Source organism: Microcaecilia unicolor, chromosome 2, assembly GCF_901765095.1.
Source record: "Microcaecilia unicolor chromosome 2, aMicUni1.1, whole genome shotgun sequence".
NCBI lineage: Eukaryota > Metazoa > Chordata > Amphibia > Gymnophiona > Siphonopidae > Microcaecilia > Microcaecilia unicolor.
The window spans coordinates 476,258,301-476,402,479 of record NC_044032.1 but is presented as its reverse complement, the minus strand read 5'-3'; the positions used below and the strand labels follow the sequence as shown (position 1 = coordinate 476,402,479).

The window sequence follows — 144,179 nt, the reverse complement described above, 5'->3', positions numbered from 1 at the left end:
AAAAGTTTATTATTTTACTCTCTTGACTTTACTGGTTTTGTTTTGATGATTCCAGTCCAGCGGATCACAGATGTGAAGGATACTTCAATTCCCGCCTTCTTCTTCTTTCCTTTCCTCTTTTACACGTTGGGTACCATATGACTCACTGCAGTGATGATCTCTGGCCAGAGCGCAGGTTTCAGGAACTGACGCACCTACTAACCTAAGCTTCTAAAAATCAACAATTAAAAACCCTAAACGTAACTAAACCACTTAACATGTTTTCTGTAGGCACACTTAAATGTTTTCCCTAACTAGCTAGCCCAATTAAAAAAACAGATAATTATTTTTCCCTATTCTGTTCCCTCCCACAGTTATCCCATCAGAAATCAATTCAATAACCCCTATCCTCTTCCAGTATTAACATATTCCATCACCAGAATTAATAAGATACTCAGTTCTTAAAATCAACAGGGCTCACTGCATACTTAGCCCAACTAGGTGATCCCTAATCAAACACTTAAAAGAAGTGTTGTTTTTTTATTCCCTCTTATCTGCCAGGACTCTAAATAACAGATTTTACAGCAGTTTCAGATTTATTCTAAATCCAGATTTTCCCCATGGCAGAATTAGTCAGGAGCTGTGCTACTTACTGCCCAGCCTGGTCACACACAGCTCTCAGTATCATCAGTCACCACACTTTCATCATATTACAAATGTGACAGACTGCTGAAACACTGTAGTTACCAGCAATCACCTCTTTCCTAAATCAGTCACCTACACACAGAACATATTTTCTTTAAAATAAACTTTCTGTAACACACAGCTGTACTCAGTTAACAATCCTACTAGCTTCAACCTTACCTCCCAACTGCCCAGCAAGCCGTTTCCCAGACAACCAATTGCTCAGCTGAGTGATGTCTGAGAATGATGTCACTGAATAGAACCTTTATTCAGCCCAGTTGAGATTATTTAACCCCTTGGGTTACATTCGGCCTAGCCAAATAAAAAAAATGTATGCAATAAACATTTTTTTTTTCATTTCACCCACCTCATATCCTCCCATCTTGATATTAAAACATTCTCCCTTTACATCAAACTTTTATGTTATTTGAACTCTACTGTACTACATGATAAAATGCTCTTGCAAGAATTTAGAAACTTTTCCCTTTGTGATTCTCTCAGATATTCGTTTACCCAGCTCCACCCCAGTAACCGAATCACAGACTTTGTTTTGTTCCAACTCATAAGGAGCCCGGTTAGTAATGATAAGCCAAGATGTCTCAGGCTGTTCCATCTTGGTCTTATCCAGCTCCTTAGACAATTGTTCACGTTCTAAGGATTCAACATCCTCTGGCATTGTCATATCAATAGTTGAACAAGGGATATTTTCATCAACAACCCAATCAATTCGTTTTAATTGATTTCTATGTAATATCTTCTTCTTCCCACAACATGTCTGAACTCTATATACGTTATTGCCAACTCCCAATCTTTCCACCACTTTATATGGTTCCTTCTCCCAAATATTTTGCAGCTTATGGCGTCCCCCGAAATTTTGCTTTCTGATTAGAACCCACGCACCAGGTTCCAGTATCTGTCCGCAGGCATGTTGATCATATGCTCTTTTCACTTTCAAACCGCTTTGCTCTGAAAACTCTTTAGCCAGGTCACGAGCAACTTGTAATTTCCCCTCATCTTCTTTAATGTTTTCTTCCACTGTAGCTGGTTCCGTGGTGGTTTCTTCCACCTCTGTTCCAGCCCCTGGGGTCTCTAGCTTCGCTTTATCCCCTGCTGCTGCAGCTGTTCCTGGACTGCCTTCTGTGCTCCCTTCCGAGTTTTCAGCCCCCTTTTCATCAGCTTTTACTTCGTCTTCCTCCTCATCACTGCTGAATTCGCCTTCACTGCTCTCGCTGCTTGACTCCTTCTCTTCTTCTTTCTCCTTTGCTTCTTTTTCTTCAGTTTTTACCCCAGATTCCCCTTCCTTATAGGCACTAGATGACCTTTCTTCTGTCCCCTTTTCACCATCCTTCCCAACACTGTTTGGGGTCCTCCCCCCACCATACTCAGTGCTGGGGCGTCCTTCTTCCTTGTTTTTACTACTGGGGGTCTCTGCCCCATCCTTCTCATTGCCAGCAGTCACCATCATAATGCATGCGGTCCTTCCCTTCACACTATGGCATTTACCCTTGAAAATTTTCTCGGATAATGGTGGTATGGTATGTTTTTTGTTCCCCGTCATCTTAATAAAATCTGATCGTTTAGTTGAATCATGTTCTTTAAACTTTCTTCTCTGTATTATGTCGTGCCAGATTCGTGTAACTCCAGCATTTTTCGAACCTGGAGACAGCAGTGACAAATCTTTGAACAGCCCCTCCAGGGACTGCAGCACATTCATTCCCAAGATTCCAGGGATACCATTCTCTTCTGACTTGTTAACCTTTAAATTGTCTCTCACAATGAAGATGCAACAGGATGGAACCCTCTGACCTAAACACTCTACATCTGCTTCAATGCATCCCAATACCGGCAAGTCAGTACCATTAGCTGCTGTTTAAGTCACCCAGCTGGCATCTTGCAATTCGCTGACATCATTAAAATATTTGTAAAAGTGACTTGCCACTATCGTGGTTACATCTGATCCAGTATCTATTATGCATTGGGTATCAATCCCTCCAAGAGACACTGTCACCACTGGGCTGGTCCCAATTGCTTTCTCCTTGAAACTCTCCCAGTGTGATTCAGGGTTCCCCTGTGCGTTCTGTGTTCTTACAGTCATTTTCTGTTTTTCTTCTGGAGTAGCAGATTTCACCAGAGCCTTTCCTGTTCTCTCCAGATTGGTAGCGCTTGCACTCGTAGATGGCTGGTCATCTTCCCCTACGCTTCTAGCTTGTGATACCCCTGGAGTCACCCTTCGCTCGCTTTGGCAGAACCTGGCTATGTGCCCAGGTTCCTGGCACCTGTAACAAATTAGCAGCCCTCTATCATTACGCACAGGGATTCTCTGTCTTGTGTTCCTGTATGCCTCTGCGCTTTCTTTTCTCCCATCCTCCGACCGGTATAGGGTCTCTTTTCGTTGGTTTTCAAGTAGCTCATCTTGCTTCTTCTCCATCTGACCCAATAATCTGGTGATTTCCGTCAGTGCTGAAACCAATACCCCCGTCTCTGATGGGGTAGACTGTGTTTCACCACGTCCTCTCTGTAAAATTCTCACGCCTGTAGATCCCATTTCCGGCATTCTCTCCTCTTCTGACCACCTGATGGCAGCCTGCATTAAGTCTGTGAATCTAATTTCAGGGTTCTCCTCCCAGCGTCTGGTCATCTCCCTTCGCAGGGTATCATCCCTCAGGCCTAGCAAAAATTGCTCCCTCAAGGCACTTTCTGGACACCCTACTCGGGTGACATCTCTTGCACGAATGGCATCTAACTTCTCCTGGAGCTGGTATGCAAAAGCTCGGATGGTCTCCCTGTCCTGTTGCCTCCTTTCGTAAAATTCCCGTATCCTCAACCCCAATGGGACTTTGTCCCCATAAACTTGCAGCAGTAACTCGAACACTGCATCTACTGTGCGTCCTCTTTCCCGAGCCATATACTTCACCGTGTCCTTCGCTTGTCCCTTGATATGATCCTTCAGGATCTCTAACTGATCTTCTAAAGGAACACGGAGAATCTTCAGGGCGGACCTGGCCGTCTCCACCCACTCCTCCACTGTCAAGTCACCGGGACGGGTAGGAAACCCGTAGAAGTCAGGGATATTCTTCTCCTTTTGGATCACTACAGTAGTGGGTTGCTGACTTGGCCCACTCTGTCTCCAGCCTTCCATGGAATTCCTCAGCTCGGTGATTTGCCTCTGCAACTCCTCCATCTTCCTCTGTTGCCTGTTGAGAAGGGACCAATCAGAAAGCAAAACCTCCCCTCCCCTTTTTAAGGTCAATTCCCTGCTCAAAACTGTATTAATGTCAACTGAAGAATTATCTTTACAATAGTATATAAACACCACAAGGTTTTCAGAACAGATATTTTCACAAAATTATATAAAAGGGATCCGCGTTCACCCCATTGTGATGAATAAGGTGAGGTCGGATCCTGTCCGTGACGCCATTTTGTAACCCCGCCCCTCTCCTGAGTGAACTCCCAAAATCTAAATAACTTTCTAAAATTCTTTTCTTAAACAGTCAGGGCCGAGTACCATAAATGCCTGACTCAGGAGAAAGGGAAGAATACAAAAAAATATATTAATTCAGATGGAATGAATTTTTCAGAAAAAAACAAATTTATTGTATTAAAGTTTTAACTTCAGTGAACACAAGTTTTGCAACTCCTACTGCAATCACTCGGTTGCTATTCACATCAACTTAGTAACATTCAGCATACAGTTACAACTTAACATCATGGACTTTTACAAATTTGGATAACCTTTACCTCTATCATTTGATTCTATGTTTAATTCTGTTTCTTTCCCCAGCTTCTCTCCCAGACACCACCTCCAGCAATTAAACAGTATCAGATAAGTATCTATTTATATGTGCACATATAACAACTCTAAACTGCCTATGTCAAATATTAAGAACTGATCCTTTGTTTTTTTCTCTCTCCTCTCTCCTGCAGGTTCTCCAAACTACACAAGGTAAGTATAAAAGTTTATTATTTTACTCTCTTGACTTTACTGGTTTTGTTTTGATGATTCCAGTCCAGCGGATCACAGATGTGAAGGATACTTCAATTCCCGCCTTCTTCTTCTTTCCTTTCCTCTTTTACACGTTGGGTACCATATGACTCACTGCAGTGATGATCTCTGGCCAGAGCGCAGGTTTCAGGAACTGACGCACCTACTAACCTAAGCTTCTAAAAATCAACAATTAAAAACCCTAAACGTAACTAAACCACTTAACATGTTTTCTGTAGGCACACTTAAATGTTTTCCCTAACTAGCTAGCCCAATTAAAAAAAACAGATAATTATTTTTCCCTATTCTGTTCCCTCCTACAGTTATCCCATCAGAAATCAATTCAATAACCCCTATCCTCTTCCAGTATTAACATATTCCATCACCAGAATTAATAAGATACTCAGTTCTTAAAATCAACAGGGCTCACTGCATACTTAGCCCAACTAGGTGATCCCTAATCAAACACTTAAAAGAAGTGTTTTTTTTTTATTCCCTCTTATCTGCCAGGACTCTAAATAACAGCTTTTACAGCAGTTTCAGATTTATTCTAAATCCAGATTTTCCCCATGGCAGAATTAGTCAGGAGCTGTGCTACTTACTGCCCAGCCTGGTCACACACAGCTCTCAGTATCATCAGTCACCACACTTTCATCATATTACAAATGTGACAGACTGCTGAAACACTGTAGTTACCAGCAATCACCTCTTTCCTAAATCAGTCACCTTAAACACAGAACATATTTTCTTTAAAATAAACTTTCTGTAACACACAGCTGTACTCAGTTAACAATCCTACTAGCTTCAACCTTACCTCCCAACTGCCCAGCAAGCCGTTTCCCAGACAACCAATTGCTCAGCTGAGTGATGTCTGAGAATGATGTCACTGAATAGAACTTTTATTCAGCCCAGTTGAGATTATTTAACCCCTTGGGTTACACTAGGATTGGTAGCATGGAATGTTGTTATTATTTGGGCTTCTTCCAGGTACTTGTGACATGGATTGGCCACTGTCAGAAACAGGATACTGGGCAAGACGGACCATTGTTCTGACCCAGTGTGTGACTATTCTTATGTTCTTAGGTAGAATGACTGACTGCCTCTTCTCTTAATTTGTACCACTTTCTTCTCTAATCCATCTTGCTACAATCACTTAGGCTAGAAAGTTTGCTTGGAGAAGGGTCATATATTTCCATTACACTTCTTAATTTTACAAAGTAAAAAAATTCTTTATAAGAATTGGAGTTTAGGTTAGTCCTTTGGGGAGGGAGGTACTTAAATTAGGTCCGTGCTTGGGAAGGAGTGCTCATGGATTAGGTGAGTGTTTGGGAGGAGGGAGATTTGAGGATTAGGTGAGTGCTTTGATTAAGGGAGAACAGGGATTAGATGGGAGAGTGAAAGAGCATAGACTTGGGGACTGGGAAGGAGAGTGAGTGGGTCTTGTCCACTAACCTGTTCAGAAAGGAGGGGACCCCTCTGGGGAGCCTAGATCCATGGAGGAGTGAGAGTAAACACAAGGGCAATCAGAGCACAGAGGAACTGTTTGCCACCCAGAGAGAGAGAGAGAGAGAGAGAGAGAGAGAGAGAGAGAGAGAGAGAAGAAATACTGGGCTTAACCACTAACCAAATCCGTACACTAACTGTTAAAGGAGATAGAGGTTTCTGACCAACATAAAAGAGGATAAAGGCACCATAAAAGGGCGTGAGAAATTTTACAACTATCCAGTATATGAAGAAGGGTGAGATAATGTTTAGAGGAAACCAAGAGTCACCAGTCCATTGAAATTATTTGATTTTGTTTGTAATCATATTGCTTTGTTTTTATGGACTTTTAACCTTATTGTTTTCTTTGCTCTGTTTTTGTATATATTTGTACATTACTGGAAAGCCCATTAATAAGGGAGCTTTATTATAATTAAGAATGGTCTCCAGCCCCCCTTTCTGGGCTGTAGCAAAGTATGTGTAGCCAATGTAGCCACAAGGGCGCAGGGGAAGCAAGAACACCCTATCTAGTGCCTCCCCTACTTGGCCTGCATCTCCCTTTTCCCTTCCTTTCCTCCCCAAGGTGACCAGCATGGTTACCAGACATCCTAATTTTGACTATCACCAAATCACCCTCTTACTCCTTCACTGTGGTCTCCCCCAGTGCTGTCACATCTTCCCTCAAAGTTCCCTCCCTGTGGGCTGTGGCCATGGCAGCAAGTAGAACAACATTGAAGAGAAACATTAAGGTGCCTGAGGAGACTTCCAGTGGCTGTATACAGAGGAGTTCTGCCTTAGCTCAGTAAAGGAGCACCTCACGGAGGTATCTTTGAGGGGAAAGAGGTAGTAATGCTGGCTAGCAGTGGTGGCAGTGAGGAGAGAGATATAGAGATATTGATAGGAAGGTGAGAAGCATCCATTCCAGCATCTCTATCTCTCCCTCTTCCCTTCTCACCTTCCTGTCAATATCTCTATATCTCTCTCTTCACTGCCACCACTGCTAGCCAGCATTACTTGCTGCCATGGCCACAGCCCACAGGGCATGCACACTATTTCCCAACAGTACACAGTTCACAAATAGAGCACACTTTCTGAAAGAGTGTGCACTAATAATGATATTGATCCCTAAATAAAAATTTAAATTTAAAAAACAAAAAACAAACCTCTGAACAAAATGAAAATTCCCAAAAATGACATGGAAACTAAACAAAATGAAAATGATTGCGTTGCATGCCCCTATGGACAACTGAATGTTGCACATACAGAAAGATGGCATTTAATACATTTCTATATATATAAGCTAATTAGCCTGGTACAGAACTCATTGATTTAACCCAGCAGCAGCCCAATTTATTCTAGCATGAGAACTGCTTACAGGGCAGTTGCTGGCCAAAAGGGCACCCAGGACAAGGGTTTTTATTTATTTTATTTGTATTTATTTATTTAGATTTTGCTCACACCTTTTTCAGTATTAGCTCAAGGTGAGTTACATTCAGGTACACTGGATATTTCTCTGTCCCAGGAGGGCTCACAGTCTAAGTTTGTACCTGGTGCAATGGGGGTTAAGTGACTTGCCCAAGATCACAAGGAGCAGCAGTGGGATTTCAATTGGCCACCTCTGGATTGCAAGACTGGTGCTCTAACCACTAGGCCACTCCTCCAGGTTTTGGGCCCAGGTGCTTACAAAGTCACAGAGTAACTCAAAAAGGCAGCATGATACCTGCCTCCCCAACTCCTAAGGCTTGGTGACAAAGACATTTGTCCTAATCACTTAGGGGTCCTTTTATAAATCAGTGGTAGGGCTAATGCATACCAAATCAGCACTACTGCCAGGGTAGTACGGGTGTCTGGTGGTAATTTTGAAGTTGATGTGCACTGGTTCCCACGGTAGAAAATAACTTCTATTTTCTACCGCAGGGGGCATTACCACTAGATCAATGGCCAGTGGTAAGGACTTTTAGTCAGTAAATAGCCACGTGCTACCTTTAATTTTAGTGCACAGCCATTTACTACCCCACTCAAAAACACTTTTTTCCCCAGCTGTGGTAAGAAATGACCCAGTGTGCACCATAAACGTGCACAAACTACTGCAGACCACTTTTTACCACAGCTTAGTAAAAGGACCTCTTACTGCTTGCGACAGTTTATCCTTTTGCTGGGCAGTCGCTATACCCTGAGTCAGTCTGACCCAAATAACACAAGATTATTTAGCTACTATCTGCCAGATATTCAGCTGGTATTAGGCAGCACCATTTCCAGCAACTGGCATTGTATATCCACTGGCCATGGCTTAGTGGGCAAACATAGGCTTACTTTTTATGTGCCATTATTTGGCCGCTGAGTCTGGCTGGTTAAGAGCCCCTTTTACTAAGCTGCATAGGCGCCTACGCACGCCCAACATGTGCTAAAATGGATTTACCGCCTGACTACTGCATCTGAAAAATGTTTTTTATTTTCTTGCGCGTATAGTGGACGTGTGCCAAGTGGCATCTGACACACATAGATCATTACCACCCAAATTCTTTACAGCTAGGTCTATGGCTGGCGGTAAGGTCTGAGACCCAAAATGGACTCGCGGCAATTTTCATTTTCGGGGGGGGGGGGGGGGGGGGGAGGGGGAGGGGGGAAGAGGCCTTTTTTATAGGTGCGCTGAAAAATGATTCTGCATGCGCCCAAAACCCTCATCTACACTACCGCAGACCATTTTTCAGTGCGCTTTTGTAAAAGGACCCCAAAGTCCTGAATATCATACCCCTGGAATGCCCCCAACATCGACAGCTTTATTTTCAACACTAACCGGGTATTTTCAGCAGCAATAACCAATTATATGCCGCTGAAAATGACCGGTTATACGCCGAGACTTGAGTTAACTGGTTGATGGCCATTCCCGGCCAGTTACCTCACGCTGAATATCGGCTGGTATAAATGAAACTTTCTTTTAAATAACACATCTATTGATTTTTAGCTCAAATGTACAACAAAAATGTAAACCTTTTTTTTTTACCTCTCTAAGTGCAGCTGTTCTGGGTAATCATCTCACTCTGAAGCAACTTCCTTCTTTCTGACTATGAGTTTGATCAGTTTTAAGTTTCATTGGTTTTGTAGAGAATATGCTATAGCACTTTCCCCAAATAATTTAATTGTAATTTAGAATAAATGTAGACAAGCTAATTATTATCTAGGTACTCTTGCTCAGCACACGTGGGCAGATACACTCCTGCTAAAGAGCAAAGTTCACACATGTGTGCCAAATAGGTTTAAGTAGTTTAAAATTAAAGCGCATGGAAACCCTTCCAGAAAGGCTACACATTATGCGTGATCACTTCAATAGGAAAGATCAGGGACTTAATCTCTCCCTTCTCATCTCAAGACTAGACTATTATAATATTGTCTACTCTGGTATCTTTTGAATGAACCTGAAGAAACTCCAGTCTTTAGAAAATACAGCAATCCGACTACTATGCCACGCTGATAAATCAGATCATGCTTTGCCCCTTCTAAAAAGACATCACTGGCTATCAGTTCAGCAAAGGGTCAGGCTGGATGTCCCTCCTTACTTAGATTCCCTTACCATCCCATACTCTCAAGTTCGCATTCTGAGGTCCAGGACCTCAGATAGCTCAATTTGAAACTACACAACACTGTTCAGCCTTCTTCACTACCCCAATTTACCTGGAATAACCCCCCTTTATGTCTTCATAGAGATTTATTTATTTATTTATTGCATTTGTATCCCACATTTTCCCACCTTTTTGCGGGCTCAAAGTGGCTTACAATACATTATGAATGATGGAAATTACATTTTGTTACAATTCGGTTATGGGTTACATTGTGAAGAGTTATACGAGACAAATCAAAGTATCGTTAAGGAATATATCAATGGAAAAGAACATTGAAACATTGGAAGGAAAACAACGAGAACCTAGAGAGTATGAGGACAATATATAGCATATAAAAACGAAACCTATGGTATACATTTTCTGTGATTAAAGGTATGAGTGTGGTGAGATTTCAGGATTGAGAATTCATAAGTGGATTTGTTGATGTATAACGGAGCAGTGAGTGTGGATTTTATATGTTTTGGTTCTTTCCGTAGATTTTATCAAAAAGATGTGTTTTCAGTAATTTGCGGAAGTTGGTTTGTTCGTAAATCATTTTCAGGTTGCGCGGAAGTGTGTTCCAGTACTGCGTGCTCATGTAGGAAAAGGTTGACGCGTGTAGCGCCTTGTATTTCAGGCCCTTGCAGTTAGGGAAGTGTAGGTTGAGGAAGGTTCGTGATGATCTTTTGGCGTTTCTGGGTGGTAAGTCAATTAACTCAGACATGTAGGCTGGGGCTTCACCGTGAATAATTTTGTGGACTAATGTGCATACTTTAAAAGTAATGCGTTCCTTAAGTGGGAGCCAGTGTAACTTCTCTCGTAAGGGTTTTGCACTTTCATATTTTGGTTTTCCAAAGATGAGTCTGGCTGCTGTATTCTGGGCTGTCTGAAGTTTCCTCAGGATTTGCTCTTTGCAGGCTGCGTACAGTGAGTTGCAGTAATCCAGATGACTGAGTACGAGGGATTGCACTAGGCTGCGAAAAACGGATCTTGGGAAGAATGATCTTAATCTTTTCAGTTTCCACATGCAGTAGAACATCTTTTTGGTTGTGTTGTTTGCATGGGTTTCGAGTGTTAGGTGGCGATCGATGGTAACTCCAAGGATTTTTAACGTTTCTGAGATTGGGCGGTTTAGTTTTGGTGTATTTATAGCGGCAAATTCCTTTGTGTTGTATTGGGAAGTGAGTATCAGGCATTGAGTCTTTTCTGCATTCAGTTTCAGATGAAATGCGTCTGCCCAGGTGTTCATGATGTGTAGGCTTTGGTTAATTTCGTTGAAGATTTCCTTGATGTCTTGTTTGAAAGGGATGTATATTGTTACATCATCGGCGTATATATGTGGGTTGAGGTTATGGTTTGATAGGATTTTTGCCAAGGGGATCATCATTAGGTTGAAGATGGTTGGTGAGAGAGGTGATCCTTGCGGTACTCCACATTCAGGTGTCCATGCGGCAGACGTGGTTGAATTTGATGTGACTTGGTATGAACGCTTGGTTAGGAACCCTTTGAACCAGTTTAGGACATTTCCTCCAATGCCAAAGTATTCAAGTATGTGTAATAGGACTCCGTGGACAACCATATCGAAGGCACTCGACATGTCAAATTGTAGGAGGAGTATATTGTTACCGGTCGCAATCATTTGTTTAAATTTAGTCATGAGGGTAATTAATACTGTTTCTGTGCTGTGATTTGATCGGAATCCTGATTGGGCATCATGTAATATTGAGTGTTTGCTTAGATAGTTGGTAAGTTGTTTAGTTACCATTCCTTCAGTTATTTTGGTTGTTAGTGGTATGGATGCTACTGGTCTGTAGTTGGTTATTTCTCTTGCGCTTTTCTTTGTGTCTTTGGGTATAGGGGTGAGTAAAATTTTTCCTTTTTCTTTTGGGAAAAGTCCGTTTTGTAGCATGAAGTTTGTGTGGTTCGTTAGGTCTGTTATGAATTGTTGAGGAGCTGATTTCATGAGGTTATTTGGGCATACGTCTAATTTGCAGTGGGATTTGGCATATCTTTTAAGTGTTTCAGAGATGAGGTCTTCTGATAGTGGTTCGAATTCGGTCCAGGTTCTGTCTGCTGGGTATATTCCATCTTCGGGGTCTAGACAGTCTAGGAGTGTGGCGTATTCAGTATGGCTGGCAGGTATTCCGAGTCGTAATTGTATAATTTTCTCCTTGAAATATTTCGCAAGGTTGTCTACGTCTGGTATATCTTTGCTGTTGTTTGTAACTGGTGTAGTGTCTAGCAGTTTGTGCACAAGGTGGAAGAGTTTATGTGTGTCTTTGTAGTTTGGTCCTATTATTGTTTTGTAGTGTAGTCTTTTAGTCTGTTTAATGGTGTATTTGTATTTCCTCCGCAGTAGTTTCCTGGCATTTAGCGTATGTTCATCTCTTTTTTTTATCCATGCACGCTCTAGTTTCCTGACTTGTGTTTTAAGCTTTTTCAGCTCTTCGGTGAACCATGGGTCTGATTTTTTTCTGTGTGATGTTCTGGTTTGGATTGGGGCAATTTTGTGTAATGTTGTTGTGCATAGATCATCCCATTTTTGGAGGAATTGGATGGTATCCGCATTGGTTGACCATTCTTTCTGGTAGATCTGTTGCCAAAATGTTGTGGGGTTGATTTTTCCTCTCGTGGCGTATGTTATTCGCTCATGTTTATTTATTGTATGTATGTGTGTTTTTTGCCAGTAGAGAGAGACATTTGCTTTATGGTGGTCTGACCATAATGTAGGTGTCCATCTTGTTTCAGTAAGTGTGATAGTTGAATCCTGGTCAAATTTGTATGTTATGATGTCCAGTGTGTGTCCTTTTTCGTGTGTTGGTTGCGTGCTGGGTGTGTGTAGGTCCCAGAGTTTTAGGAATTCTTTGCATTCTTGTGTTCCTGTTGAGGTGTCATCTTCGAGGTGTAGGTTAATGTCTCCTATTGTAAGGACGTTTGTGGCAGATACACATGTATTCGAGATGAAGTCCATGAGTTGTGTTTGGGAGTCTTGCCATTTACCTGGTGGTCTGTAGAATAGGATTGCATTAAGGTGTCCTATGAGGTTTGGGTGGTTAATTCTTGTCGATGCGATTTCAAGTTGTGGTGAGGTAGATTCACCCGTGGTTGTGATGGTGAATTCGGGTTTGTAGATTATGGCTATGCCGCCCCCTCTTTTTCCACTCCTTGCCCAGTGAGTGATTTTGTATTCTGGTGGGCATGTTTCTAGGATGGCAGGGTCTGTGGGGCTATGGAACCAGGTTTCTGTGATAAATAGAAGGTCTAAATTCTCTGTGGTGATCCAGTCTAGTATGTCTATTGAGTTGCTTACTGCTGATCTTGCATTGATGTATCCTAGTTGGATTAAGCGACGTGGGTCTGTGGAAGGGTTCGATGTGTTTATTTTTATTAGTTGTCTGTGGTTGAATTTGTTGCTGTTATTGTTTTCCTCCTTTAGTTGGTGGTGATTGTGTTCGGAGGTTTTTCCATTTGGTTGGTTGTTGTTGTTGTGTCTTTGGTTTGGTAAGTTGTTGGTAGGTTGTGCATAGGGTTGGTGTGTTGTGGGTAGGTAATTATGGATGTTCTTTAAGGTGGGCATTTTGTGTATGTGAGTGCTGTGCTGTATATGCAGCCGAAGCAAAGCAAAGCAAAGCAGTTATTTTGGTTATTGCAGATCTATTCAATCAGGCAATGCAGGGCATATACTTTTAATTCGAGCTGGAAACAGTATATGCAGCCATTGCAAAGCAAAGCAGGTGAAGCAAGCAGTTATTTTGGCTATTGCGGGTCTATTCAATCTGGCAATGCAGGGCATATACTTTTAAATCGAGCTGGAAGCAGTATATGCAGCCAAAGCAAAGCAAAGTAAAGCCAAGCAAGTGAAGCAAGCAGTTATTTGGCTATTGCGGGTTTCGGTTTTGCTGCGCTCTGTCCCCTCCACGAGGTCGCTGTTTCAACAGTTTCAAGTCTGCAGTGAAGACCTGGCTCTTCCAACAAGATTATGATAACCACTGAGGGCTTTGCTGTTTCTGTTCACCACCATTTCCTCCCTCCCCTAGGTTTTCCCTTTCCCCTCAACTGAACTGTCCACACCCCTACCTTTCTTAGTTTTGGTTTCATTGCTCTGCTAAATTGTATTTCTCTCTATTTGAATTCTGTAGTTCTTTTCTTTGCTCCTTTAGTCTGTATACTACCTTGTCTTGCAAGTCAGTAAACGTACAGTAAATATGGAATAAACATAAAATACTTAGAGTGATCTCCCGGCTAGGAAAATTTTAGTAGAGAGCTTATAGAAATGTGTTCTCACTGTTCTATTATTTAACCCAGAATCAACTCAATTTATATCTAGCATGAGAACTGCTTACAGGGCAGTTGTGGACAAAAGGGCACACATGGGCCCAGGTGCTTGCAAAGTCATATGGAGGGGCATTTCTGATATGACCTCTAAGTCCAATTTTGGACATTTTGCACAAAACATCAAAAATCCAAATAACTATCTTTTTTTCAAAAATACTGCTTCAAACAAGGTTTTATGCTTTGGATGTTTTGTTTTTTGGTCCATTTTCTAAAAGAAACCCCCCAAATAAGTGCAAAATGTAGAGATTCATGCCATTGGGATGTAGGAAGAGCCAGCATTTTTAGTAGACTGGTCCCCCAGACATCCCAAGAGAGCAATGGGGCACCCTAGAGGGCACTTCTGCACACTTTATAAAAAATGCTCCCAGATACACATCTCACCTTTTCTCCCTTATCTTGTCCCCTGAGCCCTCCAAAACCCACCCAAAACACATTGTCCCCCACTGTACACCAGTACAACAGCCCTTATGGTTTAAAGGGGCACCTATATGTGGGTACAGTAGGGTTTTGGTGACTTTGGGAGGGGTCACAGTTTCCACAAGTGTGACAGAGATAGAGAGATAGGGACCTGAATCCGCCACTCCATAGTGCACTGCACTGACCACTACACTACTCCAGGGACCTGCTTGCTGCTCTAAAAGACCTGACTTTAATATCTGAGGCTGTCATACAGGCTGGTAAGTCATATTTTAATTCACATTTTTGGAGGGGGGGGGGGGGTCAATGACCACTGGGTGATATTTGGGGAGTCACTCCTGATTCCCTCCAGTGGTCATCTGGTCATTTAAGCACCTTTTTGTGACTTATTCGTTCTGAAAACAAGTCTAGACCAAAATATCTTAGTTTTAGTCCTGGACATTTTTGTTTTGTTCCATTACGGCTGTAAAACGTCCAAGTGTTAGGCACACCCTAATCCTGCCTTCAAAATGCCCCCTTGTGATTTGGATGCACTGTGGATGAATTGCATAGATAAACGTCTGCAAAATAGGTTTTGAAAATACTGATTTGGACGTTTTGAGAAGAAAATCATCCAAATGGTGATTTATGACACTTTTTAGACATTTTTCTCTTTTGAAAATGAGACCCAAAGTGTTTCAGTACACTCTTACACCCCTTGTATCTCCACCAGTACAACACGTTGGAAAAATAAGGAAGACAATATACCTTGTGTTGTCATAAATAGGCCGTAAATAAGTTCACAATAGAGGGATCTCCCATAGCAATAAGTTGTAAATAAATTTGTTCTTCAAACACGAAATGATTGTTCCTTAATGCTTTCTCCACTAACTGCATTTAATAATCAGTGGGCACTGACCAAGGGCGAGGACGATTATTGAGTTCAAAAGCAACAATCTCTAACGCCTCACTGAGGGATCCTTTTATTAAGTCACAGTAAAATGTGGCCTGCGGCAGTGCAGGCTTGTGTTTTGGGTGTACGCCGCGCCAGTTTTTACCGCATCTGCAAAAAAGGGCTTCTTTGTTTTAATAGGACAGTAAAAGGGCATGCGGTAAAACTGAAACCAGCACGCATCTAAAACTGGCCTGAGCACTTAACACCACCCATTGATCTAGCAGCAAGGGCTCATGTGCTATATGCGCAGTGCCCTGTTGGCACATGCCAATTGCCAATTACTGCCGGAAACAGCGTGCATGGGAGGAAATACATAAATAAAACAAGCATTATGGGCACATGCCAAATATGAAATTACTGCCAGGGGGGTGCGGTAGCCTGGCGGTAGTCTTATTTGGGTATGTGCTGCACATGCATGCAGACTAACACGCCTTTGGAAAAGGGCCCCTGAGGTTTTTATAACTAGCCAGTATGGGCTTTCCTCGGAGAAGTTGAGGCTTCTGTTTTGTTAAATTTTCAAATGTTGTAACACTTTTTGCAATAACAGTGGATTGTGAATGTTCTGTATCAGCCTTTTCAGCAAAATGTATATTCTGAATAGTGATTTGCATCATTTTGCTCTCCAATTGGTTGTTACTTTAACATTAGTGCATGGCTATTAATTGAAAAAATGGAAAGACAACCATCTTACTTCTGCACTAAAAATGGCCTTAACGCGCAGGACTACCCCTTGGAAAGCTACCTTATACTTCAGCTTAGTAAAAAAAAACCTTGGGGCCCTGTTTACTAAGCTGCGCTAAGGGCACACTAGCGATTTTAGCACGTGCTAATGATTAGGACACGCTAAATGCTAAGTCACCCATAGGAACATATTTTTGGCCGGCTTAAACTTAACTGGGAAGTCAACTTTCAGTGCTGGCCGGTTATGTTTATATAGTAACATAGTAAATGAAGGCAGATAAAGACCTGAACGGTCCATCCAGTCTGCCCAACAAGCTAAACTCATTTTACATGATTCTCCAAGTACCGGCGTTGCTACCTAATCTCCGCTAAGATTCTATGGATCCATTCCTTCTAAACAGGATTCCTTTGTGTTTATCCCACGCATGTTTGAATTCCATTACCGTTTTCATCTCCATCACCTTCCGCGGGAGGGTATTCCACGTATCCACCACCCTCTCCATGAAAAAATACTTCCTGACATTACTCCTGAGTCTGCCCCCCCTTCAACCTCAATTCATGTCCTCTAGTTCTACCACCTTCCCGTCTCCGGTAGAGATGGGAATGAGTTATAGCAGCCAAAGATAGGCCTACTATTTGGGCGGCCCAATTTGGCTGCTGAATTTTGCTGGCGATGTGCAGAATATTGCAGCTAGCGGCTATATCACACTAATATGTGCTTATTGCAGGTTAAAAACCACTACCTTTGGGCATGCTCAGGCGTCCCGTGGGAGTTTTTGTATCAGTGCGCGGTTCCTGCATGCTATAAATACTTTTCAGTTTTTAGTGCTGGGGGTGTTTGGGACAGAGTAGGCATGTTCTGCACTAATCAGTTAGTGCAGCTACATTGCCACATGCCAACCAATTGGTATGCGATTAGTGCAGGAGCCCACCAAAAACCTACTCTACTCACCCGAAGGTGACACTTGTAGACATAAGGGCTATTGTAGTGGTATACAGCTGGGTATAGTACTACTACTACTACTACTTATCATTTCTAAAGCGCTACTAGACGTACGCAGCACTGTACACTTGAACATGAAAAGACAGTCCCTACTCGACAGAGCTTACAATCTAATTAGGACAAACAGGACAAACAAGAGATAAGGGCATATGGTGCAGCAAGATAAAAGGAACGGTGTCTGGAGTAAGCAGTGGAGGAGAAGGGTGCATATAAGAGAGATTTAGGTGTTGGTAAGTGCTCCCGTGCTAATGGAGAAATTAGCGTATGACCATAAATAGAGGAAATAGAAAATGCAGCCATTTTACAGCTGTGCTAAAAGTGGCTTCAGTATATGGGAAAGCCCTTTGCAAGAGATAGCGCAGGTCAATTTATAGTGCAGCTTAGTAAAAGGGCCCCATACAGGCTTATTTTCGAAAGAGAAGGGCGCCCATCTTTTGACACAAATTGGGAGATGGGCGTCCTTCTCACAGGGTCGCCCAAATCGGCATAATCGAAAGCCGATTTTGGGCGTCCTCAACTGCTTTCCGTCGCGGGGACGACCAAAGTTCACGGGGGCGTGTCGGAAGCATAGCGAAGGCGGAACTGGGTCATGCCTAACACATGGGCATCGTCGACCGATAATGGAAAAAAGAAGTGCGTCCCTGATGAGCACTTGGGCAACTTTACTTGGTCCACTTTTTCTTACGGCCAATACACAAAAAGGTGCCTGAACTGACCAGATGACCACCGGAGGGAATCGGGGATGACCCCCCATTACTCCCCCCAGTGGTCACTAACTCCCTCCAACCCCCCAAAAAACTTTTTAAATATTTTTTTGCCAGCCTCAAATGTCATACCCAGCTCCCGGACAGCAGTATGCAGGTCCCTGGAGCAGTTTTAGTGGGTGCAGTGCACTTCAGGCAGGCGGACCCAGGCCTCCCCACCTGTTACACTTGTGGTGGTAAATGTTAGCCCTTCAAAACCCACCAGAAACCCACTGTACCCTTAGGGCTATGGTAGTGGTGTACAGTTGTGCTGAGTTGGTTTTGGGGGGCTCAGCACACAAGGTAAGGGAGCTATGACCCTGGGAGCAATTTCTGAAGTCCATTGCAGTGCCCCCTAGGGTGCCCAGTTGGTGTCCTGGCATGTCAGGGGGACCAGTGCACTACGAATGCTGGCTCCTCCCATGACCAAATGGCTTGCATTTGGTCGTTTCTGAGATGGGCGTCCTCGGTTTCCAATATTGGCGAAAATCATGGACGGCCATCTCTAAGGTTGACCTAAATTTTGCGATTTGGGTGTCCCCGACCGTATTATCGAAACGAAAGGACGCCCATCGTTTCGATAATACGGGCTTCCCTGCCCCTTCGCCAGGATGTCCTGCAAGGACGTCCTCAGGAAAACTTGGGCACCCCTTTCGATTATGCCTCTCATAGTCTTTCTGAGGTCTTTATGACACAATGAGATCTTATTCTGCTCATGCAGGTATTTTTGAACCAATGATCACTAGACCCAGGATGGAGCTTCTCAGTTTTTATCTCCTCCAACCCTGAGATACATTTTTTATCATCACTCATACTTTATTTATTTGCTACATTTGTACCCCACATTTTCCCACCTATTTGCAGGCTCAATGTGGCTTACATTATGTTACAAAAGATACAGTTATGAACAGAGGAAGAGGTTTGTTCTGAATTAACATATCCTATATAATAATTCTCACCTCCAACGTTCTAAAACCTGGCTGCCTGGTGTCCGTAATTTTCTCTGAAGCCTCAGCTGACGTCATCTGTCCATCTGTCTCTGCTCTGCCCTCGCGTCAAAACTTTATGACATCGAGGGCAGGTAAAAGCAAAGAAAAACTCGCCGCTGGCTGCACCCCCCCCGTCCTCCTCCCCGAGATGCCATGCCAACTGCCTGGCTGGACCCCTCCGTCCGCCCTCCCTCACCTGGACACAGAGTCGCAAATGGACCACACCCTCTCCCCCCCCCGCTCCTTCACAGTCGCCGCTGGACCCGCTGCTCTCTCCCTCCCCCCTCCTGAGTTGCTGCTGTACCCCGTCCCTCTGCCCACAGTCACCCTCCTCTCCGATGGACATTCGCACCAGCTGCTCGCTCGCTGTCCCGCTGCCCTCCCTCTCCTCTCCAAGTCCAGGTTACGAATCTCAGAGAGGACGAAGAGGGAGGGCGGCGGGACGGCGAGTATCCATCGGGAAGGAGGGTGCGTGAGGGTGACTGTGGGCGGAGGTGGGACGGGGTCCAGTGGTGACTCGGGAAGGGAGAGGGACGCAGAGAGCAGCGGTCCCACTCCAGCGCACATGTCATCCCCGTTCACGAGAAACAAAGCAAGCAAACCTTTCAGATGCTGCACGAGGATCAATACACAAGAGTGGAAATAAGCCAATCAACTCCACTGTAAGTAAAGAAGCCCATTGGTTAATCTCTGTTTCCACTCACCCACACTGCCTTCATTGCCATACACTCAAAACCTAACAGACCTAGGAGCTGCTTCTCCACATTGTCGTTTTTAAATTGTTGCTCCATCACAAACAACTCTACAGCTGTTTCAACTGGATAGACAGTGCCTTAAAAGGTGTTTTGTTTCTTCCTGAACAGCTTTTTAATTTATTTGAAACCTAACCATCTGCACATATCAATATCATGACATAACAATTGAATATCACTAAAACAGTTTTAAAAATTATTATAGCTGGTAGAAACAGCAATTTTAAACTCTGTATTTTGTGCACATTTTTCTACTCTAAAAACTTTATCCTGGTAAGTGCCCGTGGCTGTGTCAGTCCCGCCGTTGCCTGTCAATGTGTGTGAGTGAAAGAGTATGACAGAGCTCCTGGTGGCTGTGGGTCAGGCCAGGACTTAGCTGGTGGATGGGAAATGCAGTGTGTTGTTAGGTTGACAGCGAATAGCAACCCCCCCACCCCCAAGCACCTTGAAGGGAGGGGACAGGACCCTGAAACTGGGAGGGGGACCCTGGAACTGGGAGGGTGGGGACTCTGAAACTCAGAGGGAGGGAGGGTGTGGGGACCCTGAAACTCGGAGGGACCATGGGACTGGGAGGGGGGACAACCCTGGAACTGAGAGGGAGGGAGGGGGGACCCTGGAACTGGGAGGGAGGAGGGAGGAGCCCCTGGCACACACTCTGATTCTCATACATACACTCTCTCTCTCACAGACATACTCGCACCCAGTCACACTCTCTCTGTCATACACACACACTCTCGCACATTCACTCTCTCTCACATAGTCAATCTCACACACACTCTCAAACATACACACTCCGAAGAAAACCTTGCTAGCGCCTGTTTCATTTGTCAGAAACGGATCTTTTTTACTAGTTACTATATAAGAAATAAGGAAAATATGTCTTTGGAGTAATTTACATAAAACATTTTTTAAAAAGACAATAATATATGATGATCAATAATGATAATATGGCTAATATAATCAATTCAGAGGGATCGGTAGGTGGTTGGTTTAGATATAGAGTAATCAATTTTTAAGGAGGATTCTTATTGTAAGTTTTTTCAAACAAGTGTGTTTTCAGTAGTTTCCTGAAGTTTGTTAAGTTACGTGTTATTTTTATAGTGTTCGGTAGTTTGTTCCATGCTTTTGTGCAGAGGTATGTGAAGGTAGATGCATGTATTGATTTGTATTTGAGTCCTCTACAGTTAGGGTAGTGGAGGTTCAGGAAGGTACGCAATGAACTGTTAATGTTTCGTGCCGGTAAGTCAATTAGGTCTGACATGTATTAAGGAGCTTCTCCATGGATGATTTTATGGGTCAAGGTGCATATTTTGAAGGCAATACGATCCTTTAGTGGAAGCCAATGCAATTTTTCTCTGAGGGGTTTGGCGGTCTCATATTTCGCCTTACCGAATATGAGTCTAGCTGCGGTATATTGTGCAGTGTGAAGTTTCTTGATAGTTTTTTCCTTGCATCCTACGAAAATGGAGTTACAATAATCCAGTTGGCTTAGTACCAATGATTGTACTAGCGTACGAAATACTTCCCTTGGGGAAAAAAGGTTTCACTCTTTTCAGCTTCCACATTGCAAAAAACATTTTCTTTGTCACATTATTCACATGGTTATCAAGGGTGAGAGTTCGGTCAATAGTATCACCTAGGAGTTTCAAGTTGTTTGCAACAGGGAGAGTGTGGGATGGTGTGTTTATATTAGTGTAATTAGTCTTGTTAAACTGTGATGATAAGATAAGACATTGGGTTTTTTCTGCGTTGAATTTAAGTAGGAAGGCATTCGCCCATGAGTTCATAATTTGGAAACTGGTATGAATTTTATCTGTAATTTCTGATAAGCTGCTCTTAAATGGAATTTATATTGTGACATCGTCCGCGTAAATATACGGATTTAGGCCTTGATTGGATAATAATTTGGCTAATGGTAACATCATTAAATTAAAAAGAACTGGTGAAAGCGGCGAGCCTTGAGGTACTCCACATCCAGGTCTCCATGGTGAGGATATAATCGACTTGGATATCACTTGATAAGATCTTACAGTTAGGAATTTGTAGAACCAATTCAATACGTTTCCACCTAGTCCATTGGACATTATGACATTGGAAGAGGTATTTCTGATGAGTCTGTACTTTTTTTGAGAAGTTATTGATTTTTACTTTCTAAATCATGTTCCTCACATTTTCTAGGTAGCTTTCACGTGAATGAGCCATAGTGTAATGGTCAGAGCAGATGTCTATGAACCAACACTAAGAACCATAGGTTGCAAGTTCAAGTCCTACTTTGTATGGAAGCATGGTGTATGTACTGTTTGGACTGGCTGCCTGTGAGCCAGGGCTGAGAGCAGGAGGTGGCAGGTTCAAGCCCAACTTTGTAGATGACTAGTGAAGATCACCATAATAAGCCTTCAAGAGAGGTTTATTTTTTAGTTTTAACCTGCCTGCCTATTTATTTATATATTTTAGCTAGCATCACAAGTGAAGTGTTTATGTTAGGGTTTGCCACCAAGTTAGCCTGTCCATCTCCATCCAGTTTTTTTTATTGTTTTTAAAGTGCCTGAACCCTTACTACATTCTGCATGACTTTTATGTGTGTTGTATGGATATTATGAAGTTTTATCATTTAAATTATGTTTTATATAAATGGTTAATTTTTAGTGTTTTAATATAGATGTTTCTGTATTTTTAATGGTTTGCATATGATTTTAATATATTATTTATTATCGTTATTGCTAACATTATGTATTTATATATTCGCAGTATTCATTTGCCCCTGAAGCAGCCTCTTTGGCGAAACACGGTCTTGTTGGGCATGTATATATAACTCTTGGGAGCCAAAGTAGTGAATAAAGCCTTAAATATGATCTGCTTTATTTCTTCCTAATCATATTGAATTTTGCAAACCATTTGCCTTGCTGTTTCCTTAGACCTTAACTTCCTACGTTCCCTCTTTTTCTCTAATAGTCTGGTATTATACCAAGGGCAGGTTTTTGATCTTGGTACTTTCAGTAAGTGAAGAAGGGCAAGTCTCTTGAATGTAAGTCTCATTCCGGCTCAGCCTCCTGATTTACTTGCTGATCTGTCCAGTTACAATTCCAGTTCTCTAGAAGTATACTCATTGATTGAAGAGTGCATGAAGATATGTTTCTCCTTTATCACGATGTCTGATTTTCTTACATTAAGCTTTTAATCTTCAGGAATAAGGGCTTTTTGATTTTCTACAATTCTGTTAGGGTCATGAACCCCATGTTTTTCTGGCATAGCAACGTTATAGTGCAGGGGTGTCCAATCTCGGCCTTCACCAGGTCGGGTTTTCAGGAGTTCCCCAATGAATATGTGTGTGATCTATTTGCATACAATGGAGACAGTGCATGCAAATAAATTTCATGCATATTTCTTGGGGAAATCCTGAAAACCTAACTGGCTTGTGGCCTTCGAGGACTGAGATTGTCAATCCTGTTATAGTGAATGACTTGTGCTACCTTATTGTACCTTTTTGTTTACAGTTTTTCTGTTGACACATCATACCCAGCCATGATCTGTGTGACTCTTTCCAGTTCAGTGCTTCAAAAATTGGCTTTTGTCTGTTTTATCAAGCTTGTGGAACGAGGACTATTTATTCCACTGATCCTAACTGTATTTACAGATACAACTAATCTCCTATTCACCTAACAAGCAGTCCAAGTGACGCTGGAAATTGGCCTTGAAATTTGCAGTGTGAGGTAGCTGCTTGAATTTTCTTCTCAGCTGTTCTCCTACCCTGTTGCTCCATCTACATGTTATCTGAACAGTTTGCGTGTAATGTTAATGTAATTTACTTAAAGAACAGTTACTTTATACACAAGATCAAGGAGTAATGTTCATTTGTAAAATCAAACATTTAATTTTATGAACCTTGCACCCTCAAAGTCCTCTTCAAGTGTTTTATAGGGTAGAATATATCTTTTAGTCATCTTTATCTTATCATATTACTTGCCCTTTATATTACATATCACCAAATATTGGTAAAGGTCTGTTTGATAAAGATACATATCAGACCATTTGCACAAGGTACAAGTTACCATGTTACTTTAATGAACGTTGCTTGGTAATATGCCACACACCTGACCTTTGTATCAGTTGTAGATTATCTGTGCTCTTCAGGGTCCATTCAAACTTTTCAACTGTAGAGATCTGCTGAGACAGCTACTACTACTTATCATTTCTATAGTGCTACTCAGGAGAACAGTTTGAAAAAGTGCTTTTTAAATTCTTTGGGGTTGATAGTCAAAGTAATTTTACCAGCCAGGAGAGTCTCCTGACTGGTTAAATTGCTTTTGTGGGCTATCCGTAAAATTCAGTGGCATTTAACCAGCTAGTACTGCTGAATATTAGCACTAAGAGCCAAACTGAAAATCAGCTATTTTGTGGATGGTCTGGGGGCGGAGTCAGCACTTATGTGTGTAAATGCTGATATTTTATGTTCACTGGAGAAATCAGACTACATAAAACACAGTCCTATCTTTATGCAATTCACATTAGCCAGTGAAGTGCTAAATATTGAACTTAACCAGGTAACAGATAGCTACACCCCTTCCCGTGCACTCCGCTCCATGGATAAATCCTTCTTATCTGTTCCCTTCTCCACTACTGCCAACTCCAGACTTCGCGCCTTCTGTCTCGCTGCACCCTACGCCTGGAATAAACTTCCTGAGCCCCTACGTCTTGCCCCATCCTTGGCCACCTTTAAATCTAGACTGAAAGCCCACCTCTTTAACATTGCTTTTGACTCGTAACCATTTGTAACCACTCGCCTCCACCTACCCTCCTCTCTTCCTTCCCGTTCACATTAATTGATTTGATTTGCTTACTTTATTTATTTTTTGTCTACTAGATTGTAAGCTCTTTGAGCAGGGACTGTCTTTCTTCTATGTTTGTGCAGCGCTGCGTAAGCCTTGTAGCGCTATAGAAATGCTAAATAGTAGTAGTAAATAGTAGTAGTAGTCTTCAATGCCAGTGTCCAAATATGGCCCAGCATTGAATATCAGGCATAACACTGGTGGCAGCTAGATAAATGCTGACCACCCCTGGCTGAATATCTATCCTTTTCAATATAAACAGCCACCTATTGTGAGTTTTATGGTGATCTGAGGATCTATAGGTGTCATCTTGCTAAGCTGCTTTTTTCCAAATCCCAAAAGCACAGTCAGCCCTTCCATTTTTTCTATATACATCTATCTCTATCTATTGTGTATATCGCTATGTATCTACTGTATATATCTATGCATATAAATGAAACTGCTGTTGAGCGATTCTGCTGGAATTTTTTTTTTTTTGCTTGTTACTCTGGATGACTTTCCTTTAAGTGATGTATAGACAACTTTCATTTTGTTGGTTGTGTGAATTGTATGACAGGTGGGCTAATACAATTGTTTGTTTTGTATGGCAGTAGTATAGCCATGGGTGGGCACAGGCCCACCCACTTTGAACTCAGGCTCACCCAGCAGTGGAACATCTGTGATGTGGCTGGCAGGGATCGCTAAGCCCCTCCAGCTGAAGACTCCCAGCACCTCTCCCTCCTCTTTCCAGGTGACTGAAGGTCTCTTAATGCCACTCCCCCAACCCCCTGGTACCTTTTAAATCCTTCAGTTCTTCACTGGAAGTGAGTAGCAACTCATATTTGCTGTTCACACTGGCTCTGAGCCTTCTCTCTGATACAATTTCTTGTTCACAGGACCAGGAAGTTGCGTCAGAGGGAAGGCTCGGGACCAATGGGAACAGCATGTATGAGTCACTGCTCACTGCTGGTGAAGAACTAAAGGACTTAAAAGGTACCAGGGGCTTGGGGAAGTGGAGTTAAGAGGCTCCCGCTCACCTGGCAGTGCTGCCAAGGGGGGGGGGGGGGGGCTAATTTTAGAGAGATTTTAGTACACACACCAGCCCCATCCCAGTCTGCTTTGGCTCTACCCACTCTACCTTATGACTCCATTCCCTTGCACCAAGACAGGTTATACCACTGCCATAAAAAAAAAACAATTATATTAGCCCATCCATCACATTGCAAAAGTAAACAACAACTTCTACAGAGTACATTCCACAATTTAATTTTTATTTCCTTATTTCCATCTTCCAAAATTCCAGACAGCAGATGTACCGATCAGTAGGACCCAAAGCACTCCAAAAGAAGTGAAGTCAGAAACAACACAGTTTATACGTAATTGTTCAACCACCGTTAGGATTCACCTTTGGGTTTAAAAAGCAAAACCATGTGCATGTAAGGTCTGGATAAACAAATTAAAACAATCAAAGTTTAAAGCAAATGCCTATAATATGTAATATATGGTAACAATAATGAAACAATGATGGAATATTCACATAGCAAGCAGCCTGAGGTAACATTTATTTTCCACTGAACATAATTAACTTTGTTTGAACTTGGCTGCTAATATTGTGCTGAACTGGACAATATTGGCACATTTAGACTGGACTTCTGCATGAAGGTAGCTCTGCTCCCATTATTTAATATCTTTCTTTTAAATAGTAGTAATGGACAATATTAAGTGCAGTTTTATAATATACCAGTGCAATCCACAAAACAAAAGGAGCAAGTTCCCACAAGTCATCTTTCTCTTTTAATCTAGGCACAGTAAAAATTTTTTTTAATGCTGCCAGGTTTCAACCTAATTCATGTTAAATGTGGGATATAACTGCCATAAATAAGTAAATAAACAAACTCTGAATGTTGAGCACCTGATTCTCATTACATGATGACTGTTTTAGTGGCCCTTTACCAGAAGAAAAAAATCTCTGCACAAATATAACACATGCTAGGGTGTCCCTATGACCAGCCCCTCCAAATGACAGACTGATTACAATTTATAATGAATTACTACTCTACCTATGAAAAGTTATTCCATTATTATACTTCCTCTATGTATATCCATGTGCTGCACAAACTGGCATGTTTGAAAATATAAATGAGGTCAAATAAAAATGGTACCAACAATAAAGAATGACAACATGGATACAGCAGCTCGCAGGTTTGTTTTGAGTATACTAGAGATGACGGCTACATGGGGGGAGTGGAAGCAGAGATTAACCTAATTGGTTTCAACGTGTTGACGTCACTTCGTCTCCTGTGTATTAAACCTCCTTGCCTTGCACACTTCAATCCCACAGCCATTCCAGAGTATACCTTCTTTACACTGGTGACAGCAGGGATGGCAATTTGTAAGACGTGGAGGGGTATTTTCAACATGATATCTAAGTCAACATGACATCTAAGTCCAACATTATATTATGACTAGACAATTTTATACCAGTCAGACCAGTCTGAAAATCACTGAAATATTTCTCATCCCCACCTTCCTCATCATGTAAGCACAGCGGTGTCACATCTGTCTTTCCACCAAAAGTGAAGACTGCTTCTGCATGTCCCCAACTTTCCATTAAAGTTTAGCTGCAAGCAAGAATTTGCCACATCCCTCCAACACATCTTGTATATTACTTAAAGATATATCCTGACCTATGGGCTTTGTTTACTAAGGCACACTGTAGGCAACAAACTTGTCACAACATATGCCCCTATATGGAATAGCCCTTCTATATGCATTGATGGTAAAACTATTTACTGGACAAATTGCCTTAATTGCGGTATATACATTCTTAATGATATTATACAGAATGATGCTCTTGTACCATTCTTCTACTTGCAAGATAAATTTTCACTTCCTTCATCACATTTTTTTCCTTGTTTACAAATCTGCTCTTGTTTAACAAGGTATCAGACAATACCCAATATATCCCCTTTGACTCCAGAGGTATACACAGCTTGTACACATAATTCCCCATTATATTGGGGATTACTGAGTCGTGGGGAACTCCCCTCTAGAGTCAATGGGGGGAGGGAAGTTGGGTGGTAATGAAGAGTGTGAAGCCCAGCCCCAAGAGGAGTGTTTGTGGAAAGTGCTGAGGGAAAAGTTCCTGGTTGTTGAATGACAGTAGGGGAAGAGTTAGGAGTTGATAAATTTAATGATATGGGTAGCACGACGTCATTGGTTGCCTCTACACTTGTCAGGACCCTTGAGAAGAGGGGGGTGTCCTGGATGGGTTCAAGAAACTAAGGCTGATCAACAGGGCCGCTGAGAGACTGAACCGGGCCCGGGCCGCCTCCCCCTTGAATCGCGTCCGCTGCCCCCCCCCCCCCCCCCCGGAGCAGAGCCGCCCCCCCAAATCATTGCCGATGCCCAACTGAAATACCTTGTTGGCTGGCGGGGATCCCGAGGCCCCGCCAGCAGAAGACATCTTCTTCCTGCGCTGCTCTTCTGATTGCCTGCCCCTGCGGCTGCTTTCCTCTCAGAGCATGCTCAGTTTCAAAAACAAGCACACACGCATGAGAGGAAAAGCAGCCGCTCAGCCTGGCAGAAGAGCAGCACTGAAGGTGCTCCTCTGGGTCCTCTCCAGCCTCCAAGGGTGGCCCAGTCGCAGTGCCGGAGTTTTCTCTCTCCTGCTCCTGTCGGGACACGATCAATCGGGTCCTGTCCGGAGCAGGAGAGAGAGAGAGAGAGACCCCGGCGCAGGGCCCCCCATGTAGACCCGGACCCAGGGAAATTTGCCTCCCCTGCCCCCCCTCTCGGTGGCCCTGCTGATCAAAAGAAGAGGTTTCTGCCAGTGAAGCATTAACCATGAAGTGGACGAGTGCTCCAGGTGGGAAGTAGGGGATCCCAGCCTGGGAGAAGGAACAGAAAAGAGCCGGTTCGGAGCCAAAGGTAGTAGCCCAGAGATGTACTCTTTTGGAGGAGAGTGTGAACAGACAGGGAGGTCTGGTCCAAAGGAAGATCACTTATTGCACCAGTGCTGCAGGCATAGCTTTAGGTTGTTACATTCAGAAGGGATAGGTATGGACAGGAGGAGCTGTAAATATGGTTTGTTTGCATTGGATATCAAGTTGGATTACAAAATGATTTGATTTAAGTCTGAAAGGATTTTGAACTGCCTGTTGAAGAGAGTTACAGTAAAGTTCCTGTTTGTTTGACATAAAACCTGAACTGGAGTCTTTTTGTGGCATGACAGTGAAATTTACTTACTCCTTGACTAATAAAGAAATAGTATAAAGAGAAAGAGCCCTGGCTTAATACCCTACAGCCGTCCAGATTTTTATCCAGTCCCAGCCTGTGCCCAGCTCAGTGTGTAGAGACTGTTACTAAAGAACTGTTTGTGAGTACATTGAAAAAAAATTTTGAGGCCCCTGGTCTCGGGTTTTCCTGACCAGTAACAAGCTAGTTGGGGCCTGGACTGGTGAGACCAGAGTTACATACAGAAGCCCTTATACTGGGAAAAAGGGCTTCTAGATTCTACAAATTAATCCATGCCAAATCCTCACACTGCAATCAGACTGCATGCAACATATGGTCATTGGATTCTTCTTTCTCTCTTTCTCAAACACAATGGCATACATTATGGTTACAAATAAATAGACCACTCCAATCAGTGGCTGTTCTTCATTTGTTATTCTTCCTATTACATAAGGCTCATTGGACTATAGTCAAATTAAAGAGTTAACAGCTCACTCTCAAATCACTGTTGGTTATGTCATAGTGATATAGGCAAAATGTAGAACTGAAAGAACACTAAATACAAGGATGGATATAGCAAAAGTAGTTTATTCTTCCAAAATAATGGGTTTTAGTAGGCAGGCACACCGGTGGCTTGAATACTGAAGCTTTCTCCAGCAGTGGCGTAGCTAGTGGGGTGCAGAGGGAGCGGTCACTCCCCCAACCAGGTTTTTAGAAAAAATGGCGCTTATGCACCTCATACCAATATTTTTTTCTGCCCCCTCCCGAGCGAGTCTCCAATTTTTTCCTGTCTTTTCTGCAAGCTCTCCCCGGGGAGTCTGTGTGGTCACTTTTACTGCCCTGAAGTGACGTTCTCCAGCACTGGCAATTCCCATAGTCAGCCTTCTGCAAGATCAGTGCCAAACAGATGTAGAGAAGGAAAGGAAGAAGACAAGAGGTAAGAGAACAAATGGAAAGGCCAACCTGGAAAAGAATTTGTAAGGCTGACTCATGGAACATGGAAAACAAAGACTGGGACCAGCCAAATTCCTAGACAACAAAGATATAAATTTTTATTTAATACTTTGAAAGGACTGAGATATACCTGCTTTGTAAAATGTACAGGAGAAAATGCATTTCAATCTCTTTTTTACCAGTATTGCACTGTTTATAGAGCCTGGCTTCTTTGGACAGAGAGTAGGGGGGTCTCTATTTCAAAAATTTTTTTTGTGGCTCCCTATTCTGTATTAGATTGGTAGAATGGAATGTTGTCACAATTTGGGTTTCTGCCAGGTGCTTGTAACCTGGGTTGAGGCTACTGGGCTAGATGGACCATTGTTCTGACCCAGTATGGCTAATCTTATGTTTATATAGATGAGGTCTGTCCATGTTCTGCATGTGTGACTGAGGTGAAGGATTCTGCTAGCATGTAGTGTCTGTGTAGGAATGTGTAACAGTGCAGTTCGTTCCAGTTTCCCAATAGTAGGTATATTGGTGCTCCACAGTCCAGTGTAATATATATAGCACTGTCTTCTGATAGGTGGGTTAAGACTGTTATGGTGTGGTAAGTTTTGTGTTCTAGGGCAGTCCTGGAATACCCTCTTGCCAGTCACCATACAAACAAAAGCCCATCTGATTTAAACAAGGTATCTAGCAGTGGAAGGAATGTGTGTGCTATTCCTGAATATTTTTACTTTGTAGTTCAGAAACATAGAAACATGACGGCAGATAAAGGCCATATGACCCATCCAGTCTGCCCATCCTCTGTAACCCCCAATTCTTCCTGTTCCTAAGCGATCCCACATGCTTATTCCATGCCTTTGTAAATTCTGGAACAGTCCTCGACTCCACCACCTCCACCGGGAGGCCATTCCACGCCTCCACCACCCTTTCTGTGAAATAATACTTCCTTAGGTTACTCCTAAGCCTATTCCCTCATAACTTTGTTGTATGCCCCCTCATTCCAGAGCTCTCCTTCATTTGTAAAAGGCTCTCTTCCTGTACATAAATGCCTTTGAGATATTTAAACGTTTCTATCATGTCTTCTCTCTCCCTCCTCTCTTCCAGCGTATACATGTTGAGGTTCATAAGCCTGTCCCTATAATTTTTGCATTCAAGACCGCTTACTAATTTCATAGCCGCCCTCTGGACCGACTCCATCCTGTTTATATCTTTAAGAAGACAGGTTACCTGCTCTGGCCAGTCCAGGGACCCCTTCTATGTCCTGCCTCCTGAAGTAACTTACTGTTTCCTTGTGGGCAGGATGCAACAGAGACAGCCTGTATTAATTATTGCCTGCCACAGCCCCTCAGCAACAACACAGACACTGCTGTCTAGCTGACACCAACCGGCGTCTATTTTATAAAAGTCTGCTACCCCTGAGATCAAAACCTGGCTACGCCTCTGCTCTCCAGCATTGATTTTATGTCATTACCATCATTTACAATGTGTAGAATCAGTTCTCCTTATGAAGGCTTTTACACTGAAACACAGCTTGTGTGAGGACACCTAGCTGGGACTTGTATATTTTGGAATAATAAACTACTTTTGCAATATCTATCCTGGTATTTAGTGTTCTTCCACTTCTATGTTTTCCCTGTTGTTTTTTTTTCTGTGGAAGTCCTTGGTTTTGTTGCATCTTAGAACATATGCACCTTATAACATCTGATATATTCCTGTAACAATGTCCAATTATTTTGGAACTCTGTGTGGGTGCGCATTAAGGAAATTATACCTATTACATTTACTTTCAGGGGCGTATCTGCGTGGGGCCACAGGGGCCTGGGCCCCCGCAGATTTTGCCCCGGACCCCCCTACCGCTGTTAACCCTCCCTCCCTCGCCTACCGCCATCACCTACCCCGAGGTCCGCTTCCTCCGGCTTTTTAAAATATTGCTTCAGCTGGCGGGGGACCCCAACCCCCCGCCAGCCCAGCCGCGATCTTTAACTTTTTCATCCTCGTCGTGCAGCGCGCCGTGAAAGCTGCATGCATCTTTAGTTCCAGTTGGATGGAGTCTGACGTCGCAGCACGTTGACGTTACAACGTGCTGCGACGTCAGACTCCATCCAACTGGAACTAAAGATGCATGCAGCTTTCACTGCGCACCGCATGACGAGGATGAAAAAGTTAAAGATCGCGGCTGGGCTGGCGGGGGGGTTGGGGGGTCCCCCGCCAGCTGAAGCAATATTTTAAAAAGCTGGAGGAAGCGGACCTCGGGGTAGGTGACGGCGGTAGGCGGGGGAGGGAGTGTTAACGGGGGGGTTGACGGCGGTAGGGGGCGGCTGACGGCGGTAGGGGGGGGGCTATAATGTGCCCCCTCACTCTAGCCCCTGCCCCCCCTACCGCCGAACCTCAGATACGCCCCTGTTTACTTTATCATATCAACATATTATATTTCAGTCACTGATAACCACTTAACTTTGGAAAACAAAATACTTTTTGATATATTGATTTCCATAGTGTAGAATATTTGGGAACCTTTTTAAATCTTTCTGTAACAATCTCAGAGTCAGAATTATTTTTTCATCAATGTGATGCTGCAACATCCTTCAGCTTATTGTGACAGACTGTTCTATTTTGTGTTGTTATGTACAGATGTTATTGTTCTGTTACTAAGAATATCTATAAAATGACTTGAACTAAAAAAAAAAAAAAAAAGATTTCTCACAAAAGGATGGGAAGGAGAAATTCTGTTTCATACTGAGTGAAACCAAACCCCAGCAGCTATAGCAGCAAAATATATGGTATCTTGTCCTCAAGCCAGAAATGGAGTCTGCTTGGAAAAAAATACGGAATAGCAGCACAATCCTGCAGTTGTCCTTCTTACTGACCTTTTCTCGGCTTCATTTTATTTTCCCCTTTTTGTAAACCACTTCGTGCATTACTTGAGCAAGGAAGTCGTGTACAAGTTGTGATGGAAATAAACATTTGTAGAAGATTCAAAAGAGTCTGCATGGAAGTTAGAGGAAGAGGGAGACAAGCAGCTGCGTCTCCCCCAGTGAGTCAGTTATTTGTGATTTATTAGCAGGAAGCATGTTGTTTCTTGCCCGGCTTCTCCTTTAAGAGAAGTTGTAAATAAGGAATCACGTGAGAGAACAGGAAGCACTGAGCAGAACGGAGGGGAAAGAGGGGATCCAGTTGCCGTAGCCATTAGGTGTGTTCGTGAGTTAAAAAATATAAAACTCTCGAGAAGTCCCAGAAAGCACGTTAACCTCTGATTAAAAAAAAATCTCAATACAGTTATGAAATAAATTGTAATAATTTTGATCAGTTCTGGAGACAAAAATCCAGAAGAAACAAAGTAAAGCAAGCAAAGGAGGTAAGGAAGTAACTTCAAGATTAATCAGAGCAGGCTGAAAGTTTACCTGGGCACAGTGGTTGGACTAGGGGGCCACAGGGTGGCAAGGAGGATCATTTGCTATAACTGTGCCTAGCAGAGGGCCAGTTACAGGATCGTCTCGTCTCTGCCTGTGACTCTATTGGCCAGTATCCGAGTCGCAGGCAGCAAAGAACATGAGCCCACTACACATCCTGCGCCAGGCTGTCTCTTCCTGGGTAGGGTGCAGGAATCAGGTGGAAATGGGTGAACCTGGAGAAAAAAGAATTCAGAGCATATCAAATAAAGCAGATTATTCCCCCTCCTGTCCGTTCAACTGGAGCGGACACTGCAGATGAAAGAAATGTCACTCTACTTAATTCAGCCTTTCCTTGAGTGTAGGGAAAGGGGGTGGGGGGAAAGCACTGGTTGTAATACACAATCTTGAGTGGACAGGAGGAGTTCCACTGTACAGTCGCAGAAAATTCTGTAATGTTGAGTTGCATCAAGTAAAATCCCTGGAGTGAAGCGGGAGTGAGGACACTTGCTCCCTGGTCTGATAATAATGTACACAGAAGCCCCACTTAATGTCCCAATCCCCAGATCTCTGTTTTGAACCTTGATCCATACCCAAGCTCCAATTTAAAGGACTATGCTGAATGGGAAGAGTGGAGTGAGCAAGAGTGTGGTGCTTAGAGAAATAATATCCCTGTGACCTGGGTTGACCTGGAAGGAACTGAGCTGGGGTTGGTGGCGGTGGACCTGGGTTACATACACAAGGCAAAAAAGGAGGAAGCCTGTCCTGGGTAAGGAGAACTGTCTACATGCATTTGAACTTGTTGAATGCACCAGGGGAATAAGTGCTGGCAGTGTGGACAGAATAGCAGTTGATCTTTTTCTGCTTTTACCCTGCTAGGTTAATATGTTCAGATCCAAATGTGCCCTTGAGTTAAACTGTCTCCCATTAGCCACATATGAGGGACCCTGCCCCCCCCCCCCCCCATGGCATTCTTCCAGTGATACAAGAGTGGTTTACCATTGCTTTCTCCTGTACAATGTAAGGTACTACAATGCTGCTGCTGTCCAGCATGAGGTTGGGAGGGCATGACCTGGATTGACATTGTTGTCAGAACCTGCCTAGCACTGGGCCCTGGGCAATGGAGGGTTAAGTGATTTATCCAAGGCCACAAGGAGCCACTGTGAGATTTGAATCTGGACCTTCTAGTTGCCAGCCTGCTGTTCTTATCATTAGGTTACCCTCTTGTCTGTGTTAATGTGTATAGGCCCCTAAATAATTTTATTTCTTTTTTCTATTTTACTTATATTTGTAGCTTGTATATAAAAATTGGCAAAAATATCTTTGAAGTTTTTATGCAATGTCCATTGCTGTGTTGTCATTTGCTAATTTATTTATTTATTAGGATTTATTTATTGCCTTTTTGAAGGAATTCACTCAAGGCAGTGCACAGCAAGAATAAGTCAGACATAAGCAACAGATAATTACAGCAATAAAAATATTCAAACAACAACAATACAAAGTATGGCATAGTGCTACATTACAATGCTAATGTCTGATGCTTCCTGTAGAATGTATGAAGGGCAGGTTATATGTCATTTTAAATAAATATATAAGTTCAGTTGCTTATGGATTACTTGCAGCTTTATACTGTAAATGTCAGTCCTTTGATGGGAATGACCAAATCCTTGTTTCAAAATTGGGATGGTTTCCCGTTATCCCTCTTAGGGCAGGTGGCAGTGTACTACTGAAATGGCTTTATGTGGTGCAGACTATCCCCTTTTTTCCTCTGTCCAGCCATGAGAGCACAGACCGTAGAAGTCTGCCCAGCACTGGCTTTGCTTCCCAATTACTGGTGTTGCCATCTAATCACCGCTAAGCTTGTTTGTTCCATGCATTCTGTACAGTTTATCCATGCATTTTTTAATTCCTTTATAGGTTTCATCTCCATTACCTCCCACGGGAGGACATTCCAGGTATCTACTACCACCATTTTTATGAAAAAGTACTTCCTGACATTATTCCTGAGTCAGCCCCCCTGCAACCCCAATTCATATCCTCTAGTTCTGCCACCTTCCCATCTCTGGAAAAAAGTTTGTTTGTAGATTAATTCCATTCAAATATTTGAATATCTGTATCATATCACCCTTATCGCTCCTTTCCTCCAGGGTATACATGTTCAGGTCCTCAAGGCTCTTTTCATACATCTTGTGGCACAAACCCCCTACCATTTTAGGAACTTTTCTCTGAACCACTTCAAGTCTTTTTACATCCTTAGCAAGATACAGCCTCCAAAACTGAACACAGTGCTCCAAGTGGGGCCTTATCAACATCTTTATTCACCCAGTTTTGTTGTGTATGCTTATGCTAAAGATTTGCCTCTGAGACTTAGGCGCAGTAATCTCATAAGGCCATTGCGGGTGTTTGGGGTTGGTGGTGTAAATCTAATCAGATTAATCGCTTTGTGACTGACTACCTACCCCTTACGGAGAATGCCATGTTTCCAGTGGGACTTACTAGGGCACAGGATGGTGTTTCTCATATTTGACATGTTTTCGAATCTACAGGTTTTACAAAACCCCTTGGCTCAATTGTGAGTTGACGCTGTGACTAGCTCTATAGAGCCATTGGCAAATTTACAAGTGAACTAATAAAATTGCAGGGGAATATCAAATATAAATACCAAAAATTCAAATAGTAACTCAAAAAATTATTACTAGTAATACACGTATAGAATATACAATACTTTTATTCGTAATACTATTGAACACTTGCTCATAACATATCTCACACTCAAGAAGAAGCCAAGTGGCGAAATATAGATCCATATTGAAGACAGACTTTAACCTGAGAATTTTATTGCTGACGAAGATTTGGTGGATTTTTATAGCTTCTGGAGCATGAATGAGGAGGGGATGTTACCCCTTATTGGCTTTTGGATGTTCTGAACACAAGGCAAGATTCTGGCTCTTTTAAGTTGGTTTGTGTTATTGAATTTCGAATTATAAACAGTGTGATTTTTATTGACTCAAAGAACATCATTTTCTGAATTTTGGTATCGTCATGGACTTTATTTAGATCTTAGAGACTATTTTTAGTGTGTTAGATTACCTCATTTCATCTGAGTGTGAGATATGAGCAAGTGTTTAATAGTATTATGAATAAAGTATTGTATATTCTATATAAATGCATTACCAGTAATAATTTTCATAAGTGAAACATTATGTTCAGTCTTTGGATGCTCAGTGGTTAACGGAAGATGCAATGGAACAAGCTGAAGAAGAGAAGACCAGTATTCAGTCTTTCCTTCTATTTTAAGATGTTATATGCTAAACAGACCCCCTCATTCTCTGGATAATTTAGATCAGAAATAAACTCAGGATTTGGGGGTCGAAGTTACTTCTGTTGTGTCAAAAAGTTTACTTTTGAAACCCCTAGTTAGAGTGGTTAATGCTAATTTTATAGAACATAGAGCTCACATAGCACCTGACAGAGTAATGAAAATGAGTATTGCTACTATTGACATTTGTATTAGGTGTGGTATTTGGTGAGCTATATTGGGCCATTTATTTTGGGCCTGTGACTCTATTTGAAGCTTTTGTGAAATACATTTTTTTTTTTTTTGCAAACAACTCTCCTTTAGTCCTCAGATTTTTTATTTCATGACTGCCCCATTATTCTTCTGTATGAGAAAATCAATTACTTTATTACTTGTTCCTTTTGGCTAGGAAACATATACATCTTCAGTGGCGAAATCACACTTCCCCATCATTGACACGATTGCTAAATTGCGTTTATGCCTTGATGGTTCTTGAAAGAGACAGTGGGATGGAGAAATCCTAGATGTTGGACATCATATAAGAAAATCTGGGAACCTGTTTGGAGTCAAATGCCCCATGGATTCTCAGTTATTAACTCTGGTGCTCCTCTGTGTTGTTGTTCCTAGGGCTGGCTCTGGCGTAAGGAACACTGCTGAGGCTAGTCTTGGGATGAGGGGTGGTGTTTGGAGTGAGGATTTGTGAGGGGATTATTGGGTTGAAAAATGTAAAATTATAGTTCTTTACTTTGCTCATTTGACAGTATGTGTATCTTACTATTATTGTGTAGTAAGTATACTAGCTTTCCTTAGTGCTTTTTTTTTGAGGGGCAAGTCAGGGTGGAGAGTGGCTGTTTCTCTGCTGATCAGTTAGCACCATAGGCCACCGTATATGAGTCTTGAGGAGGCTAAGCCTCCCCAGACGAAAGCAGGACCTCCACTGATTTTACAGCCGGCAGCAGTTAGAATACAGCCTATTGTAGCAATTGATGTCGTCCCCCCCCCCCCACACAACATCCAGGCACTATCCCAGGGTGTTGTCAGCGTCAGGGCTCTCCCTCGCCTCCCTGTGGTCCAGTGATGCTGCTTTGATCGCTGTCATTAGGGACACCACAGCAGGCACCCTCCCCAGTGATGCTTCCACCCTCCTCAATGATGCTTCCTGCCCTCCTCTGATGCAACTTCCTGTTCTGTGTGGGTGGGAGGCATCACCGGGAAGGCCGAGGCTGCCTGCTTTAAGTTGCTGCGGTGTCGCTACAGGCAACAATCAAGACAGCACCATTGGACCACAGGGAGGAGAGGGAGAGTCAGAGTCACTGGGACCACGAGGTTGGGGTGGAAGGAAGGGAAAGAGGGAAGGCAGGAGAGGTGCTGGACCTGGGAAGGAAATAGATATATGCTGGGGAAGGGAGAGAGGGAGAAAGAGACCGAACTGAAGCAGTGAAAGAGAGTGGGAGATACATCAGAGACACAATAGGGAGCAATACTGGACCATTAGGGGAGTGGGTAAGAAGAGAGAGGGAGAGATACAGGCCCCAGAGAGTAAGAGTGCAGGAGGAAGGGAAGACAGAGGAGAATGGAAGGACAGGCAGACAGAAAAGATGCTGGGTATGGAGAGATCATAGGAACAGGGACGCAGATAATTAATGCTAAATGGAGAAGGGATATGGACACAGGGGGGCAATGCTGGACACAGTGTGTGGGGGATAAGGACAAATGGGGAAATTTGGGAAAGGGCGAGACTGACACGGGGGAAATGCTTAATGTAAGAGAAGGATAGGGACACTGAGGGGGCAGATGTTGAATGTGGAGGGAGGATGGGGACAGGGACAGAGAATGGAGATGCTGGACAGGACCGATAAAGATACAGAGAGAAAATGGATGGGGGACGTGGAGACAGAAAAATATCAATTGGTCAAGGGATCCTACAAAAACAGGAAAAACAGAGGAAAGCAGATAATAGACACTGGACCAACGTGACTAGAAAAATAAAATGCTCAGACAACAAAGGTAGAAAAAATATTTTATTCTGAATATATTAATTGGAATATGACAGCATTTGGAAATATTTGTATAAATAATTGCACAAAGAAGAATAAGGGTCTCTTTTATCAGTTCTACCCTGGTCCCACCCCAGCCCCACCCATTTTAGCCTCCCCAAACAGAGGAGCCATTGACCACATGTGATTAGCACAATTACATTACCATACGTTAATTGGTTAGGCCATGGCTAACACGGGAGCCTTTATCGCCTGCAAAATAGGTAGTGGTAAGTGTGACTGGAATAATTTTGAAAAATGGCCACTCACAAATGGTAACTTTAGTGTGCAACAAACTTATGAACTGAAAATATCACTCTACTCGTATATCTCTTATGTCAAACAATATTCAGTATACTCAAATTACTCTGAGTCTGTAATCATTAGTGGAGGAAAAAGACCTCAAACGTCCCAGCTTGGCAGCAAGTTAAATATTTTTGTGCCAGCTCATATTGGACTCCAGTCTTCGCATCGGTCTAAAAAACCTCAATAATATTTTAAAATTTTATTTTATACATAAATATTGTGCACTCTAGCTTCTCCAGGTACATTGTAATTCCCACATTGTAATTCAATTGTTCATAAAGTATTAGTTTTCTAATTGTTCATATAATAATGAAATAAAGCACTTTGCTTAATTCTTGTGCCCAACGGGGTGCTCTGTTTCACTATTTGATCAAACTTCAGGGGATTAAATGCTCGTATCACATCACTTAAGTCCATGCCTGACTTCCAACATGGCGCTTACTGGCAACTTTAGTATATGGCCATTAACGGAAAAAGTAGAAAATCAGGTTTTTATGGTCATGGTAAAAATGGCCTTAGCTTATGAGAATGACCTGCGTAAGAGTGCGCTGAGGCCACTTTTTACCTCAGTATTGTAAAAGGACCCCTAAATAAATTGGGCTTTTGCTGTCGCTCATATTCTCTGTGGAGGTCAGTAATTTTCTAGAAATGTTTGTTTTAAAGTTTTTCCTTTCTGAAAATGCTTAAAATAGTACTAATTTAATGCAGGATTATTATTTTTTTCTACAGAAAGTTTGGGAACATGAAGTACACCAGTACTCGGGGAGGAGAGAGTGATGTGGATTTTGCAGGTGTTCTCTTTGCTGGCTTTGCTTCAGATGGTGGACTCTTCATGCCTCAAGATATTCCAAGACTGGATAAGGACACACTGCTGAAATGGAGTATCTTCTCTTACCCAGACCTGGTAAAGGAAGTATGTTCAATCTTTATTCCTTCGGAACTCATCCCAAGACAGGATTTGAACGGTAAGCTGTACAAACATTTGATGGGAGCAAATTCATGTGTTAAGTGATTCATGCTGCCTTCTTTCATTTTTTTGGTGCATTCTTCTGAGCTGAAAACCATAAAGTAAATCTGTGCCTTTCTGATACGATGAGATTTTACCTATTCTGTATGTTAGCAAGCATGGGGGCATTGAGAAGAGTCCATATCGTGTTCTTGAAATGTGTGTTTATAGGCCTTTTGCCTTATTAAAAGACTAAATGCATTTTTTAACCCAAAAAGAGATTCTTTACACGTTTTTTTGATGTGCAGTAAGTGGTTTGTGCCTGTAGAGACTATGCAGAGTCCTCTGGAGGAAGTTTCTATCTAGGCTTCTCCAGGAGATCTGCTACTTGTGACTCTCTAAAGAATCTGGAGAGGGGGGATTCAGTACAAATCCCTAACCCTCTCTTCTTTGCAAGATTCTCTTACCATCTGCAGTCCTGAGCAACAGGACTAAGCATAGGCATTTTTCAATATGACGTTTAAATCCGGCTTTGGGCTTTTTGCTCAAAATGTTCAAAATTCAAGTGGTGAATATAGCAATTTTCGAAACAGCAAAACGTTTATCTTTTTTATTTTGAAAATGGCCATTTGCTAGATGTTGCTGTACTCAGTGCATCTGTCTTTTTTGGACCATTTAAAAAAAAAAAAAAAAAGTCCTAGTGGAAAATGCACACAACCAAGCCATTGGGATGAAGGAGGAGCCAGAACTCTTAGTAGACTGGCCACACAGACATCCCAGCAGAGCAGTGGGATACCCTAAGGGGCACCGTAGTGGACTTCACATAAAACGACCCAGGTACACATCTCACCATTACCCCCTTACATTGTATGGTGAGCTCTCCAAAACCTACCAAAAACCTACTGTTCAAAATTCTGCTGCATGACTAATATTCCGCCAGTGTCGTTATGCTCATATTAGCCCTCTCCTCAAGTCACTTCACTGGCTTCCTATCCGTTTCCGCATACAGTTCAAACTCCTCTTATAAGTGCATTCACTCTGCAGCTCCTCAGTACCTCTCCACTCTCAACTCTCCCTACATTCCTCCCTGGGAACTCCGTTCACTGGGTAAATCTCTCTTATCTGCATCCTTCTCCTCCACTGCTAACTCCAGACTCTGTTCCTTTTATCTTGCGGCACCATATGCCTGGAATAGACTTCCTGAGCCGGTACCTCTACTTCAGGAAGGAGGTGAAAGCCTGGCTCTTCTCCAAAGCCTTTAACACATAGGGTGACTGACTATACACCCATTCTGCACCTGGACTAGCTTGCTACACCCACTGTATCTTAGACCAGTTCCTTATATCTTGATTAACGGAATAAAGAACTTACCTTTAGTTTAGCCACCCATTTATTTATTCCAACTGACTCTGTACCACGCATCTTGTCCACATCTATATATCTGCATTTGGCCCCTCAGCTATATGGTAAGCTGTATTGTAGAAAAGCATTAATATCATAGCAGTGTTATTTGAATGTTCTAATTGTGTGCTTATTGGATATTCCATCATTATTATGCTTACATTGTATTATATCTCTGTTATTTGCGTTTCAATGCTGTTAAATGTATATAGTTTTGATCCTTTTTCATGGTAGTCCTATTATTAGGTCTCAGTTTGCTGCTTTCGACTTTCATTCTATGTCTATACTTGTTCATTTACTATTATGCTATTAATACAATTATAAGTTTGATGTTAAACTGTACCTACTGTACACCACCTTGGGTGAATCTCTTCATAAAGTCAGTTAATAAGTCCCAATAAGTAAATAAGTAAAGTCCCAATAAAAAAAAAAAAGCTGAACCAGGTAAGAATATATTGCTTTCTACCCTTGGCCTTACTGCACAAAACCAGAGCTAAACCTATTATGAAATTTCTGTCTTTAGCAGAGAAGAGCATGGTAGGAGAGAAAGTACTCATTCAGTATAAACAGGCTTAGTGACTATAAACAACAGATTGTTGATGCTATTGTAAATTCTTATATTACATCTATCTTGAGGAACAGGAAATGTTTTGGGGAACATTGATCTAGTGCAGAAGTTCTCAACCCAGTCCTCAGGACACACCCAGCCAGTCAGGTTTTCAGGATACCCACAATGAATATTCATGAGATACATTTGCATACAGTGGAGGTAGTGCATGCAAATTTATCTTCTGCATATTCATTGTGGGATATACTGAAAACCTGACTGGCTGAGTGTGTCCCAAGGACTGGGTTGAGAACCTCTGATCTAGTGTGGTGGGTCTTATTCATTCAGCTGAAGCTAGAATAGTGTGCTTCCTTACTTGGTAGGCTCTGCAAATTATGCCCTGTCAGTAGAGGGAAAAGAGGACTTGGATTTAGTTCATTCTTTTCCAGTGACAGCTCAAGGTGAGTTGCATTCAGGCACAGCAGGTATTTTCCTGTCCCTGGAGGAATTTACAGTCTAAGTTTATACCCGAGGCACTGGAAGGTTAAATGATTTGGTCAAGATCACAAGCAGGGGCATTTTCGAAAGAGAAGGGTGCCCATCTTTCGACACAAATCAGGAGATGGGCGTCCTTCTCTCAGGGTCGCCCAAATCGGCATAATCGAAAGCTGATTTTGGGCGCTCTCAACTGCAGTCCGTCACGGGGACGACCAAAGTTCACGGGGGCGTGTCAGAGGCGTAGCGAAGGCAGGACTGGGGCGTGCTTAAGAGATGGGCATCCTCGGCCGATAATGGAAAAAAGAAGGGCGTCCCTGACAAGCATTTGGTCGACTTGGTCCATTTCTTTTCACGACCAAGCCTCAAAAAAGTGCCCAAACTGACCAGATGACCACCGGAGGAAATCGGGGATGACCTCCTCTGACTTCCCCAGTGGTCACTAACCCCCTCCCACCCTCAAAAAAACAACTTTAAAAACTTTTTTTGCCAGCCTGAAATGTCATACTCAGGTCCATCGCAGCAGTATGCAGGTACCTGGGAGGGGAGGTGTGTGTGTGTCAGCGGAGGCATAGCGAATGCGTGGACGTCCTTATTTCAAACATTTTGGACGTCCTGACCTGCCCCCCGCCCACACACACAGGGATGGCCAAATTTCAAGGGTTTGGAGTGGAGTGGAGGAGTGGCCTAGTGGTTAGAGCACTGGTCTTGCAATCCAGAGGTGGCCGGTTGAAATCCCACTGCTGCTACTTGTGATGCAAAATCCAAATAAATAAATAAATAAATAAAGGGGGTGTCGGAGGCATAGCAAAAGCATGGAAATCCTTCTCACAGAAACATCCACATTTTGGATGTCCTCAACTGCCCTTAGCAGGGACGGAGGCATAGCAAAGGACATTCTTCACCCATACTCTTTAAAAAAAAAAAAGACATCCTTGATGAGCACTTGGACGTTTTCACCTGGACTTGTGTTTTTCTAAGGTTGTAGACGGGTATTATACATGCAGCTTGTGTGCATTTATGAAGCCATCTTTGGCATGCACAGAGCAGCCATGCATAATGCTTGGCTGCTCTGCACTGGCTTCCCCTCCTTAGGAAGGAAATCGTGTTCAAATGATCTAACAGCGAGCAGCTCATTTGCATGCAATTTCCTTCATGCATGCCCGTTCCTTTCTGAATCGCTAAGGGATCGGTAAGGGAAGGGCTTTTTCCATTCAGTTAGTTCATCTGGCTGAAGGTAAGGGAGCTATGTACCTGGGAGCAATTTGTGAAGTCCACTGCAGCGCCACCTAGGGTGCCCGGTTGGTGTCCTGGCATGTCAGGGGGATCAGTGCCCTACGAATGCTGGCTCCTCCCACGACCAAATGGCTTGGATTTGGTCGTTTCTGAGATGGGCGCCTTGCTTTCCATTATCGCCGAAAATCAGAAATGACCAAGTCCTGGGGACGACCATCTCTAAGGTCGACCTAAATTTGCTGATTTGGGCGTCCCCGACCATATTATTGAAATGAAAGAAGGACACCTATCTTGTTTCGATAATACGGGTTTCTCCGTCCCTTGCTGGAGAGTTCCTGCGAGGACGGCCCCAGAAAAACTTGGGCGTACCTTTTGATTATGCCCCTCAAAGTGTGACAGTGAGATTTGAACCAGATTTTCCTTCTTTACAATCCACTGGTCTAACCATTAGGCTGGTGCAAGGCATGAGACAGAGGCACTGGCCCAGGGAACCAAAAGCCTGCCTCATCAGTTCAGCTTTCATAGCAGTGCTCTTATTGCTTTGCTCTCTTCTCTGTGTGGCCATTGCATTGCTGCACATGGAGTCTGAAGGGGATTCCACCAGGGTGAGGAACGGGGGTGCCAATGTACATGGGGGGGGGGGGGGGGGTTGAGATAGTTGGCTCAGGATGCCACAACCTTTCAGCCATCACCTCTGCTTACACATATATGCCTATCGTTTTGCAAACCTACATGTACCTTCCATAAATTAACAACTGAAGCTTCAAAATGTGTTTATTTTCAAATTGGAGGAGGAAATAAACACCATGGAATAAGGGGGAGAGCACTTCCTTCATCCTCCCTCCCATTAAGAGCTTCTAAATTAAGGGTCTTTATGTACTATAATCCATAGCAGAGCTTCCCAAACTGTTGGATGCTAAAAACCCCCATTTGGGATCATGGCACAGGCGGGCGCTCCATAGGACATCATTGTCCTGTGTCCCCTGGGGGTTGCACGCTTTCTGCACAAATTGGGGTTTGGCCGCAGAAAGATTGATGAGCACTGCTCTGTAGTGTAAAATATTGCTAGTTAAGGATGTGTCTAGGGCAAACGTTTTTGGTTTGTTTGGCCTCTTTCCTGATATTCTGATTTTTTTGGTTCTTTTCACAGATTCATTTTAACAAAAATTTGTAATATTTATTAAAACTTTTTAACGTACAGTAATCAACTTAATGTACATTAATTCTTGGGTTAATGCATGTTAATTAAATTTATCACATGCTACATTTGGTAAGGCACTATAAGTAACTGAATCAACACTACCAAATACACATGCCTATTGCTAGTTCTGAAAGTTGCCTTCAGCTGCTCCTTTACAGTTACCTCCTCTCATCACTCTTCCTACTCTAATTTAATGCTGCTCTTGACATCACTTGTGTTGAGGCTGCAATTGCTCTGCTGAAAATGTTTGAGTCAAATAATCTGCTTATCTTTCTTTAAAAGAAGAAAATTCTCTTCCCATAAAAGATGGTCTTTCCCAGACTTACAGTTATAAATGTTGATATAACTGTTTCCAGCAAGTTGTGGCTCGTTTAAATGCACCATCTTGTTGTTTGCACATCTTTTAAAACTTTTCCTATCCTATGCAGACTGAAATATGTGCAAAATAGGCAGTAGTGGAGTCTTCTGCAAGATGGAATATGATAGGAATGAGACCATGAAAGGATATAGTCCATGGCCACATTTAGTGACTCAGCAGTAAGATGTAAGTTAGTCGCATAGAAAGGGTGGCTGGTTCCTGCTGTTTTCAGAGCTGTCAAGTGACCCTGTTCAAGGAAGGAGATTTGTAAGCCTTGGAGGCATATTTTCAAAGCACTTAGCCTCCCAAAGTTCCATAGAAACCTATGGAACTTAGCCTCCCAAAGTGCTTTGAAAATATGCCTCTTGGTGACATATTAACTTACTACTACTAGATAAGAACAAAAGAAATGCCATACTGGGTCAGATCAAAGGTCCATCAAGCTCAACATCCTGTTTCTAACAGTGACCAATCCAGGTCACAAGTACCTGGCAAGATCCCAAATAATAAATCCATTTCTTGTTATCTATATTCAGTCAACCAGGCTGCTAAACCTTTCCTCCAGGAACCTATCTGAGCCGTTTTTTTTTACTTGGCTTTATTAGCTGTTTTCACCTTGTCTTCAGCTTCACTTATAATGGAGGCATTTCTATTAATGGGTGCATGTAATGTCTTGCACGTGTAAGTGCTGCCGTAATTGGCGGATATGGTCCAAGATGCACCACATGCTATTCTATAAAGAGCCGCATAAGTGCTATGGTGTACAACTGCAAGGGGGTGTACACATGCCTGTGGCACCAAGTGATACATGGACAAATCCCTCCTATCGGTACCCTTCTCCACCACCGCCAACTCCAGGCTACGCCCTTTCTGTCTCGCCTCACCCTATGCTTGGAATAAACTTCCTGAGCACATACGCCAAGCCCCCTCCCTGCCCATCTTCAAATCCTTACTTAAAGCCCACCTCTTCATTGTAGCTTTCGGCACATAACCACCTACCTCTATTCTGGAAACCTATATTGCCCCATTTGATTTACTGCATAATTGTCCTTTAGATTGTAAGCTCCTTTGAACAGGGACTGTCCTTCCTTGTTAAAAATATTGTTTAAAAATTGTACAGCGCTGCGTGACCCTAGTAGCGCTTTAGAAATGTTAAGTAGTAGTAAGTAGTAGTAGTAGTAGAATTTATAGAATACCGTCAGTTGTGTGCTTTGCATGGCACACTTGCAGGATTATTTTCGAAAGAGAAGGACGCCCATCTTTCAACACAAATTGGAAGATGGGCGTCCTTCTCCCAGGGTCGCCCAAATCGGAATAATCGAAAGCCGATTTTGGGCGTCCCCAACTGCTTTCTGTCGCGGGGATGACCAAGGTTCCCGGGGGTGTGTCGTAGGCGTAGCGAAGGCGGGGCTTGGGCGTGCCTAACACATGGGCGTCCTCGACCCATAATCGAAAAAAGGGCGTCCCTGACGAGCACTTGGACGACTTTACTTGGTCCTTTTTTTGTTACAACCAAGTCACGAAAAGGTGCCCGAACTGAACAGATGACCATGGAGGGAATTGGGGATGACCTCCCCTTACTCCCCCAGTGGTCACTAACCCCCTTCCATCTTCAAAAATATAGTTTAAAAATCTTTTGTGCCAGCCTCTATGCTAGCCTCAAATGTCATACTCAGGTCCATCGCAGCAGTATGCATGTCCCTGGAGCAGTTTTAGTGGGTGCAGTGCACTTCAGGCAGGCAGACCCAGGCCCATCCCCCCCACCTGTTACACTTGTGGTGGTAAATATGAGCCCTCCAAAACCCACCACAAACCCACTGTACCCACATGTAGGTGCCCCCTTCAACTGTAAGGGCTATGGTAGTGGTGTACAGTTGTGGGTGGTGGGTTTTGGGGGCTCAGCACACAAGGTAAGGGAGCTATGTACCTGGGAGCTTTTTCTGAAGTCCACTGCAGTGCTCCCTAGGGTGACCGGTTGGTGTCCTGGCATGTCAGGGGGACCAGTAAACTACAAATGCTGGCTCCTCCCATGACCAAAGGGCTTGCATTTGGTCGTTTCTGAGATGGGCGTCCTCAGTTTCCATTATTGCCGAAAATCAACGAAAGATGGACATCCATCTTGTTTCGATAATACGGGTTTCCCTGCCCCTTTGCTGGGATGTCCTGCGAGGACGTCCTCAGGAAAACTTGGGCGCCCCTTTCGATTATGCCCCTCCACGTTGCATAAATACGTAAGTGTTACCATACTGGGACAGACCGAAGGTCCATCAAGCTCAGTATCCTGTTTCCAACAGTGGTCAATCCAGATTACAAATACTGGGCAAGATCCCAAAAGAGTAAAACAGATTTTATGCTGCTTTATCCTAGAAATAAGCAGTGAATTTTCCCCAAGTTCATCTTAATAATGGTTTATAGACTTTTCTTTTAGGAAATGAGCCAAACCTTTTTTAAACCCCGCTAAGCTAACTGCTTTTACCACATTCTCTGCCACTGAATTCCAGAGCTTAATTACACATTGAGTGAAGAAATATTTTCTCCAATTTGTGTTAAATTTACTACTTAATAGCTTCATTGTGTGCCCTCTAGTTCTAGTATTTTTGGAAAGAGTAACTAAGTGATTCACGCCCACCCATTCTGTTCCACTCATTATTTTATAGACCTCTATCATATCTCCCCTCAGCCGTCTTTTCTCCAAGCCAACGAGCCCTAGCCGCTTTAGCCTTTCCTCATAGGGAAGTCGTCCCATCTCCTTTATCATTTTTGTCATCCTTTTCTGTACCTTTTCTAATTCCACTTCTTTTTTGCAATGCAGTGACCAGATTACTCACAGTATTCGAGATGCAGTCACATCATAGAGCAATACAAAGGCATTATAATACTCATACCGGCCATTGACCTGCTGTAAGTGATTGTGCTTAACTTATAGCAAACCAGAACAGACTTTATGCCACTATTGTATAATGTCCCATGCACAGTTGTAGAATTGGCACTCATCACACCCCGTTGTGGAGCCAAGTTATAAAATTACCTCTTTCATGCTTTTTCCCAATCACAGACCTGGAAGGCAGTGGCATAGCTAGGAATGAATGGGCCCCAGGCAGAAAAATTAAGATGAGCCTCCTATAACACAATCTTTCCCAAGGTAGTGGGGAGGGGGGGGGGGGGGCGGGAGAAGGAGGAATCATTAGAACATAACAATAGCCATGCTGGGTCAGACCATTGGCCCATCTAACCCAGTATCCTGCTTCCAACAGTGGCCAGTCCAGGTCACAAGTACCTGGCAGAAACCCAAATAGTAGCAACAATCCATGCTACCAATCCCAGGGCAAACAGTGACTTTCCCATGTCTGTCTTAATAGCAGACTATGGACTTTTCCACCAGGAACTTGTCCAAACCTTTTTCTAAATCCAGATATGATAACCGCTGTGACCACATCCTCTGGCAATGGGTTCCAGAGCGTATCTATTTGTTGAGTGAAAAATATATTCCTTCCTATTTGTTTTAAAAGTATTTCCATGGAACTTCATCAAGTGTCCCTTCTGAGCTCCAGTATACAAACCTTGCAAACAGCAAACAATTCCAGCCCTATATAGAAGACCTTCATAGTATTAGAAATAGAAACTCAAATGCAAGATATCAGAGATACATGTTTCCCAAAGCTGACATATTACAATTAATAAATTCAGAAAAAAATACCTTTTTTTCTACTTTTGTTGTTTCTCTCTTCTGCTTTTTAATATTTTTTTCCTTAACTCTCTTTCCAGGGTCTCCTGTCCGTTTGACATCTCTTCTCTCTGTCCACTATCCATCTTTCCTCTGCATCCCTATCCCTTCTCCATGTTCAGCACCTGCCCTCTCAGTGTTCCTCCCTCCCCTGAGTCCAGCATCTCTTCTGTGTATCCCTTTCTCTCCATTTATCCAGCTTGTCACCTTTCTCTTTACCTCCTACATGCCTCCACCCATACTCGTCTCTCCCTTCCCCTTGTCCCCTCCACAGTCTGGCATCACTTTCTCCTTCTCTCCCCCTCAGGGTCTAGTTGGTTTCTCTCTCTCTCTCTCTCTCTTTTCCCTCTACTTATCCCAGGGTCCAGCATCCCTCTCCCCCTTCTCTTTCCGGTCTCTCTCTATCTCTTCCTTCTACTCCACCCCCTTGGGTCCAGCATCATCTCTCACATTTTCTTTCCCATGTCTCTCTCTCTTCCCTCTGCCTCACCCCCCCCCCCCCCAACCTCCCTCATATCCCTCTCTTCATCTTCACCCACATCTCTCTAGATCCTCCTCTTCCCCTTAGGTCCTATATTGCCTTCCACCCCGCCCCCCACATGGGTCACAACATCTCTCTAACCCCCTTCTTCCAACAGCCTTGGAGACCCACGGTGGGTGGACAGCCAGCAGAGGCAGCAAGATAAATAGACTGCCTACCGGTGTTACCAGGGCCTTTCCACTGCCGTGTTCTGCCCACAGGAAGTGATATCAGAGAGGCAGGATGTGGCATTAGAAAGGTCCTGGCAGTGCTGGTGGGGTATGGGGGAGAGAGGGGGAGAAATGCTGGAACCTGTGGGGGGAGAGAGATGCTGCGACCCTGTGGGGGGGGGGGGAGGAGAGTGCAAAGGTAGGGGGCCCCTATTATTATATGGCCCAGGGCATTTTGCTGGGCTCACTTAATGGTACCTACTCCCCTGCTGGAGTAGGTACCTGGCTGCCGTGGTTTGGGCGGTCTGAAGTTTCTTTATGATTTGTTCTTTGCATCCCGCATAAATTCCATTGCAGTAGTCTACATGGCTTAATACCATTGATTGTATCAGGTTTCGAAATGTTTCCCTCAGGAAAAAAGGTTTCACGTGTTTGAGTTTACACATTGTGTGGAACATTCTCTTTGTTGTGGATTTCACTTGGCTCTCCAGTGTAAGGTTACGGTCGATTGTAACGTCGAGGATTTTCAGGCTGTCTGAGATAGAGAGGGTGTAATGTGATGTGATGTGTTTATATTTGTGGGGTTATCCGCATTATGTTGGGATGAGAGGATGAGACTGTGTTTTTTCTGTATTGAGGTTTAGTTGAAATGCATTTGCCCATGAGTTCATGATGTTCAAGATGAGCTTGATTTCGTTGGTGATTTCTGTCAGATCATGTTTATAAGGAATGTATATTGTGACATTGTCTGCATAGAAGATGTAAGGGTTTAGGCCTTGGTTGGATAGGGACTTGGCTAGTGGGGTCATCATTAGGTTGAAGAGAATCAGTGATAGTGGTGATCCTTGGGGTACTCCGCAGTCTACTTTCCATGGTGATGATATGTTTGAATTTGATTTCACTTGATGGGTTCTAGTGGTTAGGAAACCCTTGATACAACTAAGTATGTTTCCACCAATCCTGAAGTAATCTAGTAGGCTTAGTAGTATATTGTGGTTTACTGTGTCGAATGCTCTAACAAGTCGAATTGGAGGAGGAGTATGCTTTTACCTGTTGCTATTTCCTGCTTGAATTTGGCTAGGAGAGTAATTAGTACAGTTTCAGTGCTATGGAGGGGGCGAAATCCTGATTGTGATTCGTGTAGTATTGAGAATTTGTTTATATAATCAGTAAGTTGTTTGGTTACCATGCTTTCCACCAGTTTGACCGCCAGTGGGATAGATGCTACTGGGTGGTAGTTAGTGATTTCGTTTGTTTTTTTCTTAGTATCTTTTGGTATAGGGGTGAGTAGGATGTTGCCATTTTCCTTAGGGAAGAGGCCTTGCTGAAGCATGTAGTTTAGGTGGGATGTGAGGTCTGCTATGAAGCGGTCAGGGATGGATTTTATTAGGTAGCTGGGGCAGGTATCCAGTTTACAGTGAGTGTTGGAGAACCTATGTAACGCCTGGGTCACTGTTTCGACGGTGAGGAGAGCGAAATTTGACCAGGTTCGGTCAGCTGGGTATTCTCCAAAGGTTGATGAAGTTTTTGATATCAGTGTTGTCCTGAGGTAGCGTGTTGCATAGGCTTGTAATTTTTTCATTGAAGTATTAGCAAGTTTGTCTGCAGATGGGATGTCTATGTTGGTTGTAGTGACCGGGGTGGTGTCTAGTAGTTTGTTCACGAGTTGGTGTAATTTCTTCACGGCTTTGTAATCTGGCCCTATTTTAATTTTATAGTATGACCTTTTGGCCTGTCTTATTGTGTATTTGTATTTTCTTTGTATTTGTTTCCAAGCGATGTGTGTGTCTTCATCTTTTTTTTCCATGCTCGTTCGAGTTTCCTGGATTGTGTTTTAGTTTTTTCAGTTCATCGTTGAACCATGGCATTGAGTTATGTCTGCGTGAAGTTCTTGTTCGTAAGGGTGCAATTTCATCTAGTATACTTCTACATCTTTTATCCCATTCTTTGAGGTAGTATATGGAGTCCGTTTGTGCTGTCCATTCGTTTTTGTATATTTGTTACCAGAATGTTTTTGAGTCTACTTGACCTCGTGTGCTGTAAGTTGTGTGTTCTTGTATACAGTATGAACCCTTCTTCTGCCAGTTTAGGGATAGGTTCAGTTTGTAGTGGTCGGTCCAGGGTGTTTCTGTCCATTTAATATCCGTTATTATTAGGTTTTGGTCTGTTGACAGTTTGTGTGAGATGAGGTCGAGTGTGTGCCCTTTGACGTGAGTTGCTTGCATTTGTGGCCATTTGAGATCCCATAAGTGGAGGAATTCCTTACATTCTCTTGCGTTGATAGAGTTTGGGTCTTCTAAGTGTAGGTTTATGTCTCCTAATACTAGTATATTGGAGTTGGTTACACATGTGCTTGAGATGAAGTCCATAAAGTCAGTTTGGGCTTCGTTCCAGTTACCTGGAGGTCTGTAGAACAGGACGCAATTCAAATGATCGTTTAGGGTTTTGTTGTGGATTCTGATTGAGGCAATTTCAAGTTGAGGTGTTATGGACTCGGCTGTGGTTTCAATGGTAAAATGGGATTGATAGGTTAGTGCTATACCTCCTCCTCCTCTTTTTTCTTTTCTGGTCCAGTGTGCCATTTTGTATTCTGGTGGGCACACTGGACTAAGATTATGGGGTCCTTTTGGTCATGGATCCAAGTTTTACTGATAAAGAGCAGGTCAAGGTTTCCGGACATGATACAATCTGTTAGTATTGCTGTTTTATTTACAGCAGATCTGGCATTGATGTAGCGCACTTGGATTGTTTGGAATGGGTCTTCAGAGTTTGGTGTTTTGAGGACTTTTGTTAGTTGTCGATTCTTTGCTAAGGTGAGTTTGTTTGGATCCTTCTTTCCCTTCTGTTGTGATTGTCCGCATGTTAATGTTCTTCCTTTGTTTAAGTTGTTGTCGGTTTAATGAGGTGTGGGGTGTCTGGTCAGTCTTTGATGATTGTGTAGTATGGGTATGATGTTGCTTTCTGCCAGTGGGGTGGTTAGTGTTAGGTGGATCAGTGTTAGGGAGTAGGTTAGTAGGAGTAGTTTGAGAGTATTCATTTTGTTTCTGTTCCCTTTGGCTACTAATGGGACCGTGTTCTGGTGGTTGGATGCGCGATAGGACTTTGTTTTTTGGTATGGAATCTAGAGTTGTGATCTAGTGTGATAATTTAGTTTGCCTTTCAGCTGTTGAGATCAGAATTGGGTTTGAATTCAGTGATAGTTAATGAGCAGTGGGGATGGGAGGGGGAGGGTAGCTCTGGGTCTGGGTCCTCCTGTGAGCTGTCACTAGCAGTTATTTGCTTCCGCCCTCCTTTCCCAACGAAGCTTCAGGCTCCTGTCTCTGAAGCAGAGTGAAAGGACATTTTGAGACAGGGCAAAAAGGCTGGGAAGTATGTGGACCAGAGACCCAAGATCTGATAAGACATTCCCTTCTCTAGCTCGGGAGGGGTGATTGGAGGACAGTAGGAGGGTGCTTGGCTTAATTACTCTTTCGTATATGGTCAGCGAAGAATTCTGGCAATTGAGTTCTGGTTTTAGACTTCTAGGACATCTACTTCTGTTTTTACGGACTGCTTTTCTAGTTAGTACACTTAGCAGCCCACGCATTATTTTTCTTAGTTGAAAACTCGCTTGTGTGTTGACCAGTTAACATCCAGGTTGATATAATCAGTGTTTATTGGTATTCGTTCCTTTCTGGTTTGATTAGCTTACCCAAATCTGTTCTCTTCTCAGCTTAACTTTCTTAATTTGGTCAGTTTCAGTGCAGAAGGTTCTTTAGTGGGCAAGCTTGTCCTGCTGAAAATGTCCTTGTCTACTGCTGTAGCTGTCTTGTTTCCAAATTGGCCCTTGCTGTCCACTTTGGCCCTTGCCCTCACTTCCCCTAAATGGCTCTTGCTGTTAGGTCTCTCACAACTTGTTTACTGCTGAGACTCAATGTCTTTAGCTTAGCAGGGAGTTCACTTACAGTCAGATGTCCAGGGTGCAGTGCCGAGACTCTGCGGCTCCATGTGCTGTGTCGGTGGTTGGGCAGAGACAGTCAGATGATCCGAGGTCTGCCCCAGGGCGCAGAGACCCGGGCCGCTCCACGGATGGGCGTGGGCCGCTACCCCATGGCGGTAGGCGTGTGCAGCGTGGACCAACATAGACCAATCGCTGGCTGTTCGGGTCCCACTCGCCCTGCCTCGCGAGTTGTCGTTAGGGTTGATCCACTCGTCTGTCCTCCCCGGGTTTGTGGCCTTGTGCGCGGCGCTTCACATACTCTACCTCCCCCGCAGCTGGCGCTTTTCTCGGCGGGCGGTGGAGGCCGGAGGTTTTACTGACCAGCCATCAGCGCCAGAGGCGTGGATGGGCTCCGGGCCCGGCAGGGCGGCAATGCGGGTATGAGGCAAATCCAGACAGGCAGGGAGGGAGGGAGTCGCGGTCGGCTCTCAGCGGCAAGATGATGCCCGTGGGATGGCCCAGGTTTGGTAGCGCCTCTCGCTCCACCTCACAGCTGGACCATTGGCCTGGATCAGGCAGCAGCTGATCACCAGTGGGTCGGGTAATCGGTAGGTCGAGCGTGTGGGTCGATTGTGTGACTCGCGCGATCCCACTCTCAGCTCTGGCTGGGTCGTTGGAGCTAGCTGCTAGTCGACCACCTGTGGGTTGGGCGATCGGTGGATCGAGCGTGTGGGTCGAGCGATCCCTCTTGTCGGGCGAACGGTGGGTAGAGTGATCCAACTCTCAGCTCTGGCCAGGGTCGTTGAAGCTAGCTGCTCCCGTGACCCACTAGTCAGCGGCCATCTTCCCTCTTCCTAGCTCAGGTTTCTGGAGGAAAAATTCATAAACTGTTATTAGCCACATAGAAAGCTACTACTTATTCCTGGGAATGAACAAGCACGGATGGATTTTCTGTTTGGGATCCGGCTAGCTATTTCTGATCTATATTGCTCAGTGTCGGAGACAGTGTGTGATCTCTGACCTTGTGTAACTCATCTTGAGTGAATGCTTTTGTAAAGGCAGTTAATAGCTCCCAATAAATAATCGTATTTCTGTGTTCCTCCTAGAAAACGTTGGCTTTTCAGCTAGCATCCCTTTTTGTCATGGCTCTCTAATTGTTCTGTGACACACATACTATTTAAGGACAGCTGTGCTATTGTAGCTCCCTCTGGTGTCTTTATAGGAGAGCGTGGCATAGCAACAGGTTAGCTTTCCTTGTGTTGGTTCGCTTATAGCCAGATTTTTCTTTTTGTCATTTCCTCCTCCTTTTTCCCCAGCACTCTCTGCCAGTGCCCCCTCATATCCAGACTAATCCTCGCTGATATGAGTGCTAGAAGGACACTTCCTCTGAGATGCACCCTCAGTGCTGATCATTGACTGCAAGGGGTTGCCACAATACACAGTAACACAGTAAATGACGGCAGATAAAGACCCGTGCTCACCACTTTGTGTGGCCCCAGTCACCCATGCTTAAACGCTGGTTGTCAAGTCTCCATCATGCCAACTATATAGGCAGCCAGATATGATGGGGTCTTGGTTATAACAACATATCATCCCCAAGTATTGTTGACAGTATTCAACTTACTAGTCAATATGTCTTCCCTCCCCCCCCCCCCCCCCCCCCCCCCCCCGCAGCATCCTTGCTTGCAGCATGTGACAAAGTGATCTACAACACTGGAGTTGCTGAAGCTTCACTTCTCTTTTGCCATTTGTGGGAAACAGACCATAGAAGTCTGTCATCGGCCTAAGTTCCCCATGCTGGATTTTGTTTCAGTCTTTTGCGGGAAACAGACCATAGAAGTCTGTCTGATATCAGCTCCACTCCATGCTGAATTTTTTCAGTCTTTTTCCATTTGTGGGTCACAAACCGTAGAAGTCATTCCAGCATCAGCCTCAGTTCCCCAATAATAGATTTTCTTTCATTGTTTTGCTGTTTGTGGGCCACAGACCAAGGAAGTCTGTCTGGCATCAGCCTCCATTCTCCCATGCTGGATTTGGCTAAACTTCTTTCAGTTTTTTGCCATTTGCAGGACACGGACAGTAGAAGTTTGTCAGGCATCGGCCTCAGTTCCCACTATTCTTACCCAAGATTGCACCTTAACAGCTATGTGTTGGCATCCCCTGGGTCTATCCCATGCATTTTTGAATTTGCTCACCATTTTTGACCACCTGTTCTGGAAGGGCATTCCAGGCATCAACTATCCTCTCTGTGAAAAAGTATTTTCTGACGTTACTTCTAAGTCTACCTCTCTCTAGTTCTTCCCCCCTTATGTCACTGGAAGAGGTTTGTTTGTAAATACCTTTCAAGTACTTAAATGTCTGTATCATATTACCTCTGTCCTTCCTTTTCTCTAGTATATACATATTCAAGCCCTCCAGTCTCTTCTCATCCACCTTATGGCACAAACCTTATACCATTTTTGTCACTTTCCGTTGAACCACCTCAAGTCTTTTTTAATGTCCTTTAAGGGATATGGCCTTCAAAACTGGACAAATACTACAAGTGGGGCCTCATCAATGACTTGTAGAGGGGCATCAGCCCCTCCTTTCTTCTGCAGGTTACGCCTCTCTTTATGTAGCCTAGCATTCTTCGGGCAACAACCACCATCTTGTCTCAGTATTTCGCTGCCTTGAGATCCTCAGACACTATCACCCCAAGGTCTCTCTCCTGATCCGTGCATGTCAGTGTCTCACTCCCTAGCACATACTGCTCTTTTGGATTTTTACACCCTTAGTGCATCACTTTGCACTTCTTCGCATTAAATTTTAACTGCCAAACATTCGACCATTCTTCTCATTTTTGTAGATCTCTTCTTATGTTATCCACTCCCTCGGGGGAGTCCACTCTGGTGCAAATCTTGATGTCATCCACAAAAAGGCAAACTTTTCCTTATAACCCTTCAGCAACGTTGCTCACAAACATGTTGAATAGAATCTGCCCCAGTACCGATCCTTGAGGTGCTCCACTACTTGCATTTTTATTCTCTAAGTAGACTCCATTTACCACCACCTTCTGCCATATTTCAGTCAACCATTTCCCAATCTAGTTCACCACTTTAGCCCACTGAGGATGTCTTTTACTAAGGCGCACTCATGTTTTTAGCGCACACTAAAATTGTGGGCGCACTAAACGTTAGGAATGCATTGGTGTCTCTAACGTTTAGCGCACCCACAATTTAGCACGCGCCAAAAGTGTGAGTGCGCCTTAGTAAAAGACCCTCTGAGTTTATTTATGAGTCTTCTATGAGGGACTGTGTCAAGGGCCTTACTGAAATCCAAGTAGACTACATCCAGCGCATGTCTGCTATCCAATTCTCTAGTCAGTCGAAGAAATCAGTCAGATTCGTTTGGCACAATTTTCGTTTGGTGAAACCATGTTGCCTCGGATCTTGTAACCCATTGTATTCCAGGAAACTCACTATTCTTTCCTTGAGCAGTGCCTCCATTACCTTTCCAACCACTGAAGAAAGGCTTACTGGTCTATAGTTTCCTGCTTCTTCTCTGTCTTCACTTTTGTGAAGAGGGACTACATCCACTCATCTCCAATCCTGTGGAACCTCTCCCATCTCCAAGGATTTATTAAACAAATCTTTAAGAGGACCCACCAGAACCTCTCTGAGCTCCCTCGGGATTCTGGTATGGATTCCATCTGGCCCCATGGCTTTGTCCACTTTCGGTTTTTCTAGTTGTTCATAAATTCTTTCTTTCATAAATGGTGCAACATCAACTTCATTTCATATGTACCTTTATCAGCCTACCGAAGTCCTATTCCAGAATTTTCTTCGGTGAAGACAGAAGTGTTTATTAAGCACATCTGCTTCTTCCTCATCACTTTCCACATAGCAATTCATAGCATCTTTCAGTGTCACAATTCCATTTCTAGCCTTCCTCTGTTCACTAATATACCTGAAACAAGTCTTGCCATCCTTCTTTATGTTTTTATCCATTTGTTCTTCAGCCAGAGCCTTTGCCAGATGTATTTCTCTGTTCACTTCTGTCAGTTTTATCCAGTAATCTCTTCTGTGTTCTTCTTCTTGCATTCTTTTGTATTTCATAAACGCCACCTTTTTTGCCTTTATTTTGTCAGCGACTTGTTTGGTGAACCATATCAGTTTCCTTTCTCGCTTATTCTTGCTTACCTTCCTTATATAAAGATCTGTTGCTGAATGTATAGCTTCTTTCAGTTTCAATCACAGATCCTCCACCGTTCCTATGTCCTTCCATCCCATCAGCTCTTTTTTCAGGTACTCCCCCACTTTAACAAAGTCAGCATGCTTAAAATCCAGGATTTTGAATTTTGTGTGTCGACATTCCGCTTCAGCTCTTAAATGAAACCATATATTGGCAGCTGCCTTTAGTACCCAGGCTGGATCCTATGGACAGGGGATCCAGACTTGTAGTACTATGATCTGAATGCATGGCCATGACTTTAAGACTTGAGCCAAACATTCAGTTTTCAAACAGTGCAGCAGGATTTGATTTGATTTATTAGATCTTGATTAATCGCTTTTCCTCAGAGAGATAAAGCGATGTACATAATCCATAAAATACAAAACATTAAAAGAATGCCAGCGTTTTAAAGGAAAGAGAAAAAGACAAAAAGGGATATAAGGGGGTAGAGGGGAGGAGGGAGATAGAGATTGCATACGGGGACAGAGAAAGATTTTTCAAAGGGATGGGTTTTCAACAGAGTTGTAAATTTGGGATATGAGCGCTCTAAGAGATTGAGAAAGGGAAGGAGCAAGCCAAAAACATTGCACGTGCGTGAGTGGAATCATGTCGGGTATCCTATAAACAGGGGAGACGTAGGCAATTATCATCGAGGGATCAAAGGGCTCTATGTGGAGAATAAGGAATAAGAAGGGACACCAGAATAATGGACTTTGTGAGTGAGAATAAGTATCTTATACTGTATATGGGAAGCAATATTCAGACTAGTAGCGCTTGCACACTGGTACTATATGTGGGAGTGTTTTTCATTTACTATGAATGTGCATTCATTAGCAAGCATTCACTTTGGGGCCCTTTTACTAAGCTGCGGTAAAATGTGGAGTGGAGGAGTAGTCTAGTGGTTAGTGCAGTGGACTTTGATCCTGGGAAACTGAGTTCAATTCCCACTGCAGCTCCTTGTGACTCTGGGCAAGTCACTTAACCCTCCATTGCCCCAGTACAAAATAAGTACCTGCATATATGTAAACCACTTTGAATGTAGTTGCAAAAACCTCAGAAAGACGGTATATTAAATCCCATTTCCCTTTCCATTACACGTGCCATTCCCACGTGCTAGGGCCATTTTTACCACGTGGGCAAAATTTTTCTATTTCCAGCATTAACGGCCACGCGCTAATTTTCCGATTAGTTCATGAGCACTTTACACCTATTTTGTAGGCAGTAAGGGCTCACACGCTAATCACGCACTAATTGGTTAGCATGCGGCAATGTAGCTGCGCTGTTTAGCACAGAACACGCCTACTCTGTGCCCCCTGATCCGTCCCCAGCGCTAAAAAATAAAGTTTACCTTTTAGTGCATGGGAAGAGCACAAACATGGAAAAATTACTGTGGGATGCCTCAGCGTGCCCCACGGTAAACACTTTTTTGCTGCGGTAAGCATGCGTTAATGCCTACTGCAGCTTAGTAAAAGGACCCCTTTGTTAAGAGTGCCTTAAAGCCTATGCTCCAAAAATCTGCCCAATATGTAAATACAATAGGTAATGCAACATCTGCACTTATATTCTATAGACTGTCTCCATGTGTAATGTCACAAAAAATTTTTTTTTTAACGAAATTGCAGTACACAGAGCTTGGATCCAAAGCTGAATCCCATTTTTACCTCTCAAGCTCAAGGTGCTGAGGTATTATCTTTCTAGTTGACCCATAATTTGGACTATTGGATTTGTTTTAGCTCACACTTTTCCCAGTAGTAACTCAAGGCACGTTTCATTCAGGTACTGAGGATATGTCCATAGTGCTGAAACACTGGAATAGGTGCTTATAGGAACTGTCTCACAGAACCTTTTCTTCCCTTAGATCTGATTGACAAAGCCTTCAGTCGGTTCAGGCACAGCGATGTTGTCCACTTGTGCAGGCTGAAGAATGGTTTGAATGTCTTGGAGATGTGGCATGGTGTAACTTATGCATTTAAGGATCTGGCCATGTCCTGTGTATCACAGTTCTTACAGTACTTCTTGAAGAAACAAGATAAACATGTCACAATCCTTGTAGGTAAGCCACAGGAAAAAAAAAATTATATGTGTTGTCTTTACTGGATGTATGAATTGCTGTATACTGGGAGGAAACACAGAGGTATTACAAGTCTCCACTCCACAGACTAAGTAGGTTCCTGAGGTAATGGGAGGTAAAATGGCTAATCCAAGATCAGAGGGCATTTCAGTGTAAGCATTACGTCTTTTACGTAGGCGCACTGGCATTTTTAACGCTCGTTAAAAATAGACGCGTGCTAAACAATAAAGACGCCAATGTATTCCTATTGGTGTCTTTAGCTTTTAGTGTGCACCTGTTTTTAACGTGCGCTAATAACGCCAATGTGCCTACGTAAAAGACCCCCCTAGTTCTTTAAAAATATCTTAAGCCCTCCCATCCACAGTTCTAGGAAGAATAGTGAGATTTGAACCCTGGTTTGTCTGGTTCTAGGAATATAGCTGTTATCATTAGGATACTCTACTAAGGCATAGTAGGGTTTGCCAACTCCTAAAATATACAGTATTTCTGGGATTAAGCTGACAGATTATTAGAAACAAGGAGTTAGATGGCCTAGTGGCTAGTATAATAAATTTTGGCATCAGGAGACATGTGTTCAGGTCCTGTTTCTAATGTTCAGTGTGACTTCAGGTAGGCTTTCTATCTTTATTGATTCAGGTACCTAATTGGATTGTAGAGTTTTGTAAAGTACCCTAGATAAGGACTTACTACAAATGGCGTAGCCTGGAGGCTTTTAGGTTGACTTGTTTCTTTTCATTGTTGCTACCGCTGGTCTTCTCTCTCTGGGGCAATTTATCCAAGTGAGTGAGTTTTGCACATAGCATAACAGGAATGATCCTCACTCCTAAGCCAGGACATGTGGGGTATGATCTCAGTCTTTCAAATTTACTGCTTTGTTGAGTTCTGTGTAGTGAACAGGGTGAGCTTTCTAAGAAGGACACTTGTGCCATGCCAGCTCAGGTGGTTCAACTGTGTCCTGCAGAGATTTACTTCTGTACATAGCTGTTTGCACATTTACATTTTGTGGAATAGTAGTTAATATATGCTTGTTTTTATTATAGCTATTTCATGCTTAATGCTCCCCCCCTCAGAGTTTTAGAATAGGACCCTACAAAAATTCCTCCCCTCTCCAGAAGCAGAACTGTCCTAATTAATTTCCAGCCTCATTCCCTCCAGAATTAAAAATCATGACCAACGGACTTTCCTGCCAAAATTCAAATTTGTGACCAATAAACGTTCCCACCTCAATTTCCGACTAAAATCCCCTTCCTATCTGAGGAAACTACCCACCTCAAACCCCAGCCAATCAGGTTTCAGAACCCATTATATATAAAGACAAACTGCAGATCTCACAGCATACCCTGAAGAAAGCTACAACATGTGTGACCCAGACAACTGCAACATCATGACGCCAGCCACGGAAGCGTAAAAGAACATAGAAATTAAGAATAGTTTGACAAATCTGAACCTTCCTATGTCACTGACAAATTTTGCTATTTTATTAAACAAGAATAGAAAGATTTTTATACGACATGGATCCAAATTATATTAAACCTTTGACAAAGGTCAAAGAATTTAGACTTTTAGACAAAAGATCTCCAGTGTACAGTAATATTTTAAGTGAAGAAATCTAAAATTAGTTAAGCCTTTCCCTATCTAAACTCTAATGCCTCTACCTTTCTGAGCCTATCCGCATATACAGATTGTCCGACACCACATGCACTCCACCTTCCCATTGCCTATAGAGGACTAACTCAGGGCAGTCATCCAATCATCTGTGCCCTAAAACCCCAAGTCATCTTCAGGCTTCAGTCCAAGATACATGCTCTGATCATACTGGTCAATCCATAGCCCATTAGCCTTTATGGGTATGCTGTGCATCCCTCCCTGCAGTGCAGAAATCTCCATCTTGGGCTCAGAGAGCAAGCAGTCCACAGCCTATTTTTCCCCTCTCCAAACTCTAGCCTCCTTTTACCAGGTGCTTAGCATCCATCCTTGGCTCATTGAAGCTCAATATACATTCATCCATCTAGTTCCATAACATCCCTCTCTCAATGTCTTCAACATCCATCCATTCAGAAATGCACCCTGCTGCATAAAATCCTCTATGGAGAAGCTCCAGCTTATATGGATAACCTTATCAACTTACCGCTTAGGAACTCTGACAGATCATCTTGTTCATACTTAACTCTCCATTACCCTACATGTTCTGGCCTCAAGTATAAAGCCACTTACGCATCCACCTTCCCCTATGTTGGTGCTCATTTGTGGAATGGATTACCTAAATCTGTAAAAACTACTCCCAATCATCTGACCTTCAGAAAAGCACTCAAGACCACCTTATTTGGAATAGCTTACGCTAAAGTGCCGCCGTTGCATCCCTAACTGTTGAACTGTACCTATCTTTTTTTTTTTACCATTTATTTTATTATTTTCATATATAAACATCTCAAAACATAGAACAATTTTAATACAACCATATTGCTAGGCACATTGCTTGGACTATTTCCCATTTCTAGTTCCACTCATTTGGCTTCACAAAACCCCTCTCACCCTTTCCCTCCCCCCCCCCCCCCCCCCCCCCCCCCCCCCCCGCTTGATCTACTGATTAATGTCTAATATTTACTGTCCCGTATTGTCTCGGGAGGATAACCACTGTTCATAGAGCTTCCAAGTTTTTTGATGTTGTACTAAATGTCCATTCCGTAATGCTGTGAGTTTGGACATAAGGCAAATATAATCTAATTTCTGCAGGACTTTCCGAAGGCCCGGCAGTGACGGTTGTTTCCAAGCCGCTGCTAATACCAGCTTGCCTGCCACAAACAGTTGTCCAGCAAACTGATGTATTGGGTTTGGAACTCCTTTAGGTTTAAAATGTAGCAGATAGTAATCCATCTTCATTGGGTAGGATATCCCAGTGACCTCAGATAGAAATTTCAAAAGCATGGTCCAGTATGTCTGAGCGTGTGTTCAGGCCCACCAGATGTGGAACATTTCTCCTATATCATCGCACTGTCGCCAGCATGTAGCTGAACTTCCTCTAAACATCTTTGCAATGCGATGTGGGGTATAATACCAGCAATATAATATCTTATGTCCATTCTTGATCATAGAGCTGGAAATCGAGACCTTAAGCAGAGATTTAAATGTTAATTTCCATTGTTGAAAGGTATATGTTTCCCTCAGGGCTTCATTCCATATAGCTAAATAATGTTCTACGGGGTTGGAGTATAAAAGCAACGCTTCATAGAGTCTTGATATACTGCCCTTACCTCCCCCTCTCATCATACTCATTTCTATCTTAGTTTCTGATAGATTAAGCTCATCCCTTGTCCTTCGTTTTATAAAGTCCTGTACTTGATAATATTGGAAAGCCTGCAAGGAGGATAAACCATGTTCCCTGCAGAGCTCCTCAAACGCTATCGTCTTATTCTCCTCCCACATTTGGCCCAACGTACACAGACCCATATCTTCCCAACTACAATAGGCTGTGGTATGCCTTCCTGGTGTAAAGTGCGGAGCAAATCTAAGGTACATGTGCCGAAAAAACTTGCGCACTGGAAAAAACTGTTCTCGCACCCCACTCCAGGTGTGCAAGGGCCACTGCATCAGTGGCGGACATCCCTTGATGAGCTCATCCAACTCCTGTTTAGCCAGCCATGGAATAGCCTTAAGCGGGAAGGGACCCACCCAGCCCTGCTCCATCTTTATACCTAACTTCTCTGTGTCTGTGAACCAAGCCGCTACTATTCTAAGATGTGCCGCCTGGTAATACAAGGTGATAGAGAGGACCCCCATCCCTCCCTGCTGTCTTGGTTGGTACATAACTTCTCTTCTAACTCGCGGTGGTCTTTTTTTCCAAATAAATGAGAAGATGTCCCTCTGGAGGCCTCGTAAAAAGCTGTCTGGGATGGAAATTGGTAACGCCATAAAAAGATATAATATCCTTGGGAGTACTACCATTTTTACTGCACTTATCCTCCCAACCCAGGACAACTGGAGACCCCCCCACCTTTGCAAGTCTTACAGCAATCGCTTCGCTATCTCGGGGAAATTAACCTGGAATAACTCCTTAATGTCTCTGGGAATATTAACCCCCAGATATCGAATGTATCGCGGTGCCCATCGGAACGGAGTTGCATGCTGTAGACGGGATTTTTGTTCAATGGGAATATTTATGTCAAGCGCTTCAGATTTGTCTAAATTAATCTTAAAACCCGAGACTTTCCCATACGCGTCTAGCATCTCTAATATTTTCGGAAAGGAGGTCTCAGGGTCTTTCAGCATCAGCAAGACATCATCTGCAAAGAGAAGCATCCGCGTTTCGATTCTACCTAATCGTGGCCCCTTTACTTCTGGATGCGTCCGAAGCCTAACCGCCAACGGCTCCATTACAATGGCAAAAAGCAGGGGGGATAGTGCACATCCCTGCCTTGTTCCTCTATATAAATTAAAGGGCTCTGTCAGTCTGACATTTATTCTAATGGAGGCCTGAGGAGTTCTATAAATTAGACGAAGCCAGTGGAGGAAACGCCCGGTGAATCCCATTTTATCTAGCACTCCAAACAGGAAGGACCAGCTCACTCTATCAAACGCCTTTTCGGCGTCTAGCGACAGAATGCATAATGGAGCCCGTGTGTCCTGTGCATGGTATACCAAATGTAGGGCTCTATGTATATTATCGAATGTTTGCCTCCCATGCACAAAGCCTGCCTGATCTTCGTGAACTAGAAAGGGTAAATGTTTTTGTAGTCGTGTTGCCAAAATCTTTGTGAAGATCTTATAGTCTATCCCTAACAGTGAGATAGGTCTATAAGATCCACAGAGCTGTGGATCCTTCCCTGGCTTATGAATGACCGTAATATTGGCCAGATTCCAGGTTGGCGGGAGCCCCGAGCTGGCCTCCAAGGAATTAAACACTTGCAATAATAATGGGGCTAGGAGCTTCCCAAATATTTTATAGAATTTGTTAGTGAAGCCATCGGGCCCCGGAGCCTTTCCTGCCAGGAGCTCCTTAATAGTGTGAATAACCTCTTCCATTTCAATGGGGTGCGCTAGCATCTGAGTGGCACTAGACGCCAGCCTTGGGAGCTCCAGCCCCTCTAGGTAGTCTGTTATCTCTGTGTGATCTGTCTCCTCGCCTCTAGTGTATAATTTCTCATAAAAGTCTTTGAATGCTAACTCTATATAATCAGAGTCTGTATGGGTGTTCCCTCCCACATCTCTTAGGCTCGCAATTATGTTGCGGTTCGCTTGCTGTTTTAGCCTATAAGCCAGAAGACGACTAGCCTTATTGCCAAATTCGTAGTGGGTCTGTTGAGCCTTCTGAAGACCCTCGGAGATATCTGCCAGCTCCAGATCACAAATTTGATTTCGCAGCCGGCGAATACCATCCAAGCTCGCCTGCATATGTTCCGACCCACCACTATGAAGCCTGGCTTCTTTCTGTTCTAGTTGTTTCCGGAGAGTCGCCTCCTTAGACATTCGCTGTTTCCTAGTATGTGCCTTCAGCGCTATGAGGTGCTTTAAATCCCTCCCAGACTATTATCGGTTAAACTGTCCCATTATCGTTGAATTGGATATATTCTTTAATATTGTTTTCAATGCTAACTAAATTAGCCGGATCCTGCAAAAGAGCATCATCTAGACGCCAGCTTTTCTGTCTCCCTCGCGTGTTGGGTAATGTCAACTGCAGCAGAACCGGGGAGTGGTCTGACCAGGTCCTAGGTAAGATCTGCTGTGTCCCCATCAACCCTGCTATCGCTGCTTCTCCTAGCCAGTAATCAATCCGGGAGGATGACTTGTGGACTGCAGAGTAGTAGGTATAGCTACGCTCTCTTGGGTGTACTTGTCGCCACAGATCTATTAGATGCCAATGATTAACAAATTCGTGCAATCGTGCTCTATCTCTTCGGCCATACTGTATGCTGTTCGAGGAATTGTCTAGATGGGCCTGCAGGGTAAGGTTAAAGTCCCCCCCCCACCAAGAGGGAGCCCTCTACATGTTTCTGGAGTAGTTGGTCTATCTCAGAGAAAAAGCCTTCTTGCTGTGTGTTCGGTCCATATACGTTTACTACAGTGAAGATCTGTCCTAGTAGCGAAAACACCACCAGGAGATATCTTCCCCCCCTGTCTCTGATCACCTTAAGAATGTTCCAGGGTTTATCACCCACAAATGCCATCATTACCCCCTTACTCTTCGTGTTGTCACTATTGGATGCAAAATATATATGGGGATATTTCTTATGGTGACATAAGTATTCATGTCTGGATAGTAAGTGGGTTTCCTGCACTAAGACCACATCTGCTCGCAAACGGAGCATTTCTCTAAACAGGAGTTGTCGCTTTCTCGGGATATTCAACCCTCTGGCATTAATCAGTAATAGGTTAATAGCTGCCATATGATGTCATAATAGGTTGCTCTATTGCCTGCTGGTATCTGAGTTATTGTGTTTCTTTGCCTTTTTTCTATTGGTTTCCTCTGATGGATCCTCCCCTTAGCTTTCTGATAGGCCTCTTCCCTGTCCCTTTCCCTAGGTTTCCCTCCCTTCCCCCTCCCTCCCCCCCTCATTTGAAAGCTGCCCCTGTATATCACTAAGGGCATCCTAGGAGGAAGTATAAGCTGTTCAGTCCATATTCCCGCGGATGCTCCTGTATCTTTAAGTAAAGCCCTGTTTCTTTTCAATTTTAACCTTTCTATAAAACTGAGTGACAACAGAACAACATAACAGGTGTTTGCATAGTATTAACAAAACAAAATACATCACCCAATCACTTCTTAAGGTCCATCATTTTTGTATCATTACCGCTGAGCGGACATATAGGTAGCTTCTGTCTTTTTGCTGATTCAGCAATTGCTCACAAACCGAGGCTTCCCCGTAAGGTGCTTCTCATTCAGGTCACTTTGGTTGCCGATTGTTGGCGTTTTAGACGTCGCTGACCATTGCCTACTCGTTGCCACTTAGGTGGTATCACCCGGGCTGGACCTCGCTTTGCCGCTGTCGTCGGAGTTGATGTCTCCATCTCGACTTCCTCTGGGAGGACTTCCTTCGCCTCTGCAAGTGTTCTTATTTGCTGCATTTTACCCTCTTTATAAAAAACTAAAGCAAATGGATGTCTCCATTTGTACCGGATCCCCAGTTCTTGAAGTCGTCTAGTGACTGGTTTGAGTTCCGCTCTACGCTTCAACGTGGTGGCTGCCAGATCTTGATACACTTCAACTGCATATGTATCCCATTTGAAATTTGGGGTCTGCCGTGCCGCTTTTGCCACCTGCTCCTTCATCTTGAAGTCTCTAAAGCACACTATTATGTCCTTAGGCAGATTGGCTCGTGGAGAGCTGAATGCCCGATGGGCTCTCTCAATGAGGATCGCGGTTGGTTCTGTTACGGTACCTCCAGCTGTTAGTAAATCACTCACCAGCCTTTGTATAGTATCCTCACAGTCTGTATAAGCAGGGGATTCTGGTAGTCCACGGAACCGCAAATTACATCTGCGACTACGGTTCTCCAGATCCTCTAGTTTATCGAGGACCTGTTGGTGGGCTAGCTGGCTTTCCGTGGTTCGCTGATCCAAGGCCTCGATTGCATCTGACTGGGCATCAAGCCGATTTTCTGCCTCCTCCAGGCGAGAGCCCAGCTCTCTGATTTCACCTTTGAGGTCTGCTCCCATAGTCACCAGCTCGTTGCGCATTGCTTTCAGGTCTGTCCGAATCTCCTGTAGCCATTTCTGCCACTCCGGACCCATTTCTTCTTCGGGTTCCGCCTGGTCTACATTGGTGTGTGTCTCCGATGGGGATGTTGATTCTGCGAGGTCCGCTGCTGCGATCGCCCGTTCCGGGTGGTTCGATGGTGCGGCCGCCATTTTATTTTCTCCTTGCGCCAGCGATGTATATGCGAAGCGGGAGAAGTTCACTCTCTCCGCCTCCGTCTGCATCGGGTATTTATTCCCGCTGTGTTGCGCTTTCCTCCGCTCGCGGTGTGTAATGATTTCGCCGCTTGAAACTGGCTTTTTAGCTTGTGAATCTCCGCGGGTTATACGGAGCTCAGCTAGCATGCAGCCATGCCGTGTCGTGACGTCACTTCCTCCGAACTGTACCTATCTTAATGACATCCTCCACGTTCTTACCCCTTCCCCTTCTCTGTAATTACTTACAGATCACTCCTACTTCCATGTACTTGATTGTTTATGCCAAATCAATGTATGCTTTTTCAGCCCTTTACTGTTGTAAGCCACATTGGGCTACCTGTGGGTGGGAAAATGTGGGATATAAATGCTATAAATAAATACATCTGACAAAAGTGAGGGGCAGTGGGGATGCCATACCAGGGGAAAGAACAGGTGTACCAGCAAGCAATACTAGCAGCATGAGCAGTACCCTGTCAACTACCACTTCCTCTGCCACCTTTATCCGCCAATCCATTATGGTCACCACAGAAGCTTTGTTATTGACATAGGTCCTAGCTACAGTGATATACAGAAGGGACCAACATCAGTCCTCTGCAGTTGAGACCTCTGCACAAAATCCTGTGATATGGTAACTTTCTGAGTCCAGCAAGGCCACAACCACAGCAGTTCTGAAACCTTAGTGCCCATATTTACGCACCCCTTGCACACGTAAATGTACTGAATTCTAGAACTTGTGTATGTAAATGTACTTTTACCTGCAAAGAGCCAGTAGAGTGCCTAAGTGCGATTCGACAGTGCCAAGCCCCTCCGAGAAAAACTGCATTGGCTGCCAATCAAAGAACTTATTACTTTCAAAATCTGCACCCTGGTCCACAAAATTATCTACCGCCAAGTCCCAGGATATATGACAGAACATATAGACCTACCACTCAGAAACACAACCAGATCATCTCGAACATACCTAAACCTCCACTACCCAAACTGCAAAGGACTTAAATACAAAACAACCTCTGCGTCCAGCTTCTTCTATATAAGCACACAATTATGGAACACACTGCCAAAAGTTGTGAAGACAACCTGCGATCACTTAAACTTCAGGAAATCATTAAAAACCTACCTGTTCAAAAAGGCTTACCCCGCCGACCCAACATAAATGCCTGCACTCTGCAACACAACATAACCAAAGCTTGTAATGGACACTACATAATCTTTCCTCTCCTTGATCCCCATTGTAACTGAAACATATGTTCCTTACTCAACCACAATACCACCTGTATTTGTTTCTTTACCGGACTTGGCGAATGCCTCTATGGTAATATGTAAGCCACATTGAGCCTGCAAATAGGTGGGAAAATGTGGGATACAAATGTAACAAATAATAATAAGTATTATTCTAACGTAAATAGTATGTAAATGCAAGGGGGGCATATGCATGGGCAGAGCATAGATGGGACATGGGTAGGGCTCCCACTTACATGCATAAGAACATAGCCATATTGGGTCAGGTGCACGAATTTGCTTCCCCATGTCTGTCTCAATAGCAGACTATGGACTTTTCCTCCAGGAATTTGTCCAAACCTGTTTTAAACCCAGATATGCTAACCACTGTTACTTCATCCTCTGGCAGAGCTTAATTATTCGTTGAGTGAAAAAATATTTCCTCCTGTGTATTTTAAAAATGTTTCCATGTAACTTCCTTGAGCGTCCCCTAGTCTTTGTAAAATCGATTTACTTCTACTCGTTCTTTACCACTCAGGATTTTGTAGACCTCAGTCATATCATCCGTCTCTTTTCCAAGCTGAAGAGCCCTAACCTCTTTAGCCTTTCCTCATACGAGAGGAGTTCCATCCCCTTTATCATTTTGGTCGCTCTTCTTTGAACCTTTTCTAATTCCGCTATATCTTTTTTAAGATACGGCGACCAGAACTGAACTCATGACTTACAGAATACTGTAACTGATGTGCATCTCTACCAATTTATGTGACTGCAGTTGTGCCAGGGTCTGTGGTTGGTGTACCTGTGGGCACACTGATACCGGGTTACACTAGATGTCATTATAGAAGAGACTCCCACTGAGCATCCTCAGAGCACTTAAGTGGAGGTGCTTCCATTGAGCACAGACTTTCACAGCTTGGCCATACATAGCCAAGATCACCCAGCATTTCCTATACTAACCACCAACATTCCTAGTGAAAGGATATTCTCAGTGTATATTGCGAGTCTACCTCATTCACGGCTAGCACCAGGCTTAATGGAAAAGCTGCTGTTTTTAAGGATAGTCTTCCCTCTGCTTCATTTCATGCACCTGTGAGAAGGACTTAGTGCATAGCCCCACTAAAGCAATGCACTCTTTGTCCTCAGTGCCTTGCTATGTTTTTGCCAGTTTCCACTCCAGTCACTGCTACCTAATTCTTTTTTCCAGTAGGTTCTTTTTATCTGCACATACAAAAGCTTAAAAATAGGCATAATACATCATTTTTCTTGCTCTTCCCTGCTTTTGGTGCTGCAGCAGCAGCCTGTGGCCCTTCCTGCTTCAGGTCCTGCCACTGACCATCCTGTTGTCTTCGTTCAGTGTTACTCTAGCTGCTGCTGCTCAGTGTGATCTGCTGCTCTGCTATTCTCTTGTTTTCACTAGGGTGGCCTGCTATTTGGTTGAATATCATTGCTACATGGATAGTTTTTAGAGCCACCTCTGCCCTGCCCGGAACCTGGCTCTCAATTATATGGATAGTATCTGACCATTTAGGTGACAGTTCTATGCGGGTACCTCCTTTTAGGTGTGCCGATGTAGCACAAGGAGTGCTATTCTATAAACGCATTTGGGCGCCCAGATTTAATTATAGAATACTAGCGTAAGTTGGCATCGGCACACCTAAAATTTACCTGCCTTACCATAGAGCTGGTGTAACTGAGGGAATGTAAATACGGCAAGAACACGCATAATTTACAGTATTCTGTAAGTTATGTTAATAAGTGGGAGACATGTGCTGCCCACATGTGTACCCCTCGAAGTTATGCGCTATCTCCCGAATTCTATGTATGGTGCCCAAAATTGGGTGCCGATCTAAGATGTGCGCCCAGCTAAATTGGCTAACGAGCCAATTAGTGCCGATAATTGGGTTCTAATTGGCACCAATTTGAATATGCACACACATCTTGCTACACACTATTCTATAACAAAAAATTCCATAGCGTGCAACCTGAAAGGGGATGTGGCCATGGGAGGTGCATGGGTGGGTCAAGAGTATTCCTAAAATTTGCACACTGTGTTATAGAATACTGGGGATGTGCGCCCAAATTGGGCATGTGGGAGTTACACCTCATTTTAGGAGGCATTAATCCTAATGCTCAAATTTGGGCGCCAATCCTATATTATAATAGTCACCCATCTTTGAGTGCCCATTATACATTAGCATTGACCACCAATTTTTTTTTTGGCACCATTTACTAAATCTAGCCCTATGCCACTTAAGTGTACCCTTGTACAGTAGTGCTTAGGGCACATGTGTGTGTAAGTGGCACTTTTCACTCCATTTACTCAAGCAAGTGGTGTGTAAATGCAATTGTGCATTTATAGAATTGCCCTTTACAAGATTTAAACAGCCCAATATTATCCACATATTTTTCTTTTAAATGTATGGATAGGAGCGTTATGCTTTGGCCACCATGCAGACAGCACATAATTTCCTCAGAATATCAAGTGATGAATGTCTAAGAGGGTTATGGAACATATCTGGTCTGGAAGCCCAGACCAGATATATTCCATGTATTAAACAAGGTTGAAGGAAGGCAATATGACAGCCAGTATGGTTACAAAATGAGGTGCAAGAAGCTCTTAGAGTTAAAAGAACATTCTTCAGAAAATGGAAGAAGGATCCAACTGAAGATAATAGAAAACAGCATAAAGAATAGCAAGCCAAATGCAAAGTGCTGATAAGGAAGGCAAAGAGAGACTTTGAAAAGAAGACTGTGTTGGAGGAAAAACATATAATAAAAACTTTTTAAAAAGTATATTAGAAGCAAGAAGCTACTAAAAGAATTGGTTGGATCCCTAGATGACCAAAGGGTAAAAGGGACACTCAGGGAAGACAAGGGCATAGCAGAGAGACTACATAAATTCTTTGTTTTGGTCTTCACTGAGGAAGATGTGGGGGAGATACCTGTTTCAGAAATGTTATTCAATGCTTATGAGTCAGAGAAACTGAAACTAATCTGTGTAAACCTGGAAGATGTAATGGGGCAATTTGATAAATTAAAGAATAACAAATCACCTGAACTGGATGGTATACATCCCAGACTACTGATAGAACTGAAAAATGAACTTGCAGAGCTATTGTTAATAATATGTAATTTATCTTTAAAATCAAGTATGGTATCGGAAGATTGGAGGGTGGCCAATATAATGCCAATTTTTAAAAAGGGTTCCAGAGGTGATCCAAGAAGTTATAGAATGGTGAACCTGACGTTGGTGTTGGGCAAAATGGTAGAGACTATTATAAAGAACAAAATTACTGAGCATATACATAGGCATGGATTAATGAGACGTGAATGGGCATAATCGAAAGGGGCGCCCAGGTTTTCCTGAGGACGTCCTCGCAGGACGTCCCGGCGAAGGGGAGGGGAAACCCGTATTATAGGAACAAGATGGGCGTCCATCTTTCGTTTCGATAATACGAACGGGGGCGCCCAAATCGAGAAATTTAGGTCAACCTTAGAGATGGTCGTCCCCGATTTTCAGCGATAATGGAAATTGAGGACGCCCATCTCAGAAACGACCAAATCCAAGCCATTTGGTCGTAGGAGGAGCCAGCATTCATAGTGCACTGGTCCCCCTGACATGCCAGGACACCAACCGGGCACCCTAGGGGGCACTGCAGTGGACTTCAGAAATTGCTCCCAGGTGCATAGCTCCCTTACCTTGGGTGCTGAGCCCCCCAACCCCCCCCCCCCCAAACCCACTCTCCACAACTGTACACCACTACCATAGCCCTAAGGGTTGAAGGGAGGCACCTACATGTGGGTACAGTGGGTTTCTGGTGGGTTTTGAAGGGCTCACATTTACCACCACAGTGCGCCCACTAAAACTGCTCCAGGGACCTGCATACTGCTGTCATGGAGCTGGGTATGACATTTGAGGCTGGCAAAAAATATTTTAAAAGTTTTTTTAGGGTGGGAGGGGGTTAGTGACCACTGGGGGAGTAAAGGGAGGTCATCCCCGATTCCCTCCGGTGGTCATCTGGTCAGTTCGGGCACCTTTTTGAGGCTTGGTCGTAACAAAAAATGGACCAAGTAAAGTCGCCCAAGTGCTCGTCAGGGATGCCCTTTTTTTTTCCATTATCAGTCGAGGACGCCCATATGTTAGGCACGCCCCAGTCCCGCCTTCGCTACCCTTCCGACACGCCCCGTGAACTTTGGTCGTCCCCGCGACGGAAAGCAGTTGAGGACGCGTAAAATCGGCTTTCGATTATGCCAATTTGAGCGATCCTGGGAGAAGGATGCCCATTTCCCGATTTGTGTCGAAAGATGGGCACCCTTCTCTTTTGAAAATAAGCCTGATAGTTAAGTGAAATCTTGCCTCACCAATCTACTACATTTCTTTGAAGGGGTAAACAAACATGTGGATAAAAGTGAGCCAGTTGATATTGTGTATGTAACTCCCCTAAGGGGTTAACATTTTTTTTTTACCCTGGGTCAGTTGGTGGTGGGGATTTGGGGAGATCCAGGGGTCTCGGATTTTTTGCGGAGGTTTTGGAGCATCTTTGGGCTGTTTCCAGCCCTGAAGAAGGTCCGGGTGGCCAGAACTTTTTTTTAAAGTTATTTTTAAAGAATTTAGTTTTAAAAGTTAAAATTTATAAATAAAAAGTACCTTTTAGGGGGTCCAGGGGTCCATCATAGGGTTACCATATGGCTCCAGAAAAAGGAGGACGGATTGAGCCAACCGGGTTTTACTTCCATTGCTTTCAATGGAAAGCAATTGCTTTCAATGGAAGTAATTGTCCATTGGTTTACATGGAAAGCAATGGAAGTAAAACCCGGCTGGCTCAATCCGTCCTCCTTTTTCTGGAGCCATATGGTAACCCTAGTCCATCAGGATCATTGGTGGTCTGTGGAGGTGCTTTTCTGGTGGTCTGGGGGCTTCCGTGTAGCAGCAGAATCTTTTTGTAGCCTTCCTCGTGGCTGCCCAGCCAGAAAATGAACTTCTCTGGACAGCCACGATAGGAAAATGGCCCATCTGAGGCCTTGTTGTGGATCCGGCCGGCTCCGTGCATCTGCAAAATACTGCCGGAGCCGGTAAAAATAGGCCTCATTAAAGCCGGGGGCTCGATTTTACTGCTGCCCAGCCGGAGTTCCAGAGATATTTGCAGTGTCCCTGGGACTTTTTGTTATTGATCTGTTTTTAAAGTGGACCCTCGGAACTGGATCCAACGGTGGTCGCCAGGTTAGGGGACTCTCAGGAGTTAGATAAGGGGTCTGGTGGCCCCAAACTTTGTTTAACAGGTTTTTTTTAATTTGTGGGGTTAAATGGATTTTTTTTTGTAGTTATGGGTTCTGGAGAATTTATTTACATTTTTTGGGGGGTTAAAATTTAGTAAAAAAAGGTTTAAGTAGTGGTTTTCCCAGGGGGGCTTAAAGGGGGTCTCTGCCGCGGTTTGGAAACAAACCTTCGAGGGAGCAGGTGTTCGAAGGGTTAATTAAAGTTTTGATAGGTTTGATAGCCCAATGCTGATTCGGCATGTATTCCCTCCATGTCCGGGGCCAGTGCCGCTTGCCAGAGGGCTGTTCCGGTGGGTCTCCGTAGGAAGGTGCTGCGCTGGGGGCACGCGTCCGAATTTGCCGGACACTTTGGTTTCCACAAGACCTTACATCTGATCTCCCGATCGTATTGGTGGCCCCGGATGTTCTCCAATACGTGTCTGCTTGTCCGATGTGCGCCCGAACTAAGTGTTCACATCAGAAGCAGTGGGGGCTGATGCAGCCCATGCCAATACCACAGCAGCCATGGGAGGATCTGTCCATGGATTTCATCACCGACCTGCCACCCTCGCAGGGCAATACGGTCATCTGGGTAGTGATCGACCGGTTCTCCAAGATGGCCCACTTCATTCCTATGAAGGGTTTACCCACTGCCGCTACCCTTGCTGCAAACTTCATCACACACATCTTCCGGCTCCATGGACTGCCACAGAGGATCATTAGTGACCGAGGCTCGCAGTTTACCTCGCGCTTCTGGAAAGCTTTGTGTTCAGCTTTTGGGGTTACCACTTTATTCTCATCTGCATATCACCCCCAGACCAATGGTATGGTGGAGCGGGTCAACCAGACTGTGAAGGCGTTCCTCCGGGCATACTCTAACCAGCGCCAGGATGACTGGTCTACTCTGCTACCCTGGGCTGAATTTGCCTATAATAACAGTCTGCATTCGGCCTCCCGGACGACACCTTTCAGCACCATCTATGGACGCCACCCGCGTCTACCTCCGCCAATTTCCCCCGCAGAAGTTCCATCTCAGGTGCAGTCCACAGTCCGTTCCTTTCAGGAAGCTTGGAAGAAGGTCCAGGATCAGCTACGACGAGCAGCGGTCAAGGCCAAGGAGACCTATGACCGTAGAAGACAAGCAGCTCCCACATTCCTGCCGGGAGAAAAAGTATGGTTGAGCACCCGATACCTAAAACTGCGGCTCCCATTTCTGAAGTTTGCTCCCCGATTCATTGGACCTTTTGCTGTACGATCCAGGATAGGAGCAGTGACTTACCGGTTGCACCTACCCAGCCACTGTTGGAAACAGGATACAGTGCTCGATGGACTTTTGGTCTGTCTCAGTGTGCAACCCTTATGTTCAAACCCATTTACCTGGGTAAATAGCAATTTATGCACATAAATCACTTGAAAATTGCTCTCCTCAGTGTGGCTAAATGTATGTGCATTGTTCCGTAATGTAGTTTGTTTTAGCCACATTGAAAGGTGCATTTCAGGGGATGACATGGTTAAGTTGTGGAAGTAAAAGTATGTTTTTAGATCTCATGATCAACTTTATGTGCTTATTTTTCTAGCATATGCACTTTTTTAAATAACTTTTTAATATTTTTTATAGTATTTTACAATTTAGATATAATTATCATACTAATTACAGAAGCCCAGATTTGTTTACTAAAGATAAAAAAGGAGCAAAGGAGGAAAAAGGACCTCAGTAGACTGTGGTTTGTTACACACAACAACAATTTGATAATCACCATAGCTGGGTTACAATATTGCCCATACCTGTTACGCTCTGCTACACTTCTCCGGGATGGGTCGGTTTCTGTTCCTAACCTGGCAGCCGTCATCCGGCTTGGAGCAAGAGCAGCAGCCATCTTGGCTAGCTCAGGAGGGGGCAGCCATCTTGTCTAAACGAGAACAGGAAGGAACTCCATATCTGGTCGTGGGAGGATCTCCTATGGGGGCTGCCATGTTGGATACACCTGAGTTTGGTTTGCTCTGATTGCTTCACTATTTAAAGCACTGCCTCCAGGCCTTCTTTGCTTCGGCCTCAATTGTTCTGAGGAGTTGCTGTCGGAGTGCTGTTCACCGGCTATCTTCTGTTCCTGATTTCCTGTGTACCGGACCTTGGTTACTTCTTGGATTTCGCTTGTTTGCTGCCTGCCTTGACCCTGGACTGTTTTTTGACTATTCTTGCCTATTCGGAGTTCTGGTGCTGGACTGTGTCTGTATTCCTGCCATCCTGGTCAGCGGCTGTGCAACCCCGCCGGTTCCAGAAGTCCTGGTGGCCACCTGCAGCTGAGGGCTCAACTCTCGGTGAACGGTGGTCGCTTCCCAGGTGAAGCTAGGGGTTGTCTGGCTGCCTGACCGAGTACAGCATCTCTCCATCTTCACCGTGCTCAGTCGGGGCACAAGGGCTCACACACTACCGGGTCATAACAATACCACAGTACACAGAATTGACCATCAGTTTAGAAAGAACCTTCAGTGTATTTTGTTAATGTCCAGCTACTCCTAATAACAAAATTATCAACCTCTTCAATTTAATCTTCAAAACCTCTTGCAACTTTGGTCTTCAGTATAAAACAATACTTCATCCACAATTGTTTTACAAAAAGAACATAACTTAGCTCTTTCTTGTAGCAGGAGCAGTCACAACGGGGTCCTGTTTTACCATTTGGCTTCCTCAGGGGACTAAGCTCTAAATATATAAATTGCAAAATATTATTATTAAAAAGTGCATATTCAAGAGAGAATTTTGTTACACTGCTCTTTGGTTTTTTGTTTACACATTTTTGACTGGTATCTCCAGTGTTTTTTTCTACCTTATTTTTCTAGCAGAATTCTATTTGTACAGGTATCCCTAGGGAAAAGTTTTAGCGTAAAAGTATATGCAGTTTCCTTTCAAAATGTATAATCATGGTCTGTAAATCCAGCCTGTAGCTGTCACCAAAAACCTGAGACTTCTCTACTTCCCTCTGCTTTTCAAGAGCCATGGGTACTACCCTCCCCAGCATCATCAGCCATGGCCAGCCTGTGGAGCAGATCCATGGCTCAGGAACAGATGAAGTAGGTGAAGGAGTAATATCAGTGGGAAAACGTACAGGAAGCCATTAACTGTGTGGTCTGTATTGCTGCTTATTGAGCTGTTGATAATAGTGGTAGACTGTCAGTGCATTACAGAATACTTGGTGTTACCAAAATGTCCTGTGTGCCTGGAAATGAATGTTTTTCTCTGTATTACTCTTTGAATAGGAACCTCTGGAGATACTGGCAGCTCAGCCATTGAAAGCGTGAGAGGAGTGAGAAATATTGACATTGTTGTCCTATTACCACATGATCGTTGCACACAAATTCAAGAACGGCAAATGACAACTGTAATTGAAGATAACGTCCATGTGTTTTCTGGTTGGTAATATTATACACCATAGCAATACTGGGATGAAATTTGATCAAATTAAAACGTTACATTGAACTAAAAAACAAGTCTAGAGTCATGTGTGTCTTAATGACTGGTTCAAGTCAAGCCCATAGTAAAAATGTCTGTTCAGTGACCATGTGAAGAATCGCTGGTTCAAACAAAAACTTCCATAGATTATTGACCTAGATGCCAGTGACCATTTGTCAGAATTTGATATATGCAAGAGGTATCTTGTTATTTTATGTTACAGCACAAACAAATCACATCAAATGATTTCTCCAAGGATAAGCAGGATCTACTTCTTACCGATGGGTGACGTCACCCCATTGTCTGTTCCAGAAGCTTTTGTAAGTGGCTCATCGTGTACGTGCATATCTTCATGTCTGCCATCATCAAGCGGAATCCGTTCGGTCTTTAGTTTTCTGTGGAGTAGTGGGGATGTACATCACTGGTACTTCCACATAACTTGCATGTCTCTTCTCCTTATCACAATATGTGGTGCTTTTTACATAGAGTTTCTCTGTGTTAGTGCTTTTGCATGGGGCCACTACCCTCCTAACATCCCTCATATTTCCTTAGTCAAGTTTCTTGGCATTTTTGAGTTTGTTTTCATTTTTGTGATCCACTAGGTCCTGTAGGGGTATAATCAGGAGGACAACTCCTAATATATATCCAGAGGTACTTAGCTGACACAACACTACTAAATAGTAATTATTCTGGACTTATGTCTAGGGGAAGCGTACCTCTTTGGCCCTATGGCTAGCAAGCTGTGCTAGAAAAAGGAACAATGCCACAGATGGAATATATATTATTTATTAGGTAAAGAAATATATATATATAAATAGTTCTGAAGCAAAATGCAAAGCAAAATACAAAATTCCTTGCCATAAAAATAGATTATCACCAAAGTATAGATAATGATTATCCTAATGGACTAACTAAATGAGTGATTACACAACCAGTCACAATACTGACATCCTAATGATTATTATGAGAACTTCCACCACACGTCTTATGCAAAATACACAGTTAGCAGCTATATTCACAGACCATACGTCATGACTTAAAACCCATCTGTCTCAGACAAAAGCCATGAACTAGTTACACCCTAACTAATAGGTAGTAAATCCTGTTATCTCACCCTTCAGTCTGTGGCAGACTTCCAATGGTAAAGGAGCAGATTCCTCCTCTGAGACTCAAGCTGAAGCCTCAGTGAGTCTCTCAGTCCAGGAATAAAGTCCAAGGTCTGTATTCTGGATGCAGATGGCACAGTCTTTAGGTAAGGCCGTATGTTGTAGCTGAGCAAACCTTGTGAGTTTGTTACTAGGTATCCAGTTCACTGGTGTTTAGGAAATCAGTCTCTTGTTCTCTCTCTCAGAGCCTTCTATCCTCCTGCCAGTCTTCTGGTCCTCTTTCTTTCTCCAGTCTAGCTTTTCATGGGTCAGATGATACCTGTGGACCAATCACAGACAGTGTAATAATGTCCAGCCAGCTTCATAGTCATGAAGAGAGGCATTTGTTATAGCAAAGAAACTTATCAATGGCATGCAAACCTCCCTGTCGGTTCTCATACTCCTGGAGCCAACTGTGTCGCTCTCCTCCATTCTTCCCAGGAGATAACTGGGCTAGTTTGCAACAAATAATATGTCCTTGGATGAAGTCATCATGGTATGCTCAGCAGTAATTTTTCTTTTGTAGAAAAGCTGGTTTCTGATGGTTACAGATGCATGCAGGCCACAGGCTGTAAAATCCATATTGTTATAACAGAATGGCTCGGCTTGTATAGGCCAAGACCAGCAAAGGTGAGATCTCAGGTAAATACTCCTACAGTCCCCTTAGGCCATGGGCATATGGCTGTGGATTTTTTTGTTTTCATCAAGAGGTTTGATTTCCCTTTTGCAATTTTTTCTGATATGTTACAGAAAAATCCCAGTGGTTTAAAAACTGCTCCAGTGCAACAGGACCATGTCCCTCATGGATAGTCATAAAAGGTGCTGCGGTGCTTTGGGCCCAATAAATAAATAAATTGATAAATAAATTGAGTGCCCTCAGTGTGGGACCTAGAGTATCTGAGTGGGTAAAATATTTGTTGAATGGTAGGAGACAGAGGGTGGTGGTAAATGGAGCGTGCTCTGAAGAAAAGGAGGTCATCAGTGGAGTACTGCAGGGATTGGTCCTAGGGCCGGCTCTTTTTAACGTCTTTGTGAGCGATATTGCCGAAGGGCTGTCTTGTAAAGTTTGTCTCTTTGCGGATGATACTAAGCTCTGCAACAGGGTGGACACCCTGGAGGGTGTGAATGACATGAGGAAGGACCTAGCGAAGCTAGAGGAATGGACCGATATTTGGCAACTAAGGTTTAATACCAAAAAATGCAGGGTCATGCGCTTGGGTCGCAAAATTCTGAGGGAACGGTACAGTATAGGGGGTGTAGTGATTCAGTGTGTGAAGAAAGAGCGGGACTTGGGGGTGATTGTGTCTGAAGACCTTAAAGCTTTCAAGCAGGTAGAAAAAGCGACGGCCAAAACCAGAAGGATGCTTGGGTGCATAAAGAGATGCATTACCAGCTGGAAAAAGGAGGTGATAGTGCCGTTGTATAAGTCTCTGGTGAGGCCTCATTTGGAGTACTGTGTGCAGTTCTGGAGGCCGCACCTATGGAAAGATATAAACAGGATGGAGTCAGTCCAGAGGGCGGCTACGAAATTAGTAAGCGGTCTTGAATGCAAAAATTATAGGGACAGGCTTATGAACCTCAACATGTATACGCTGGAAGCAGTGGCGTAGGAAGGGGGGGCGGTGGGGCGGTCCGCCCCGGGTGCACACCACTAGGGGGGGTGTCGTCTCCGTTGGTTCCTTGCTCCCTCTGCCCCGGAACAGGTTACTTCCTGTTCCGGGGCAGAGAGAGCAAGGAACCAATGGAGCCGACGCAGCTCCCAGCGACGTGGACTCGGTGGCGGATTGGCCCTCCCTCCCGCCCGCCCCTCGCTTCTAAACTAAGTAAGATCGCGCTCCGGGGGAGGGTGCGCACTGGAGGGGGGGGTGTGCGCCGAGTGGGGGGGCGCCGTGCTGCACCCGGGGGGGGGGGGGTGCGCAGCGGCGACCCGCCCCGGGTGTCAGCCGCCCTCGCTACGGCACTGGCTGGAAGAGAGGAGGGAGAGAGGAGACATGATAGAAACGTTTATCTCAAGGGCATTTATGTACAGGAAGAGAGCCTTTTTCAAATGAAGGAGAGCTCTGAAATGAGGGGGCATACGACAAAGTTGAGAGGCAATAGGCTTAGGAGCAACCTGAGGAAGTATTATTTCACAAAAAGGGTGGTGGAGGCGTGGAATGGCCTCCTGGTGGAGGTGGTGGAGTCGAGGACTGTTCCAGAGTTTAAAAAGGCATGGGATAAGCATGTGGGATCGCTTAGGAACAGGAAGAATTAGGGGTTACAGAGGATGGGCAGACTGAATGGGTCATATGGCCTTTATCTGCCGTCATGTTTCTGTGTTTCTATAATGATCCCTCTTCTTGTAAACTCTGTTTACAGATGTCAAGGATAGATATCAAGGGTCAAAAGAAGCAAATAGGATGGATTTTTTGGCACCAAGAAGTCTGGTCCATTGACTTCAGCATCAGAATCATTGACTTCAGCATCAGAGACATTGATCTCTATGACTTAGGGAGCTGCATTGGACATTGGAATGGCCTCCACATTGACATTGAGAGGGCTTTCACTTTCCTCACCATCAAGTGTTCATAATGGCCACTGTGATTAAGCATTTTCCAGTCCTTTCCCAAGGGCATTGAAGGACTGTCCTCATTGACTCCAAGGGTGTCCGATGCCATGTGTCAGGTGGAGGCTAAGAAGCATTGGTGTCGATCCCCCTCAAAGCACGGTATCAAGATCACTAAGTCATTGTGGTCACCAGTGTCCTTGAAGTGCCCCTAATGTGAGAGCTGCTTACCCTCTCGGGAAACAAACAGGGTGTGGTAGCTTCCATCTTGTTGAGACCTGGTCACTGTTACTTCCCAATGGCTTTGAAGAACATGACCAATCCAGTTGAGCCCCAGCTGCTCAGGGCAGTGCTCCAGGAACAGATGGAGTGCTCATTTGCTGGTTCCTCAGGCATTCCAGCCTCTTCTGGAGGCCCATACACTGCCTGTGGGAAGCACATTGACCCTGAGGCCTCAAAGAGCATCAGATTCAGCATGCATCAAAACAGTGTCTATTTCCAGTCTCTTGAAGTGGGGAGGGGAGAAACCTTGTTTGTGCACCTAGAATCCCCAGTACCTCAAAGCCCATCAGGCCCATGCCTGACCACTGTGTCAGTTTTTGAGGCAGTCTTCAAGGCAGTACTTTTATGAGTGTGGTTCTGACCACTTCTGTGTATCTGAGGAAACACCAGAGGTCCTGTTGGAAGAGGTGTTCCTTGGTCTTCCCTCAGACCCCTCCTCTCCATGTGAAAGAAGAAAAGTCACCTCCAGAGGAACCCTCCTTTTTGACTTTGTATGGGACATGGCTATCTGATCCATTTGATTTGGAAACTGAGGATGAGCCCATGGCCAATATGCTGGCACCCTTCATTTTGATGTCCCTCCCCCACAAAGAAGCTGTGACAGTGTCCCATGAACAGGATCCTTAAGCTTGTACAGTTAAAACAGTGGGAGACCTTCTTTTTTGAATAGCAGGTCAATAAAAAGGTCAACTCTATGTATACAGTTCAGATGGCTCCAGCTTCTTCACCATTTCATGGTGGTGAAATCCATTCTCAGAAGAGGCAAGACTTCAGAAAAGCCAAAACTCACTCTTCTGTGTCCACGGGAAGACAGGCTCAGATCTTGGAGTCTTCTGGGAAGAAATTCTTCCAGAATGCTATGCTCGCTTCCTGCATAGCTTCTTACCAGCTATTGTTGAACATGCACTTGTGGAACATTATGCACAGTGTGGCAGAGTTTGCCAAAACTCTCCCTTGGGAGAAAGCTGAGTAATTCTGTCAGCTAGTAGCCACAGAGTGGGAGTGTGAAAGTGCATGGTCCAGGCAACCTATGATGCTTTTGGTATGGCATCCAGAGCCTCCTCCATGGGTACTGGGTTGTGCAAACTCACCTAGAACATAGGAGAAACTGAGCTGGGGAAACAGTCTTTTTGGTGACAAAGTGAAGGAAGTGGAGGACCTCGTCAAGAAGTGTTCTGAAACACTTGAGTCACTATCCTGGCCCAGTCCTAGCTCAGCGTTCATGTCCAGGAAGTAATTTGGCAGAGGGCAATGGAGGACCTATTACTTTCAAAGCTGTAGGCGCCCTCTCCCGCTTCAACCACTCTGGAACATAGTATCATAGTAAGTGACAGCAGATAAAGACCTGAATGGTCCAACAGTTATATTCATGATCAATTCAAGATTAAGTCAACAGTGAATGTAATATTATATACTTGATCATGGTCTTCCTTTGATGGTTCTGGGACATAGACTGTAGAAATCCGCCCGGCTCTGTCCTTGTGTTTCAACTACTGGAACAAGCAGGGCTTTCGCTCCCATCCGTGGCAGCAGATGGCCCAAAAGTTCCAACCAGCTTCCCAGTCAAAGCAAGGGACGAGCATTTAACTGGCTCCAGGAGAGCTTAGTCACGATTCCTATGACCATCATGGATGACCTTCAGATAGGAGAGAGGCTGAGTTTTTTTTCCAGAAAAGGTGGCCCCTTGTAATGTCAGACTGGGGGTTCTCAAAATAGTCCAGGCAGGCTACATACTTCAGTTGGATAGATTCCCTCCAAACTGCCCACCAAAAGCATCAAAATTATGTTCTCAGCACCAGGATTTGCTTAGAAAGGAATTGTCTTCTCTTTTTGCAGGCCTATGTAGTTGAACCTGTTCCATTAGGGGAAAGGGGGAAAATATTTCCTGGTCACCAAAAAGATGGAAGATTCCATCCATCCTAGACCTAAAGGCACTGAACAAGTTCAGGATGGCTTCCCTGGGCACCCTACTCCCCATGATTCAGGAAAAAGATTGGGTGTGCTCTCTGGACTTGAAAAATGTCTATATCTACATACAGATACATCCCAGTCACAGGAAGTATCTGCGATCCCTAGTAGGGAAACATCACTACAAGTATTGTATTTTGCCATTCAGCCTCGCATGAGAACCCAGGGTCTTCACAAAATATCTAGCAGTAGTTGTGGCATCGCTACACAGACTAAGAGTGCTCATATTTCCTTACTTAGATGATTGGCTAGTCAAGAGCACAGAGGAAGGGGCAAGAGAATCAGTGCACAGAACCATTCAGGTACCAGAGCTACTATGGTTTGTCATAAACTATCCTATCGTTTAATGTGAGCAAGTGCAAGGTGATGCATGTGGGAAAAAAGAACCTGAATTATAGCTACGTCATGCAAGGTTCCACGTTAGGAGTTACGGACCAAGAAAGGGATCTGGGTGTCGTCGTTGATAACACACTGAAATCTTCTGCTCAGTGTGCTGCTGCGGCTAGGAAAGCGAATAGAATGTTGGGTATTATTAGGAAAGGTATGGAAAACAGGTGTGAGGATGTTATAATGCCGTTGTATCGCTCCATGGTGCGACCGCACCTTGAGTATTGTGTTCAATTCTGGTCGCCGCAACAATTTAAAACTGATTTAAAAACCTTCTTTGCAGAGGCATACACCTGACCTCTCTATACTGGATGTAAGATAAAGGTACACAGCTTATCCCTTGTGGGTTAACCCCCCTCCATTTTTCTTTTGAAACATTGTAGTTCTACCTTCCTTCCCTCTGTCTATTCTGTCATTTTTAAAAATATTATTTTTCATTGTTTTATATTATACTCTATTATAGTTTGTAAGCCGCTCAGACATCATATTGATGGGCAGGATAGAAAATGTTTAAATAAACTTGAAACTTCAGAGATCGACTGGCAAACCAGATTATTTTGATCAAACATTGTACTATGTCAACAAGCAGGGAAACACAGGTTTGTACCTCCTGTGTCAGGAGGCAATCAGGATGTGGAGATGGGCCATCTCCTAAAGGATGGTGCTCAGAGCAACTTAGCTGGCGGAGAAAAACTGAGTTGGATCATACAGCTGGACAAGTGGTCTTTAAACATTGGCGTCACCCAGAAGATCTTTCAGATTGGGGCACCCCTTTGATAGTACTTTTTGCTACTGTCCTCAACACAAAGACCCTCAGTTCTGCTCTAGACTGGGATCACACAGCAGACTAGTCTTGGATGCTTTTCTCCTTGATTGGGGAAAGGGTCATCTGTGTGTGTATCCTCCAGCACCTCTCAAAGCAAAAACTCTCCTGAAATTTAAGCAGGATAGTGGAACCATGATTCTTATCACACCCATGACAGATCTGATTCCCTCTACTTGTGGAGCTAGCATGTGAAACTCTGTGGAGACTGGAATGCTTTCTGACCCCCCCCCCCCCATCACTCAGAATGAGGGGTCTCTTTTACCTACTGACCTCCAGTTCCTGTCCTTTACAGCTTTTATGTTGAGAGGTTAGAAGTGGACTTCTTGAACTTACCCGAGGATGTCTCGCAGGTTCCAGTTGTTTCCAAGGGAGATAGACCATAACGTTTTCAATGGAAGAGGTTTGCTATCTGGTATGAGCCTTTTTCCTGCCATATACAAAAACTGCTTGAATACCTTCTACACCTATCAGTCAGATCTCATGATCAACTCAGGGGCGTATCTGACTTTCCCTGGTAGGGGGGGCCAGAGCCCGAAGTGCGGGGGCCATTTTTTGCCCCCCCCCATAGGCTTCCATTGGCGGCACAATGGGGTTTGGCGGCGGTAGCGGGGGCCAGGGCCAAACGTAAGGGGGCCAGGCACCCGTTGGCCCCATTACAGATACGCCCCTGAATCAACTCTGCAGGGGTTCATCTCAGTGCAATTGGAGCTTATCACTATGTAGAGGATAAGCCCATCTCTGCTCAGCTAGTTGCTTCATTAGGGGCTTGCTTCTACTGATATCCCCTATTAAATTCTTCCCACAGTGTCAGGGGATCACAGTGTTGTCCTTACCTAGCAGACGAAAGCTCCCTTTGAGCCACTTTATACCTGTCACCTGAAGTACCCGACCTGGAAGGTCCTGGTTTTTTTTATGGTCACTTCAGCATGCAGGGTCAGTGAGCTACAAGCTTTTGTAATTGATCCACCTTAAAAATAGAATGGTTTTGTGAACACATCCTAAGTCCTTCATAAGGTAGTGTTGGAGTTCCATCTTAACTAGTCAGTTGTTTTGTCAGCATTTTCCCCAAAGTCACGTGCCCATCAAGGTGAAAGCACACTGCACAACTTGGATTGCAAGCGAGTCTTAGACTTGTGTCTGAAGGGGACTAAAGCCTAAAGAAAGGTCCATCCAGATTTTTGTTTCTTTTAATCCAAACAGGATGAGGACTGCTATTGGTAAACACACTCTCTCAAATTGACTAGCAGACTGCATTTTCTTCACTTACACTCAAGTTGGACTGACCCTAGAGGGTCATGTCATTAAAGCCATTTAAGAGCCATGGCTGCGTCACTCCACACATTCACAACTCATTACTAGAACAGGTCTCCTGACACAACAGCCAAAGTGGTAATACAGGCTGTCAGGATTTATTTGGGATCTAAAATTCAACTCCACCCCCTTAGACTCAATTGTTTTCTGTTCCAGGTTGTCTAAAGAAAAATCTTAAAAAAAAAAAAAGTTAACTGTAATTGGTTTGTTTGTTTCAGGCTCTTGCCTGTTGCATTTCCCCCCTTTTTTAAAGACAACCTGTTAGCTAAGGATTCCCATCAGTTGGAAGACTATATCTTGCTTGTTCTTGGAGAAAGTGAAGTTGCTGACCTGTAGCAGGTGTTCTCTGAGGACAGTAGGATGAGTATTTTCACTGCCTTGCCCACCTCCTCTCAGAGTTGAATTCTATCAGCTATTATATATTATATCAGACTGAGCTGGTCATATGCAAAGAGGACAGGCAGGAAGGCATGCGCATTTGTGCTGAGTCATTTCCAAAGGCTTCTGGAATAGAAACACGGTGGGGGGGGGGGGGGGGGGGGTTATTTCCCATACTGTACTCAGTCAGATAATGTCACCCATCAATAAGAATATATATCCTTCTATTCTTGGAGAACACAAGCTTTGTAATGGCCTCCCACTGTGGAGCTATGGCTAACATGGACAATATAACAGTGGCCAGTGCTACTAAGTGAGTAAAGGACAACTTTAATGACTTCAAAACAGACATTTTGAGCCATACAACATTCATTTATTTTCTGTACCTAAAGCTTCATGTGTCCCAAAGTGAAACCCAGAGAACTGCTTTAGAAAATTGGGAGATCAAAGTACTTTCATGATCCTCAGTGGATAGTGCTGGGGTAGAAATGGATTTCATTCATTTTTGTGTCAGACAACTGACAGAATATGACGGGAACAGAGATCACATTAAGTGAAAGAAGCTAAAGGCCTTACTGTTTCAGAGATTTTGTGACAAGGAAATCTTTGAATGATTTTATGTATTACATTTTACGATTTAGTTTATTTTATGATTTCAAGTGATGATGTTCTCTTCCTGGGTTTGTCTCCAGCTTCTTATTGTAATCCATGGTGAACTTATGGTATGTAGTGGAATAGAAATGGATATATTTTATTGTATTGTAAGTCTGAACACAGTCTGTCACAGTGAAAACATCCTTTTCATAAAATTGTTGCTGTTTATTTTTAACATACAGTCGTTAATTTTGAGAACATTATTCCATTCTTTTTTCTCTTCCAACAGCCGAAGGGACTTCGGATGACCTGGATGAAGTGATAAAGAAACTGTTTGCTGACACAGAGTTTGTCAGAAGACATAACTTAATGAGTCTAAATTCTGTGAACTGGGCCCGGATTATGGTCCAGATTGCCCATTTCTTCTATGCATATTATCAGTGTGTTCCAGCTGTGGAAACTGATGATCCATTGCCCGTTGTGGAGGTGGTTGTGCCTACAGGTGGAGCGGGAAATATTACAGGTTAGGAAACTAAACAGATTGTTTTGACAGCATTTGATAAAGCTCATACTGGCCAATTTGAGGCTAATATTTTCATTGAGGCAAAGTCATTCAGCGCTTCAATCATTTGCTTCAAGTGACTTGCTTGGCATAAACCTCATTAGTTTTAAATCCAGTCTATTAAAGCTATGTGCTTCATCTTTCTGTTTGAAAAAAACAATGGTTGCATTAGAGAATTTGCAGGCTGGATGGTATACAGTGATTCAAAACAGCTATACAATGCTTGTTTTCTGCATAATTCTGTAAAATCTTGACCAATTTCAATAAAATTTGAGATATATCATCCTGAATAAATTTGCTATAAGCCTATGCTCATGCTGGTCACCTCACCTTTGGACCTTTGTTTGTACTTTGCTCCCTCTCTCTGCTGTACACCTCACCCAAATAGCATCTGTTAGGTGGGCAGCTAGTGTAATTTAAAGCTATTTTCATGGATAAAACAATGAGTTCCCTTCCACTAATTTTATCTACCCTATGGAGTCAATTCTATAACATAGGTATGGGGCTAATTCTACATAAGTTAGGCATGAATTAGGTGCCTATATGTAGGTGTGAAAATGACAGATAATACTGCTACTACTAATCATTTCTATAGGGCTACTAGATATATGCAGCACTGTACACATTATATGCAGGTACTTTCTCTGTCCCTAGAGGGCTCACAATCTAAGGTTTTGTACCTGGGGCAATGGAGGGTTAAGTGACTTGCTCAAGGTCAAGGTCACAAGGAACTGCAGTGGGAATTGAACCCAGGTTGCCAGGATCAAAGTCTGTTGCACTAACTGTTAGGCCACTCCTCCTCTCCATTGGGTGCTATGGTAGTTAGCGCCAAAATGGGAGCAAAACAGCAGTTAGGTGCAAAAGTGCAGTTAGGCAGTATTCTATAACTGGGCACTTAAGTGTTTTCGCGTGTAACTGGAAAGGGGGTATTCCTGTGGGGCCATGGGTATTCCCACTATTCTTGTGCATATTTTGTAGAATATCCACATGCACGCAACTGCCTCATTTAGGGGCAACCATTTACATCAGCCATAGATATGGCATAAGTGGTCACATCTAAAGTTGGGCATGCAACTGGGTACATGCAGCACCCCGTATTGAAGTAACTCCTATGCTTGAAAATGTTTAGAATAATGGCGCACATAGATGCCAAAATTCAACCTAAGCACCATTCTGCAAATATGCACCAGAACAGCCACCTGTATATATACCAAATATAAAATCACTACTTACGCATATATGTTAGATTACACATTTCAATTAAAGATTTAATTCTGAATGTGATATTATATACTTGATCATGGTCTTTCTTTGGTGTTTCTGGGACATAGGACATAGAAGTCCATTCAGCTCTGTCCTTATGTTCCAACTACTTGAGTTGCCGTCAAATCCCACTCTAGCCTGTCTGAATCCGTCTTGTCATTTGCAGGACAAAGACAGTAAAAGTCTGCCCTGCACTGTCCTTGTGTTCCAAACCACTGGGGTTTCTGTCGAAGCTCTCTCCAGCTCATCCTAAAGAGTATCTCCATATGCAGGACTCAGAGCGTACAAGCCAGCCCAGCACTGGTCTTAGTTGATGCAGCCAGTCGCCATCTGAGCACCACTTGACATGCAAACACATATGCAACCCTTTAAGTTTTCTAATTAAATATCCTCAGTGTTCATCCCACGCCTTTTTGAATTCCACCACTTCCCTCGGGAAGTCATTCCAGGCATCCACCACCCTCTCTGTGAAAAATAATTTTCTGACATTACTCCTAAATCTACCACCCCACAACCTCAATTCATGTCCTCTAGTTTTACCACTTTCTCTGGAAAATATTTGTTTCTATATTAATACCTTTCAAGTATTTAAATGTCTGTATCATATCTCCCCTGTCCCTCCTCTCCTCTAGGGTATACATATTCAGGTCTTCCAGTCTCTTCTCATATGTCCTTTGGTGCAAGCCCCTTATCATTCTTGTTGCCTTCCTCTGGACCACTTCAAGTCTTCTTACAACTTTAGAAAGATACGGCCTCCAAAACTGAACACAATACTCTAGGTGGGGCCTCACCAACAACTTGTACAGGGACATCAACGCCTCCTTTCTTCTGCTGGTTACTCCTCTTTCTATACAGCCTAGCAACCTTCAGGCTATGTCCGCCTTGTCACATTGTTTTGTCGCCTTCAGATCCTCAGATACTATCACCCCAAGATCCCTCTCTCTGTGTGTTCATATCACAGCCTAGCACACATGTCTCCCTTGGCGTTCTACTCCCTAAGTGCATCACTTTGCACTTCTTAGCATTGAATTTTAATTGCCAAACATTATACCATTCTTCTAACTTCTGCAGATCCTTTTTTATTTTTTCCACTCCCTTTGGAGTGGAGATAGTGAACTGAAAACTGAGCTGAGACATATCTCTCGTGGCATCCAGTCCAGCTCCTTAGTATTTTCTATCTCCAGCAGGTAGATAGATACTCTTTTCATCCTCTGGTTCTGAGTGATTTGCTTCTGGTCCAGTTGGTGAACTGGTCCCCATTTGAGCTTTGTGGGTGGCTTGAGTCTGAAGAGTCATATCTGAAGGTCTTCAGATCCCTGTCTCTGGGAGCCTGAAAATGTACTTTTTCCCTCTCTTCACCTCTTCCCATTTCCTATGGAGCTCTTGTTCCAGCACAACAACCTTTAAAAAAAACAGAAAGAAGGAAAGAGGTTTACTGGAGAGTGTGGGGCAGAGTATCAGTTCTGATTCTTTCTCAGCTGTGGTAAGACTTGTGGAGACTGTGAGCTTGTGGGGAGCAGCTGGCAGTGGTAAATCTGACTAAACTTTGACTCAGAACTGCTTTGAGGGCTGCAAGTTCTACTTGGTGCAGGGGAGGGATTCTGACTCACTGCTTGGGTCTGCATTGTGCTGTGCTTCTGACACTCCGGGTGAATGGCAACTCGCAGAGGCAGCTAAGTAGTTTTCCCACTGTTGGACTCACTGGCCAGTGTCGGGGCATTACAATACGTGCAAGCCAGGAATGCCACGGAATGTGGGGGGAAATGGTTGGTGGCAACACGTCTTCAGATTTGGCACAGCATCCGAATATGCTGGGGACTTTGGGCTTTCCAGCAGGGCCAGTGCGCAGTTTGATGCAGGAGAGTGCGGGAATGGGCGCCATTTTGCCAGGGCCGACCGACAGTGAGGAACAGACTGTCCGATCAAGCGCAGAGCACAGCCGCCATTTTACAACCTCAGGGCTCGACTGAGCATTCAGCTGTATTAGGATTTTTTTTTTCTGGAGTATATGTTGCTCTTACACCAGGCCTATTTACTGAAGCAGGGATAGTCAGAATTGCTGCAAGGTGCTTCAGTTTCTCGCCTGCTGCCCCTCTGGCTCCTAAGGGATCTCGTTTAGCTTCATCTGTCCACCCCTGGATATCTATCTCTGCTTCTCCCTCCTTATCTGATGTGGCCTCGATCTATTCAGAGGAACCATCACTGAAGGAACTGTTAGAGGAGGAAGAGCTCCCTCCTGAGAAGGGGGATGACCCGAAAGTACTGAGGTTGTTTCATAAAGAGGAGCTCGATTGTCAGTGCTTTTCCATTGAGGAGCCTTCTGCGTCATTGTCAAGAGTTCCATCTTTGTCGATGAGTGGGCTTAGAAGTTTTTCTAAGGCCTTCCCGATGCATCCAGACATTCAAGACCTGATTATTGCAGAATGGGTCTCACCGGACATGGGGCTGAGAGTGGGAAGAGCCATGGCTCACCTCTACCTGTTGGATCCGGAGGACAATGATAAATTGCAGCTTCCCAGGGCAAACTCTCTTGTTATGCCAGTGACTACCTTGCCGTTGGAAGGGGGCATTCCTCTAAATGACCTACAGGATAGGAAGTTACGCTGAAACAAGCCTTTAAAATGGCTTCTTTGGGTCATGAAGCAACAATGTATTGCTTGTTCATGGATGGAGCATGCCTGAAGTGGCATCAGCAGTCTGTAACACAAAATGGATGCCATAATTTCCAGGTGGAAGCAGGGTTGGCCTACTTGGTGGATGCTATTTATGACATGTTAGAGTTTATGGCTCACTGTTGGCATTGGGCAACAGATGCAGCATTAAAGTCACATCTAGTTAAATTGCCTTTTCAGGGCAAGTGGCTATTTGGAGAAGATCTCAGTGTCTTGGTGAAAGAACTGGGGGGAAACTAAACCACAGTGGTTGCTGGAGGATAAGCCGAAAGCCTCTGGTCGTCCATCTTCAGGGCACTCTCTAGACAGCAGTAGGTACCGGCCTGATCGTCAACAATATGGTCAGAAGTTCCACTTTCAGGTATGTCCTTCGTTTTGTGCTGGCAGGAAGTCCTCCTCTCAGTCAGCTAGAGCATCTAATGCCTTCCAAGTTTCTCTTCCTCCAGTGGGAGAGCAATCATCAGGAGTTTCATGAGGTGTGGGCAAAAATCATCTCAGACCAGTGGGTTCTGGATATTCTTACGGAGGTTACAAGTTGAAATTCTCCCAATCGGTTGCTTCTCTCTTCATGAATAATAGTTTTTTTTTTAATGAAACAAAAAATGAAATTAAATTTCCTTTGTTTTATTTGGAAAAGGAATGAAGCAAAGTAGGAAATTTTGTTGAAATTTCTTGTTTCATTTCAAATGAAAACAGAACCCCTACACAAAAGCTCAGTTATGTCCAGAATATGTGTTGTAATCAAGGTTTCACCAATCCTGTGTTTTCTTCTTTTTGGCAATCCAGTAGCCCCTTTATGTGGTGATTCCAAAGAAAATGTTTATGTTGTAGAAAACCCACATTTGGGTAAAGTGCCAAATGAATTAAATTGAGTTTTCTGCTTGAAAATATTTAAACCATCATCAACATTTTAGGCATCATGCCATGAACCTTGCCACACAGGAAGCACCCAGGTTTCTGAGTTCCATCATGATCAGTGGTGAAAGTATATCCAAATTTCATATGTTAACATGTTGAACAATTAATTTAATCAAGGATATAATTTATTCTAATTATACCTTTCTTTGTTGCTGGGATCCCTGGTAGTTTGTAACTTGCAGAGATGAGTTAACTTTGTGGTTTGTAACTTGCAAAGATGAGTTAACTTGCAGAGAAGCAAAAAATGTTGAGAGAAACTACACACAAAAAAGAGATGAGCAACAGAGATGTGGTGAGGGGATTCAGTATTCAAAGGATAACTGAGGCAGTTATCTGGATATTTCCCTTTGCTGCAGCTATCCAGGGATATTCAGTAGCATTATCTGGATAGTGCCACTGAATATCCTTACAGACAGCCTCAGCACCATTTGCACAGTTCCGAGGTAGGGAAGACTAAAGAGAGGCCAAGATCCAAGAAACGAAGAAACACCACCAACAGACTCTTAATAACAGTGTGTGTAATACATTAGATCAGGGGTTCTCAACCCAGTCCTCAGGACACACTCAGCCAGCCAGGTTGTCAGGATTCTCACAATGAGTATGCATGGGAGAGATTTGTATGCATGTCCTCCATTGTAATCAGATCTCTCTCATGCATATTCATTATAGGTAGCCTGAAAACAAGACTGGCTGAGTGAGCCCCGAGGACCAGGTTGAGAACAACTGCATTAGATTATTCTTTAACCTTGAACGTGATCGCTGAATGCAATGAAATAAAAAGCTTCAGTGGTTCCAAAATTGTAGGTTAATCACACATCTGAAACCTACATATGAATTTTACATGCTAAGTGGAAAAATGGGTGTACAAGATTATAGAGTTAGGGAGAAAGTCTTCAACGTAAATGCTGTTTTTTGGGAACTACCCTTACAGAATAACGCTTACTGCTTTGCTTTTATTTGCATAAGTGTACACTGGTCCATGTAAATGACAGTATTCTGTAGAGTTACTACTACTACTTCTACTACTTAACATTTCTAAAGCGCTACTAGGGTTACACAGCGCTGTACAATTTAACATAGAGGGACAGTCCCTGCTCAATGAGCTTACAATCTAAAAGACAAGTGAACAGTCAGTCCGAAAGGGGCAGTCAAATTGGGGCAGTCTGGATTTACTAAACGGTAAGAGTTAGGTGCCGAACGCAGCATTGAAGAGGTGGGCTTTAAGCAAAGACTTGAAGATGGGCAGGGAGGGGGCTTAACTGGCATGTAACTGTGGGCATTCAGTTATAGAATTGCTCTTAAAACAAGGCTCAGCAAACACCAGGTTCTAGGTCACCATGGCGACTGAAAAATCAGACCTGGTGGTTTTGTTGGCACAAAGCAAGGCAGTGAGCATTTCAGTTGGCACTGCAGAAAACAAGCACCAACAGCAATGGGCTGTCTTCTCATCACTGTGCCTCACACACACACAAGTGTAAATTTCTTTCTGTTCCCTCCCTCTCCCCCCCCCCCCCCCGTCAGGGCGTGGTCCACCATAGAGACAAACAGAAAGAAAGGAGAGCAGCTGCATGTCAGGCAGCAGACTCCTCTTCTGTCACCCGGTATTGAAAAAGAAGGAGAGAAGAGAGAGGCTACTGCTTGGGGCAGGGAAATGACACCAGGTCTGCAGCTGGGGTGGCTGGGTAGGTGATGAGAGGCTTTAGGCAGGGGCTGCTGGGAGCAGGTGGATAAACGATGGGGAGGGGTTAAAGCCTGCAGCTGCAGGGGGCAGGTGGGCAATGGAGAGAGGCTAAGGCTGCAGCTTCTGGAGGTAGGTGGGTTGGTGCACCATCCTTCCACCCCTAGCAGCTGCCACTTTAGCCACTCCATTGCCTCAGCAACTGCAACCTAAAGCCTCTATTCACTCCTTCCCTGCAACTGTAATTTATAGCTTGCTGTACATCATATTGAGCACATTATGAATCTGTGATGTATAAATGTGTATAAATAATTCCAGTTGTTCTGAGCCTTGCTCTTTGATTTATGGGCTGGCTCATTGATTCTAAAAATAATTTGTTAAGGCCTGCCTTAGAGTGTAACTATCAGAAGTAGGATTTGAAACCTCAGGTCCCTGGGTCTTAGTCCATTGTCCTAATATGCTGTTTTCTCTTAGTTTTTTTTTTTTAATTTTCAAAGAAGTATTTATTGAGAATACAGAAATAACATAAAAACAAGCAGTGTTTTGATGTTCCTTTTATTTTTGTCTCTAGCTGGATGTATTGCCCAGAGGATGTGTCTTCCAATCCAGCTTGTTGCAGGCGTGAACAACAATGATATTATTCACCGAACCATCCAACACGGCGATTTCTCGCTATCGGATACTGTCCTATCAACCCTAGCTTCAGCAATGGATATCCAGGTAGACTTCCTAGGAAGAGTAATTTTCCCAAAGTTATTTATGTAGGTAAATGGCTACAGGGCCGGATTTAAAAGGTTAACAACCATAGGCAGGACTGGAGTGCTGCGAGGATAGGAGACTTCTTTCTCAGAGACAATAGTTGATGCTTTCAAATGTTGATGTTCCTTTTCATCCATACCAGACCAGTCCAGACCAATGGGTTATGTCCAGTGGAAGGAGACAAAAAATAGTTCCAAGTAATTTTCCCCTTAAAGATATCATGTAACCTGGAATGTTCAGTATTTTCGCTGTCTCCTAGTGGATGGTAGATGGATTGTGCAGCTCCTCTTGGTGCTTTTCTCTTAGCTCCTGTCCCAGCTAGTTCTGGGTATCAGTTGAGAAAGGGGTCTGCAGGTTACTGAGGCAATTCCCTGAACCAGGATGACATCCATTGGTGCTGGGTCCCTCATTTGCCAGCTAGGGTGATACTCGGTGGTGTCGGGTCCCTCCCTTTCCCTCCCTCACTTGTAAACCTCTGAGGCACAGTAACCGTAATCAATTACAAGAAGCAAAACTTCTTCAGATTCTGAGATGCTACTTGTTGGGCAAGTATGTGCAACTTTTTATTCTGTCTCCAAGGTAAGCTACCTGTTGTGTTGTTTGGGAAAAAAAGGATGGTTTTCTTGCTGCTCCAGGGCACTTCTAACTTTTCCTTCACCATAATGCAATTCAGCATTTCTCAGGTTTTTTGGTCATGCTCACTCTGTAGTAGCCATTTTTGACTGGCTGTTTCTTCCTGCCTTCAGTTCTGCTTTCATTGCTCTGCTTAATCTTCAGGCTTCCTGCTTTCCTGAGAGCGCTCCTTGGGTTCTTTTTAGTGCTGATGGGGATGAATTCTCTTCTTCTATATTCGGCAATGGTTGCATGGTTTCTTTATTGGCAGGTGAAATCCTGTTTGTATTTGCAATTGCAGCTTCTTCACTTTGCCTAATAACTGCAGGGGCATACTGGTTTCCCTTGTGGTATCAGTAGATGCACTCCTGCTCAATATGGTGCTTCTCTGGCTATTCATTTAAGGTCGGCACAGTTGCAGCTGCACAAATCCTTATATTATTGCATTTGCACAAGGGCCGTGTGCCTGCAGGTTTTCAACTCTCTCTTTTGTACTCGCTGCCTGAGACTGCCAGTCTTGAGTTCTGCTTCTTCAGCGGTCACCTAGTGGGTGGTGTGACATCAGTGCCTTCTGGTTCTGATATTCAGCGGTGGTTGCTTGCCTTCACCAGAGCACCTTCTTTTGTTTCCTTGGCGCCTTCAAGCTGCACTGTTTTTATTGACTACATTAGAACTTATGCAGCACTGAACTCATTGAGACTATTGGGCTCATTTTCGAAAGAGAAGGACGCCCATCTTTCGACACAAATCGGAAGATGGGCGTCCTTCTCCCAGGGACGTCCAGATCGTTATAATCGAAAGCCAATTTTGGACGTCCCCAACTGCTTTCCATCGCAGGGCCAAATTTCAAGGGGGTGTATCAGAGGCGTAGCGAAGGCAGGACTTGGGCATGCCTAACACATGGACGTCCTCGATTGATAATGGAAAAAAAAGGGCGTCCCTGATGAGCACTTGGACGACTTTACCTGGTCGTGTTTTTCTTACGACCAAAGCACAAAAAGGTGCCCGAAATGGCCAGATGACCACTGGAGAGAATCGGGGATGACCTCCCCTTACTCCCCCAGTGGTCACTAACCCCCTCCCACCCTCAAAAAATATCTTTCAAAATATTTTTTGCCAGCCTCTATGCCAGCCTCAGATGTCATACTCAGGTCCATCACAGCAGTATGCAGGTACCTGGAGCAGTTTTAGTGAGTGCAGTGCACTTCAGGCAGGCGGACCCAGGCACATCCCCCTCCCTACCTGTTACGTTTGTGGAGGAAACAGCGAGCCCTCCCAAATCCACCAGAAACCCACTGTACCCACATCTAGGTGCCCCCCTTCACCTATAAGGGCTATGGTAGTGGTGCACAGTTGGGGGTAGTGGGTTTTAGGTGGGCTCAGCAGACAAGGTAAGGGAGCTGTGTTCCTGGGAGCATTTTATGAAGTCCACTGCAGTGCCCCCTAGGGTGTCCAGTTGGTGTCCTGGCATGTGAGGGGGATGAGTGCACTACAAATGCTGGCTCCTCCCACGACCAAAGGGCTTGCATTTGGTCGTTTCTGAGATTGGCGTCCTTGGTTTCCATTATCGCCAAAAATCAGAAACAACCAAGTCTAGGGACAACCTTTTCTAAGGACAACCAAAATTTCAAGATTTGGGCATCCCTGACCGTATTATCGAAATGAAAGATGGACGTCCATCTTGTTTCGATAATATGGGTTTCCCCGCCCCTCCATTGGGACTTTTTGCGAGGACGTCCTCAACAAAACTTGGGCGTCCCTTTTGATTATGCCCCTCCACGTGGCTAATGGATTGAAGACAAGATATATATAGTAGGATAAGAGCACGTCAAGCCTAGTGTCAAATTCTATACATTTTAATGGCTTTCATTCTGTTTACTTTATTCCATACACTCTAACTACTGAGCTTATTGGATAACAGCATCAACATCTGTACAGTATAATAAATAATAATAATAATATTTATTCTTGTATTCTGCATATTCCAAAAGAATTAGTTCAACACGGATAACACAAGCTTCTTCTCGGTAATGAGAGTAATTTCTTTTTGGCTTTTCCAACATGTTCCCTCCTTGGATGTACTATGGCTACAAATATGGAATTAGTGCACAGGCCATCTCTAGATGTACAGCTTGCTTCCAGTTCTGTGGGTAGAGTGCAGTTCCTCTTTCAAGGTTGAGCCTGTTTTTTTTAATCTCTGGCTACAGACCCGTGGTTCCCTTCTATCATGATTCAGGAAAGGTGAGCCCTTGGGCCACAGCCAGGCTAACTACTTGGTCAACTCAAGGGTTAGCTGGGCCCCAGCTGGTGGCAGGCAAGTCACCTGGTCTAGGCAGAGGACAAATAAGACTAGGTACTAAGCTCCTCAGGAACTGAAGACAAGGCACAGCTGGTACTGAAGGCGTGGCTGGAGCTGGTGACAAGGCTAGACAAGCAGGTTGTAGGCGGGCAAGGCAGGCTGGAGACAAAGCCGGCAGGACAAGGCTGGCTGGAGGCAAGGCTCGAGACAAGGCAAGACAGGGCTGGAGAAAAGGCACACAGGGCACAGGGCAAGGCAGGTGAGGCAAGGCTGGGCACAAGGTAGACAGGGCAGGGCTGGAGACGAGGCAGGCAGGGCAAGGCTGGCTGGAGGCAAGACAGGCAAGGCAAGACTGGAGACAAGGCAAGGCAACTGGACTGGAGTTAGGCTGGGCTGAAGATAGGTAGTGCAAACTGGGCTGAAGACAGGCAGGGCAAGCTGGACTGAAGACAGTTAGGGCAAGCTGGACCAGAGATAGACAGGGTAAGCTGGACAGAAGAAAGGCAGGGTAAGTCGGAGAGAAGGTAGGCAGGGCAGGCTGGACTGAAGACAAACAAGGTGAAGCTGCAACTCAAGACCAAGCAACCTATTGCAAAAGCAAAGACAGAGTACCACGAGCTTCCTGAAGTACTCCCCGACCAGGAAGTGGAGGCCTTGGTGTCCATCCTGCGCATCTGTCCTGCATGGTGCACCCAACTTCTGGTGTCAGTCAGTACAGAAAGTGCTGCAGAAGAGTGGGCAGCAGCACGGAGCAGCACCACAGAGCTAAAGGTGCGCTGGGGCGGGGGATACGGCAGAGGCTATGACACCTTCATGGTTGAGGGCTACAAGTGCATCTCTGCCTCTGCAATACATTCCTCAGCATGTGTGGTCCTCACTCTGCTTGATTGTGCAGACCTGACCCATCTCTGAATAAGGAGTGCAGCGCCATGTTTTGATGCTCACATTATCTTCTCTGGTTTTGGCATATGGCCCGTCTCTATTTATTTTATTTTTTGTTACATTTGTACCCCGCACTTTCCCACTCATGGCAGGCTCAATGCGGCTTATATGGAGCAATGGAGGGTTAAGTGACTTGCCCAGAGTCACAAGGAGCTGCCTGTGCCGGGAATCGAACTCACTTCCTCAGTTCCCCAGGACCAAAGTCCACCACCCTAACCACTAGGCCACTCCTTACTACTACTATTTAACATTTCTAAAGCGCTACCAGGGTTGCGCAGCGCTGTACAATTAACAAAGAAGGACAGTCCCTGCTCAAAGGAGCTTACAATCTAAAGGACAAAAAGTGCAGTCAATCAAGATTGAGGCAGTCTAGATTTCCTGGATAGAGGTACAATGGTTAGGTGCCGAAAGCGACAATGAAGAGGTGGGCTTTGAAGATGGGTATGGAGGGGGCTTGGCGTATGGGCTCAGGGAGTTTATTCCAAGCATAGGGTGAGGCGAGGCAGAAAGGGCGGAGTCTGGAGTTGGCGGTGGTGGCTTCATTTCATGCCATTCTTTCTCTACATAGGAATCATCTTACCCTTCCATGGGAATTTCTGATCCATCATTGATTTTAAACCACACCTCCTTCTTTGGAGGGAAGACATGGTTCCATGTCTTCAGGTTTCACACAGTGCCACCTCTGCATGTGGTTCCTTTCCATCTCTGTGCTTAGGGTGCAGCTCCATCTTATGAGCTGCAGGGCAGCATTCTCTCTTAATGCAGAGCATATCGCTATCATATTGTGTGCTCCCTTTTTTGCCTCTAAGGCTGAGGCATTGTGTCATCTCTGAATGTAGCAAAAAGTAGTCCACATAGCAGACCCAAAGAATTGTACTGGACTTTTGGTTTGCTTTATGGACTACTTTTTGCTGCTTTCTGCAGATTTGTGAAGGCTCTTCTTTCTGGAATTGCATCTCTGAATGTAGGGCACAGCTCCATCTTTGCAGTGGAGCACAGTTCTAATCCTTCTTGTGCTCAATCCTTTAGATTGTAAGCTCCTTTGAGCAGGGACTGTCCTTCTATGTTAAATTGTACAGCGCTGCGTAACCCTAGTAGCGCTTTAGAAGTGTCAAGTAGTAGTAGTAGTAGTGTTGCAGATTTTAATCTATCTATGAGGTATGGCTCTCTTTCTCCATTTGGGTAGCATAACTATATTTGCCAAGTCTACCTTCCTGGAGAATGGTTTCTTCCTTCCTTTGCTTTTCCCAGATTAACCGTGCGAACGGTGGTATCTTTGCCTCTTGACTCTAGCTGTCTGTCAAGGGAGCTCTGTTGATTTATATCCCTCTTGGTCAGGACAGGTGTCTAGTTTATTCTAAGTCGATAGAGGTTAGAGCTTGTATGTCCGGGGTTTTGGGGTAGCATTTGCTCAGATCTCCCCTACTCCTCCTCTTAGGTTGCAAGATACGCAGTTCTCTGTGTTCATAGTCAGGATAATTGGGCTCTTGTTATAGCAGTATTCCTTCCTTGATCTAGCCCACATGTGTTTTCCAGGTTTGAATTCCTGTTGTCTGCTTCTTGACATACTGGGCATCATGGTTAGACTCTACCATGGCATCCTTTTAGTATTGTTCTTTTGCTTAAGAGTATCGCTGCTTGCCTTACGAGGCCTTCTAGATACTTTTCCTTTACTTCTGTGGTCACACCCACCCTACATGGGAGACTGCTTTGCTACATCCCATTGGTCTGGTATGGATAACAAGGAAGGAAACATTATGTCTTAACTAATAATTTTCTTTCCTTTAATCCTACCAGACCAGTCCAGGCACCTTCCCTTTCTGGTTTCTCTGATTCTCCTTTCCCTTAAAGTATCATCTCTTGTAACAAGGTACTATCTGCCAGTCACTAGTGGGTAAGCTATTACCTTTGCTTCAAATCATATTCCATCTTCTTCTTTGATGCTATATTGTTCCCTCAGTTATGTATAACTCAAGCTCCATGTTGCCTCTCGAGCTGCTTCTCCTGACTTAATGGAATATCTAGATGTCAGTTGAGTATGGTCCATACTGCTGGTTATGTTTCACACCACATCTCCTGGCTTGGTAGCTCAGTTGAACATGACCATCTAATTATGTTGCACCTATAAATGAGTTGCTCCTTTGTGCAAATTTTAATGGTCTTTCTTGTAGATGTTTGAAGCACCATTCCTTGGCTATTCAACATACTGAACATTCTGGGCTGCATGATACCCTTAAGGGGCAAATTATTTGGAACTATTTTCTCTGTCACCTTCCACTGGTGGATGAACATAACCCATTGGTCTGGACTAGTCTGGTAGGATTAAAAGAGAGAAAATTATCAGGTAAGACATACTTTTTCCTTCTGGACTGTGGCCTATGTTGTGTATGCCTAAATCTGGGTGTGAATAACTACCTGAAAATTGTTCACCCCATGTGTGGCTTAAAGGAATAAATTGTTGAACAACATGTATACTTTCATCTACATTTTTGTGGCAGACTTCCCCAACCACATTCCTACCCTCTTCATCCCCTTCAGATTCCTATCCCTTTCCTTTTTTATCCCTCCACTGCTGCTTCTCATCCTTTCTTCAGTCTTCTAGGTCATTCACATCGCTTCTCAACCCTTCATCATCCTTCAGTCCCCTTCTTTTTTTTTTATTTTATTTTATTTTATTTTATTTTATTTATTTATTTATTTATTTATTTATTTGTTCGTTCATTCATTCATTCACTCAATCTTTAATATACCTTCTTCTTGGCAATACCATTCAAGATGGTATACAACCTCACAGTACAAAACCACATAAGAACAATAAAATCATAATATCCAAACAGTAAGTCTCATACCTTCATTCATACTTCTAGTCCAGTGGTTCCCGAACCTTTATAGTTTATTAAAATTGACTATACCGCTCAACTAACAAACAGAGCAGTGTGGTATACAGGCTAAAAATGAAGTAGTGCTATGAAGAAAGACTAAGGAGGCTAGGGCTTTTCAGCTTGGAGAAGAGACGGCTGAGGGGAGACATGATAGAGGTATATAAAATAATGAGTGGAGTGGAACAGGTGGATGTGAAGCATGTGTTCACACTTTCCAAAAATACTAGGACTAGGGGGCATGCGATGAAACTACAGTGTAGTAAATTTAAAACAAATCAGAGAAAATTTTTCTTCACCCAACGTGTAATTAAACTCTGGAATTCGTTGCCGGAGAACGTGGTGAAGGCGGTTAGCTTAGCAGAGTTTAAAAAGGGGTTAGACGGTTTCCTAAAGAACAAGTCCATAAACCACTACTAAATGGACTTGGGAAAAATCCACAATTCCAGGAATAACATGTATAGAATGTTTGTACGTTTGGGAAGCTCGCCAGGTGCCCTTTGCCTGGATTGGCCGCTGTCGTGGACAGGATGCTGGGCTCGATGGACTCTTGATCTTTTCCAGTGTGGCATTACTTATGTTCTTATTTGTAAATGATCCTCTGTTTTCCTGGTAACCAATGGTGTTTTTTAAGCAAATGTGTAACATGATCCATATGACCAGCATAACAAGGAAGTCTGATGGCAGTGTTTTAAACTGTTTGTAGTCTTTTCAGAGTATACCAAGTCAGACCTGCATAGACAATATTACAACAGTCTAATCTGGTCATGAAAAATGAGAGTATTAGTGTGTAGAAGTAATCATGAGTAAAAAGATGTCGGATTGTTCTTAACTGACGAAGTGCAAGAAAACAAGTTTTGGATAAGTTTGAAATTTGTGGTGTGAATGATAGGGTAGAATCCCAGATGACTCCAAGATATTGAAAGCTGGCTACTGGGCTGATCAAAGAACCGAAAAGTTTCACCGGAATTGAAGGCTGCAATAGAGTGCCAGTAAACCAGCAAGCAATCGTTTTTTCCTTGTTAAGTAATAATCTGTGTTCGCTCAGCCACCTGGTCCTGAAAGCACCCCAGCGAGTCAGGTTTTCAGGATATCCACAATGATAATCATGAGAGAGATTTGCATGCAGTGGAGGCAGTGCATGCAAATATCTGTCATGAATATGGATATCCTGAAACCTGACTGGCTGGGGTGTCTCCAGGATCAGGTTTGGGAATCACTGTTCTAGTCCATCGAACACAGTACAGACACTCTCTCATACCTACCCAGTTGCCAAGTTCCCACTATTGACTCAAATTTCACATCCCCACTTTTCCCTTTCTCATGTGTGTGCTGTGTCCCTTTACTTCCACTCTTATTTCCAAACCCTCGGTCATTCTCATTCCTAATCCAAGATTACTTCATTCTTCCCCCAATCTCTTGCTATCCCCAATTCAAATCTCCAGTTCTTAAATCTATTTCTCTACCTTTTCTCCTTTCCTTTTAACCCATTTTGTTCCTAGTACCCCTCACATCCACAAAATCTTCTCTCTCTTTTTCTTCCACATTCCAAATGTTATGTCTTGCTGCTTTTTTTTCTCAGGCTACTACTACTAACCCCTATGTCAGAGCAGGGAATGTCCCATTCTTATTCTTACTGTGCAAAGCAGTGTGCTTTTCTCTCTGCAGGAACCTTACAACATGGAGAGAGTTTTCTGGCTTGTCACAGACTCAGACAGCAGTTTGGTGAAAAAACTGATGGAAGAATTTCAGAAGAACAAAACATGCAAACTGCCCGATAAACTGCATGCCAAGGTCTCTGATATTAAGATTTCATTTGGTGATGTGGCTACCAAATTCTTATGAGTGCTGACTTCTGCAGTTTTGATTTTTGTGTTTACAAAAAGTAAGGTTAGACTCCATTCCTTTTCATCCTGCTAGATCAGGTCAGACTGCAGATGGAATCAGAGAAGCTGAATTTTTCAATGATTTCACCAGTATAAGGCATGGTGCAGTATCAGTATTTCTCTACTTTCAGCAGATGGTGCAGCTTGGACTGATGCATCAGAGAGAGGCCTGACTCCCTGGGACACATTCTTAGGCTTATTTTCGAAAGAGAAGGGCGCCCATCTTTTGACACAAATTGCAAGATGGGCGTCCTTCTCCCAGGGTCGCCCAAATCTGCATAATCAAAAGCCGATTTTGGGCGTCCTCAACTGCTTTCCATCGCGGGGATGACCAAAGTTCACGGGGGCGTGTTGGAAGCATAGCGAAGGCGGGACTGGGGCATGCTTAACACATGGGCGTGCTCGGCCAATAACGGAAAAAAGAAGGGTGTCCTAGACGAGCACTTGGCCGACTTTACTTGGTCTATTTTTTCTTACGACCAAAACCTCAAAAAGGTGCCCGAACTGACCATATGACCACCGGAGGGAATCGGGGATGACCTCCCCTTACTCCCCCAGTGGTTCACTAACCCCCCTCCCACCCTCAAAATAAAAACTTTTAAAATATGTTTTGCTAGCCTCTATGCCAGCCTCAAATGTCATATCCAGCTCCCTGACAGCAGTACGTAGGTCCCTGAAGCAGTTTTAGTGGGTGCAGTGCACTTCAGGTAGGCGGACCCAGGCCCATCCCCCCTACCTGTTGCACTTGTGGTGGTAAATGTGAGCCCTTCAAAACCCACCACAAACCCACTGTACCCACCTGTAGGTGCCCCCTTCACCCCGTAGGGCTATGATAGTGTTGTGCAGTTGTGGGGAGTGGATTTTTTTGGGGGGGTTGGGGGGGCTCAACACCCAAGGTAAGGGAGCTATGCACCTGGGAGCAATTTGTGAAGTCCACTGCTGTGTCCCCTAGGGTGCCCAGTTGGTGTCTGGCATGTGAGAGGGACCAGTGCACTACAAATGCTGGCCTCCTCCCACGACCATCTCGTTTCTGAGATGGGTGTCCTCTGTTTCCATTATCACTGAAAACCGGGGACGGCCATCTCTAAGGTCGACCTAAATGTTGAGATTTGGGTGTCCCCGACCGTATTATCAAAATGAAAGACCCCCATGGGTTGTGGCCCCACTCTGTGCCTATCTTGTGTGACTGTGTCCAGAAAACACTGGTAGGGCTGCTGGGCCAGGCCTTGTCAGCCTCAATTAAAGGTCAGAAGGATACATGCTAAAGTGGCCCAGGATCACCAGCAAAAGTTTGGAGGAGATGCAGGTTCCAAATTGCAGTGTCCATTTAGGATCAAGACTGTGACTGTGGTGAGGACAATGGAGGGACATCTCCCTTCATTAGTCAGTCCCCAGAAACCCCCCTTCCCCAGAGGAAGGGAGTGAATTCCTAGTCATCAGGTTTTGCTGCCAGTGGAATTGCTTTCCCTCATTGAGCAGGTGATATCAGCACTTTGCGAAACCAATTTCAATCAAGAGGAGATGGCAAATGGGGATCCCATCTTGGAAAGCTTGCACAGGCCATCCAGAACTAATCTGCTCCACAAGCTCTTCTCAGATGGTCTTTGCAGAGTGGGAGGTTCTAGAGTTGTTCAAGGGCATAAAGATGAATAGATTATGCCCTTTTCCATGAGAGGAATTGGCCTATGCTACTCCACATCCCTAAGGTGAATGTCTTGGTAACAGTAGTGGCTATGAAGACTGACGTTCTGTGCTGCACTGGATTCAGCAGTTGCTAGAGTCCTGAAGGTGGAATGGCTGAAGTCGGGAGTGACTTTCTGGCAAGTGTTCTCTATGACTTGATCTGCAATTAACTCTCATGGTTTTGATGGCCTACAGATGGTTTGGCTGTGCATTCGGATGGTGGATTTGGTCTCTAGGTCCAGAGCAAGAGGCATCAGCAGTGAACAGTGGCCTGGTCTAAAGTAACTAGGAATCAAACAAAAAGATGAAAATAACCTCCAGTTTGGAAGTTGTGAGCTGCCCTCTGGAAGACATTCTCTATGATTTAGTTATTTTATTGTTCAGAACAGAGGAGTTCTTTATCTCCCTGGATTTTCCAAAGCATATTTTCACATTGCCATCAGAGATGGGCGTAAGCACTTTTAAAGTTTGTTTATTATTATTATCTCATTTGTACCCCACAGTTTCCAACAGTGTCAGGCTCAATGTGGCTTACAGCGCACCACAGAGGCAAGCGCCAATGCAGTAAATGAAGCTAATAAATGAAGTTTGGTATGCTGGGCTGACATTTCAATTCAGGACACTTCCCTTAGGAATTGCAGCTGCTCCCACAATTTTCTCCAAGGTGGTGCTGGTGGTAGCATTGCTCCTTTGCAGGGAGGAATATGGGTCCACCCTTATTTGTACAAATGGTTCATCTGCACCGACTCAGGTGAATTCACAGGCAGCCACAATCTGGGTGATCGTTCTGCTGGAACATCTTAATAGGTGATCTAAGGTGAGTTGTGGAAATAGTCACCTTGTTCCCTCACAGATCTTCAAGTATTGGGGTCTGCTTCGACACCAGTTTGGGGAGATAGTGGACAATCTTCTCACCTAGAGGAGAGTATTTTGCACATGGCAAGCCCTAAGAGCCTGGGAATATTTGTAACTTCAGGGCTTTATGAAGGCTACACTGAAGGTGGTATTGTAGGCAAGGGCACACATGAGGCCCCTCCAGTATGCTCTTGTATCTCGCTGGTCTCCCAAGTCTCAGTATTTTAAAGCTTTCTGCTGACAGCAGCTCTCAAGAGTCAATTGGTGTGAGGGGCTCCTCATGTCATCTTCTTAGGGGGTCCGCTTAGAGCAGTGGTTCCCAAACCTGGTCCTGAAGGCACTCCAGCCAGTCAGGTTACCTGGATATCCATAGTGAATATTAATTAGAGATATTTGAGTTTAGTGGAGGCAGTGCATGCAAATCTCTCATGAATATTCATTGTGGATATCCTGAAAATCTGACCAGCCAAGGTGCCTCCAGGACCAGGTTTGGGAACTACTGCCTTAGAGCCTGTGGATTGGGTGATGGTGACAACTGATGTGTAGGCAGTGTCATGTGAGATCATTGGTCAGGTGTAGAGGCAACATGGTTTATCAGCTGCCTAGAGGCAAGATTCATTTGGTTGGCCCTAGTGCAGTTTCTTCCCCTCTTGAAGAGAAAGGCATTTCAGCTGATGTCCCACAATGCCACAGCAGTAGCAGATGTGAACAAGCAGAGAGTCATGAGGAATACAATTATAGTGCAGGAGATTAGCTGGTTGTACAGTTGAGGAAAAGTCAATTTGCTAGCATTCTCAGTGGTGCATGTAGTGGGAGAGGAGAATTCCCTTGCAGATTATTAGCAGTCTCTGGACCCGTGAGAGTGGGAGCTAAGCCCGTCACCCTTTGATGGTGGTAGAGTACTCAGGTGCTACAGTCTTCAATCTAATGGCATCCTGTCAGAATGCCAAATCTCTCCTCTTCAGTTGCAGGAAAGAGAATGGTGCAGTCAGGATCAATGCACTGCTACAGCCCTAGCCATGGAAGGAGCCACTGTATGTCCTTGGCCCTTAATCAGCTGGATATTTCAGAGGATAGAGAAGCATCCTTTTCTGACTTTCCTAGTAGCTCTGGACTGGCTATACTGGTCATGGTATGCAGATCTTATTCAGTGGTTGGTGGAGGCTCCATTGCAGTTGCCAAAGGGCCTGGATCATCTGAGGCAGGGGCCAGTTCTCATGGAAGACCCAGCTCCCTTATGACTTACAGCTTGGCCTTGACAGATCCATTTTAGGTGTAAGGCCTATTTAGTGTCCATCATAGCTACTCTTCTGAAAGCCTGCTGACATATGTTCAGCTCTGGCATCTGTGTTAACAGTGTGGATTGTGGTTTTTCTACCTGGCAGATGGATTAGCCTTCCATTTTGGCATTGCTTCAAGCTAAACTTGATCATGGGTTGATTGTTAATTTGCTCAACGTTCAAGCTGCAGCCCTAGTGGCACAGGTAGATGCCACTGCTCTTGTGTGGCATCAAGTATCTCTAATTTTCTGTACACCTGGTTATGCCTCATTGGGATCTTTATCTTGTCTCTAAGACCTTAGCTGGTCCTCCCTTTGAGCCTTTATGGCAGGCATCGCTGAAGGACATCACCTTGAAGACCGTGTTTCTGATGTCTATTTGTTCAGCCAGATGAGTCTTGGAGTTTCAGGCTGTCGTGTGTACTTGTGTAGGGATCCCTATTTGTTCCTTTCAGTGGACTAAGTTTTGAACTGTACAGTGCCTTCCCTCTTGTCCAAGGTAGATTCTTCCTTCCATCTAAATCAACCTATCTCTCTTAAGTACATAACTACTAGATTTCTATCAGTTCCTCTTCTCTCAGAATTTCTCTTCAGTATTATCTAAGAGAAAGAAGGAGGCCTTAGGGAAGTTTTTTCGTGTTGGACATTCAGAGAGTCCTGATCTACTATCTACAGGTCACAAATTCTTTTTGGAGGTCTGAATGGCTCTTTATATTGTTTAGTGGGCTGCACATGGGGAGTATGGCAGAAAGGTCCTTCCTGGCACATTGATTAAGACTTTAATTGACCCAGCATACATTCTCAACCAGAAGGTAATACTGGAGGGTCTCTGGGTGCATTCAGTAAGGGCTCAGATGGTCTCTTATGTGGAAGCCTAAGCTAAGAAATTTGTAGAGCAGCAACATGGTCCACTTTGCATTCATTTGTTACATACTACAAGATTGATTTCAGGGCCAGAGTGGATGGCACCTTTGATAGGGTAGTTCTGAAAGGAGCCTTGTCTTCCTGCCCTCAGGGATAAGAGCTTTTATGTACCTTGTTGGTCTGAACTGATCTAGCAGGATGAAAAGAAAAGGTGAAATTTGTTCTTACCTGCTAATTTCCTGTCCTTGATTCCTGATAGACTGCCAAAAGACTGTGGCTTTTGGCAGTTCTGTCTTGACCTCTGTCTTGTGCTCAGTTTCCTTGTGGGATTCTGATCTGGGCTGTATGTTTTCTATGTGTATCAGCATTGGCATTAGCATACTGATAAGTATCAGGCTATACCACTCCTTTTACCAGGGATGTCACTGGAAAGTTCTTCTCTGCCTCCATCTGCTGGTAGGGCAGCATAACCTGTCAGCCTAGACTGGACAACAGGAAGCAAAGGAATTTAGCAGGTATGAACAAATTTCACTAATTTCACAATAATCTTACCCGGTCATAAAACATCCTATGTTGCAACCTATGGTAGAGGTCATGGTGGCCATTTTGAGAAAGGAGCCACAATGAGCAGGAGTGAGTAGGTGGGCATCATTCTGCCTATAGGACTCTGCTAGACCTCCAGGGATAAAAAGAAGTTAGGACTTGGGGACCTATGGGGGTAGGAATGAGATGGAGGGGCTCTGTTGGGGGGGGGGGGGAAGAGCTGGTTTGGAGCTTTCTGACTTTGGGTCTGGTCTAGGGCCTACTGGCTTTAGGATTGGGATCAGGAAGAGGGGATTGGAATGGGTGAGGGAACATGCTCGTATTTACAGGGGTCCTGGTTGATATTCCATGTCCTATGCAGTCCTGGCTGAATATCGGCTAGGACCCGCATAAGCTCCAGTGGCTTTCTTGTGCCAGATTAGCCCCTGTATTCAGTGCTAGTGCCTGGACATGGCTTCTTTGGGCTGAATATTTACCAGTATATTACTGGGAGAAAGGAGAAGTGGGAGATGGGCCAAAATGCCACTCATCTCTATGGCATAACATGGGCACAAACCCAGTTGGTGTTGTGTGTATATGTGGGGGTGGGGGTGGGGGGTGGGCATTTGGAGAGGAAAATTCCCCAGAATGTCTTCAGCGCAAAGGATGGAATACTGTCTTTATGGTAGACCTCAGCAGGGTATAGCAGGAGCAATCAGGTACAGGCTTATGGTTTCTGTAGCAAAGTCCAAACTATAGGAGAGGAGGAGGAGGAGCTGCTGTGGAGACCATAAGCCCCTGAGTAATTTTATAAAGGCTTTTTTGCACCTAATCACAGTTTTATGCATATAAAAAGCCTTCTATAAAACTGCTTCATGTGTACAAATACATGCTGTGACAAGAAGGTGCGTGCATATTCGTACAGGGCACAGATGTAAACATGTTTGGGAGCAGAGTTTGGGTGGCTGGAGTTATGCAGTATCTCCCTAAACCTTAGCCCTTAAATGTGAGCACCATTTGTGTGCTAAGATTATACAATATTAGCACCTACACACGTGAATGTAACATTCACACACGTATAAGTACTGGGTATGTACTTAGCGGCATTCTATACTATGAGTGTGCGAGTTGCATAGGGGGATTCCATAAATGGTGCTCAAAAGTAGACGCCGGGAAAAATCTTTGCCAAGCGCTGTTTTATGAAGAGTGCTCCAGGCTAAGCACCTTTTATAGAATAACACTTAGAGCGGATTCCCACGCTCAACTTCGGGTTTCAGGACTTTCGTCTGCTGAAACCTGGTGTAAATCCCACCCATGCCCCTCCCATGGCCACGCCTCTTGTGGGTTGCATGTGAGACACTTTGGATGCATAGCATTATAGAGTAGGGTGTAGGGCAGTTGCATGTGGAAATGCAAATTACTGCCAATTAAGTGCCAAGTAATTCTGATACCAATAATTAGTTGTTAGCACCCAATTGACTAATTAGTTTGTACATACGTCTGGGCTCCGGGCCCAACTTTAGGCAACTTATATAGAACCCAGGGGAGAGTGCTTAAATGCAAGGGACTGTGAACAGCGGGAGGTGCATGGGCAAGGCATGGGGGTGTTGAACATTTACACACATAGGCTATAGAACGATGCATTTACGTGTTAAAATGCTACATCTAAGCAGGTACATTTACGCCTGCTATTGACATGGTGTATATGAGTGCGCCTAAATATTAGCACTTAAGTGTTGGCTTACTCTGATTTTCTGTAATATTAATTTAGTTATTGATTGGTTTCTGCTGTATAGTTTGTATCTTTTGCATTTTATATTTTGTTGTTTCATGTTGTGTGTTTTGTTGAATGTGTTATGGGTGTTTGTTGTAACCTGCTTAAATAGAATGGGTAGGCTGGATATACGTTTGATATATATAATGGAATCTGGGCACCCAGATGCAGTTATACAATTCAGGCCTATTTGTATAGGTTATGAAATATGCACCTACATGCATACTCATTTTTATTATTTATTTAAATAATTTATATTCTGCTCTATCACCAATGTTCTAGGCGGATACACCATTCACATACATAATAAAAATGCATTACATAGACTAAACAAAACTCATTCTAGCACATGAAATATTTATACCAAGCCTTCCCATTTTCTTCTGTTTCACCTCCATTCAATATAAGTTGCATATATTTAAACCAGCTGTTAGAGTAAAATTTAGGTTGAATTTAGCCACAATTTCTATGGGTTTTGTGGGGAAATTTTATGAAGACATATAGGTACTTAGGTGTCTTTATAAAATGGACTTACAACAAGCACTTACTTTTCCTCCTGACTTAGACGACCTATTATAAAATTGCCCTCATGCTGTCTGATGGGGCCTGCGGTGTAGACTGCTGCCATTTTACCCTCTTCTATGGCCAGAGGTGGGAGGAGCATGTGCATGTGTTGTTAATGCTTCATTATCCTTACCACTTAAGTGAATGATCTTGTATTTACTATTTTTTTTTATGATTGTGGAATTGTTACCACAGTCCATACACACTAGGCAAGAGAGGCAGCACTCGTAGGCAGCAGAGGTCTACACGGAAAATACAAAAAGTGGCCCCCTTGATCTACTTGGGGTTATGCCATTGCTTAGTCTGCTGATGCCTAGCACCGGTTCTGCTGAGCTGTCATATTCACTTTGCATTATTGTGCTCCTTCCACTCCAGATTGCTGAAGTATTAATTTCATACTCAGTATCAGATGAAGATATCATTCAGACAATGAAGCGCTGTTGGGTAGATAATCGTTACTTGCTGTGCCCTCACTCTGCTGTGGCTGTATTTTACCATTATATGATGTCTGACCGCCATCAGAACAGGTAAGGGTGAAAGCAGAAATTACTGCAAACAGCAGGAACAGATTGTTACTTTTACTGCAATACAGTTGCATATGTTAAATATAAGAGCCTTCAAAGCAGTCTAGTGTTCTACGATTGTTTGAATAGAAGCATAGTAACACAGCAAACTGGACAGATTTAAAAAGCCTCAAATTGGTCCATCCATTAGGCACTTCAGTATAGGTACCCAAATTAATTGGTCTGTGATTCTTACACATGTAGTGTAAGTCAACATCTGTGTGCCTACGTTTAGGTGTGCCCACCTACACCTTGTCAATAGCGCACTCTTTTTTCAAAGGCAGGACCAAGCACTTCCCTTCCAATACATATAGCTAAAATTCCCTTTCCTATTGTACGTTTGGGGCCCTGTTTACTAAGCCGCATTACGTTAGCATTGTAGGCGCGTCCTAAAAACACTAGCGCGTCTTAGTAAACAGAGCCCTTGGTAAAGATCTTAGGTATAATCATTGATTCACGGTGACTTTTACTGCTCACATTTTTGGAGTTATTCAGAATTGTTTTTGACATTGTGGTTGCTTCTTTTCATCCAACCATTACTTGATTGCACCGCTGTCCAAACCTACTACTACTACTTATCAGTTCTATAGCGCTACAAGGCATACGCAGCGCTGTACATCGTACATAAAAAGACAGTCCCTGCTCAAAGAGCTCAAAATCTAAGTAGGACAGACAAACAGACAGAGAGACAGAACAACTAAGAGGTAAGGGAATTAAATGAGGGGATAAAAGGGTACAGGGCAAGTGAGTAGTGGTTAGGAGTCAAAAGCAGCATTAAAGAGGTGGGCTTTTAGCCTGGATTTGAAAACGGCCAAGGATGGAGCTAGACGTACAATGTCGGGAAGTCTATTCCAGGCATGAGGTGCTGCGAGATAAAGGGAACGGAGTCTGGAATTAGCAGTAGAAGAGAAGGGGACAGACAGAGATTTATCCACAGAACGGAGTACCCGAGGGGGGGCGTAGGGAGAGACAAGAGTGGAGAGGTACTTGGGAGCGGTAGAGTGAATGCATTTATAGGTCAAACCCTGATCTATGCTTTTGTCATTATTTCCCTAGATTACTGTAATGCTCTTTTGTCAGGCCATTGAGTAAAAGATCTTAGATGGTTGCAGCTTATGCACAATACTGCTATTAAACTACTTACTGGTTCTAGAAAATATGACCATTCATAGGGAGGCTCACTGGCTTCCACTTGCTCACAGAATCACTTTTAAAATTTTGGCTCTGGTACATAAGATCTACTACAGTGGTCAACCCTTATATCTCTCTTTGTTAAAATACCTTATAAACCATCTTGTACACTCAGATCATCCTTCGGCATCAACTTATGCTTCCATTTCTCAGGCAAATTGTAATCGACTCCAGAACCACCATCTTTAGTGTTATAGGGCCAACTTTATGGAATGCCCTTCCTACACACCTCAGATTAAAAACATCGCTTGTTAAATTTAAGGCCCAATTAAAAAATGATCTATTTTGAGATATTTTCTCTTGGGGTCACTACCTTAATAACCACTGGAAATGGCTGCCCCTAGGTTATGCTACTAAGCTAAGAAAGGGCTTTGAATTCTGATGGAACTTCACGCTCACTTCTTTTAATTTTCTTCTACAAAATTGTTAATTGTTATATTTCTCTTCTTCCTTTAATATTGCTCATATTTTTGTAATTGTAAAGCCGCTTAGAAGGTATTACAGGGTATCAGAAGACAGGGTATCAAAAAGAAACTTGAACGTTCTGTAAGTTACATATGTAAATGTTGGGCATCCCCCATGCCCTGCACATACTCCTTTCCCTGTGAATGCCCCCTTGCATTTAGGGGTTAGGTCAGTTTTGTGTGTAAATTATAGATTACCACTGAGCATGCAGCTATCACATGCATAAGGGTAACAGTCAGGCGCATAAGTGCAATATTCTATAACTTGCCTGCACAATTGGCACCCAACTTTAAGCGACCTGTTAGAGAATGAAGGAATCAATGCTTGGTTTCGCTCTTTTTTACTATTTAGGAATCCTCCGCAGATGTATGAAATCCAAAACTTTTGCATAAGTCTTCACACTTTTTGTTACATCATAGCTGTATTAGATCTGTTTCCAAGATTTACTCTAACCACGCAGATATGTTAAATAGAGCCTATTTGTGTTCATTCACTGCAGGTGAGCTGATTCAAATACATCTGGTTGAAGAATCAAGCTGGGTTTTTTTAAACTTTTCATTTTTACACAAGTATCAGGCTCATTACAGCATATACATTGCTGTCTAGTTCCTTTATTAGTGTGGAGTGAATTTGAAGCAAAGGTCTGAATATACTAAACACAGAGCTGCCATTAGAACTTTTGGTTAAAGATACTCAATGTATAGAGTGGAAGAAGCTATAAGAAGATTTTGATATGTTTGAATATCCCTTGGGACCCTGTTGGGTCTATTATTGTAAAGCAGAAACAGATAACAGGATGCTGCCTTGATAAGGCTCTCTTCAAAGCCATTAACTGTGGGTTAAGGATATTCTGAGGAATTTCACTGTGAAGCCTAAAGCTAGTTCAAAAGGACTTTAGAAATCTCTGGCTGAGAATGGAGAAAATAGTTTATAATGTTTGTTTTATAAGTTGATTGTTTGCTTGTTTTATTATGAGTATGTTTGGTTATAATCTGCTTTGGTATAAGGTGGAATATAAATAAATGGATGATAATTCAGCATTTCAAATCTTTCTAGTAGAGAGGTGTGGTAGCCGTGCTAGTCCACTCTTAAAGGTTATCAATAGAAATCAAACAAAATAAAACATGGAAAAGAAAATAAGATGATACCTTTTTTATTGGACATAACTTAATACATTTCTTGATTAGCTTTCGAAGGTTGCCCTTCTTTGTCAGATCAGAAATCTTTCTAAAATCCAGTTCTTTGCTTCTTTTCTGTTCCTACTGGCTCCTAGTTCTCTGAGGAGTGTTGTACAAACTCTTTATGCTTACTCTTCCTGCATTCTGTACCTATTTATTCATTATGGCTTATGCTGCTGCTCCCTGACTTGTCTCTCCTCTCCTGCTTGTTCTGCTCCTTGTCCTTGTTTTTATGGCTTCTCCCTCCTTGTTCCCTGTCCTAGTTGCTCCCTGTATTGTACAATCTATCCAAGAGCACCATCTATAGGCCTCTCCTTGTATTTTCAGATTCATTTTTCCTTAGCCCAGAGTCAAAAAAAAATTCAGGATGAGACGAGATTTGAAATGAGCAAACAAAGCAAATATTCACTGTCAGTGACTGTCATGCTAGTGTGTAGAGGCACATTTTACTCCCAGATAAAAGTTCTGGCAGGAGTGCATAATTGCATTTGTTTTTAATCCCATTCAGGTCTGGTTCTTGCCCAGTATAACACTTTCCTTCTTTCTCTCTCAAGGCCCAGATGCTGTCTAGCTCCTGCTTCAGCGGCAAAGTTCCAGAATGCTGTGCTGAGAGCTGACCTCACTCCCCAAATTCCTCCAGAGATAAAGGCTTTAGAAACAATGGAGACCAGATTTACCTTGCTCAAGAGAGAAGATAACTGGGAGCTAATATTGAGAGACAAGATAGAGGATATCTTTCTACAGAGAAATGTCTAGCTGCAGACTGTGGCATTGCTAATCAAGACTGTCATGAACACTTAAATCGAAATAACCTATGGCAACCACAGCATGAAAAACTGACTAAATGTTCTGCTATTGGTGATACAATGCTTATTCAGCACTTAACCGGCTATGTTCGGTGGTTAAAATAGGGCACATAAATAGCAGGCCTATCTTTAACTGGTTAACTTGTCAGCGCTGAATATCGACTTAACCGGTTAACTTTTTAGTGGTTAAAAAAAACCCAGATACTCAGTGCCGGTCACTGGAAACAACTGGCATTGAATATCCGGCTTTATTGCCAGCGGTGTACAGCAAAAGCACTGCCCGCCACTGGCTGAATATCGGGCCCTGTAAGAATAGTGTCACTGAAAATCTTTACAGACCACCTTGGCTTGTTTCAGATAGTTGAAAATCACAACACAGCCTCACACCAGCTGTGTAACTTTACAATTATGAGCACTCACTCTGTTCGCCCTCTTATTAGATGGAGTTAACTCGTGATGGCCAAATGCTTTACTCAAAATTTTGGGCTATTAATTAACAGTCATGTGTGCCCACAATTATGTGGATCAAATCTATGTGTAATACTGATACAATTTTAAGCTATTATAATGCAAAATAAATCAGGAGACACCGCCAGACATAATACCGCCAGCTTAATATCGGTGCTAAAGTGTTCCGTTCTCACTGGTGTTTGCCACTTAGTAACCCGACAGGGAGCCCCCATTTTGCTGGTGCTGCGTCAGGGGTTCTTTCCATCTATAATTGTATCCACACTTTTGAGATGCAGCAGAGTATTGATTTTGTCAAAAGAGTTTTTTTTAAGCTGCATGATGGCACGCCGAGCTTGGGCCTTATAGTCTGCTGAGTTGGGCTGGCTGGGCGGCGAAACTGAAGCTTTTTTTCTCCATCTAATAAGAGGGCGAACAGAGTGTGAACAGAGTGAGTGCTCATAATTGTAAAGTTACACAGCTGGTGTGAGGCTGTGTTGTGATTTTCAACTATCTGTGTTGTGATTTTCAATTATATTGTCAGCTTGAGTGCACTTATATTTCAGATAGTGGAAAAGCAAAGTGAGGGTGGAGTGTGTGCATTCTGCCCAGCTCTACAGAAAATGGTGATATCCAGTCTTTTATCCATTTAGATATCCATAGAAATTTAGGCCAGAAAAGGGCTGTCCTTAAGTGTATTTGGATAGCTGTGCAGCTAGGAAACTATGAGGTGAAATTATCAACATGGGTTACCGTCAACATATTCTACTGTTAACCCCAGTTATTATTAACTAGGGGCCTTGTTTACTAAGGTGTGCTAGTGTTTTTGGCACGTGTTAACTGTGTAGACAACCATAGGAGTATTATGGGCATCTACACAGCACATTTCTGAAAATTGCACACAGTTTTGTAGAATACCGAGAATGCGTGCCCAGCTTGCATGCCAGGATTTACATCAGGTTTTAGCTCGTGCAAGTCCTCGCACCCAATGTTGGAGTGGAATTCGGCACCCAACGCTATTCTATAAAGAGCACTCATCCCAGACCAACCTTCATAGAATAGCACTGAGTACCAGTTTTTTCTGATGCGCAAATTTGGGCACCATTTACTGAATCCTCTGTAAACAAATAAACTGTGATGAAAACACCATGTTCAGCCTGCCTTATATTATTGGTAGCACATTTCATTGTCTTGGCTCAGCTATCAAAAATGTACAAGTTCAGGTCTCTTCAATATGTACTGATCTTAATGAAGGATTTGTCAATTTAAATTTGTCCTCTGACCTCAGAATTCTGGTAGGTCAGTAAATCTTTAATACTACAGACAGTTAATATGGGGCATCTTGTCTCAAAGCCCTATAAATCAAAAGCAGGATCTTATTTAATGTGGAATTCCACCAGCAACCAATGCAGGATAGTAAGAGGAGGCATTATGGTCCAGAGAATAATTGCACTGAAGCATTTTGAGTCATCTAGAATGGATATAACATGGATGCAGAGTAGGATCCAAAAAGACATCTCAGCTAGGTACTTGGCTGGCAATGAGCATCTTATGGCTGCATATATATCAGTCTGAGCTGGAACATCTAATAGAATGGATCTAGCTATCACTGTTCTCTTTCAAATAAACTAGATTTCAAATGAACTAGACAAAACCATACCCCCACACCTGACTGATACCAAATGACCACTAATGAAAATCACGCAACACGCACTATCACTTTATTGCCTATGTCTTTATAATTGACTATCCAACTTATGCTATAATTAATTCTATCACTCAGGAACCTCTATGCAATACCAAATTGAATCATATTTTACCATGTATGCACCTATTAAACCTATGCTATAATTAACCCTATCACTTAGGAACCTCTATGCAATATCAAATTGTATCATATTTTACCATGTATGCACCTTAAGGTAACATCATTTGTAATTCTCGACCCGGAAATGGTGATCGCCATTACGACATATTGTAAGCCACATTGAGCCTGCAAATGGGTGGGAAAATGTGGGATACAAATGCTACAAATAATAATAATAACTACAATGTAACTGTACATAACACCTTTTCTAAATGATCTACAACCTTTGCAAACAAGGACTCAAACATAAAGAAAAATTGGCATAAACCACTAGAACGCATACAATTCCTTAAGTTTCCAACACAGAGGTACCAAATAGATTTTTATATGTTTGTTTTGCTGCTCAGGCTATCTTGTCAAAAAGTACAGCCGAAGCTGTAGACGTGGAGGGGCATTTTCGAAAGGAACGTCCAAGTTCCGATTTGGACGTCCTTGCAAAATGGCGAAATCCAGGGGCGGGGAAACCCGTATTTTCGAAAGAAGATGGATGGCCATCTTTCATTTCGAAAATGCTGTCAGGGACATCCAAATCCTTAAATTTGGACGTACCTAGACATGGACGTTTCTGACTTTCGGCGATTTTTGAAACCAAAGACGTCCATGTCAAAAACGCCCTAATGCAAGCCATTTGCGCATGGGAGGAGTCAGCATTTGTAGTGCCCTGGTTCCCCTGACATGTCAGGACACCAACCGGGCACCCTAGGGGGCACTGCAGTGGACTTCATAAAATGCTCCCAGGAACATAGCTCCCTTACCTTGTGTGCTGAGCCCCCCAAAACCCACTACCCACAACTGTACACCACTACCATAGCTCTTACGGGTTAAGGGGGCACATATGTATGGGTACAGTGGGTTTCTGGTGGGTTTTGGAAAGCTCGCTGTTTCCTCCACAAATGTAACAGGTAGGGAGGGTATGGGCCTGGGTCCGCCTGTCTGAAGTGCACTGCAGCACCCACTAAAACTGCTCCAGGGACCTGCATACTGCTGTCATGGACCTGAGTATGACCTCTGAGGCTGGCACAACATATTTTTAAAGATGTTTTTTGAGGGTGGGAGGGGGTTAGTGACCACTGGGGGAGTAATGGGAGGTCATCCCCGATTCTGATGGTCATCTGGTCATTTCGGGCACCTTTTTGTGCCTTATTCGTAACAAAAACAGGTCTGGTTGAAAACGTCCTGTTCGTCAGGGACGTCCTTGTTTTTTTCGATTATGAGTCAAAGATGTCCAAGTGTTAGGCACGCCCAAGTCCCGCCTTTGCTACGCCTCTGACGCCCTTGTGACGGACTTCCGCTAGAGACGTCCAAAATTGGGTTTTGATTATACCAATTTGGACATCCCTGGGAGAAGGACGTCCATCTTCCGTTTTATGTCAAAAGATGGACGTCCTTCTCTTTCGAAAATGAGATCAATAGTCTTTGGATGAGGGGTGGGAGGGGGTTTAGTCAATATTCACTCCCATTGACTGAATTAGAAAAGGCTTTATATTAGGATCTTGCAGGATCTATTTTTAATTTCCCTAAGCATTGTAATTTTTCTACTGATGTCTGGATTGATGTTTGGGATGCTGGTGGCAATATTCAAAGGAAAAACTATCAGTCATCTTTGAACAAAGACTCAATGTCACTTCTTCAGGCCTCTCCCTTTATCACGGTGAAAGTAGCAAGGCCAGGGCAGATTTAGTTAGGTTGGGAGCATAGGAGAGAAAGATCATCTGATAAAACTTTCCCCAGCTCCCTTCACCTTGTAAACAAATAAATAGCAAGACAATAATTCATTACTTTCATCAAAGACATTTAACAGATGATTAATTACTTAAAAGCAATCACTGCATTCTTCGAGTGAATAGAAATAATACATTGCAATCTAAATTCACCGGGCAGTCAAGTTATAATCCATTTTAGGAAGTATCAATGTAGCAAGTTTGGAAAATGGTGATGGATCATGAAAAAGCACTTGCAAAAGCCTTTTGTTAAGGGGCTTTTGAGCCATGACCAGGCATCAACCCTGAGTACAGTGCTTAGGTTCTCATCACTGCTTCAGGCCTGGTTGGATGTGGGCCTTGCATTACCATCTCACCTGACATGATCTGACAACTGCCCTAAGGCCTTTCACATCCTGACTGAAATGTTCTCCAAAAAATGCCTGCACTCTGGCACATTAATTAATTTTGATAGTTAAGCTTTTCCACTTGAGAAAAAAATACCTGGAAAACAGGATTGAAAACTTTGAACCAGATTCTTTGGTTTTGGGGCTTCTTTAGCTTGGTTGTGCACAAACAAAAGTTATAGGGTAAGAAATGCTGATGTTATCAGTTGTACCCTTTCAAATAATGCAATCCCAACATTGTAACACATGCAAACTTTACTTGATAATGCTTTGCACAGGTCACCAAAATTCAGCCAGAGACAAATTGCCAGCAAAGATAACATTTCATCAACTTCGGTAAATAAAACTAATTCAAACCTATATTGACAAAGCATGGCTCAGAGTCCTATGCATCTCATCAGAAGCATGTAATGCCTCTTCGTGTTGTATTCTGAGCGAAGGTCAGTCCAAAAATCTTCAATACAAGATCAGCTTATTTCACTGTGCATTAGCCTTAGTCCTTTTTGCAACTACAAGCTCCTATTTCCTCAGGGCAAACTTCCAACAGCCACACAAGCCTCCAAAGCTTCCAACACAGGATTGTTTCCCACAGGAACAAAAGCTCTAAAGATAAAGGGCTCCTTTTACTAAGCCGCGGTAGTGATTCCCACGTGGCAATGCGATGAAGCCCATAGGAACTGAATGGGCTTCGTCACCTTTCCTGCGCTGGGAATCACTACCACAGCTTAGTAAAAGGAGCCCAAAGACTATCTTTGACACATGGGAGACCTTTTCTCCTCATAGGGGTCTTTTCACTAGATGCACTAACAGATTTAGCATGCGCTAACGATAAGATGCCCATAGGATATAATAGGTATCATCATTTAGCGCACGCTAATCATTAGCACATGCTAAATCCATTAGTGCACCTTAGTAAAAGGACCCCTTAGTGTGAAATGGTTTGCTTAAATTCTGGCTTTGGTTTTCAGAGAAGGGAGCCAGCCTTAAATTGCTTGTGAAAATTACATAGGGTTCGTCCCACCTTAGCCCTCTCCCATTGCCTATTTTGCTTTATAAGCTTTGGGTGAAGACCTATGATAATTTTTAAATACCCCTGTCCTCAGGATTAGGATACCAACCTGTGGTAATCCTTTTCTATGTTAGTGGGGCCCCTCAGTATCGGGACTGAGGGTCATCCTGAGGCAGGTAACTAAATGGGCTCAGTCCTCCAGAACTGCAGAACCCCTTTATCTTTGCTGCTGGGGATGCCGAAGCCCCACCAGCCAAATCAATACAGTGCCTCTGCTCCTTTCCTGTCTGCTTTCTTCCTGCAGATGGCAGTGGGCCTTCAGCCGCTGATGCCAGGATTTCTCGCTCATGATCAGAGCATGCACAAGAAGTCCAGGCACCGCTGACGTCTGCAGGAAGGAAGTAGCCGAGAAGGAGGGGAGTGGAGGCACTATTATTTGGCTGGCAGGGCCTCGGCATTCTCGCCAGCAAAGGTATGGTTAGTATGCAGGTGGGGGGATGAGGGACAGAAGAGTGCATTGACACACACACACCCCCAGTCCATCCCTGGGCACCACAAAAATTGGAGGGCTGGCTGTGCCTCTGGACTCCACTCTGAACCTCCTCTTGGAGAGGAAGGACATGGCTCCTCCATTGTAACTACATTTCACACTTCCCTCCGAATCTCCTGTTTGAATCCTATTGAATCAGAACCTGTGAGAGTTAGTGTTTCTGTAAATAATTTTAAAGCACTGCAATTAGCACCAAACACCACAGCTCATCTGTCAATAGACTGGTCTTGTGGAGGTCATGGGGTCAATATTCAAAGAGATTTTAAGCAGGGGTGTGGAATCAAAGTCAGAGACAGAGTCTGTAAAATGTACCAACTCTGACTCCAGCTTCAAAATAAAGAAAACATTATAATATATGGTAAATGTATCATTTTATATATCTATCTAAGCCACGGTAAAACGTGGCCTGCGGTAGTGCAAGCACGTCTTTTGGGTGCATGCTGGGCCATTTTTTACTGTTTCTAGGAAAAAGGGCCTTTTTATAAGGGGCCGGGAAAAGGATGTGCACTAAAATTGAAACCAGCACATCCATTTTCGGCCTGAGACCTTATTGTCACCCATTGGTCTAGCGGTAAGGTCTCACATACTACCCACACAGTAAGCATGCAGAGTGTGCCAACTGCTGTTTACCGCCAGGTAAGCGGCCTGTGGTAGAAAATAGAAAATTATTTTGTACCGCAGGATTCGGCGTGCGCCAAATTCAGAATTACTCCCCAGCTCGCACTAGTGGGGCGGTAATGCCAATTTGGCACACACTGTACACGCTTAGTTCCTTACACTGTTTAGTAAAAGGGCCCCTATGTGTGTGTGTGTGGTATCTATCTATCTATCTATCTATCTATTCACTAGTACTTGAGATCCAGAACAAAGATATATTTACAAAGATATATTTATTTATTTAAACTTTTTCTATCCCACACCATGCTCACTCCTAAGCAGTTCACAATTAAAACACACACAATAAATAAAAACATTCATACTCAGTAAACAATATCTCCTTTCTATAAGAAAACAAACAGCATTATACATTAGAGGAAGCTTGTACAAATAAGTCTTTAAAGCCTTCTTAAACTGCAGTAGAGTTGCGCTAAGCCGCAAATATCCAGGAAGCTTATTCCAAAGCAGCAGTCCTGCTACCAAAAATATAGCTGCTTTTAATTTCTGCATAAGGAACATCTCTTAAAGATGTTATTGAAAGTTGTCTTGTATTATCAGATCGCAAAAGTCATGCAGGCATATGTACTTTCACAACCTGTGGCATATATAACAGCACAGAAAGACATGTTTTGATAAAGGGGTGTCATAAAGGCCTATACTGTATTCTATACCATATTGGTAACCAATGCAACTGTTTTAACCCATAAGATACATGTTCAAATTTACCACATCCCAAAATTAGCCAAGCAGCAGAATTTTAAATCACCTGCAAAGCCTTACAATGGGCCTTGTTTACTAAGGTGCGCTAGCGTTTTTAGCATGTGCTGATGCTAGAGACATCCATAGGAATATATGAGTGTCTCTAGTGTTAGTATATGCTAATTTTTAATACGCAGTAAAAATGCTAGCGTGCCTATAGCGCAGCTTAGTAAACAGGGCCCAATATGTTTTTGCAATACCTAAAAACAAGGCATTGCAATAATCCACTTTATGTCAAAATAAATGTCTATACCATCATTCCAAGGTCATAGGCACTCAATATGGATTTCAGCCTGCTGACCAGTCTCAACTGAAAAAAGAATCTGTCCAATCTGGTCCTGCATTGACAGCGGGAGGCATGCCTGTGCTAATTCAGGGAGTCTTTTACTAAAGGTTAGCTCGAGTTATTTGCAGCAGGGCCCATAGGAATAAATAGGTAAGAGGAACCCGAATTACAGCTATGTCATGCAAGGTTCCGCGTTAGGAGTCATGGACCTAGAAAGGGATCTGGGAGTCATCGTTGATAAGACATTAAAAACTTCTGCTCAGTGTGCTGCGGCGGCTAAGAAAGCGCACAGAATGTTGAGTATTATTAGGAAAGGGATGGAAAACAAACATGAAGATGTTATAATGCCGTTGTATCCTCCATGGTGCGACCGCACCTCGAGAATTGTGTCCAATTCTGGTCGCCGCATCTCAAAAAAGATATAAAGGAATTAGAGAAGGTGCAGAGAAGGGCGACGAAAATGATAAAGGGAATGGAATGACTTCCCTATGAGGAAAGGCTGAGAAGGTTAGGGCTCTTCAGCTTGGAGAAAAGGCGGCTGAGGAGTGATATGATAGAAGTATACAAGATAATGAGCGAATTAGAGCGGACAGATGTGAAGCGTTTGTTTACACTTTCAAACAACAAAAAACCAGGGGACACAAGATGAAGCTAGAATATGGTAGATTTAAAACAAATAGGAGAAAGTTTTTCTTTACTCAGCGTGTAGTTAGACTCTGGAACTCGTTGCTGGAGAATGTAGTGACAGCAGCTGGAATTTAAAGGGGGTTTGGACAGATTCCTGAGGGAAAAGCCCATTGAACATTTTTTTTAGGGTTTTGCCGGGTTCTTGAAGCCTGGATTGGCCGCTGTCGGAGACAGGATGCTGGGCTTGATGGACCCTTGGTCTTTTCCCAGTATGGCAGTGCATATGTACTTATGTAAATGGGCTCTGCTGCAGATAACTCAAGCTAATCTTTAGTAAAAGACCCTCTGAATATTCAAAATCTTTGAGATCAGCACAACAATTGTATTTGGATGTACCCTCACATCGAGTTATAAGATCAAATGAGTATCGAGCAACTATATTTTATATAGCAGGTCCTAACTTGTGGAACAATTTACCATTAACACTTAAAAATTGTAGGGAATAAAACAGTTCAAGCAAGAGTTAAAGATCTACCTCTTTGTATAAGTGAATTTATTTATTTTATTTATTACATTGTAGCCTGCGCTTTCCCACTCATCGCAGGCTCAATGCGGCTTACATAGTAACAAGAGAATACAATCTGTAGTATCAGAATCAACAAAGGAGGTAAGTGATAGGACAAATGAACAAGGAGTAAATGGGATAGAAGAGGTGTGAGAGAAAGGATAGGTAAGGAGGTGGGGCGATAAAGGAGAAGTTGGGAAGAGCATGGAGGGTAAGAAGGTTGGTATGGAATAGTGGATGGTTAAAGATGAAAATGGCAGAAGGTATCAGAGTGTAATTGTATTTTTTATTAGTTGGTAAGTGTTTTCAGTCTTCTGTGTAGTTTTATGTATGTAATTTGGATTTTATGTAAGTAAATTTTGTAAACAGCTGAGAACTTTTGGATTGTGTGATATAGAAATATTTGAATAAATAAATAATTGGGTAATGCAGGCACATTACCAAATGCTTTCCGATTAATGCAGGAGTAGTACGGGAGCCCTTACTGTCTCCTAAATAGGTGGTGGTAAGGGCTCCCTGTGGTAATGGCCATTTGCTAATGGAGAAATTTGTGCATGGCTATTAAAAACAAAAAAGACCACGGCCATTTTTCAGCCATGCTAGAAAGTGGCCTAATCGAGGAACAAACCCACATGCTAATCACAGTGCAGGCTACTTTCTAGCACAGCTTGGTAAAAGGGCCCCCTTAATTTGTTGTATAATATATAAAGGTTGAGGGAGAAAAAAAAAAGTAATCCCCTAGACTAGTTTTTTGCCATTTTCTCAACAAACGCTTTGAATTTCAATGAGAAATTTTATGTTCTTATCTAGTCATAGCATTTACATATTGCTGTTAAACAATATTTACCCTCCCTTTTACAAAGTTGTGCGGTAATGCCGACACAGCCCATTCACTTTGAATGAGCTGTGTCGGCATTACTGCACCGGCACCCACTAGCGCGGCTTTATCAAAGGGGGGAGGGTGGTGGTAAATTATCTTAAACTATGTTGATGTTACTGACATTTTAGCGTTACTACCTAGCGATTTATGCACGTTAAAAATATTCAAGCTAAAACATAGTAAAATAAAATAATTCAAATAATACAATTAACAGTGTGTCACAATATCGTAGTCACTGTGAATGCTCAAAGTGTCCACCCCCAGCTTTAACACAGGCCATCAGTGTCTTTGGGAAGTTCTTAACAGCTTTGTCAAAAGGTCTAGGTGTCATCGTAGACAATAAGAAGAAATCTGCACAGTGTAAGCAGCAGCCAAAAAAGCAAACAGCATGCTAGCAATTATTAGGAAAGGGATGGATATTATAATGCCTCTGTATCACGCCAAAGTGTGATGAGTATTCTGCTATTCTGGTCACCATATCTCAAAAAAAGGTCTAGCGGAATTAGAAAAGGTTCAAAGAAGGGAGACATAAATGGGAACAGGATGGAACTCGTGTGAGGAAAGGCTAAAGAAGTTAGGGCTCTTCAGCTTGGAAAAGAGAAGGCTGAGGGGGATATGATTGAGGTAAAAGTGAATCAATTTTTTACTCTTTCAAAAAGTACAAAGACTAGGGGACACTCAATGAAATTACATGAAAATACTTTTAAAACAAATAGGAGGAAATATTTTTTCACTCAAAGAAAAGTTAAGCTCTGGAATGCGTTGCCGAAGGATGTGGTTGCAGCAGTTAGTGTATCTGGGTTTAAAAAAAGGTTTGGGAAAGTTCCTAGAGGAAAATTCTATAGTCTGTTATTGAGATACACATAGGGAAAGCCAATGCTTGCCCTGGGATTGGTAGCATGGAATGTTGCTACTATTTGGGCTTCTGCCAAGTACTTGTGATCTGGACTGGCCACTGTTGGAAACAGGATACTGGATTGGATGCACCATTGGTCTGACCCAATATGGCTATTCTTATGTTGTTATGTAATTAATCTTTGAAAGGAAAACAGCTCTACCAGATATTCAACACTACTACCTTCAAAAATATTAAATATATTGCAACCCAGTTTGAAAAGAATTCTTGCCTGAACTGGTAGCCAGTATAATTTAATCAACAGCAGTATAATACACTCATATTTTTTCAGACCAAAAATTAGCCTTGCAAATAATATTTTGCAGGATTTCAGGTTTGGTCTGCACCATGGTCAGTCCACTATAAAGCATACATCTCCCTCCAATGGCGCACGAAAGACTTACCTACTCCCTCCAATGGCGAACGAAAAACCTACTCCACGAGAGGAAAAATCGACCTGATAACATTCTGGCAACAGATCTACCACAACGGATGGACTATAAAGACAGATGAAATCCAATTCCTCCTAGAATGGGATGATAGATTCAGAACAATACTAGACAATATTGCCCCAATTCAAACCAGAACCTCACACAAAAGAAATCAACTCCATGGTTCAATGAAGAACTGAAAAAACTCAAAGCACAAGTCAGAAGGCTAGAACGAGCGTGGAATAAAAAGAACACAAACCCTCACTTAACGCATGGAAACAACTTCAAAGAAATATAAATATACCATAAGACAAACCAAAGATTATATTACAAACCGAAATTAGACCAAACTACAAAGATACACACAAACTCTTCCAGCTCGTGAACAAACTATTAGACACCACACCAGCCACAACCAACAGCAAAGATACACCAGGAGCAGATAAACTTGCGAAATACTTTCAAGGAGAAAATAATACAATTACGACTTAAAATACCTGTCAGCACCATCGACTACACCGCACTCCTAGACTGCCTAGACCCAGACCCTGGTGTATACCCAGCAGACAGAACCCTGAACAAACTTTTGAGATATATCAGAAGACCTCATCTCACAAACGTTCAAAAGATTCACCAAATCTCACTGCAAATTAGACATATGCCCAAACAACCTCATGACATTTGCCCCTCAACAATTTATAACAGACTTAACAAACCACTTGTTACAAAATGGACTCTTCCCGAAGGAGAAAGGAAATATTCTACTCACCCCCATACCCAAAGATGTAAAGAAAGGCGCGAACGAACTAACCAATTATAGACCTGTAGCATCCATTCCCTTAATAACCAAACTAATGGAAGGAATGGTAACCAAACAACTCACTAATTATTTAGACAAATTCTCAATACTACATGACTCCCAGTCAGGATTCCGAACCAACCACAACACTGAAACAGTACTAGTTACTCTCATGACTAAGTTCAAACAAATGATTGCAACTGGCAAGAACATACTACTTCGACATGGTTGATCATAGAATACTATTACATATCCTCGAGTACTTCGGAATAGGTGGCAACGTCTCAACTGGTTCAAGGGGTTCCTAACCACACGTTCATACCAAGTGACATCTAACTTTACTACATCAGCCACTTGAACACCTGAATGTGGGGTCCTACAGGGATTCCCCCCTCTCACCGATCTTATTCAACTTAAGATTGATACCCTTGGCCAAACAACTGTCAAACCCAAACCTCAACCCATACATATATGCAGACGATGTAACGATCTACATCCCATTTAAACAGATTTAAAGGAAATTTCCAACGACATCAATCAAAGTTACATATCATGCATTCATGGGCGGATGCATTTCGGCTGAAACTCAATGCAGAAAAAACCCAATGCCTGATACTCACTTCTCAATATAATACGAACAAATTCACCACCATTAACACACCTACACTGAATCTTCCAATCTCTGACACTCTAAAAATTCTTGGAGTCACCATTGATCGACACCTAACACTTGAGAACCACGCGAAAAACACAACCAAGAAGATGTTCAATTCAATGTGAAACTAAAGAGTAAGACCTTTCTTCTCAAGGACCGTCTTCCGAGGCCTGGTACAATCAATGGTACTCAGTCATTTAGACTACTGCAACGCACTCTATGCTGGATGCAAAGAACAAATAATCAAGAAACTTCAGACAGCCCAGAACACAGCAGCCAGACTCATATTCGGGAAAACAAAATATGAGAGTGCTAAACCCCTACAAGAAAAACTGCATTGGCTCCCTCTTAAAGAACGCATCACGTTCAAAATATGTACCTTAGTCCACAAAATCATTCATGGAGATGCCCCAGCCTACATGTCAGGCCTGATAGACTTACCAATGAGGAACGCTAAGACATCGTCCCGCACATTCCTTAACCTTCATTTCTCCAACTGCAAAGGACTAAAATACAAACTAATGCATGCGTCAACCTTTTCCTACTTGAGCACACATTTCTGGAATGCACTACCACGAACTTAAAATCGATCCACGAACTAACCAACTTCCGCAAACTATTGAAGACCCCATCTCTTTAACAAGACATACCACAAAGACCAACAAATATGAACTCCTTACACAAACCTGGAAATACCTTTACTATCTGCTTGTTATATTAATATCATGCTTTAACACTATCATGTTACCCAAGATCCTTCTATAATACTAAATGTTTATTTCTTACATATCTCCATTATTCATGATATATTGTAAGCCACATTGAGCCTGCAAAAAGGTGGGATAATGTGGGATACAAATGCAATAAATAAATCTAACTAAATGCCAAAGTATAGATGGTTACAATAATCAAAGTATGAAATAATGAGTGCCTGGACCAACACTTGACAATGTTCTTCAAGAAACAGTGAACAACACTGCGAATATTTTACAAACAATCGAATTACTACTTACTACGACTTAACATTTCTAAAGCGCTACTAACATAGTAACATAGTAGATGATGGCAGAAAAAGACCTGCACGGTTCATCCAGTCTGCCCAACAAGATAAACTCATATGTGCTGCTTTTTGTGTATACCTTGATTTGTACCTGTCCTCTGCAGGGCACAGACCGTATAAGTCTACCCAGCACTATCCCCGATTACGCAGCGCTGTACAATTTCACAAAGAAGGACAGTCCCTGCTCAAAGGAGATTACAATCTAAAGGACAAAAATGTGCAGTCAATCAATTTGGGGCAGTCTAGATTTCTTGAATAGGGGTATAATGGTTAGGTGCCAAAAGCGACATTGAAGAGGTGGGCTTTGAGTAAGGATTTGAAGATGGGCAGGGAGGGGGCTTGGCGTATGGGCTCAGGAAGTTTATTCCAAGCATAGGGTGAGGCGAGGCAGAAAGGGCGGAGTTGGTGGTGGTGGAGAAGGGTACTGAGAGGAGGGATTTGTCCTGTGAGCGGAGGTTTCGGGTAGGGGCGTAAGGGGAGATGAGGGTAGAGAGGTAATGAGCGGCTGCAGATTGAGTGCATTTGTAGGTTAGTGAGAGAAGCTTGAACTGTATGCGGTACCTGATCGGAAGCCAGTGAAGTGACTTGAGGAGAGGGGTGATATGAGCATATCGGTCCAGGCGGAAGATAAGACATGAGGCAGAGTTCTGAACAGATTGAAGGGGGGATAGATGGTTAAGTGGGAGGCCAGTGAGGAGTAGGTTGCAGTAGTCAAGGTGAGAGGTAATGAGAGAGTGGATGAGAGTTCGGGTGGTGTGCTCAGAGAGGAATTGGCGAATTTTGCTGATGTTATAGAGAAAGAAGCGACAGGTCTTGGCTGTCTGTTGGATATGCGCATAGAAGGAGAGGGAGGAGTCGAAGATGACTCCGAGGTTGCGGGCAGATGAGACGGGGAGGATGAGGGTGTTATCGACTGAAATAGAGAGTGGAGGGAGAGGGGAAGTGGGTTTGGGTGGAAAGACAATAAGCTCGGTTTTGGCCATGTTCAGTTTCAGGTGGCGGTTGGACATCCTTAGGTTTAAAGGATAGAGTTGTATCCAAGATAAAACCTAATTAGGTCTTTAAGGAATTATCAATATTCATTGAAAGTCCATCTGATAGTTGAATTGTTTCAGGAATTGAATTGCTAGAAATACTTAACCATAATAGTTTAGTTTTAGCAGCATTCAAGAATAACCCATGAGTTTTACTCTACATGACCAATATATCAAAAGATGAGCTGCAATGTTTGGTGCTAATTGCAGTGCCCTAAAACTATTTACAGAAAGAATAGCATACAGAAAATTACAATAAACCAAAATTGGGGAGATAGTAAAGCTTGGAATTCCATTTGAAAATCATTGGCTGGTTAAAAAAAAAAAAAACCTCTTGAACCTGTATATCACTAGCAGCTTACAGTAAAAAGATGTAATAACAGTACTTGTAGTTTCACTCATAGGCCAGAGTCTAAAATAACCCCAAGATAATGTATGTCTGCCAACACTGGAATCAAACTTTCCCCTCACAGAATATTCCCAGGGCTAAAATCCTTAGAATTCTGACTAACCACCAGTGCTTCTGTCTTGGTGATACTAAGAGTAAGGTTATTAGAGGTTAACCTACATGTAACTTTGTTCATGCAGTTCAATAGCTGATTATAAGATATTGCTTCAGAGATCTCCAATGGCAGCAAAAGCATAATATAATCAGCATACAGGCAAACATCCACACCACAACTCTTCAATGCGTCAAAGTTCCCAATTTGAAACCTCTTTAGTCTGTCTCACCTGCTGGCAACAATCCTAAAAAATGATTAAAACCAATGCAAAATGGCAGGGCCCATTCCTAATTCATGTAACCTGTTCAACTAAATGTGATGAGAGATAGTAACAAGTGCAGCTAAAATATCTAAAGAAATCATTAAGGCAGCCAGATAGCTATGCATTATCTACAATCAAATTAGATATTATGAATGTTTCTGTCCCGTGAGCAACTTAAAAAATACAGATTGGTGATGGAATGATAGTTATGGAGATCAGTTGAATTCAGCCTTAAATTCTTCAGCAGTGGGCAAACATTCTCCTATTTTAATGATGCTGTGGAGGAGTAGCCTAGTGGTTAATGCAGTGGACTTTGATCCTGGGGAACTGAGTTCAATTCCCACTGCAGCTTCTTGTGACTCTGGGCAAGTCACTTAACCCTCCATTGCCCCTGGTACAAAATAAGTACCTGAGTATATGTAAACCGCTTTGAATGTAGTTGCAAAAACCTCAGAAAGGCGGTATATCAAGTCCCATTTCCCCTTCCCCTTTCACCTAATGATTTGGTCACTAAACTCACCATAGCTCACCACATGGTCATGGGGAACCCGGTGCTAAATCATTCATAGACGACCTGATTCTGGGTCAGGGTTTCAAACATAGCAGAGCAGCTACCTCACTCCAATCTATTGAATGTCATCCCTTGAATTTTTGTTTATATGTTTTGTTATTCTGAGTTATGTATGCTTTTTTTATACTCTACCCTGGATAAGGGCGGACTAGAAACAGTAAATTTCAATTTTAATTTTCAAAAATTGGGTCATATCATCAATGACTAACTTAATCAAACCAATTGAAAAACTAGCATTCAAGTAGTACTATTCATAATTTTTAGAAGACATACCAGGGGGAAAGGCGGTAATTTTATGAGGAGCCATAAAGTTGTAGTTAGCAAGAATATGCGTAAAATGGTGGACAAAGGTAGGCACCTATATGTATAAAAGACCTCTTAGAAAACATCAACCAGTGTAAAAGTGAGTGCCTTGTTGGCATGTTGTGTACTTTTACTGTGGCTGTGCATATGGGAGGAGTTTGGGTGGGACACAGGCAGAGCGTACATCTATGTGCGTAAATTAGGAAACACTGCAATTTGAGCATGTTCGTGCTACCATCTAGATATAACACAATACAATTCCCATATTTTTCTGTTTTTACAAAAACTACATTCTAATTCATTCAGTGCTTATGACTGTTAGTTTGTTTATAAGGTTGCACGTTGTGGCATATATAAAGAAAACCATATGCAATGATTAGTGGCCCATAGACATTATAAGGCCTAGTTGGTCTGTGATGGCCCTTGAGAGAATCTATGAGCACATCAAATGTTTTTTTTAAATCATTTATTAGCACTGAATGGATCAAAATGTAGTTCTTGTAAAAACTGAAATATATTGGAATTGTATTGTGTGATTTCATTGGTTTCCCATACATATTAGTTTTTTCCCATTGATATGTGATGGACCATCTAGACATGGGAATTTACACTAACCCTAGTGATCACACCTTAAATCAAAATTCACTTCTGGCTTAGGAAAGGTGCCTTAAATAGCTCTTTTAGTAGGCACCTTGTTATAAAAATTACTTTCAATGTTTGACAACTTGTCTGCATCAGGGAGTCGAACCCGATCAGTGGCAGAACAGCAATAGAAATTTTTTGAATTCATTACTGTGGACTGCAGTGCATTCCCATTTGGAATTAATTGATTGGATGACATACATATCATATAGGAAGCATTCTGCCATTGATTGTGTTCAAGATCGACCCCTGACATAGGCAAGTTGCCAAAACACAGTCCGTGTCAGGTTTCAATAAAGTCACTTCCTTCTAACTACCTGGCCAATGTCATTCTTTGTTGTTTTTTTTTCTTTGATTTGTGTGTTTATTCCCTCTGGTTTAGTCAGCTAACACTTGAGGATCAGAGACAAAATTCTGCTGGAAAACTTGTACCAGACTACAAACTACATTGAATAACTCTCAAGAGTGATTTACTAAAACCTCAGTGCTTTTTTGTTTTGCTTTGTCAACTTCTGCAAGATAAGAAACCATTGACTTCATACATTTCTTTGTCAGAAGAGGTGAAAGACTTTAGCCGTGCTCCTTCCGACCAATATAAATCACACTTGGCCTTTACCAACACATACATAAAACAAGGAGCAATGTGCCAATGGACCAGTTTAACTGTTTTTTTCTCCCCTAAGGATCAACTTCATCCATTATCAATTCTACTTGATTTATCCATACAGTATCAAAGTCATTTACAGAACTGATACTAGTTGTAAAGGCCCATTTAATTCACTACTTGGCCAAAGGTCCCTAAATACTTTAAGGATCAAGAACTTCCTTTTCTCTAAATTTGACTGGTAGTTATTAAATCAGGCACACTTTACCGGTCACTAGTACATTAAAACTTAAAACAACATGATCAGACAAAGGAACAACATAGCTGGACGGTACTGTACAATTAAACTTCCTTTATGTTTGCTCTGCAGTAAAAACTTCTCTTATGAATTGGTCCAACAATAACTTTTATAAAACCCAAAGGTAGCATATTATTTTTTTTTAATTGCTAATAAATTGTTCCAAGGGGTATAACAATAAAAATTATTTGAACTTAAAATGTTCAGCCTAGTTACATCTAAATCAAATCTGCAACATAAAGGGTACAAGTGCCTTACAATGCACAACAAACTTTCAGGCAAGACGATGGGAAAATTAATATCACAAAGAGTTCTAATTGTTCTGCCTACGTTCTTTTAAACAAGCAGCATTGCTGATACATTACATGCACACCTCCACCTCACCCATTTAATTGGGACTGATGTTCAAGTACTTATACTTTATTAGATTTCCTAGACGGCTGTAGCTGCCTGGGCAAAGCATAGTGGTGTACATAACAAAAACATAAAGAAAAAGGAAAAGAATTCCAATTATTGACAGAAATGATATATTATCACACAGAAGAAAACAAACTCTTAGGCAACATGCTGCAGGACTCTAGCAGCTTTCTAAACCAGTTTTGATCACTGTATAGTGTCTGTGCTGATTTTTTACCTACTATGATGCCTCATTCATAAGGGCATTAATTCTTTGGTGGTGAAGATCAATATATACACCACATAGCCCCTGATGCAGCCCCTTGGTGGGCGAAACACAGCTCGTGTCGGGCATTACGTTGAAACTCTACAATAAAAATATTTATTTGTACCTACTACTGATCTTCTCTGCCCCCACACAGATGTGAGAGATAATCTGGAGTACCCAATCTAAAAGCCTTGAAAGTCCACAGAGCGATTTTGTAAGTTATTCGAAATTCTACAGGAAGCCAGTGATGTTGTTTTAATAATGGGGAACGTGTGATCAAAGTGACCAGCATGACAGAGTAATGTGATAGCCATGTTCTGTAATGTATGAAGTTTCTTGAGAGCAGAATGAGGTAGACAAGAATAGATAATGTTGCAATAGTCAAGACGTGAAGTAACGAACGCAAGAATAAGTGCATGGAAATCGTCGTGATTAAAAAGGTGACACATAGTCCGCAGCTATCGAAAAGTGAAAAAGCAGAGCTTGGCTAAGTGTGAAATGTGTTGTGAAAAAGAAAGAGAAGTCGAGCATTAACCCTAAATAGCAAAAGCAGGAGACTGGAGTGATTGCTGTCCCAAAAAGAGAAATAGGCGCTGAGGGAGGATTCACTGAACTGGAAAACCAACAAGTCACAGTCATGAGAAGATGGACATTAAACATTATACAAATCTGATTCAAAATTATACAGATTGCTGTAGTCGGAAGGGTTTTTAATGCCAGCTTTTGTGGTAAAAAAAACATTCAGATGTTCAGCACCATGATTCTGATAGTGGCTGGCACTCAATACGGATAAGGAGATCATTGCTGGAACTTTTTGAAATAGTGGCAATATGTAGTCCACTATCTGGATACCTTATAAGGATAAATTCATATGGCCTGTTATTTGTTCTAAGTTATCTGGATAAATTGTATGGATAGTGAACTGAATATTGCCACTATCTGGATAAGGTCTAGGACCAGTCACGCTCCACCCCTGCACTATCTGAATAGTGCAGAGGTGGTCTCTAAGGACAGTGCTGCTAAATATCCCAGTGAGCAGCACTTCTTTGGATTGCAGCATAAATTATCTGGATTAGTGATTTTGAATATTGAGCCAATACCCCTGGATTCTATATAAGGTGAATAGCATACACTAAATTGTGTGTACAGTCAATTGACATGCATTATTCAATTGAGTAATGAGCCAATTAGTCATGATAATTGGCCAATAACAACCAATTATCATCATTAATTGGTAATTGGAATTTATACATGCTTCTTTTTAGGCATATTCTAAAAAGAGGTGTGTGTAAATTACAACGCATGTAGATGAAAAGGGGGTGTGGTCATGGGAGGAGTGTAGGCATGTCTCAGGGTTGTCAATCACATTTATGCGTGTTGTTATAGAATTCGGGGGAATGCGTGTACATTTAGACGCAGGCATTCACACCAGGTTTTCAGTGGCATTAATGGCCGTGCCTAAATGTACACATGTTCCCCTGGCCTAGATGCTATTCTATAAACTGTGTCTTACCATAGACGCGGGTTTATAGAATAGTGGCTACATGTGTTATTCCAACACCCCTACATTAAGCCCCCATTATATAGAATCCAGCCCGTGGTGTCTAAAGAACACAGCCAAGTTTCAGTGGCACAGCTCCTGTATCAAGTCAGTATAGAAATTATAGAAACAAATTTGTTCTGAAAATAATAAATATTAATCACTTAACATTGCCAGTCATAGTGTGTCTTATGCCCTTTAGTAAAAGCTTGATTCTAAACACAATATCTTAGAAAACAAAGACAAGGATCAACAATACCTGACTATAAGACCTGAATGATCCATGGTATCTTCTTCTATTGACTACAGGAAAGGAAAAACTTTCCAAGAAGGAAACAATATAGGTTTATGGTTTATTAAATTGAATATCCCACCCTTCCTGGGAGCATAACAAGGCAGTTACAAATTTAATAAAAGACAAATTAGGAAAAAACAGGAGGAATAGAATATTATAGAATATTGTGATATGTTAGACTCATATAGTTTGTTTCTGGTGAGAAATTCAGACAATATGTTATTAGGCATTTAAACTAAAGTGTGGGAGTGACAAAGGAAAGCAGGTGAAATCAAGTCATACAGCTTTCAAGAGGGTCATACAGCAAATATAGCATAGGCAGTTTCAGTTACAGGGGAGAATGCTGCAGACTAACTCTTACAGATCAAATGGGAAGAGAAAGGGGGCAATTAACCCAGCATGCATAGAGAACAAGGCAGGGACAGTAGAAAGAGTCCCATAAGACACAGGGAACTGGACCTGTGATCTGAAAAAGCCTATTACAGGGAACTACAGGATTGCAGAAATTTGTTACTTCAAGGGCACAGTGTCATCTAATTACAGATAATGGGGTTCATTTCCAAAGAGAACAACATCTAAAAAGCATAAATCTGCATTTGGACGTTTTTCTTAACAAAAACATCCAAATTGGTATTTTCAAAACCAAATTTTAGACAATTTTCTATGAAGTCCATCAAAAGTGCATTCAAATCACAAGGGGACATTTACGGGCATGTTAAGGGTGGGATCTAGGCATTCTTACCACTTGGACATTTTTCAGCCATAATGGAACAAAACAAAATATCCAGGGATAGGAGTGGCCTAGTGGTTAGAGCACTGGTCTTGCAAACCAGAAGTGGCCAGTTCAAATCCCACTGCTGCTCCTTGTGATCTTGGGCAAATCACTTAACCCTCCATTGCCTCAGGTACAAACTTAGATTGTGAGCCTTCCTGGGACAGAGAAATATCCAGTATACCTGAATGTAACTCACCTTGAGCTGCTACTGAAAAAGGTGTGAGCAAAACCTAAATTAAAACAAAAGTTGAATATTTTGGTCTAGACCTGTTTTTATTAATGAATAAGCCACAAAATGTACCATAAAGGGCCAGATGACCACTGGAAGGAATCAGGGATGACCCTCTCCTCACTCCCCCAGTGGTCACTGATCCCACCCCACAAAGGCATAAATGCAACAGTACATTACCAGGCTCTATGACAGCTTCATATGTTATGCACAGTCCTATTAGAGTAGCAAGCAGGTTCTTGGAATAGCCTAGTGGTGGGAACAGTGTACTGTAGACCCCATAATCCACTCTAACTATTACACTTGTGGTGGAAGTGTCGGCCCCCCCCCCCCAAACCAACTCAAAACCTACTGTACCCACATATAGGTGGCACCTGCAGCCATAAGGGCTATTTTAGTGGTTGTGCAGTTGGGTACAGTAGTTTTTTTTGTGGGGTTTTTTTTATAGGGCTGACCATACAATATAAGAGGGCAATGGTGAGATTTGTACCTAGGACCTTTTATGTGAAGTCCACGCAGTGCCCCCTAGGGTTGCCCCAGTGCTCTGCTGGGATGTCTGTATGGCTAGTCTACTAGGCAAGCTGTATCCTTTTACATCCCAATGGCTTGATTTTGTGCATTTTTCACTTGGATGGGTTTTTCTCTTTTTGGAAAATGGTCCAAAAAGATAGACGTACTAAGCACAACATCTAAGAAGTGGTCATTTTAATGAAAAAAGCTAGACATTTTTCTGGTTTGAAAAATGGTCATTGTCACTACTTGATTTTTGGATGTTTTCAGGAAATGTCCAAAATCAAATTTAGATGTCATATTGAAAATGCCCCTCCACATTGGTTAGTATAAGCAATGCCTAATATATATACATAAACAACAAATAGCCTGCCTCCATGCAAATTGGGGACAGAATATAGTAAAATGAGAGAGTTCCTGAAGAAAGAGCTGATGGAATGGGAGTATATAAGAGAAATGGAAAGGACAAGTGGTCCAAGCTGAAGTAGCTATTAAAATGGCAACAGAACTCTATGTAAGGATGGAGAAGGACCTCAGTTGGCTGACAAAGGTATAGATGGGAATGGAGTAGATACCACACTGTTTTTAGAAGGAAGTGTTTACCAACAACTTGAGAAACTAAAAGTGGTCAAAGCCATGGGACTGGATGAGATCCATCCTAGGATGTTGAGGGAGCTCAGAGAGTTTCTGTTGGGTCCTCTCGAAGATTTATTTAATAAATCCTTGGAATTGGAAAAGGTTCCATGGAATTGGAGAAGAATGAATGTGGTCCTTCTTCACAAAAGTGGTAACAGAGAAGAAGTCAGAAAGTACAGGCTGGTAAGCCTCACTTTGGCATTTGGAACAATTATGAAGGAAAGAATAGTGAACCACCTGGAATCCAACAGGTTACGAGATCTAAGACAACATGACTTCACCAAGGGAAAATCATGCCAAATGAATCTGATTGATTTCTTTGGCTGGGTGACCAGAGAACTGGATCAAGGACATGCACTAGATGTAGTCTACCTAGATTTCAGCAAGCCTTTAACACAGTTCCTCAGAGGAGGCTCATCAAAAACTTAGAAGACTAAAGTTTGGACACAAAGTCGTAAACTAGATTAGAAATTGGTTGTCTGTCAGTCCACAGGGGGTGCTAATAATTGGAATTTGCTCAGAGGAATAGAAGGTGAGTAATGGAGTGCCTCAAGGATCGGTACTGGGGCCTTGGGCCAATTCTGTTCAATATGTTTGTGAGTAACATTGCTGAAAGGTTAGAAGGAAAAGTGTGTCTTTTTGCAGAAGACACAAAGATTTACAATAGAGTGGACACACCAAAGGGAATAGAAGACATGAGAAGAGATCTGTACACGTTAGAAGAATGGTCTAATATTTGGCAGTTCAAATTTAAAGTGAACAAATGCAGAGTAATGCACTTGGGAAGTGATCATGAGCAAGTATGCATACTTTATATCCTGTATATCTCAGTGGTAGAGGGAAAGACATTGTATAGTGGAATTTACTGAGTAAAATGTTGTTATAATGCTATTGGATTGTTGATTCAATAATGATTTGATAATGAATGTGACTGTTGGGCAGACTGGATGGATGATGCAGGTCTTTATCTGCTGTCATTTACTATGTTACTAATATCACACATCCCAAATGATATCTGCCTTTTGCTTCATTTCTTTCCAATTAAGAATCATTTCTGCTTATCTCATGTTCTGGTACTGTTTTCAATTGGGAGAACAGTCTGTACATATACCATCCTTCCTGTGGAAGGATGGAAGAAATATTTTCTAATGTTACTCATGAGTCTACTGCCTTTGAGCCTCATATCTTGATGACTTGTTCTAGAAATTCACATTGACTTGTGGCCTTTACTGTGCTAATGACCACTGGTCAGTTCTGATCACAGTTTGATGGCTCCTGTGAGCTCAGTGATGCCATCAATCTGAAGGTAGTCCAGGTAGGTTTAAAGGTCTTCCTTCATAAGATTATCATTTTCAAATATTTGATTGCTATATTTTTCTATTTTTTGAGGAAATACTTAGTAATTTTTGCCATGATGAAGTAGTAATTTTGTAGAGAAGCTGAACTTAATCTCAATTTCAGTGCAGCTGTTGTCTTGCTCAGACTTGCAAAATGCATTTGAAAATGACAGGGCTACAGAGGGAGATAGGTTTATACTTCCTCCAGTTACTGAACAGTACAGAATACCCACTAAGCATCAGGGATCACTTTTCTTGTTACAGCACTGATATGCAAAAATATATAAACAAGTGCCTCTCATATCATTGGGGGGGGGGGGGGGGGGGGGGGGGGGGTTAAGAAGTCTACCATAGGTTTTCTTTTTTCTTTTGTTTTGTTTTGCTTCTGGGGTATCATCCAATGAATCCAGGAAACATTCAAGGCACATGACATTTTCACAACTTTATGGAACTTGTGTCTGAGCAGTATCTTCTAGTCCAAAGCTGTAAAGAACTAGAATAAACTTTTCATTCCTATCTAAACAAAGCAAGTTTCCACCCACCTCAAAAATAATCTTACTGGAGGAATAGTCACACATAAAAAGACAATTTTCAACATCAAACAGAATTTGATAATCAGAGGTTTAATTTTCAGATTTAGCAGTATTTGGCAGGTGAAAAGTAAGTGCTGTGAAGTCCCTAAGCCTAGGATTTTAGGATGTTAAGAGGAGAATAGGTAATTTTGCTGGAACTGAAAATCTCTGCTGTATAAATCCCTGTCAGACTCTTAATCATTTCCTCTGATGAGCCAAATAAAGGATTTTTTTTTTACCTTCATCTTTGTCCACATTCATACATTTGCAAAGAAAAAAAATAGAAATTGAATTACCTTTCCAGATGATCAGTGATACATGATTAATTTTAAGTCTGTTAGTCACCTGTCACAAAAACCTTCAATACATTTGTAAAATGTTTAGTATAAATCTGAAGTTACAGTTTGCTGGAGGCTCTTTCATGTCCAGGCGAGCTCTCAGTCTATCTAGGTTCGATAGCTGAGTATTCAGGTATTTCCTGAATCTGAAAGAGAAACTTTATAATATAGATCTGTTTTAAGCGTATTTGGGTTTTGGGGAGAGGGGATCTGCTTAAGGTGTTTACTGCCACTCCCAATTTAAGACAAAATTATTTTCTCATGTTGCATGCCTAATTTCCCTAAATTAATATTAACCGTCATATCCTTTTATCTTGAAAACAAGAAAACATCATAAATGATGACATTGCCTGTTGCATAGCTACTGTATGTTGCAAATTAAGAACATAAGTGTTGCCATACTGGGACAGACTGAAGGTCTATCAAGCCCATAATCCTGTTTCCAATAGTAGCCAATCCATGTCACAAGTACCTGGCAAGATCCCCAAACTGTACAATACATTTTATGCTGCTTATCCTAGAAATAAGCAGTAGATTTCCTTCAATAATATACCTGATTACTTTGTATTTTCCTCAATGCAAAATAAACAGGTGTGTTGCTGGAAGGAACTGATGACATAACTATGCAATATGATTAAAATGATATTCCATTTTTCAGAATATGTGGAACACTTTAGTTTACTCTGCTGTGATTTTCATCTGCTTTATAGGGTCCTGCTCCTATTCCTCAAGGAATTCCATCTGCTCAGGAATCTGTTCCCTCGGCCATATTTCAGGCTTGGCCTCTCCCTTTTCCCTGTCAGCGCTTTCCCAGGCGCAATGGGCAGTTCCTCCCCTCCCCAGCCTCAAGTACTTTCAGGAAAGGTTTTGAATCTTGAGCTCGGCCCCCTTGATCATTACAAGAAGTGAGGGATGGATTCCTGTGGCAATTCATGAATCTGTAAGATAGATATAAATTAAGGACATTGCATTATATAAGTCTTCTGGGTGATCTAAAGTTGACAATTTAATATATGACACTAAGGTATAAAATATTTTATACACATGGCAGAGTTGTTGTGTCTATTCCACAACGTGACAACTTGTTTTCTTCCAATTCTGTTGAACTCTGATGGAAGATGATAAATAGCAAATGACCCCACTCCTGCATTTTCCTGGAGTTCAGGTTTATGATATCTACTATATGATTATTTCACAGATGATATTTATTTATTTATTTTATTTATTGCATTTGTATCCCACATTTTCCCACCTCTTTGCGGGTTCAGTGTGGCTTACAATAAGATATGAATAGTGGAAATACAGTTGTACAGCTTGGTTATGGGTTACATTGTACAGGTTATGCGAGAGTCGAACTATCGTTAGGAATATTACAATGGGACATCAACATTGAAACATTGGAAGGAGACAATGGGAAGCTTAAGGGCAGACACTATTGTTATTATTCAGGAGTATGTGATTCTGGCAACCTTATTTATTTCTAGTTGAATTTTGCCTATTGTGTCTACTGTTATAAGGGTTTATTCTGTACATTATGTGGAGAGGGTTCTAGGTCAATTCCCACCTGGAAAGTTCCCACAAGACAGTTCCCGCCCCCATTTTCCATCTGGACAATTCCCACCTAGGACAATCCCCACTGAACAAATTCCCACCATACCAGGGAGGACAATTCCTACCCATAACCCAAAAAATACAAAACACACTAGGACAAGAAATCTCCCTTCCTTTCTTCTTCCAGATCATTTGGGGGGCCAGTACCCCCTCCCCCACATCATCATCTTTACACATTCCTTTCCCTTTCCAGATATACAGTTCATGTGGGGGGGAGGGGGCAATTCCCTTGTACATCCCCCTAAACTAAGTTTCAATCTAATTCATGTTTTAATCCGGGATCTAAATGTTTTACATATGTAAATAAATAAATAAATAGATAAATACAAACTGCAGTTCATGTCGGAGGACAATGCCCCCCCCCCAAACATTCCCAAACTAGGTTTCAACCTAATTCATGTTTAATCCGGGATCTAAATGTCATAAATAAGCAAATAAATAAATAGATAAATAGAAGCTGCAGTTCATGTGGGGGGAGGACAATGCTCTCCCCACACCCCCCCCCCCAAACTAGGTTTCAACCTAATTCAGCCCCTAAAAATGACACACTGATTATGATTTATAACAAATTACCATGGTTTATAGACCTGATACAAGAAAGAAGCTACAGTCGGTTAAAAAATCAGCACCATCATGACTTATAGGACCCAAAATGAGAAAGAAGTTACAGTCGGTTAAAAAAAAAAAAGGCTGGGGGGGGGGGGGGGGGGGGGGGGAGGAGAGAGAGAGAGAGGGAGAGAGAGAGAGAGAGAGAGAAAACTGCCTTTGCATGTTTCAGAGATATTAGCTAGGGATAGTAGAGGGTCTGTCCTTACATCAGCGCCATTAGTAAAGTAATCCCTTGTAAAAACTATGCTATTGATGATGGAATTATTGATTGTGTGTCTACTTATTAAGACAATATTAGTAAGAGATTTTATTTTAGAGTACAATCTAGATATTTGTTGTCTAAGAGAAACTTGAGATGATGAAGGGGATATTGTGAGCTGAATATTCAGCTGGCGATGATCAGCATTTTGCTGACTGCCACTGGCATTAAACCTAGAAATTCAATGCCAGGCCACGTCCAGGCACTAGAATTGAATTTCTGGGTTTGCTTAACTGGCTACAATATAGCCAATTAAGAGGACTTTTACAAAGCCACGCTAGTGTTTACCGCCAGCTGATTTTTACTGTGTGCTAAAAATGCTAGCATGACTTTGTAGGAGACCCCCTAAGTCTGATATTCACCACTTAAATACATAAACCACCCCCTTGTTCACTAAGCCACGCACAAATGCTAACACAGTCCATTCAAAGTCGGCATTGCTGTGCCACTTTGTAAACAGGAGGGAAAGAAAGGACTGACCTTTATGTGGGACTATTTATGCAATTTCCTTGGCAGGTTAAGTGCTGACTCCGCCCCAGAACTCCCCCAAAATAGCTGGTTTTCAGTTCGATGCTAACCGATTATTTTCAGCAGCACTAACTGGTTAAGTGCCACTTAAAATTAGTGGTTAGCCTCAAACAGTTGGTTTAACTGAACAGGAGCCTTTTCTGGCCAGTTATATCATTTTGAATATTGATCCCTGTATGTTTAAGGCAATCTTATCCATCAGGGTGTAGTTGTCTCTCAATAGTAAATGGGGAGAGGGAGTTGCTATGCTGTTTTGGCAATCACTTATCATTGATTTTGCAAGACTATGTATTTGTTGGGGTTTGAAGGGTTGATGATGAGTTTACCTGGCAAACGTTCTGTGGGTTTAATGTTAATTTTTAAGAGCTTGAGATTCTACTTTTGATACATTCATATTATTGTTCTCAGAAGCAATTTTTAAATGTAGTTGTGTGGTGTTCATAGGGATGTTAATATTCATTTTTCAGAAGAAGAGGGGTTTTGACTAGATTTTGTTAATTGATGTCCTTGCCTATATATGTGAGGGGGAATGTTCTGGATCTTGTGTTTGATTGCAGTAACCCATCCTTTCTGGTGGAAGATGGGGGATATTAACCCATTTTGTGGTCAATTATTATTTTGTTGTTGCAAATTTTCAAGGGATGTTGGATAGGAAACAATGGAGTCCTCAGATCTATCATTTACAAAATTGGGCAGCGTACTTCGGTTTCTGGTGATAGTTTTAGAATGGTTTTCCCCAATGAATAGGTTGAGCTGCAGAGTGAGAGGTTTAGTAATATTTTGTGTGAATTAACTTAAGTGAAAGAGGTTCAGATTAATCCACATCAACAAGGAGCAGGTTGGTTTCATGAGAGCTTTTTCCTTTTAAAATGACAAGAATGTCATTTAGAGCAGAAGCAGAAGAAATTCTGTTTATCTAATTGGTTGGCTAGATGTAAGGCCCAGGCACAGTGATGTACTGTGACCTCACCTCCTGGCACAATTGTTCACCTTACAAATACTCCAACAATACCTCGGGTGAACCGTTGTGAACCGGGCAGAGGTGAAGTACAATCATTCAAACTAACCACGCCCTCTTAGTTTCTAAAACAAGAGGGGAAGTAAACTAAAAAAACTCAGTTGAGCAAAATTTATGTTTCACAAGTAACTATTTTTTTATTTACTACTCAGTTCGGATAACATAAAACATTTTCTTTTTCTCTTAAGCTGAAACAAGCTCACTTCATCATCACCCACCAAAATCAAATCAGATAAGTATTCCCCTGAAATAACAGCAACAATCTATGCTCTACGAAATAAAATCCCTTAGAAAATGATTAATTTTCTTTTTCTTTAAGTTGGTAAGAGTTGATTCTTTGTTTTACTGTTTTGTCTTGTCTTAGGTGATTATTCAGATTTCGTGCAAGGTAAGTATCAACAGTCTATAGTGTCATTGTAGAAACTTGAATAGCTCACTTAAGAGTTTTTTTTTTTTTTTTTTTTTTTTCGGATAGACACCTTTAAGGATACGTTTCCAGCTTTCTTGTTTAATTTCTTTTCTTCACCTTTCTTTATCGTTGGGTACCATTAGAAGTAAAGATGATCTCAGGAGCCAGGGGTCAGAAACAGGACATC

The 144,179-nt window shown here is 43.0% G+C and overlaps 1 protein-coding gene across 3 annotated transcripts; it reads left to right on the top strand.

Moving 5' to 3' along the window:
* The first annotated feature begins 32,704 nt into the window (after positions 1-32,704).
* Positions 32,705-114,988, top strand: THNSL2 (threonine synthase like 2). 3 transcript variants are annotated; one of them, XM_030192566.1, is made up of 9 exons: positions 32,705-32,753; positions 39,322-39,557; positions 59,177-59,371; positions 77,009-77,161; positions 86,927-87,160; positions 94,302-94,450; positions 102,890-103,015; positions 111,024-111,175; positions 114,600-114,988. In XM_030192566.1, exons 2-9 carry the CDS (start codon positions 39,335-39,337, stop codon positions 114,799-114,801), a joined length of 1,434 nt encoding a protein of 477 aa, XP_030048426.1. In that variant the 5' UTR covers positions 32,705-32,753; positions 39,322-39,334; the 3' UTR covers positions 114,802-114,988. The 3 variants fall into 3 exon arrangements, with proteins under 3 accessions (XP_030048426.1, XP_030048425.1, XP_030048427.1); XM_030192565.1 differs by lacking the exon at positions 32,705-32,753 and adding an exon at positions 32,764-32,918; XM_030192567.1 differs by lacking the exons at positions 32,705-32,753; positions 59,177-59,371 and adding an exon at positions 32,764-32,918.
* Positions 114,989-144,179: the final 29,191 nt, after the last annotated feature.

What these genes read in the sequence shown, in the direction of transcription:
- THNSL2 (XM_030192566.1), top strand. Translation starts at nt 39,335, where the DNA reads ATGAAGTACACCAGTACTCGGGGAGGAGAGAGTGATGTGGATTTTGCA. An exon ending in TGGAGCGGGAAATATTACAG is followed by an intron (nt 87,161 to 94,301) that starts GTTAGGAAACTA and finishes TTTTGTCTCTAG; the next exon opens with CTGGATGTATTGCCCAGAGG. An exon ending in CCGATAAACTGCATGCCAAG is followed by an intron (nt 103,016 to 111,023) that starts GTCTCTGATATT and finishes CTTCCACTCCAG; the next exon opens with ATTGCTGAAGTATTAATTTC.